We start from the raw sequence: 140,738 nt of genomic DNA, 5'->3' as shown, positions 1-140,738 counted from the left end.
CCACTGTGCTGTTTCAACCTCCCAGTGACCGCTCCCTATCTTGACAACGCACCCCGCTGTTAGGGTCTCAGCCTGGGGGTATCCCCATCACCCTTCCCTAATCTGGCCCCAGGTGGGTGTCTCATCTGTATTTGGGATTCAGATTATGATCATCAGATTATGATCCCCCACCCCCATCTCCAAGGGCCCTCTATCCCCAGCAAAGCTGGGCAGGGCGGTTCTAAAGGCTCCCGCAGAAGGGCTAAAACGAGAGCCAAGACATACGGTGTGTTGTCTTTTGGGTCTTTCCATGCAGTAGGTGTTTCTTGAGCACCTACTATGCACCAGGAACGATGCTCAGAGCTGGTAGTCACTGCTCTCCACGCCCCCGCCCCCACCTCCACCCCACAGTCCTTGAAGCTCACAATGTAGTGGGGAGGCAATTATTAAAATCCATAAATAAAAGCCATGGGCATAGAAGGATGGGAAAGGCCCTCCACAGTGCTGGGAGAGAGATTAGGGGCCCTGCCCCAGACCAGACATTTTGGGCTGCTCTTTGGCAGGCGGCAGGATGGGGGGTAGGGAAGGCTGTTCAGGTAGAGGGACTGCATGTGCCAAAGCCCCTCACGGGAAGGGCATCGAATGAGAGACCCTCATGTGACTGGTAGGCAGGAAGGAGGGCCAGGGAGGAGAGAAAGGGACTATTCAGGGCCACGGACAAAACAGCCCCTCTCCCCCCACAGACACTCTATACCCAGAATAAAGTCCCAGGCCCGGAGCTGGCCTTTAATCAGCTACAACAGACAGCACCTGGCTTCTCCAGGTCCCTCTTCATCTGGCCTATCCCCATCCCACCCCTACCACCCCCACCCCCAATTACAGTTGAGTCTGTTCCAACTCATGGCAACTCCACATGCTACGGAGAGGAACCGTGCTCTAGAGAGGTTTCAATGGCTGTCTTTGGGATTGTCAGACTTTTCTTCCAAGGTCCCTCTGCATAGATCTGGCCCCCCAACTTTCGGTGAACCATCCCAGCCTGTTAACTGTTTGCATGACCCAAGGGGACTCTTTTCTAGCCTTTGGAGCCTCCTGACGGTGTCTTCTCTGCTCTCTCTGTCAATGGAAATATTCACAAACCCCGCTTCCTGTCCACAGAGTCTAGGCCGAGTGATCGGTGACAGTGCTGATGTTCTCCACGCGGTGTCAACATTCTCATGACTGCCCTGCTGGATCCTTCCCTCCAGCCCCCAGTTTCAGGCTCTTCGTACACAGTGGCTAGCAGTTCAGCCCACTCCTTTCTCTGCAAGAGAAAGATGTGGCTGGCGACGCCCCTAAAGATTTATAGATCTGGGGACACTCTGTCCTAGAGGCCCATTCAGAGCCTGAATCAGCTAGATGGCCGCGGGAGCTTCCAGAAATGAGAGACACGCTCCCTGGAGGGGACACTCCAGGTAGTTCAAGTGCAGTCAGGGTTGGAGGACCTGCTGAATTGCAGTGCTCACACCTGGGAGAGCACGAGAACCACCTGGCAGACAGTGAGACCTATCCCTGGGCCCCCCTCCCAGACTTCCTGACTCGATTTGTCAAGGCAGGGCAAACCCAAGGAGTCCTGCAGTGTAGTGGCTACTCCTTGGCAGAGTTTGGGCTTCAAGTTCCCAGACCGTGCTATTGCTGTGCTTGGGGGTGCCCTTGGAGAACGCTGCTGGAGAAGAGATTCTGTCGGTCTAGGTTGAGATTCTGTCGGTCCAGGCACAGGGCCCGCAATCTGCACTTTGAATGTAGCAACAGGTCATTTTATTCAGGTGTGCCTTAAAAACAAAATAAAATACACATCACCATCGAGTCCATTCAGACTTAGGGGGGCCCTGAGGACTGAGCCGCCCCTGTAGGTTCCCAAGAGGACAAATCTTTACAGGACAAGAAAGCCCCCTCTTTCTCCCTGAGTATGCCTTCACTCACTGCCATCCAGTCCATATCAACTCACAGTGTCCCAATAGGGCGGAGTAGCGCTGCTCCGGTGAATTTTTCAGACTGTGACTCTTACGGGAGCAGACAGCCCCGACTGGCAGTTAGCAGCCCACCGTGCACCAGAGTGCCTTTGTTATATCTGCCTCGGGTTATATGTCAATGAACTCTTAGTAAAGTAGAGAAACCAATCAAACACCTAGTCTTTCCCCCACCTGCCCTCATCCAGCCTTGTGGAATCTTACGATGTTTTGGCACATGCCCCAGTCTAGGCCTGTCCGGCAAACCAGGGCCTCGGCCTTGGCAGGGGCTCCACCCTCTCTGGCAGGGGCTGTTCAGAAGGTCTGTTTGAGTGGACACCTGGTCCCTCCACTACTACCTGGTGATCCTCCCAGCTAGCTCTCCTGAGACTTGGTGTTCCGTTCTGTCCACTGGGGACCACAAAGGTGTCCCCTTGGGCTGCCTTGCTGTGGGACTTGAGGAACGCAGGTGACACGCGCAGCAGAGTAAGAGCTCATTAGAACTCGTTGTGTTTGTGACCGCCATTTCTCTTTCCTCCCAGGGCTTTGTGGCCCCCATCCGCAGGCTGGTGTTCCCCAAGGCCGCACGCCGGCCAGCCAGTCGCAGCAGCGTGAGCCGCCGGCCACTGCACTCGATGCCCCTGTATCCCCCAGACTACCTCATCGACCCCCAGATTCTGTTGTGTGACTACCTGGAGAAAGAGGTCAAGGTGCGTGTGGGATAGGGGCATGTGTTAGATCAGTGGTTCTCAACCTTCCTAATGCCATGACCCTTTCATACAGTTCCTCCTGTTGTGGTGACCCCCCAAACCATAACATTATTTTTGTTGCTACTTCATCACTGTCATTTTGCTACTGCTATGCCTCGGGCAACCCCTGTGAAAGGGTCGTTCAACCCCCAAAGGGGTCTCGACCCACAGGTTGAGATGCGCTGGTCTAGAGGGTGGAGAAGCCTCACCTCTCCCGCTGACCGAGCCCTGACCACCCAGGCTTGGAAAGAGGCCTGGACGCAGGTCAGTCTTGCCCCAGCCTTAGGTTGTGCTTCCCCAGCAAGGCACGACCACAGGCAGAACCCTGGCAGCTCTGCTTCAACCCAGGACTCTGTGCATGAGGCCAACACTCCAGGGGAGAATGCATCTGGGCAGGGAGAAACCTGCTGTGTTAGTCTGGGATGACTACAGAAACAAATTCATAGACACGCATATGTGTATAAGAACAAGGTTTATATAGAAGAACAATTGAATATTGAGAAAACATCCCAGCCCCGTCCATATCAAGCCCATAAGTCCGATATTAGCCCATATGTCTGATGCCAATCTATAAAGTCCTCTTCAGACTCATGTAACACATGCAATGACACCAAATGCAGGAAGATCACAGACTAGTGGGTGGAAAGTCTTGTGGATCCAGTGGCAGTGTAAGCACCTCAGCACTGGTGTGGGTCTCCACATGGCCCCTCCAGCTCCAGGGCTCTAGTTTAGCTCCATGGATCTTGTCTGCAAGAATGTGTGTGGCCCGCCTCCAATGAGCTATGTATCTCCATAGCACCTCCAAATGAGGTCATCAAACAGCGACCTGATTGACAAGCTAAAGCCACCCCTTCACTCTTCATAGTCTCAAGTTGGCACCAGATTATCTAACTACCACAGCTGCCTTCCAGGGAGATTTGACAGCGTTGTTACTTGGAAAGTGCCCAGGTTAAAGGAACTCGGGTCAGCCAGCCACCGAGGACTTTGAGGACACAAGGGTCTGATGTCTGTGTCACGGACAGCATGAAGCAGTGGGGGAGAGGACTCTCACTCAGAGGAGGGAGATTGGGATGGGGGTCAGTTTGTCGGATTTGGCAAATAACAGGCCATTCGATTAAATCTGAACTCCAGAGAAGCAGTCATTTCCCCCCTCTTCAAATCTGCCCCCAATATTAAAAATGAAAACAAAGGAAACGCTCACTGTCATCCAGTCAGTTCTGATTCATAGCAACCCTGGAGGACAGAGTAGAACTGCCCCTGTAGGGTTCTGACACTGTCGGTCTTCCTGGGGGTAGAAAGTCTCATCTCTCTCCCACCGCGCAGCTGGTAGCTTCACACTGCTGACCTTGTGGTTAACAACACAATGCGTAACTCAGGGGCAACACCACCTGGGGTCTTGATCCCCAGTGTTGCAAGGGACTGAAAAATATGAAGAGTCTGTGTTCTTTAGGTGAAAGTTAAATTGAGCTGGGCCTCTCGGGTTTTGTCCGGCCATCCTGGGAGGGGGGAGGGGGAGTGGAGGGGCAGGGGGCAGGGAAGCTGATTCAAATGAATCCACTTAAAAATTGGAGAGCGACATTTCAGAGAGAAGAAAGGAAGAAGGTTTCAATTGGTGGAATGCCACTAAAAATAATGAAGGAAGTGTTGCCGAATATGCATGTCATAACTGCAAGGATCGGCTAACGCTAAGAATAAAGATATCATTTATTGATTGGGGGGGGATACTTTTTCTGATCACGTTATGTACTGATTTGATACCATATCCTTCCTTTCCCATGTGGCTTTCGTGACAACTTCCTTAAAAGGCAAGTGATTTGAAGTCAGTAGATGCTGGTGCTGGGGGTGGAAACTGAGTCATGGATGTCTGTGGTCCATCCTCTGGTGCTGGGGATGGAGATTGAGTGACAGATGTCTGTGGTCCATCCAGTGGTGCTGGAGGTGGAGACTGAGTGATGAATGTCTGTGGTCCATCCTTTCGTACGGTCCTCATGGCATAAGGATGTACGATGCTGAGGTCATTTAAGCATTCAGCTGCTAAGGAAAAGGTCGGCAGCAGATCCTCCAGAGAAAGATGCTGCCATTTTCATCCATGAAGATTTCAACCTTGCAAACCTTATAGGGCAGTTCTACTGTCATGTTGGGTTACTAGAAGTCAGAATTGACCCGTGGGAAACAGGTTTGGTGGGTGTTATCGCTTTCCTAGCTCCCAAGACAAAACGACTTGTCGTAAGGCAATATAGGAGTCCTGTTGTTGGCGTGATTCGGTGTCAGACGCATACCAAGCCTGTGTACACAGAATGAAACTCCGCCTGGTCCTGCGCCGGCCTCACTGTAGTTCTGTTTGAGCCTACGGCGCGGCCACTGTGTCAGTCCATCTCGTCGAGGGGCCTCCTCTTTGCTTGGTCTCTACCAAGCATGATGCCCTTCTCCAGGGACTGCTCTCTCCTGAAGACATGTCCAAAGTACCTGAGGTGAAAGCTCACCATCTTCACTTTTCAGAAGCATTCTGGCTACTCTAAGATTTCTTCTTCTAAGATAAATTAACTTGTTCTTCTGGCAGCCCACCGTCTGTTCCGTATTCTTTGACAACAATGTAACTCAAGGGCAGCAATGCCTTTGGGGTCTTCCTGATTCACTGTCCAGCTTTTTCCGTGCCCATCAAGCTATGGGGAATGCCAATCGCTTGGGTCTAGGTGTGTTTTCGTCTCCAGAATGGCATCTTTGCTCTGACACTTTAAGGAAGTCTTTGGCGACAGATTTACCCGATGCGATACAACAGGTGATTTCTTAACTGAATTGTGATTGTGGATCCAAGCAAAATTAAATCCTTGACAAATTCCATCTGTGGTAGTTACACAATTTCATGTCAACTTGATACAAAGAGTGCAGGTCTAGCCTGTCAATCAGGTCACAGCCTGATCATGCTTCCTGGTGGGTGTGGCCTTCTCACCAGGATTCTGGGAACTTCCTTTCTTTAGCTTGAGAGTCAGGCCACACTCGCTCTCTGCTTCACATTCCTGTTGACAAGCCACATGGAGACATGCTGATGGCTGCCAGAGCCCTGAAGATGGGCTCACTGCCATTGGACCCACAGGGCTTTCTACCCACCAGCCTGTGACCTTCCTGCACTTGGCATCATTGCTGCATGAGTCTGAAGAGGACTTCATGAGTTAATATCAGACTTACACAGGCTAATATCGAAGTCATGGACTTGATCTGGACTGGGCTGGGATGTTTTATTGATGCATAATTACTTCTCGATATGAAGTTCTCTCTTACATATATATGAGTGTCTCTGGATTTGTTTCTCTAGTCCACCTGGCCTCACACACCACCTTCTCTCTGCTTATCATGATGTTGTTTATTGGTCCGGTTGTGCGGAGTTTTGTGTTCTGTACATTGAGTTGTAACCATAGTGAAGGCTGGAGTCGGATCTTCATCAGTGAATGCTTCAAATCCCCTCCACTTTCAGCCCCCAAGGTTGTGACCAAGTCTCCCTCCAATCCCAGTGCCTCATTCATCTTCCTCCAGTCCAGCGTCTCTGGTTACGTGCCAAGAGTACAGGTTGAAAGAGTATGGTGAAGTGATACTAGCCTGATGCACACCTTGTCTGAGTTTAAAACATTCAGGCAGCACTCTTTGTTCTGTTGGAAAGACTGCCTCTTAGTCTATGTACCACAGGAGCTTAACATCATTCATAATGTTGTCAGTGGCCAATCCCTCAGAAGTAAACAGAGCTTTCTTACTTCTAGCCTGTCTTAGTCTGGCAGCTCGGCTGAGACCTTTCAAAAACCTGCTGGTAGGTGAAATGCCAGTGGTATGACTTCCAGCATCACAGCGGTAAGAGGCCAGCCACCACACTATGACAAACTGGCAGATGAGTGGTGGACAGGAGCTCCTGGGCGGTCCAAATGATTGTTGAGCTGGAATGACTGGATTGTTGAGTTGGCTGCTCGTGGAAAGGAGGCTTGAGTCCGTCCAGAGGTGCCTTCGTAGAAAGGCCTGGTGATCTGCTTCTCCAACAAAAACATCAGTCACTGAAAACTTCATAGAACATAGTTCGACACTGACTGTGGTAGGTAGGTTTGTTGTGCCAACATGGCCAATGAACACATGTGAGATTGGTTGAAGGGCAGAGAGATAAATTGCTTGGTGAGCCTCGCCTTCCTTGTCTCTTGCTCTTGGATCATCGGATGAGTGCAGCTGCCTAGCTTGTTCTGTGCCTCCATTTGCAAGCTACACTACCTGTGGGACACCTAACCCATGGACTGTCTCACTGTAACTTGAGGTTCCTTCAAGACCTGCTTCACCACGCTACTGGAATATACATCTCTTGAGCTGGGGTCTGTTAGACCCTGTCATCTGGATGACTATTGGTGACCTGCCTTGCGGTTTGCTGCCTGTGGCCAGATAGGCTGAATTGCTCTACAGAGGACTACCCGGTGGCCCTTCAGACTTGAAGGACTGCCAGTGTCCTAGCTGTCTCACGGAAGTGAGTTGCACTGAGCCATTTGTACTGCTTTATAGATTGTTTATTTCTTACGTTACCTATCTATATATGAATTGAAAACTTGATAGAACACAATCTACACGGACACACATGGGGTCTCCCTGAGGTGGAATCCACGCAACAATCACTGGTGTGAGGCATGATAACCAAGAGTAAGGGGGTCCAGGGTGGTCCTTCCTCACTGTGCAATCATCTTGGGCAGTTGCTTAGCTTCTCTGTGCCTGCCTTCCTCCTCTTTAAAGCGAGGACAGATAACTGATGCAAAATACTCAGAACTGTGCGGGGCTGCTCACAAGTGTTCAATGAAAGCTATCATCATCAATTAATATTTACTCAGACATCTCAGCCTACCCGTGCTGTGCCCTTGCAGAAGTCAGGGTCTGCCAAAGCCTCAAGGTGACCTCTCTCTCTCTCCTCCCTACCCCACTTCCCATGCAGTTTCTGGGCCATCTGACCTGGGTGACTTCCTCCCTGAACCCCTCCAGCCGGGACGAGCTCCTGCAGCTGCTGGACACGGCCAGGGTGAGGCTCTGGGAGAGCAGGCCCCTTCCTCTTCTCCCTCTCCCACCGTGTGCCTGGAAGGACTCAGGCGTGCCCGTCCACCCCACAGCAGCTGAAGGAGCTGCCGCTGAAGACCACGGCGGAGCAGGACAGCATCCTGAGCCTGTCGGCCCGCTGTCTGCTGCTCACCTGGCGAGACAACGAGGAGCTCATCTTGCGCATCCCCACGCACGAGATCGCTGCCGCCTCCTACCTGCAGGATGATGCGCTGCACCTGCTGGTGCTCAAGACGGGTACAGAGGACCAGCCAGGCCAGGCTGGTGGGAGAGGGTGTTGGGGGGGGGGGGGGGCTGGCCCAGTGCATTGGACAGGGTTTGGGTGAAGCCAGGACTGGCCACAGACAGTATCCTAAGAATTAAGCCCGAGGTGGACAATGAAGGGTGACCTTCTATCCTGAGCCCAGGTGGCAGAGCTGGGAGGAGTGGACAGGCGGGATTTCCAAGGCCACTACAAGGCTTGAAATTAAGGGCGATGGAGGGTGGTCACAGACCCCTGAGGTTAAACTAGACGGCTTGGGGCGGATGAAGCCTGATTGAGGCAGGCGGACATATGCTTGGGGGCAGAGCTCAGTCGGGGTGGGAAGAAGCCTACCAAGCCAAACTGGAGGTGGGCATGAGGAGGGTGGGGAAGCTGGAATTCAAAGACAGGGCCCTGAAGCCGGAGACTGGGTCTAAAAGTCAGGGTTTGGAGAGAGGAAGCATCCTGACTGGCCCCCTGGAGCCAGTGGGGAGGGGCTGAGGCAAGGCTGGGTTTAGGTCTGGGGTGGGTGGAGCAGGTGGCCACATCACCTTGAGGCCAAGAAAAAACTATGTCAACTCATAGTGACCCAACAGGGCAGGGTAGAGCTCTTAACAGGATTAGAACTTCCATTTTTCTGCTGCTGAGTGGCTGGTGGTTTTGAACTGCTGACTTTGAATTTAGCAGCCCAGCCTACAACCACTGCACCACCAGAGCCCCTTGAGGTCAAGAAGCTGAGCCAAAACTAGGGATGGGCCTGGCTCTTGAGGCCTGCAAGTAAAGCCTGAGCCAGGGGCGGAGCTTATATTAACGTTGGGGTGGAGCCAAGGGCCACAGGTAGAACCTGAGTCTGGGGGAGGAGCCTGAGTCTGGGGGTGGAGCCTGGCACGGGCCGACAGTAAGACCACAGGCTAAGTGGCCAAGACTTCGAAGCCGCAGGTGGGGGTCTAAGGCTGGGGGCGGGGCTTGGGGCAGCAGGCACCGCGGAAGGCGTGGTCAGCTCCCCACCCCTGGCATCGGGCGGGCCCACTTCGCCCTGATCTCCCACGGCTGACGGTCTCCCCCCCACCCCCCGCACCGGCTTCTCCTAGGTCTGGGCGTGGACCCGGTGCCAGCCGGCGTGGACGCCAGCCCCGGCGGCGCGGGCCGGGAGGTAGGGCCGCCGGGCGAGGCGCCCGGGAAGCGGCGGGTGGGCACCACCGAGCGGCGCCACACCATCTGCAGCCTGGACTGGCGGATGGCGTGGGGCGGGGGCGTGGGCGCCGAGGCCCGGGCCGGGGGCGGCGGCAGCCTGGAGCGCCAGCGCGCCGGGGCGCGGGCGTCGGGCAGCTGGGAGCGGCGGCAGACGTTCAGCGGCAGCTGGGAGCGGCGGCACGGCGGCGGCGGCGCGGGCAAGCCGGGCGGCAGCTGGGAGCGGAGGCAGGCGGGCGGCGGCGGCAGCGGCAGTTGGGAGCGGCGGCACCCGGGCCCCAACCCGCTGGACCCGCAGGACCCCAGCCCGGACGCCTACTGTAACCTTGTCATCCTGGCTGTGGCGAACAGGGTGAGCCCGAGCGCCAACGCGCTCACGGGGGTCCCCGGGTGTGCTCGGGTCACTTGCCTGCCCCTTCTTCCTTTGCCACCACCTAGGCCTTCAGACAACGGGGTGCCCATGGCGCCAAATGGCCTCTAGACTCCAGTCCGGGACAACCCCGCCGTGGTGGTCCCGTTGTACCCAAATAGGTCAAAAAGACTGAATCGAACCCTCTCCTCCTTCTCCAACGTTGTCCATCTTGGAACGGCCGCAGTAATACACTAATCGACTGTGTGAATCGCACTGATTCCTGAGTTGTCCGGCCATCCCCAGAGGCTGGTGTGACAAGTGCCCCACTCTGAAGAAAAGACTGAGGCCCGACGGTTAAATAACTTATGGAAGGCCACCCAGGAAGGCCCTCCTGGTAACGCTGGCAGTCACCCCAAGCAGAAGCCTACTGCTGGTGATGCCACCTGCCACCCTTTCCCCCTCCACGGTTGCCCCTGCTTTCAGGCACTTGACACCGTGGGTCAAGGGTGCCCGTGAGGCTTTGGGCTAGGTGCTGAGGAGAGAGGTGAATAAGTGTTTTGCTGGTGGGCTCCCTTAGGGAGCTCACCACCAAGCAGACTCCTGTCAGCTCTGAGCCTTCTCAATGATTCCTCTGTCCCAGGCCCACTGCCTCTGTGTTGAAGCAAACACTCACAGCCACCGAGCTGATGCGGACTGGACTCAGTAGCCCGACCTGACAGGGTAGAACTGCCCCTGTGTTTCCCAGACTGTAACTCTGTGGGAGTAAAAAAGCTCCTGCAGAGCTGCTGCAGGAGATCAGGGACTGCCAACCATTGGGATCAGGGACCAACGCTTAACCACTGAAGCCCACCTCAAATCTAACTGGCTCACAGTGGCCCTCTAGAGCTCCTCTCCCAAACCTGCCCTGCCCTCCATCTCCGGGACTGGAAGTCCCCCTCCTTGGTGCTTTTCTGTCTCACCCCATAGTTATTCTGTCAACAAATCTCATTGGCTCTGTTTCATAAAATCCAACCAAAGCCTGCCCACTCCCCCCCCCTCAACCATTCATAGGCCCTATCCCCTCCTCTTTGATCCGAAGGGGTGTGGTCAGCCCCTTGCTGGCTCAGCTCTTGCTGGCAGTCAGCTCTCCCACCCACAATCTGAACAGCCCTGCTCATGTATGTCACCTGGTGACATCACTCAGGATCTCCCCACGGCTCCCACTTCACTCTTTGTGGAGCGCACACCCTTATCCTTCCGTACAAAGCCTTCCAGGCGCCAACCAAAACCCCAAACCCAGCCCACTGCCGTCCAGCGGATGCTGACTCCTAGCGAGCCCATAGGGCAGACTCGAACCACCCCAGCGGGTCTCCTGACTGTAGGCCCTTTACGGGAGTAGAAAACCATCTCTTTTCCCCTTTGGAGGAGCTAGTGCTTTTGAACCGCTTACCTTGTAGTTATCAGTTCAACGAGTAACCACTACACCACCAGGGCTTCTCTGATTGATAGGGAGAGTGTGAAGGAGGGGACGGAGGCAGAGGGAAGGGTGTGAGGACTTTAGCAGAGAGAATTTCTTTAATTCACCTCTCAAGCCAGGCTGCTGTACCTGCTTCACAGTAGGACCAAACGAGAAGTTTGAGGAATAAACAAAGAGCTGTTTCTGAGCCTCTGGCCTCCTGTCCGAGGCATTGTCCCCAGGGAGGTACAGGCATTCGAGTCCAAAACCCTGGGTGTCCACTAGCACCTTGAACCTACTGATTGGGCTGGGACAAGCCACTTCAAGCTAAGCCCCCGTTTTCTTAACTGGGAAGGAGGAGTCCTCCCGGCCCTGTCCATTTTACTGATGCAGTGTAAGGCTCAAGCCTGCTAGGTCACTAGTAAACTCCCCACCACCTCCCTTCCTCCCCAGATCCCTTCACTGGATTACATTTCATTTTCACCTGGAGCTGTTTTTAGAGACTCGGACCCAGAAACAGGTGTGTACAGTGGCGAGACTCTCTCTGCCAGTCATTGTCTTTCTAGGTGTCTTGCTTAAAGACTTGAGAGAGAAAATTCTCTCCCAATCAGAAACCATAGCATTTCACCCACGAACTTAATGAGACTCCTTCCTCCTGTCAAAGGAAGCCTGAGGAACCTTGGTGGCGTAGTAGTTATATACTGAGGGGCTAAAGGCAAGGTCGGCAGTTCTAAACCACCAGCCACTCTATGGGAGAAAGCTGGGGCTTTTTACTCCCATGAAGACTTAGTGTCAGAAACTCACAGGAGCAGTTCGATCCTGCCCTGTAGGAATGCAGTGAGTTGGCATCAACTCGGTGGCATTGAGTTTGGTTTATTGGTCCGACCAGAGACTGGAGGAGCCCTGGTGTTGTAGTGGTTATGAGTTGGGCTATGATCTTCAATGATAACAATTTGAAACCACCAGCAGCTCCTTGGGAGAAAGACTGGGTTTTATACTCCTGTAAACAGTTACTGTCTCGAAAAGCCCCAGGTGGTTGCTATGAGTCGTCGTTGGCTCGATGGCAGAGGGTGAGTTAGTGTCAGAGCCTAGAGAATCTGTATTCCTCCTTCTTCCATTTTTGCACTGGCTGCCAGGAAGCTCATATCTAGAGATGCCAGTCAGTAGCACTCATTATAAACTTAAAACCATGATGCATTTGTTTCTTCCACTAACTGGTTAAGAGCCCCAGGTTCAAGTCCTGTCCAATCACTACCTCCTCCACTTCCATACCTGTAAAGGGATTTAAATTTAGGGTGTGTTTTAGATACACCTCTGGATGGTCCATGGGTCACCTGAAAATCTAGGGTACATTTTTCCAAGGCAGCGGAGCTTGCTCCCGATTCCCTAACGGGACTCAGTGACCATCTAATTTTGAGGGGAAATATAATCTGTGGGTGTGTGCTTCTAGGAGCCTCCTCACGCTGTTTGGGGGAGCAGGGCTTTCTGGTCTTTGGTGAGGGTGGTCTGAGTTCTCGCTCCCCACTCTCTGGGCCAGGATGCCGCCGAGGAGTCCTGTGCCCTCATCTGTCAGGTGTTCCAGATCATCTACGGGGATCACAGCATCGAGTGCGTGGACCGGGCTGGCTACCACTACACGTCGACGCCCGACCGGCCGTGGCTCAGCAGTCGCAGTGAGTGCTCAAACCCCAACTTCTCCCCACAAACCGTCCTAAGAGGGACGAGAGATGGCCCAGGGCTGGGAGCTGTCGCAAGTCCTGAGGGCTTCTGATCACCACGACCACTGCTTTACCTAGTTGCTGTCAAGTTGAGTCTCCAGGTGTGTCAGAGTAAAACTGGGTCCCCCCTAGCATGTGTCATGGCGAATTATTTTGGAAGTGGGTTGCCAGACCTTTCTACTGAGGCCCTTCTGGGTGGATTTGAACCGTTCAGTTAGCAGCCTAACACGAGATAACTTCGCATCACCCAGGGAGTTCACCGAAGTGCCGAGATGGATTTTCTGTATTCTGTTCAGGAGTGCTGGTGGCAGAGTGGGTTACACATGGGGCTGCTAACAGCAAGGTCAAAGCCACCAGCTGCTCTGTGGGAGAAAGAAAGATAAGGTTTCCACTCCTGTCGAGAGCGACAGGCTCAGCAACCCATAGGGATGGTTCTCTCCTGTCCAGTAGGGTCGCTGAGTTGGCATCGATTCAATGGCGGTGAATTTGCTTTCGAGTTTCTTAGATGTTCACATTCCTAAATTCAGAATGAGCCCTTCCAAGCTCAGTTTTCTTCTCTCCTCTTTGTCTCAGTGTCTCAGGTTTATACAAACCTAAGCCCGTGTATTGTGTGCTCTCTGGGCCATTAGCCCCACTCAGACTCTGGATTTTCAGATGGTCTTTGCCTACAATCAAGAGCTGGAAGAAGGAGAAAACAAATAGAGGCATTTATTGATCATCAATGATTGGCTAAACACAGCACAAATGTGCTACATCATACTCAGTTCTCTAATCAATGTCATCCCTCCCGGTCATCACTGGAACCCCATCGCAGAAGCTCAAGAAGTCATCTTTGAATGAATTAAAGAGTTGTCTAAGGCTACAAGATTCCACTTTTACAGATGGGGACATTAAAGTTCAAAGTAGCTAATCAACTTGTCACACGGCTGCTAAGTTGCTGAGCCAGGATTCAAACCCAGGTCTAGCTGAGCCACTTTACCCTCCAGGCTGTGTTCAGGATGATTTCGTGAATTCCCTTGGCCATGGCACCCCCTGGTGGTCTCTGTTGGCATAGCTCCAGCAACGCTGGCATGGTCCCTCTGGAAGCACTCCCCTCTGTGGAAGGGGTGCTTTGGGGGCGACTGGGAGAGCTAGTTCATTGACTCTCACAGGGATGACAGCCCCTAAATGGGGTCACTCAAGAAATATTTCCTTAACCAGCAAATCCTTACTGAGCAGCTCTGATGTGTGAGATCCAGTGCTACTCACTCCAAAAAGGGAACTCCAAACTCTCTGCCATCGAGCCAATGCTGACTCAGAGCGACCCCCAGTGGATTTCCAGGACCATGACTGTTTATGGGAGTAGGAAGCCCAGTTACTCACCCACAGAGCTGCTGGTGGTTTCAAACTGCCGACCATGTGGATCCGAGCCCAATTCATAACCACTACACCACTAGGACTCCCATGTGCTAATCACTAGGACCTAATGGTGTCTTTACATCTTGAATCCGTAGAGGCAGGTCAATGATAGTTAAAGAATTACACAGGTGGGTCGGTCGGTAAGCGCACACAGTGCCCCGAGGACGTAGAATGAGGACCTGGCCTTTCCTGGGCAGTCAGGGAGCCTCCCGGAGAAGAAGGCTCTGACTCTAGGAACACAGTAAGTCCTCTGCAGATGGTTTTGCATTTTGAGTCCCATTCCTCTTACAAAGTTCTTTTTTACTTTGCCTCACACACATGTGAAGAGTCCTGGTGCCATAGTGCCCAGATGTTGGGCTGCAATTCAGTCGCAAGGTTAGCAGTTCAATACCACCAACCACTCTGTGGGACTTTCTATTCCTGTAAAGAGCTTCAGTCTCCGAAACCCACAGGGACAGTTACACCCTGTCCTATAGGGTCGCTATGAGCCAGCATCGACTCATGGTAGGGAGCTTTGTAAACATACAGTTGACAAAGCACACCCTCAACTCTCCCTTCCTCTGCTCCCACCCAGGAAGGTGGTATTGTCTCAATATTGGGCACGTTGAGGGACAGGAAGAGGACGAGGTCAGCTGTGCTGGGTGACAGGGCAGTATTAGATTCCAGGGTGGGTGGGGTTTGGTGGGGGCCTGTGAGAGCCAGGGAAGCTGGTTCTCCTTGGCCCCCGCTAACAGTCCCTCTGTCTGCTGCCCCCAGGTGAGAGCTGTCGCACTGACGGGACATACGCCTACGATGCCGACTTCAGCTCCTTGTGGGTGCCGCGCTCTGCAAACAGAATCCCTCTCCCGACACCGGGGAGCCTCTTGGTTTGGGGAGGGACATGGAAGGGACCAAGCCAGTCTGTGCTGACATCTTGGGTAGTTGGGGTATGAGGTAAACTGAGGCAGTTAGGATCCAGAAGCCTTGCAAGAACAACCCAAACAACAAAATGGGGGTTTGAAACCCCTAAGAGAAGAGCTTAGAGAAGACGGAGCTGCTGAGGAGTGGGGGAACTTCCAAACGCTGTGGGGAAAGGTCTCAAGAGGTCTGTCTGTGTGTCCTGCTCCCTGGGCTGGTGAGCACATTTGAGAGTCTAGCCTGGCCTGGGGTGTCTGGGGAAATTTCCTAAGGTTTGATTTAAGATTGACCGATGAGGAAGAGTTAGCTGAGAGCAAGGTAGGGGAGGGAAGCATTCCAGGCAGAGGGAGCCGCATGTGCAAAGGCCCCGTGGTGAAACGGTCCCAGGAACTTTAGGGGGAGAAGGAGAAGACAGGGTGGCCAGCAAACAGGAGCATGGAGAGAGGCAAGACCAGAATGGTGGGCAGAGGCCAGGCTAGGCAAGAAGCTGAGCCCTCTTCTCCCACTGTCAGTCGGCATGAAAGGCCCGAGAAGACCCCATTCTGTGTGTCCCTGCAGCAGTGGCTCCCAGGACACCTTTGAAGCTTGTTACAGTGGCACATCCACACCTTCTTGCCACGGCTCCTACTGCAGCAGCAGTGACCACAGCGGCCTTGGCCTGGAGCAGCTGCAGGATTACATGGTCACGGTGAGCTCGGGTGGGCAGTGCACATGACACGCGCAGCGAAGAGCAATTGGAAATAGTCCTGGGTATCACAGCAGCAGCAGACCTCAGAGGTCAGGGCCAAGATGAGAGGAGAGTGAGCGCTGGCCAGCTGGGGTGCACCCCTTACCTAGCTGATGGCCGCCAGCATGAACTGAGCGCGTGGCGTAAACCTGTTTTAATGCCTTTCGGGGAAAATCTCTTCTCACCCTTGAAACCACCCCAAGAGACAGTTCCATCCCTGTCTTCACTTTGCAGATGAGGAAACCGAGTCTGGGGGGGGCCGGTGGGGTTGGGGGTGCTGGTGATCCATGAAGGGGCCGGAATTGAGCCCACAGGCCACAGGAAGGTTTTAGAAGAGGGGTGGGCCAGCCGTGTCCTTATGCTGGGGGTTGCTTCGTGGACTGGCCTTGAATGGGACCCCTCAACAGTTGAGGACCAAGCTGGGGCCCCCTGAGATCCAGCAGTTTGCCATGCTGCTGCGGGAGTACCGGCTGGGGCTGCCCATCCAGGACTACTGCGCGGGCCTACTGAAGCTCTATGGAGACCGGCGCAAGTTCCTCCTCCTGGGTAAGCCCTCTGCCACTACCACCCCCACTCACCCCCAAAACCCTGACCCTGGTCAAGCAACCAGCGGGGAGCTTCCTCACTTCCTCTCCCAGCAGTCCCAGAGGCCCATGGGGCGGATAAGGGGACGGAGGCACAGCGAGGGGGAGGGGTCTCCTGCGCTAAGAAGCAGAGCGGAAGACTATAATAGTTATTTGTCTCCACAGCAGCCCCGGGGAGAGCGGCCTCCTTTCTTACTGGAGACCGAGGTGCTGAGAGACTCAGGGACCTGCCCACTGGCACTGAGGGGGGCTAACAAACACAGAGCCATAACGTGCCTTAGCCAGCACGTGCGCTGGTAGTGGTTTTGTGTGGGGCTGATAACCGAAAGGTCGCCAGTTCAAAACCACCAGGTGCTTCGTGGAAGAAAGGCTTTATGGGAAACAGTCCTGGAAGACCAGGCCGGGCAGTTCTGTTCTGTTGCCTCGGGTCAGAATGAGTCGTGATTGGCTCCTTAGGAGCCAGTTTGGATTGGCTGGTTGGTGGGTGGGTTGGTTGGTTCTTTTAGTGTGGTGTGCCAAAGCCTCCCTGAGTGCTGGAAAGTATAACTGCCCCCATTTCACAGTTAAGGTCAGTGAGGCTCAGGGGGTGGGGAATGAAGTCAGATGTCGAAGTCACCTAGGGAGGAAATGAAAATAGGACGCATGGTGCGTGCCAAGCCCCTCGTTATTTCATCCTCAGAGTCTTGCTGGGGAGCCCAGTGCAATTGACTCCATCATAAAGGGGAAGAGGCTGGGGTGGAGCGGGGAATAATCAGGAATTTGCTGAAGGTCACACGGCTAAGAAAGGGGACTAGAGGAAGCCAAGCCGGCGCCGCCGCTGCTGATGTGTGGCAGGAGCATTTCCTATGCCCGGCTGGACCTGGACGTCCCTGCTCAGCATCTTGGCCTAGCCCTCGCGGGGCGGGGGAGGGGCTGGTGGCTGAGGACTCCCTCGGTTCGCAGGGATGCGGCCTTTCATCCCGGACCCGGACATCGGCTACTTCGAGGGCTTCCTGGAGGGCGTGGGCATCCGCGAGGGCGGCATCCTCACCGACAGCTTCGGCCGCATCAAGCGCAGCATGAGCTCCACGTCGGCGTCGGCGGTGCGCAGCTACGACGGCGCCGCCCAGAGGCCCGAGGCGCAGGCCTTCCACCGGCTGCTGGCCGACATCACCCACGACATCGAGGCGCTGGCCCCTGACGACGACGATGAGGACAGCGAAGACCAGGAGCGCCAGGGCGGGGCGGACGCCGCCGAAGACAACTACCTATAGCCGCTGCCCATGCGGAGGGCCTCGAAGGGAGGTTGGAGGACGTCAACGCCTCACTTGCCCGCGGGACCTGTCCCCAGTGTCCCCTCCCCATTTCTCTGCACTCCGGGCCTCTCCTCCTCCGGCTCGGCTTCCTGCAGTACCGAGAATGTCCTCGGGGGGGCGGTCGGAGCCAGACCCTGACGCGCTGGTCAGTTACCCGGGCTCAGCCGCCCGTCGGGCTGCGCAAGGGCCCCTGCTGGTCGCGCCGGCTCGGCAGCTTCCCGGTGGCCTCCGGAGGAGGGCTTAGAAGTGCCTTCGGCCTGATGGCCGCCGCGGGGAAAAGATTTCCCAGAGTCGTCAGTTCGCCCTGTTTTGCAAATTGGGAAACCGAGAGACGAAAGAAGAAAGGATTTGTGGGAATCTACTGATTCACCTTAGCTATTCCTTACACTGATCCTTTAAGGTCACCTAAAAACGCATTGCCAACGAGTCGATGCCCACGCACAGTGACCGGAGAGGACGAAGTCGAACTGCCCCTGGGAGTTCCCGAGACCAACTCCTTGTCGGAGTGGGCAGCCTCCTCCCGCCCGCGCGTGGCAGGTGGTTTCAGAAGGCAGGCCTTGAGGTTAGCGGGCCAGTGCGGCACCACTGTGCAGCAGGCTCTTCCACACGGTGTAAGTAGCTCAATGGCAGGGCCTCCCTGCCCTGGCGGCAGGAGTCGGGTCACATTGAGGGCAGACTCACAGGCGCATGATGCCGGTTCCAATCCTGACCCTGAAATAAGCAGCCTCCACTTTATGGGGCTCAGATGTGAAGCCAGAGAGCCCTAGAGCTCGTGTGTCCTAGTGTCCCAGCCTCTGTGCCTCCCATTTCCTCCACTGTCCGCTGAGGTCAGTACCACCCACCCTGCCTTTTTTTTGTGGTTGGGGGGCTGAGTGGAGGTCAAGACCTTACTGTGGGGTCTAGCACGTGACAGATGCTCAATAAATGGTGTTTTCTGCCACATTGGACACTCCTTGACTTAGTTTACCTCTTTGGCCTGGGTGCAGTGGGATGGGAACTGCGGTGAGGTAAGGCAAAGAAGCCCATCGGGGAGAAAGTGGGACTCGCCCCCTTGCAGTTCTCTTAAGAGTTTGGTTCTGCGCTCAAACCCCAAAGGGAAAAACTCAAGACCCCACAGACAGCCATGGTGGGGGCCGGGGGTAATCAGACTGAAGGTGAAGTTGGAGAGGTAGAGAAATCAGAAGAAAGGGAGCACTCAGGAAGGGAGCACAACCTAGGAAAGGCTTGGAGGCAAACAGGAATGAGGCCTAAGAGAGTTCCACAGGCTCCCACCCAAGGAGCCACAGAGCAAATCCCTCTGGGTGTGAGCCTTGCGACAGAAGAGCACTGGCCCACGGGATTGCCAGGCTGTCCTCTCGTACAGAAGCCGAGGCCACATTAGTTACCTGATGCGTTTTAACTGCTGATCTTTCAATAAGCTGCTGAACCTTTAACCATTGCACCCCTCGGCCTCAGACGAAGAGCGGTGGTGGACCGGTCAGCCCTTACAGAGTCTTCCATGGCCAGATATATGGGTCTTACCTTTGAGTACAGACTACTGCTACCCACTGAAAAGTAATACTTCAGGGGGGAGAGCGGGGAGGGAGGGGGGAAAGGAGGAACTGATGTCAGGGGCTTAAGTGGAGAGCAAATGTTTTGAGAATGATGAGGGCAACGGATGTACAAATGTGCTTCACGCAATTGATGTATGTATGGATTGTGATAAGAATTGTATGAGTCCCTAAAAAATTATTTTTTTTAAAAAAGGAAAAGTAAAACTTCAGATCCAGGGAGTGCCACACCTCATATTTGTTGTCTGTGACATGGTCATTCCCGCACCATTGGTCCATGCCAGACCCTTCTAATACTGTGTTTTACTCTTAATCCCTCCCCACCATGAGCAGCCCCCTTATGTATTGGCCTAGCCTTGGATGTGAAATATGTAGTCCTTTGTGTATGTTTTTACACCTAAAAACAAAACGAGATTCGCTGCCACTGAACCAGTTCTGACTTAAGGTGACCCGATAGGATGCAGTAGAACGGCCCCTGTGCATTTCCAAGACTGTAATGCTTTACACGAGTAGAACGCTTCGTCTTTATTCCATGGTGGTTTCAAACGGCTAACCTTGTGGTTAGCAGATCAGCACATAACCCCCTCTGCCATCAGGGCTCTTTTTGTTTTTTTTCAATACTAGATAAGTGGTATTATGTACCAGAATCATTCTTTTGCCTCCCTTCCCCCCTTTTTTTAACTTCATACGATGTTTTTAAGCTCTAGCCATGTTGCTGCGAGTATATCTAATTCGTGCATTCAGCTGCTACAAAGTCATCCCAGGCGGGGCATCTACAACGTGTGTTTATTTCCCTGGTGATGAACAGCCAGGTTGCCTCCCACTCCTTCTTACCGCAGGTAGCAGCCCTGTGGAGACCACCTCTGCACATGCCCCCCCCCCCCCGTGCACAGGGCTGTACGCCCACGAGTGAAAGGGCTCTGTGACTGAGCACGCACGCACGTGGCTCTGGCAGCAGCACGTCCAGGAGCCTACCTCCCCACCGCAGCAGCTTTTCTGCCATCCACCTTGGGCATGTCTGCTGACCCGTTTGCATGTAAGGCAGCAGCTCATGGTTGTTACTTGCATTTCTCAGTTAATGCCGATGCACAACCTCCTCCTATACCCATCAAGCAGGTGGGCCTCCCCATCCCGTAAATTGCCCTGTGCAGAGACCTAGAGCTAGAAAACCCAAAAGGAAGAACACACTCAGCGTATCTTCAACCTGCAAGAGCTCAAGAAAAAAAATGCAAGCCTCGAGTTGCAAGATTGAAAGATGCTGTGGTCCTTACCATAATCGTTTGTCAATTTGAGGAGGAAGAGTGAAGGGGTGGAGTCCAGTCTGTCCATCAGATCATAGCCAATGAAGCCTCTATGTGGGCATGGCCTTCTCCTGAGGATTCAGGGAACCCTTGATGGACCTGTCTGACATAACAGTCCTCATGTATGGAAGAGAGAGCTTGGGCTCAAGGAGCTGAAGGGAGTGACTCTGGTCGCAGACTGCATTGGAATTGGGACCTAATGCTGGCTTGCCTCTATCTACCCTCTACCCCCGGTGCCAGTCTTTAGCACGCACTGTTGGCAGGCTGGGTCATTTGGACTTGAGGCTATGGGGAACCTTAGTAAATTCCTGAGCAAGGCATCCATAGAAGGAGCCGTGGATCGATTGGCTAGAGCCAAAGAGTTAGGGTCCCTCCTAATGAGCTGGCAGGTCATGCAAGAAAACTGCAGTCAGGGATGGTGAGAGGTACTGGGTGGTTCTTACCCCACAGCTCTGGGGATGGGGCAACTTCCTTTACCCCCAAGGAAGTTCCCACCCACCCCGGAACTACCCTCTTGCCAAAGCCACGTAACCCCTTGGTTTCCAAGGTCCAATAGGCCCTGGCTAGAGCAGCCCAGACATTGGCATGTGAACCCTGACCACACTTCCTTCTGCAGCACTGGAGATGCAGCCAGGATCACTTCCCAGCATGGTTCAGTTCCTGGCATCAAGACAGGGGAAATCCCCAAGGGTCAGTTGGTTCCTGAGGACCTATAGGAGTGGTGCAAGGATGGAACTCCCCCCCTCCAACCCCCCCCCACCCAGCTGGGGACAGGCCTGGCCCAGGGATGAGTGGTGAAATTGCCTGCAGCAGTCTCCCTACTGGCAAAGACCTCTCTTCTTTCGCAGCTCCCAACTGGGGACTTCTTTTCAACTTGGTGTGCCTTGTCACCTGGGGGGCCCCAGTGGTTCATCACCAAAGTAGAGGGACAGCAGGCTAGAGGAAGGCGGTCCACAAGATGGATTGACCCGGTGGCTGGGCCCAGAGGGGTCTTGTTCTGAATAGAGGCAGAGCCGCCTCCATGGCCCTTAACAACATGATTATCGCCAACAACTTCTGTATTAGCAAAAGGGAAAGCAATAGCACAGTTCCTGCCCCCTGGGGGTGGGGGGAGCTCAGAGTCTGACGGGGAAGGCAACCCCCAGATAATCACAGCACAAGGTTCTTCATTATGAACCCCGAGAGTGAGAACCCAGCTGCACGCGGGGAACTCAGAAAAGGTTTTGCAGAGGGAGGGAATGACGAGCAGGATGGGTTTCACCTCCACGTCTGCCATCTGCTAGTTGGATAACCTTGGGTTGGGCATGTCTCTAAATAGCCCTGGGTTTTAGTTTCTGCCTCTATAAAACGGGATCATGATGGTGCCCCTCTTGTTGACCTCCTGGATCAGTGTGAGGCTTAAACAGGCCTCCCCGTGCAAAAGTACTCACATTGCATGTTCTGTAAGTGTGACCCATTATTCTTGCTAGAGGAACATGCTGTATATGAGGTGGGGGGCAAGGTGAGTGGGCGAGGCTTGTAGGAGAGGAAGCTGGAGAAGGGACCAGATGGAGAATTTCCTAAAAGCCAGGCTAGGAATCTGGACCTTCCCAGGAGGCAAGGAGAAGCAATGGGTTGTACTTTCTGGAAGTGAGTGTGATTAGAGGGGGAGATGACATATTAGAGAGCATCTTGGAGCCAGGAAGCAGGTAAGATGGGGCAGGAGGCAGGGACAATAAATAGTTCTGGCTCATAGTCACCCAACTACCTGCACCACCCCCCCACAACTGTTCTTCTGCGTGCGTCCATTGCTGCAGCCACTGTGTCCATCCAGCTAGTCGAAGACCTTCCTCCTTCTCCTACTGCCCCTGCTCTTTACCAAGCATAGCTCTACATATATCTGCCATCGTTTGTTCTCTGGTTCTTTAGGGTCTATACCAAGCAGGGAGATTGCAGAATCATAAAGTATCTGTATTTGCATTTGTTTAAGGAAGTGCCCTGCTGGGTTTTTGTTTTGTTTTGTTTTTAAGCTTATCAGGCAGGCAACATAGTTCCTTGGTGCCTAAAGAGGAGCTCTAAATGAATAAAGAAAATCCACAGCTCAGGAGAAGCACCAGCTATGAATGGACTCAGCTTGGAGAAAATCAATGACAAAGGGCTCTGCTACACATGGTGAGACTTTGGGCCTTTCTCCAACAAAAGGAGATGCAAATGACGTCTACACCCAGAAACCAGTTGCCCAGGACTGAACTGGCAAAGTTCAGAAAGTCCAAGGCTGACTGCGTGGGGGGAGGGGGGAGGAAACTGGCACTCTCCGCACGCATGTTGCAGGTGGGGGGTGAAGTTGGTACACGCTCTGTTCAGCACTGTGGATGCCCGGATGGACCGCTGATGTAGCAAACAAATCCCTGCTGCAAATCCCCCTGCAACTATACTCGGAGGCAGTGGAGAGGCACTGCAGCTTTGTCTGGAGAATCAGATTAGAAGCCCTCCCATGTCTACTCATGGGGACCAGTTGAATGACTTGTGACTCATGCAGACAATGGAATAGCCTACAGCCAAGAGTAAGAACAAGGTCATTCTCTATGTACTAATAGAGCATTCGAGACAAAGAGAAGAGCAGCAGCCCAGCAGGGTGCTTTGGATAGTGCTTTTTGTTGGAAGATGGGGGAAGAGCTATTTGTGTGTATACATAGAATCGCTTGAAGAGGACACACAAAATAGGCTACGGTTGTTGCCTCACGGCTAGGGGAGAGTGTGGCCTAAGACCAAAGAAGAATCTTTCTTTTCCAGATGTATCTTAAATGCTGTGCCAGGATAAGTGTAGATAGCTGTGGTTTTGCTGTTGCCCGGCTCATGGAAACCCCGTGCATGCAGGGAAGGAAACACTAGCCTTCCCCAGGATAGATTAGAGATCCTGCCCCATCCCCAGGATAGATTAGCGATCAGATCGTTGGGATCTATAGGGCTTTCCGGTGACCGATTGATAGAAGTAGATCACCAGGCCCTGCTTCCTAGTTCCTGGAATCTCTGCTGAAACCTCGTAAGCATCACAGCAACACGCAGGCCCCCAGGACAGATGGGGTTAGTTAGTGAGGTACGTTACCCGGGCCTCCTGCAGGGCAGGCCACAGCTGGGCCACTGAACCACCGAGGTTCTTTGAGTGTTAACCACAGTACAGCAGTTTTCAAAAGCATTCTTATGATTCTATCACGCCATAGACAACCATCTGTTTTCACATCTCTCTGACTTCTCCCCGCCCTCACCCATACAACATGCACACCGATCTTGTGAGGAGAGGGGCTGGCTCTGACTCATTCTTGGACTCACTGAAGCCTCGTCCAGTGCTTGTCACAGAGCACATGCTAGGACAGCGTGAGGACACTCTCCTAGTCCCCACCTTCTCCAAGGGGCTCCCAAGTAGCCTTGCCTCCTTGTACCCTTGCTCCTGCATGCACTTCCTCCTGGCGATTAAACAGGACCCATAGAGCCAATGGGCTGGTTCACCTGCCTCTCTTGGATCACTCTGTAAGAGGGCCCTGTGGAAAGGTTCATGTGGTGTGGAACTGAGACCTCCTGCCCATGCCCCTGTGGGTGGGCCATCTTGAAAATGGAGCATTCATTCCCCTCGCCCACTGGATCCTTCAGATGACTGTGGACCAGGCTGACATCTTGGTCCCGGCTCATGAGTGGTCCCAAGCCAGAACTAGTGTGAGCAGCTCCTAGATGCCTGACCCACAGAAAGTGCATGAGGTGATCAATGCTTCCAGGTGCTTTCCGCTTTCTAATATGGGGTCACGACATGTTATGTGCAAAGTATAACCGACATAATCATCACAACTTTATTGGACATCTCCCCAAAACTTCAAACTCAAGACAGTTTTGACGCAGTGACCCCATAGGACAGGGTGGAACTGCCCTTGTAGGTTTCCAAGACTGTTACTCTTTAGGGGAGTAGAGAGCCTAGTCTTTCTTCAGAGGAGTGGCTGGTGGTTTTGAACTGCTGACCTTATGGTCAGCAGCCCAACATGAAATCCACTTTGCCACCAAGGAAAGCCTCTTTGCAAACAGTGTGGAAGCCACAAACGCACAATTGGGCCTTGGCAGTCTTAAGAGCTTCGAGAGGTGTTCAGTGACAGGCTAGCAGCCCAGTATGCAGTCACTGTCACTAAGGTTCCTTCTACGAAACATCTACTCTAGATTAATTCTGTGGGGAAGCAAGCCCTATGCACATTCATTCTGTGAGTCATCTAGTTCTTAAAGCAACATTTATTGAGCACATACTATATGAACTGACTCGGAGCACGTTGACAATTAAGACACCCTGTAGGACAAGAGGGAACTTTCTGGAGTGAGGAAAATGCCCTGGTTCGTACTGGGGTTTAGGTGTATGCATAGGTACACCTATGCATACTTCATAGTTGTACTTTGTTGCATGTAAATTTTCCAGGAAATGAAAAGTATTATAAACAAACATTGAACTCTCACTAATGATATACACACGAAAGTAATTTACTTTGAAATCTATTTTTTTTTAAAAAGACGAATTGGTGAGTGGCTAGAGGGATATACAAGTGATTAAAAGCAAGTAAAGTATTAATGGTAAAATATAGGTGGTGAGCAGAGAGGTGTCCTCTGTACGTCCTTTCCATTTTATTGTGTTTGGGAATTTTTCATAATAAAAGTTCAAGAAGAAGGACCCTCGGTCACCATTTACACCAATTCCCTCCATTGTTTACAAATTTCACAAGTCAAACAGAAGCATTCTTGTGGTTTTTATTTTTTAAGCCAAACTGAGAAAAAGCCTTTCTCCCTGACTCTCAAGTCTGCTTACCTCCGCTCTGATTGGCTGTGCAGCTTCCAGGCCTTTCCCTATGCATTTACACGCAAAATGTAATTTTTTTTAAAAAGGAGCATGTCCACCACCATCCCCACCACCGTGGAGGCATGTCTGACCCTCCATGACCTTGCAGGACAGAGAAGAACTAATTGCCCCACAGGGTTTCCAAGGCTGGGGAATACAGCCACACCAGGGACAGCACCTCGGCGTTGCTATGTGTGGACAGGTCTTGGAGTTGGGGAACACGCAACCCAACAGGAAAGCTGGGACTCTCTCATCCACGTGCCTGGAAGCCAGGGCCCGGCGGGACCGGGTGCGTGGCCAGATGGGGGCGTGGTGTGGGCGGGTCTTTGGATGCGGTCAGGCAGGCCCTGCCTCCCACCTCCCGGGAGGACCGGACTCTGCTCCCTGGCGACCCGACCCAGGAGGAAGTCCTCAAAGCTCTTCCTCTTTTCATGGCCTCCGGGGACACTTGGGGAAGAGGGGAGGGTTGTGAAACCAAAGCGTCCCCCATCCCCCTTGGGAGGGGGAGGGGGAAAACCTCTCAGCTGGAGGCGCCCACGCAGCTGGAGCCAGTAAACAACTTCTCCGGCATCCCCTCCCTGCCCTATCGTCCCATCCCCACCCTTAGCAACTAGCTCAGTGCCCCAGGAGAGGACCTCAGGAGTATGTACGCTTCAGACACCCCAAGGCCGATCTCTCCCCCTCACCCGCCTGAGAAAGGGCCTTCTCCAGCCTCTTCGCGGAACAACGGCTGTCCGAACCGCTGTCCAGGTTCCTCAAACGGGCCTGGCCATTTCCCCTGGGGGTCTTTGTCAAGATCTTCTGCTTGGAATGCCCGCTAACCTGCTGCTACTTAGCTCCTTAAGGGCCAGCTCCCATAGCACCTTCTCGAAGATGCCCTCCGAGACGCCCAGGCTGCACCCGTGTCCGACCTACTAGGTCCTGCAATACCACGGCCTCTCCCTGTCCATGGTCGCATCCCCCACGGAATCCACACTATTGTCTAAGTGCTTGGCTGTCTGATTGGGTCAGCTGGTGCTGGGGAGCCAAGATGCCCTCACTTTGAGCTCCCAGCCCCTGGCCGAATAGCACATGCTGTGGGTAAGTAACCCCTGCCCCAGGCAGGCCTTATCTAGAACAGGGAAATGTTGAGCCAGCTCCACGATCTCTGATATGTCCAGGCCAGGTGCCAATCCACCTCATTGAGGCCATGGGTCAAATCCATCTCCTCTCTCTCCCTTTGCCCTGACCCGCTGTCGAAGCAATCCAAGAAGGAGGGCTGTCAACCTGCAATAAGAGCGAAACCATCAAACTCTGAGAAGAAAGCATCAAGGCGGAGCTTCAGGACCATGTTTTCTTTCCTTTCAACAATGAATTCTTATGACACCAAAGTCGAACAGGACCTTGGATTTCATCAACATTCAGAACCTCTGTGCATCAAAGGACCTTATCAGTCACATGAGGAGCTCACTGCTGTCTGGACTATTTTAACTCATGGGGATCCCATAGGACAGCGCAGAACTGCCCCGTTGGGTTCCCAAGGCTGTCAATCTTTACAGAAGCAGGCTGCCTCATTTGTCTCCCACAGAGAGCTTGGTGAGCTCAAACCGAAGACCTTTGGGTCAGTAGCCGAGCACTTAACCAGGGCCCTCAAATGAGGAGACAACTTACAGAAGGGGTAAAAATATTGGAGCATCATTTAATATTGAGAGCCTTTAAGCAACTCCTATAATTCAATAACCGAAGAGAACCCAATCCAACACAATGAGCAGAAGACTTGAATAGACATGTTTACCAAAAAGAATAGAAACATGACCAATAAACACCCTTGACAATTCCCAACATCCTTGGGTATGAGAGAAACGCAAACCCCACCCACAATGAGCTACCAGGCCACACTCCCTGGGATCATCATCCTGAGAAAAATGGAAACCAAGACTGTCCTGATGAAGATAGCCAGAAAGACGTTTCAGCCCTTGCTGGGGGGGGGGGGGGGGGGGCGTTGTGAAATGAAGCTGCTGTGGCCAACAGTGTGGCAGTTCCTCAAAAAGGTCCACACAGACTTATCGTAGAACCCACCCATTCCACCCCTGGGGTGCTGTGGCGCTTGTGGGGTGCCCTCCAGGAGGTCTGACCCGGAGTGACCCTCTGCCCAACAGAACAAGCACTGGCCAACCCTGCACCATCCTCACAATCGGTCTTATGCCAGACCCCACTGTTGTGGCCACTGTGTCCTGACCCCTCGTCGAGGGCCTTCCTCGCGTTTTCCACTGCCCCTCTAACTTACCAACATGATGTCCTTCCTCAGAGACTGGTGTCTCCTGACAACACGTCCAAAGTAGGGAAGACAAAGTCTCGCCATTCTTGACTCTCAAGGGGCACTCTGGCCACACCTACCCAACAGCCTTGAAAACTGGTATTTATACAGGAGAGTTCACGGCAACAAAGCCCCAGAGTGGGATACAACCTAGTGCCCATCAACTGAGGAATGGACAAAAACAGTGTGGCTTGGCTGTGCAACGGACAGTGCTCAGCCATAAGGAGAAATGAAATTCAGATACAGACACCGACAGGAACCTTGAAAACATGATGTTGAGGGAAGTAAGTCCACACAAAAGGTCAGCTCGGGTGTGGGCCTGTTCTCATGAAACATGTAGAATCCGCAAAGACATTTGCACCAACGTCTATTCCAGGTTACAGCCGCAAGTGACTGCAACAATGGGTTCAAACAACCTCACAACCACCGTGAGGACGGTGCAGGACAGAGGTGTTTCGTTCCTTTGCACGTGGCTGAAACTTGCACATGCCAAAAGCAGAGGAGACACACAGTCATTGTAAAACACACACGCTCATGCCTGGTGGTGCCAAGCTCTCGGGAGAGAAATGAGGCAGGATGCTTGATTTTTGCTAAAGAAGATTGGGGGGTGGAGGGGAGTTAGAGACATGCCGGGGCATCTGAGTTACATAAAGGCTGGTCTTGGCTTTGTACTTGCCCCTCCTGGACAATGGGGCAGCCGTAAGCTGGTAGGGTGTAGGTACGGAATAAGCACTAGCTACTTTGCTAATATAATAGAAAGGGGAAATACCTTTGCCCTGAATAAAGATTACAACTCATCCCACCCCTACCCCCAATCTTGTTTTGAATAGAGAACAATGAACAGTTGTCCGGAGGAATTTGAACTATGAAATGCAAATGACCGTGGAAATAGGGAAATCATTTTGTGAAAGAGGCAGCATCGGACGTGCTGCGAGGTGAAGCCCGCATTGCTTCTAGGTCTCTGTCCTGCCTGCTGCCCTCCTCCTCTCTCTGCACGCCTCCGTCTCGCAGACACGTGCTGCATCTTGTGTCATGCGTTGGACTTTCAGAGACACCCAGGCCTGGGTTTGGATCTCAGCTCTGACATGCACTGGCTGTGTGACCTTGAGCAAGTGTCGGAAACTCTCTGAGCTGTCTTGTATAAGCATCCTTATGTCACCGGAATTAGGATCATATCCTGTCTGAACCAGCTATTCTGTCATACTCCAAAAAGACTTGACCTACCATAGCTTCCTTAACTCTTTTGGCCTGCCACCCCTTTTCAGAAACAAAAGCAAAAACTCAGCGCCACCTTGGCAATGAAAAACTTGCCCTATAGCCCATCACCCAGGATAAAGTATAGGTATCTGCTTTTGCAGCCCCCCCACCCCCATCATCGTTCCAGTGTCCCTGGGCAGCAGTATTGCCCACTTTGGGAAACGCTGGCCTGACATGAGGGGTCGGGGCTTCTTGATGTGTCTTCTAAGCATACAGAGTGCTGTGAGTTAGGACCAACTCAATGACAGTGAGTTTGAGCTTTGAGGTGGAAGCGTTTTGTAGTTTTAGTGCATACTTAAGTCTATGGTCCATTTGAATTCATCGTTATGCATGATGTTAGGGAAGGATCTAACATCTTAAAAAATATATTTTATTGGGGCTCATACAGCTCTCATCACGATACATACATCTATTATGTCAAGCACATTTGTACATTTATTGCCATCTTTTAAAGAATAAATAAGTAGCCGTGAGGAGCCCTAGTGGTGTTGTGGTTCTGAGTTGGGCTAGTAACTACAGGCTAGGAGTTCGAAACCACCAGTTGCTCCATGGAGGAAAGATGAGGCTTTCTATTCCCATAAAGAGTGACAGCCTCACAAACTCACAGGAATAGTTCTACTCTGTCCTGTAGGATCGCTAGGAGTTGGCATCCACTACATGGCAGTTAATTTGGTTTTTGAATTTTGTAAGGAGACCTGGTGATGTTGTCAGTTAACTGTAAGGTCATTGGTTCAAACCCACCAAGCTGCCCCTTGGGAGAAAGATGAGGCTGTCTGTTCCTGCAAAGATTTATAGCCTCAGAAACCCCTGGATCAGAATGGCCTGGATGGCGGGAGGTATCCAGCTGTGCCCAGGAGCCCGGATGGTGCAGTGGTTAAGCACAGGTTCCTGGTTTGAATTCACTGGAGAGAAAGATGTGGCAATCTGCTTCTGTAAAGATTGACAGCCTTGGAAGCTCTGTGGGGACAGTTCTACTCCGTTCTGTAAAGTCCCGTGAGTGGAGATCCACTGGATGACACACAAACAATATCCAGCTGTTCCCATGCCGTTTCTTAGAAAGATGATTCTCTCCCTCATTGAATTGTCTTGACGTCCTTGTTAGAAATCAATTGCCCATAATGTTTGGGTTTATTTCTGGATTCTCAATACTGCTCCATTGATTTCCATGCCTATCCTTCTGCCAAGACCAAGCACTATTCATTCCTGGAGCAATGGAGTTTTGAAGCAAGGAAATGTGAGTCCTCTTGCATTGTCTTCCTCTTCAAGATGATAGCTATGACAGGTCCCTTTCATCGATGAATTGATGATCAGCTTGTCCATTTCTACACACACACACAGAGGCATCTGGAATTTTCAGAGGGAATATATTGAATCTGTAGATCCCATTGAGGAGTATTGCCATTTGAACAGAATTAAAATAGTCCAAGGTGTGAACCTGGCCTCTTTTTCCATGGTCATTTCTTTCAACAAAGGTTCGTAGCTTTCAGGGTACAATCCTTGGACTTGTTGTGTTCATTGCCTTCAGTTTCTTGCCTTGTAAGCATCTCCAGACTGCGTACACATTCTCACAGCATGGCAGCTGGCTTCTCCCAGACAGAAAGATCAACAGAGGGCACAGCAAAAATTACCCTCTCTTCCAGGACTTAGTCTCAGAAGGCCCCTGCCCTCATTTCCACATCTGACTGATGACCCAGCTCAGCTCTGCTCTGTGTGGATGACAGCAGAGTGGGCAGGAATTTCAGGAGACCATCTTGGAGCCTGATTAACACACATGACCTGTGCCCGTTTCCCTTGATTCTTTGACTTGCTGAGGCCTGTTCATCTGCCTGGTCTCTGATTAAACGTGGCCTCCTCCAGGCAGCTCTCCCTGATCTCACCTCTTAATGGAAAAACAAAACCCATTGTCCTGGCCATCTGATTCTGATGCATAGCAACCCAGGGGACAGAGTCTAAGAATGCCCCCCTGTGATTTCCAAGGCTGAGATCTTTACAAAGGTAGATTGCTGCATCTGCTGCTCCTGCAGAGAGGCTGGGAGATTCCAAGTACCTACCATTCAGGTTAGTAGCCAAACACTTAACTACCACACCTGGAGGCTAGCTCTTCCCTCCCTTGGTATTACTTGTTAACGCCCTGGCCACCCTCTTCCTTGTGTAGCTACGTGTTTAATGCTCTCCCCTGAGCTAAAAGCTTCTTGAGGTCAGGGACCATATGTATTCCCAACTCACCACCCATTTGCTGCTGAAGAAATGTTTGTTGGCCGACTCACCAAAGGCAGTGCTGGCCTGAGGAGAGGCTACACACCCAGGGGGTGAGAGGAGCCCCAGCACGGGGACCCACCAACTCCTGCCTGGTCCAGGATTGGCTTCCACAAGACCCATTCAGCTCCTCTGAATCCAGCAAAAGCATAACCCTTGTTCCAAGATTCCTTTCATCCCACTTTCAAAAGAATTCGCTCCCCACAGAGGCAAGGATGATGAGACTTCATCTCATGTACTTTGGACATGAGATCAGAAGAGACCAGTCCCTGGAGAAGGACTTCATGCTTGGTAGAGGGTCCGTGACAAAGAGGAGGAACAGCAGGGAGAGGGATTAACTCAGTGGCTGCAACATCTAGTCCAAACAGAACCGATTGTAAGGATGACTCAGGACAGGGCAGTGTGCTGTTCTGTTGTACAGAGTCACTCTGAGTCAGAACCAACGCAATGTGCCTAGCAAACAACAGATAGGACTAGGTGGGAATATATACACTTTTTTTAATGACAAAGAATGATCATGCCAAATGTTGGCCAGAATTTGGAGTCACTGGAAATCATAGATCGTTAGTAGGAATACAAAATGATACGCTTTCTTTGAAAACTAATCACTTCTCAGCCTTGTGGCTAAGATCAAGTGTAGAAAACTAATTTAGCAATGTGATGTAAAATTAAGCACATACTTGCTACATAACCCAACAATTCTACTCCTAAATATTTACCCCAGAGAAATGAACACGTGTCCATACAGAGGCTTGTCAATGAACATTCATAGCAGCTTATTCATATAGCCAAACACCAAAAACAGCCTAAATGCCTCTCAACAAGTGAATGGAAAACAAAGTGATCCATTGATTCTTTGAAATATTACTCAGCAGGGAACAGGCATAAACTCTGAGAACATACACGAATCTTAACAGTAATACGTGAAAGAAGGCAGACACAAAAGACAGCATACAATATGCATTGATGTAAACATCCAGATAAGACCAAGTAGATGCTCGCAAGGTTCTTCCCATGTCCCCTTGGCCTTTACCAGGACCTGCGTCTCTCCGGATGCTCTCTCTGGCGGCTGGAGCGCTCTCTGGGAGTGGCCCTCAGTCATTGTCTGACACAGGTTGGTGGCTAAAGGTCCCGTTCTCTCATCTCTGGGGAAGGGTAACTCTCACGTGGGTATCCACACGTCTCTGAGTCCCCAGCAGGACTGAGCTCCAATTGCTCACAGTGCTAAATTCTTTGATGGACTTTGTAGTTGTTGGTTACCGTCTTGATCTGAAGTCATGGCAGCTCGTTTGATAACACTGCCTTGATTGGCTCCCTTGTCTCATTCACCCATTCTTCTCCCAGTGTTACCTGTGTCTCCCAAATAAAACGACTTTTACTTGAATCCTTGCCTAAAACTTGCTTCTGGGAATTAAATCAAGACCTGTGGATGGTAACAGAAGTTGGTGCAGGTAATTGGGGAGATTGTTGGGGGGGGGAGATGTTGGGTGTAGTCCTTCCGCAAGTATTCGCCAGGCTCGGCAAAAACAAATCTTCACAAAATTCTCACCCTGGTCCCTTAGGGAATGTATGTGAGAATGTCTAGTGTGGCCTTTTAATGTCTGTTTGTGGGAAGTTGGGTGTGATCTGGGTGTTTATAACTGGGGGGGAGGATGGATAAATAAGATGTGGAGAGTACAAATAATGAACTGAACCCAGGTGCCTTCAGCCACGACGTGGCTCAATAGCAGTAACGCTGATAGAGGGTTTGTTTTGTTTTGGTTTTATTGTGGGGTTTTTTTGAGGGTTTGTTTTGGTCTTCGCCTTAACCTCGATGGGAACCCCTCACTTCTCCTCCTTCCTCCCTTCTCCTTGCCCAGCTTTTTGCATGCACATAGGCAGTTGGAGAGACTGCGGCTGCTCCGGTCTAGCCAGGCCCTCCGTGGGACAACTTCGCTCGCAAACACTTTCAAGAGTTCTTTTGTAGCAGATGTGCCCATTCATCACTGGGTTGCCTGACGGTGGCTTCCACGGGCGTGGGTTGGTGATAAAAGCAGGCAGGTGGTGGATCTGGTGGGTGGAGGTCAGCAGGCTGCTAAAACTCCTGCAACACACACACTAGCCTGCTTACAACATAGAAATGCGTGGCGCTAACGCCCAGAGTTGTAGAAGCTCTGTGTACATCCCACATCCCTGTGCAGGACTGCTCGGTGAATGAAGGAAGAAAGAAGCGATGCTGGTGGCTGGAACCGGCTTGTAGTAGTGGAATCAAAAGATACCAAAACCCAAACCAAACTCACTGTCATTGAGTCCCCTCTGACTCATAAAGACCCTATAGGGCAGGATAGAATTGCCCCTGTGGGTTTCCAGGCTGTAAATGTTAATGGGAGTGCCCATAGGTTCAAATCTCTAGCCATGTGCTTAACAGCCCACCAAGCCCCCAGGGCTCCATCAGAAACACACAACCTCTGCTACGGAGTCATCTCCGCCTCAGAGGGGTCCTATGGGCCAGGGGAGAACTGCCCTGGTGAGTTTCTGAGACCATAACTCACACTGCACTTTAAAACTGAGCCAGGTAGAATTTAGGGTGACAGCCCTCTCTTTTCCAGGGGTTGCTGTGCAGTGTCTTTCTCTGGCATCTTCAGCCTCCTGCAGCCCCTTCCCCACACCGAAAGCCTTCTGAGTCGCCAGCAGGAACCAGCAGGGTGGCTCTTGCGGGAGGGGAACTTTGCATGGTGTTTGAATAGCCCAGGGCCCTTGGAGGGGAAACCACGGACTACAGTAGGTCTGGGAAGCCCTGGGACCAGCACAGGGGAGGGGCCCAGGCTGGAAGGCTGGAGGAAGAGGGGAGTGAGAGGTGGCCGCCACTTTGGGATTCCAGAGGAGGAGTTGGAAGCCTGGGAGGGTGAGGTAGGAGGTTGGAAGCCACGGGAGAAGGGAAGACGGGAATGAAGTTAGCATCTTAAGAGGGGAGTGGGGCCGAGTTAGATTTCCTGGTGGGTGGAAGGTAGGGAAGGGAGGATGGGGGTACGGGTCAGAATCCCTCTGGGAGAGCTGAGGTGAGGTGAGGACCCTTGGGGCTGATATGGAGTTCTTTGGGAGGTGAGTTAGAAGGCCTGGGAAGTGGACTGGCAGTGAGGCTCGAGGGACAACAATCTAGACAGCAAACTTAGAACAATTTAAAGGGAGAAATTCACATCTTGGGAGAGACAGGAGTAGAATTCTCTGGTGCCTGAAAAACAAACCCATTGATACTTACCTGGCAGGGGAGATACCATGAGCAGGAAGGTGGTTTTCCCAGGGCGAGGCTTATCCATTGCACTCCAGAGGCTTATCCATTGCTGACCCCTGCGATTTCCCCAAATGTGGGAAACTCGACTGCATAATTTGTGGTAGTGGGGGACTGCATTCGCGCTCTCCCCTGAAGAAAAGAAATAAGAAAACAACAACAAACACACCCACTGAACTTCGAGCAGATTCTGGGTCAGATTCAGCCTCTACAGGGCAGAGTAGAACTTGCTATCAGCTCTCCGGCAGCGGACTGCCACAGGCCTTTTGGTTGGCAGCCGAGCACTTAACTGCTGTGCCACCAGATCCCTTCGAATTTCTGATGGGTGAGGTTTTAAATCCTTCAAACAAACTCACTGCCACCACGTCGGTGCCGATAGAACTGGTAACCCACTACGCCACCAACCAAGCCCATTGCCATTGAGTCGATGCCGACTCATAGCACCTCTATAGGGCAGGGTAGGACTGGCCCTATGAGTTTCCGAGACTATAACTCCTTATGGGAGTAGAAAGCCTCTTTTGTCTCCTGCACAGTGGCTGGTAGTTTCCAACTGCTGACCTTGCAGATCTCAGCCCAACTCATAGCCACTAAGCCCCCAGTGCTCATCCAGAAGGGTTGAAATCCTTGGCAGCCCCTTAGAATTTTAAGAGGCGGGAACGGAACGCTATGAGGACTCTCTCCGAAAACAAAACAAAAAACATTGTAATTGAATCCGCTCTGACACATTGCAGCCTATAGGGCAGGTTTTTAGGAGTCTGGTTGTGTAATGGTTAGCGTTGAGCTGCAAACTGCAAGGTCAACAGTTCGAAACCCCAGCCGCTCTGTGGGGGAACGGATGGGGGCGTTCTACTCCCGTAAAGAGTCAGTCTCAGAAACCCACAGGGGCAATTCTGCCCTGCCCTATAGGTTCGCTATGATTTGGCATCGACTCGATGGCTATGGGCTTGGTTGGTGGCGTGGTGGGTTACCAGTTCTAACTCACCATCAGCTCCGCGGGAGAAGGAGGCTTTTCCGTCCCACAGAGAGTTACGCTCTCGGGAACCCAGAGGGGCAGTTTTACTGTCTATAGGATCTCTGAGTTGGCATTGACTCCAGGGCAGTGAGTTTGAGGTTTCGAGCCCGGGGGGCAGGCTTGAGGATCTTTCTGGGACTGAGTCAGGTTCCTTGGGAGGCGGGATTCGAATACAGTAGGGTCCTGTGTTAGTTACTGAGCAGAGAGGAGGGTTGGTTAGGTCTTTGGAGGCGGGGTTAGCATCCTTAAAGGACCTGTAAAATGCACGGGGCCGGGAGGGGCTGGATCCTTTGGGGGCGGGGCCACCGCGGCGGGGGCGGGGCTAAGGTAGTCAGTGGTCCTGTGGTGGCCGCCACCACGTCCCAGGTTCCAGCCCCCGCGTTCCGCCCCGGCTCAGAGACGAGTGGGAGGGGCCGAGCGGTTCAGCAGAGGGGACCCAGGCTGCCGGCTGCCCCTAGCCCCTCCGAGCGGCCGCCCGGCACCTTCTTCAAGAAACTCACTTCAGTACCCTGCAGGCTCCGGCGCCCCGGGAGTGGCTGAGCTGGGGGGGCGTCCGAGCTGCGAGGATCCGGGCTGCCCGCCGGACCAGGAGCGGGCGCCCAGGTGAGTGCCACGGCCGGCCGGGCGGGAGGCCGGTGGGGGCGCGGGGCCGGGACGCTCTGCAGGGAGACCTCGGCCGGCCGCGGAGGTGACCCATGCTCTCGGGCGGCACTGGCGTCGCGGGCAGTGGGGCGAGGGGTAGGGGGACCGACGGGGGACCAGAAGATGCCCAGGTTGAGGGAGGAACTGCTGCGGACCAGCTGGAGCCTGGGGTAGCCCGAGGGTGGGGACGCTCATAATGGCTGAGGGACTTTATGGCGAGCTGTCACTTCTCGGGCCATGAAGGTTCCCCTTCTGAAAAAAAAACAAAAAACGAGAAGGATGGGGCTCCCGCAGCAGCAGGAGGGGAGGGACCTTACGGTTCCCGGTGGGGGCTGGGGGGTGGCGACAGGCCACAGAGCTGGCAGCTGGTCGAGGTTCCTCACCCAGGCTGGCAGGGGAAGGGGGCAGCTGGGGGAGGTGTAAACTAGAGACACACCCAGGCCCCAGGCCCGGTAGCACCTGGGCCTGCTCACTGTGAGCCCTCTCCCTGCTTGGCTGGACTGAGACTCCCATCAGGTCTGAGCCAACTAACATGCCCCCTCCCCTCCCCCTCCCAAAACCCTCCTGAACAGACCAGAGACCATCACTTTTCTCTTTGAGCTCTTGGGCAAATCACATCATTTTCTCTGAATTCCAGTCTCCTCCTTCTCAAATGGGGCGGTCAGTGCCTTCCTGGAAGGTGGCAGTGGGCTAGAGTTTGTGAGAGCCCAAAGGTAGGACATGGGGCCTCTTAAAAAAAGAGACTGTTTTAAGGTAGTGAGCATAGGCCCAGGTTGGATGCTGGACCTTGGGCATGGGTGTTGGCCTTTCAGAGCCTGAGTTTTCAGGGGACAGCTATACTAAAGGCTCCATTCTAGGGTGGTGGGGGAGGATTGAGTTGAAAGATGATGAGAAAAGCTGGTGCCGATTGCCTGGCAGGTGTCAGAACTTGATTTCCTCATTGGCATAGCCGGGAACCCCTGGGAGGTGCAGATGGTGAACAGGCCCAGCTGCTAACCGAAATCCATTCGGAGGCAGCGCAGAAGAAAAGTCTGGCGTCTACTTTGGAGGGAGAAGAAAACACCAAACACACAAAGGACCACTGACCACCCTGTGTGGCAAATTCTGCTCGGATGGGGTGGGAGGGAGCTCTGAGGTAGGATGCACTTGACCACAGCTCAAGATTGGTTTAGTCATTGCTCATAAGGTTGCAGCCGGTGGTTCTCAAATTTTGCTAAGACCTCAGCACCACTTTGCTGGCTCGTACCCCCAGAAGTGATGATTGAGTCGTCTAGGGCCCCTCAGAATGTGCATGCCTAGGTGCTGCTGGCCTGGGGACCACTCTCTGAGACCCCTGCTCTAACACATGGCTGGCTTAGTAAAAGGTATAATCGACAGCCGTTCCCGGAGACCACGGCTTTCTCGGCACAATCACGAGTTGTTTTTAATACAGAAAAGTAAAGAGACCAATATATTAGTATCTCAGAAAGCCACTGCCCAGAATTCATAAATGTTAGCATTTTTTCCTCATGCTGGCTTCAGAGTTTAAAAAATAAAATCACAACCGTGAGCCCTCCCACTGATCTCCCTCTTAGTTCTCTCTTCCTCCCAAGCCAATCACCACAATAAATCCATGTTGACTGCATAGGTGAGGGGGAGCAAAGTATTGCTAGGAGCCTCGGTGGTGTCGTGGGCTATGCATTGGGCTGCTAACTGCAAGGTCAGGAGTTCGAAACCACCAACCACTCCACAGGAGACAGATAGGGCTTTCTCACAGGGGCAGTTCTACCCTGTCCTTTAGGGTTGCTGTGAGTCTGCATCCACTCGTGAGGGTAGAGCGTTTTCGGTCAAGTATTACTCCTAGGCTTCTGGTCCGTCTATGTGCAGCTTTTTGTTGCTGTTTTTTAAATCATTTTATTGGGGGCTCGTATAAGTCTTATCACAATCCATACATACATCCATTGTGTCAAGCACATTTGTACATTTTTTGCCATCATCATTCTCAAAATATTTGCTTTCTACTTAGCCCTTGGTATCAGCTCCTCATTTTTCCCCTCTCTCCCGCTCCCTCCTCTCTCATGAACCCTTGATAATTTATAAATTATTATTATTTTGTCATATCTTACACTGTCCAACGTCTCACTTCACCCACTTTTCTGTTGTCCATCCCCCAGAGAGGAGGTTATATGTAGGTCCTTGTAATCGGTTCCCCCTTTCCACCCTCCCGGTATTGCCACTCTCAGCACTGGTCCTGAAGGGATCATCCGCCCTGGATTCCCTGTGTTCCCAGTTCCTATTTGTACCAGTGTACATCCTCTGATCTAGCTAGGTTTGTAAGGTAGAATTGGGATCATGATAGTGAGGGTGGGAGAGGAGGAAGCATTTAGGAACTAGAGGAAAGTTCTATGTTTCGTCATTGCTACACTGCACCCTGACTGGCTCATTTCCTCCCCGAGACCCTTCTGTAAGGGGATTTCCAGTTGCCTACAGATGGTTCTTGGGTCCCCAATCTGCACTCCCCAATTCACCTATGTGCAGCTTTAAGTAAGCCTCTGTGATCACTGGGTGGCGGCAGAAAAGTTCTCTCCACTGCACATTTGTTTTAGTCTTGTCAGAGTGCATTCCAAAAAACTTCATTCCAAACCGTGACTTCCAAAGGGCTCTGCTGGGCCAGTTAGAGTCAAGACAGAGCGGTCAGCTCAGAAGTTGATGTGACTGTTTGGGGGAGAGGGATTCCAAGGGGGGGGGGCAGAAATCATGATAGATTTTCTAGAAGAACATGGGACAATCACAGGGACTTTTTAGGAAGAAGTCTTGAGGAAATTGAAAGTTGAATTAAGAAATTGAGTGGAGGAAATCCTTCCCATTGTAATTATGCGCCTGCTCATTCTTCAAGGGTGACCAGGGCTGTCCTTGGGAGACCGTACTCACCCACCACCCTACACCCCCTACAGTTTTTTGTTCCGCAGCTCAAAGAACATTGAAAGGAACATGGAAGCCCTTCTTTAAACAAACTCACTGCCATCAATTCCGATGCCCAGCTTCCCCGGAGGTCAGAGCAGAACTGCCCCTATTGGTTAGCAAGACGGTAGATCTTTACGGGAATAGAAGGCCTCCTCTTTTTCTCAGGGAGTGGCTGGTGGCTTTGAACCGCAGACTTTTGTGATTCACGGCCCAATGCATAACCCCCTATGCTACCAGGACTCCCCTTGAATCCCTTGAGTATGCCAAAATCGCAGTTTTGACATATCCATTGAATAGTGCAGATTTCTTCAGCAAAGGACTAGGGCACCTTCAGAAGTGTAGAAACCTTGATGGAGGATATGTGGAGAAACAACACCTTCCTGTCTTGTTGAATAAAGGTACCTATGATTTTGTAGCGGTACTTTTTGACGTAGTCTAGTGTATGTCTTTCTTATTCTCCACAGAGGTAGTCTCTAACAGCAAGACTGCCTTGCGGTTTCTCTTTCTCTCTCTCCTTCCTCCCATCCCTCCTTCCTTTCCTGGGCATCATTAAATTGTCAGGATCTATCCATGCTGAGACATGTAAGGCTCACTGTTTTTAACAGCTGGGGGAGGGTCCCAGCCTGTGGCCACCCATGCTTGTTTCTCATGCCCCTGTGGATGGGCCTTCAGGTGGTTCCCAGGTATCCACAATGATAAACTATGCTTGGGGTAGTGTTCTGGGTTGTAGTCTTGGACCTCTGTTAAGATGTTTCTTGGGGACAATGCCAAAAGACACTTGCCACCTTCCCTTTTTGGAGGAAAGACAAACTAGGCCTGCCAGGCTTAACCAGGAAGTCTGGGGCAGATAGGAGAGAGGAGTCTGCCCTTGCTGACCTCCCACGTCCTCATGTTCACCACCTCACAAGGACCAGGATCTTCATCTAGTGTCTACCAGGCTCAGCACTTAGTAGATGCTCAAAAGCTGTCAGAATATAACTTAAGCTCAACGTGTCAGGTTGCTGGCGCAAGGCCCTCGCCCCTGAGAGTGAGGAAGAGCTGTCTGTACTCAGGACCGGCTGGGGCTCGGACTTTAATGCTGCTAAAAGGAAAATGTCCGAGGGGCATGGACATTTCTGTCTTATCTATCACAGAGTTCTCTAACACCTACCTGCAGTGATGGCTATTGAGTCCCTTCGAGTTGAACACACCACCATAGAGTTAATTTGAACTGGTAACGACCCTGTAAGACAGAGTAGAACTGTCCCTGTGGGGTTCTGAGGCTGTAACAAAGCCTCTTCTTTCTCACAGGTAGCAACTGGTGGTTTTGAACTGCTGACCCTGCAGGTGGCAACCCAACAAGTCATCCATGCTGTTACCAGGGCTCTTTAGTGACCCTGCAGCACAAAGTAAAACTGCTCTATCGGGCTGTCGAGGCTGAAAATCTTGATGGCAGCAGACTGCCTCTTTCTTCTGCAGCGCGGCTGGCGGGCTCGAACCACTGACGTTTCCATTAGTAGCCCTATACTTAGCCCACTGTGCCATCCGGGATCCTTTGGACTCAGTAAAACCCACTGCCATAGAGCCAATGCCTACTCATCGAGACCCTATATAGCAGGGGTCCTCAAACTTTTTTAACAGGGGCCAGTTCACTCTCCCTCAGACCTGTTGGAGGGCCGGACTATAGTTGTTGTTTTTTTTTTTAAAGAAACTATGAAAAATAAAAAACTATGAACAAATTCCTATGCATACTGCACACATCTTATTTTGAACAAATAGGGCAAAAACACCTGGCGGGCCAGATAAGTGTCCTCGGTGGGCCGCATGTGGCCCGTGGGCCGTCGTTTGAGGACGCCTGCTCTATAGGATTTCTGGGGTTGTAAATCTGTACCAGAACAGAGAGCTTCATCTTTCTCCATGGAGTGGCTGGTGGTTTGCTGTCCAGCGTTGATCAGCCAGTGTTGATCACTGAGGCTTCTTAAACAGAGCACAGACAATCTGAATTTGCATCCAGCTCGGCCTCACAGAAATTGTGGTGCTTGGGACAAATCTCTTCACTTTCTGAGTCCCTGTTTCCTCATCTGAAAAGAACGTTCTAGAAAAGATGTCACCCATGGTCCATGCGGCATGATTCCTTTTATGATCAAGTCTTCCCTGCCTTCCATTTGATGCCAACTCACAGCGACCCTACAGGACAGGGTCGAAGGGCCTCTGTGGGTTTCGGAGGCTGTAACTCTCTACGGGAGTAGAAATCCTCATCTTTCTCCACGATGAAGTCCACACCTGTAAGAGAACACTCTAGGTGAGAGTTTGAGTGGAAGCAGCTTATTCAGTGGGGGAACCCAGAAAGCATGCCAGGGGAGTGGGAGAGAGACAGAAGAAAAAAGCGGCCAGTCAAGGTGGGTTTTGTTGCCAAGCAAGTTACTGCTGGGGGCAGCTGGGGCTCCGAGCTGCCGGAGAAGCCTATGCCAGGGTGGGACATGGCCCTCAGGTGAGAGGATGCCAATCTGAATCCATGCCTTGTGTTAGTCACGGAGGAGGAAGATTCACTGACACGCTGGCCTGCCAAACTCCAGGGCAGGGCAGAATGGAGCCTGATGGCCACAGAGCAATCCCTCAGACCAAGAGACACAGGAGGTGTTCGCTGGAAGTCCAGCCAGAGTGTCCCCAAACGGCCAAGGACGGCGTGATGAGTCCAGCAGGCTCTGTACAGGAATGCCGAGGCCTGGACGGACCCGGAGGGACCGGAAGAGTGGCCTGAAAAGGAAGTCACCCCAAGGGCAGCTTAGATTTCTCTGTAATGCTTTCATTTTCAATGAGGAGATGGTATGCGTGCTTTGCTTGGGTAATAAAGGTAATTTTAAAAAACAAAAATTTATACACTCAAAAGCCACCACCACCAAACTTGAAACCTGCAGCCCAGTCAGGAGCCCTGGCGTCGTGGTGGGTAAGACACCCACAAGGTCAGCAGTTTGAAACCACTAGACACTCCTGGAAAGGAAAAAGAGGCTTCCTGCTCCTGTGACGAATTACAGTCTCGGAAAGCCACAGTGCCAGTTCTGCCCCGTCCTCTAGGGTCGCTTGGGATCTGAACAAACTTGATGTCACTGGGTGTGTTTCTGGTTTTGATTTGGAGTTCCAGAAGATAATGAGCTGAGCTGGGATTTGCACTCAGGTGTGCCGGATAAAGAAGTCTGGGCTATTCTGCTCCGCCCAGGGCAGGGGACGAGGGACTAATGGAAAAGGAACAAGACTTCACCCACGGGGCCTATCACAGGGCTGTCCGGATGCAAGCAGAAGATGCCTAACACCTTAGGGCGATGTGAGGTGCGAATAGTGGGTTTCTGGCAGCAGGAAGAGGGCTGAGAAGACAGCTGGGAAAAGCAGGGACTAGGCAGTCTCTTGGCGATTATCACTCAGGAGAGCAGGCAGGCCTCCCCGTGGTCCTCACCACCAAATGATGTCGTGAGAGGACTCTGGGCTTAGTGCAGGATGTGCTATGTACACGAAGGGTGCATTGATGGTGCCCTAGAGTGGATCTTCTCAGCACCTATGGAACCAAATTGTGTAACAGTCACCCGCCAAGCTCGAGATAAGGCCTCCTCAGTCCCAAGCCTTCCTTTGTCCAACAGTCCCTGCCAAGGAGGGATTGGCTCGCGCAGGGGTCCTTAACCACTGCGCTATAGTGCTACCAACTCATCGAGTGCCTTCTAGGCAGGTGATGGGCTAGACACTTGAAAGCATTGCCTCACTGAATTCTTGCATCGGCCGTTTGTGGTTAGCATTCCTAGTAGATCCACTTCATATGTCAGGAAGCTGGAGCACAGAAAGTTTTCAAGAATATACTTAAGGTCTTGGGACTGGTGAGCAGGGAAGCCAGGGTTTGAACCCCAGGCGGTTTTACGCAATCACTGCACAGCCTGAGTTGCACCTGTTGCTTTTTTTTCCTCTCCATTTGTCTATTTCATCTTTTTAAACAATTAATTTATTTTTAATCTTTTTATTAGGGGCTCATACAACTCTTATCAGAATCCATACATCAATTGTGTAAAGCACATTTGTACATTCATTGTCCTCATCATTCTCAAAACATTTGCTCTCCACTTAAACTCCTGGCATCAGCTCCTCATTTCCCCCCTCCCTCCCTGCTCCCTGCTCCCCTATGGACCCTCTATAATTTATCAATTATTTTGTCATATCTTGCACTGTCCAATGTCTCCCTTCACCCACTTTTCTGTTGTCTGTCCCCCATGGAGGAGGTTATATGTAGATCCTTGTAATTGGTTCCCCCTTTCCAACCCACCCTCCCGGTACCATCACTCTCACCACTGGTCCTGAAGGGATCATCTGTCCTGGATTCCCTGTGTTTCCAGTTCTTACCTGTACCAGTGTATATCCTCTGGTCTAGCCAAATTTGTAAGGTAGAATTGGCATCATGATAGTGGGGGGTAGGGGGGAAGGAAGCATTTAGGAACCAGAGGAAAGCTGTATGTTTCATCATTACTACATTGCACCCTGACTGGCTCATTTCCTCCCCGACACCTGTTGCTTTTCAAACTGGGAGGACTTCAGAAGTTTCATCTGATGGGACCCTGGAAGAAAGGGCAGAAATCCAACTCCTGAACTGTCTCAAGCAGTAAAAAAGGAGGGAGGTTGTTAGGAAGTCTCTAGGCCAGACAGCTTCAGGTAGGGCTGGATCCAGGAACTTCAGGTTCAGGATTGGATCAGGAAGTTGGACTTCTCCATTTTCTTGGCACTGCTTGCTTCCCATAAGCCTCTTTCCCTGTAGTTTCAGCCAAAGGGTCACGATTGGCTCTCAGTCAGGAGGAAGTCACCCACCCATCTCTGCTTCTATTTGTGAATTTTTAATTGGTCGGTATCTGACATAAGAGACCAGTCCCTGGAGAAGAACATATTTGGTAGAGGGGCAATGAAGGAGAGGAGGACGCTCCAGGAGAAGGACTGACGCCACCCCATGGCCGCAGCAGCGGGCTAAGGCACAGGAACCATCGGGAGGACTGCGCAGAACCGTCCAGTGGTCCGTTCTGTTGGGCAGGGGGTGACTCTGGGCTGGAACCAGCACCACGGCACCTAACAACAATGGGTCAGAGTGGATCACAGATTCATGTCAGCAGTCAAGGGTTAGAGTCGGCTCTACTCCCTGAAAAGTCCCTCCCTGCCCCCTCGCTTCTGCCAGTGCTGGGTCTCTCTACACCCACCCATGCATTCTAACGGGGCAGCGATGGTCAGAGAAGGGGGAGAGACAACACACAGGAAAGCGCCCCAGGCGTCCCTTCCGGGAATTTCCCTTCTAATGTCTTATTTCATGCACAGAAGCCCAGAGAGATGTTGAAGCTTATCTAAGGACAAATAGCAAGCTAGTGGCAAAGCGGGGAACCAGGACCCAGGTCTCCACCCACCCCTCAGCCTTTGCAGGTGTTGGCTTGAGGCAAGAACAGTGGTTCTCAACCTTTCATACAGTTCTTCATGTGGTGGTGACCCCTAACTGTAAAATTATGTTTGTTGTTACTTCATCACTGTCATGTTGCTACTGTTAGGAATCGGGTGACCCCTGTGAAAGGGTCGTTAGACCACCCCCCCAAAGTGGTCGAGACCCACAGGTTGAGAACCACTGGCTTAGAAGTTCCCAGCAAATGGTCTTCCAAGAGAGGCTTGGCCACATCCTGGTCTCTCTCCCGGGGAGTGGGGGGGAGAGGGCTCTGAGGGCAGCAATCTGGGAGGTCTCTGCAGCCCGGTGAGGTGATGGGGAGCGGCTGGGCGGGTGAGCAGGCTGACCTTTCTTCTTGCCCGCCCACCCAGTCCTCTCAAAGGCTGAGGGGCAAGGAGCAGGTTGTAGGTTTCCAGAGTCAGCAGGGACCTGAGCAAGGTCTTTGGCATGAGTCAGCCATTCTGAGCTGGCATGGGGCTACACAGGCCACTTCTGCTCTCGGAGGCTGGTTTTGACCACATTAGGCCAGAACTGTGTGTGAGAGAGATTGTAAAAAGCCTTTCACATCCTTGTCACACAGAACGTCAGACCAAGCCTGAGATGCAGGTCAGTGCTGCCTCCTAGCAGAATCTAAGACCCACAAACAGACCATGCCGGGCCTGTGTCCGCCTCATCAGCACTGCTGTGTTTGAGCTCATTGCTTTGGGGCTCAAATCCCGGCTTCCCGGAACACTCACCAGTCTTAGGCTGTGGCCAGGTGCCATCAAGTCGGTTCCGACCCACAGTGACCCCGTGTGCCACAAAGCCAGCTTCACGGTTGTTCCAGCCACTGTGTCCGTCCATCTCCCGGAGGGCCTTCCTCTTTCCCGCTGCCTCTCCATTTGCCCAAGTGTGACGTCCTTCTCCAGGGAGGAATCTCCCTGGACAACATGCCCAAAGGAGGGCTGGCAAAGTCCCAAATCCTAGAGCTGACTTTCATCCTGTCAGCTGGGATCACATGGCCTTTCAGAACCGGTCACTGTAGCCAGAACACTCGATTGGCCAAGTCTGCATCACGTGGCCAATCCCTGACCTCCTGATTGAGGTTGCTCCTAAACCTGGTGCAGTCAGAGCAAGCTACTTCCCCAAAGGAAGATGTGGTGCTGTGACCACAAGAGAGGGAGGCTGAGCCTGCAAGAGCAACAGACCTTGCTGTACGTTGTGCTTCTCAACGAGAGGCCGTCTGAACCTCCGGGACCTTGTTCACAGTCCCATTCTGATCTGGGAGAGGGGGACCGCTTTTCTAGCAAGCTCCCGAGATGCCCATGTTGCTGGTCCCCTGAGTAGCAAGACACACTGTGCACTTCTAGACTCATTTCCCGTCTCTCTGGTGCAGGCCATTGGCAGTTCCATCCTGCAGAGGGGTCTGGGTGATGCAAACTTCTGTGTTGCCCGTCCTCTGTGGGGCTCCCAAGCCTCCCCAACATCTGTACAACTGCAGTACAGTAAGCCACCTTCCTGCGCCCTCCTCCTGACTTCCTGGGTTATGGTCTTCCAGATGGAAATCCTAGTTTGGGGCTTTGTTCTTTGTTTCTAAGTCCCCCAGTATATTCAGGAACCGGCAGGCCTAGGAACCAGGTGTCCGTACAGATGCTGCTGCCGAGTCACACCTGGGGAAATTGGCCCCTGGTTACCTCTCCATGTGCAGCTACATAATGAATTCTCTTCTGAAGTCCATGCCCCTCCCTCCTCCAAATATTTGTTTCTATTGAGAAGTTGCTGTATTATCTAAGATTTGATGGCGAGCAGGTACATTTCTGTTTTTCTCTTGGCTGCTGGGAAACTCAGAGATTATTCTAGCCCTCAGTGACAGGAGCAGACACACCCGTGGCTTCGATAATCTTGTCTTTCAAGTGAGCCTTTCTTGACTCACAGACTGTTTTGCCTGTGGGTGAACATGACTTTCTCAAATCCTCTTGGGAAGTCACTTCTTCTTTGGAGCATTCTTTAACTTTCCCCAAATCCTCCCTGTTATTTTAAAGCTACACTCAATTATTATTCTAAGTAAGGTGCTTGTTCTATAAACATGCTAATACACATACACAAACATGCTTATTTCCTAGATTGTTCGATATCACACATGTTAGTTGTCATTCAGTAAGTATCTTAGCAAATATCCCATGACCTTGAGTGTCTTTGCCACTCCCTAAGCTTGGTGGTGTAGTGGCTGTGGTCTGCAGGGTCAGCAGTTCTGAAACCACCAGCAGCTCCACAGGAGAAAGACTGGGCTTTCCGCTCCCATAAGCAGTGATAGTCTTGCGAACCCACAGGGAGTTGCTATGAATCAGTGTTGACTCGATGGCAGTGAGTCTGGATTTTGGAAGCTTACGGTAAGGAGCCCTGATGGTACACTGGTGACCTGTTGGGCTGCAGTCCACAAGGTAGGCAGTTCATAACCACCAGCCAGCTCCTTGGGAGAAAGACTGGGCTTTCTCCTCCTGCAAAGAGTTACAGCCTCAGACGCTCCCAGGAGCAGTCCCACCCTGTCCTACAGAGTCGCCGTGCAGCAGCATTGACTCAATGGCATGAGTTTTGTTTGTTTGGGAACATGGGACCAGTCCTTACATGTGTAGTGTGCGCCTGCTGTATGCCACACCACGTGAAGTCCCCAGGGACACAGGCAGTAGCAAGACCCGAATAGCACTCTGGCGTGCTACAGAATGGAAACAGTCTATATTTGCACTGTCTCTTACGGTGGTCTGAGCCACACACATGTATGAGCACCTGGATGTGGTTAAGTCCGGACTGAGATGAGCTGTCAGTGACTGACTGAGGTGAGTGTCAGCTGTCAGGACCTGAGGCCTGAAGCCTGAAGACCAAAACACCACAGCAAAGTAGCTGAGTCGTAATCATTTTCTATTTCCTACATGTTAAAATGATGCTTTTTACAAAGCTTCATTATGGTGAAATAGATTTGTAAACACACACACACACACACACACACACGAAGCGGGAGGCGTGGTCGCGCACTGGTTGCGAGTTGGACTGCGAACTGCAAGGTCCGCAGTTGGAAACCACTCGCTGCTCCTCTGAGAAAGACGGGGCTTTGTACTCTCGCAGAGAGCTGCAATCTCAGAAACCCACAGAGGCAGTTCTCCCGTCTGCAGTACAGTTGCTGTGAGTCGGCCTCAGCTCGGGGGCAGTGCGTTTTTATAGACAAAGCAGAGCATGACCATTGCAGCCATTTTAACGGTAGGAGTGAGTTGACGTCCCTTCCTTTCACCACGTCGTGTGACCATGACGGCTCCCCTGGTGGCTCGGTGGCCTATGTGCTGGGCTGCTCACTGCCCCGTCGGCATTGGAACCTACCAGGCAGAAATAGGAGGCTTTCAGCTACCATCAAGGTTTATAGCTTTGGAAGCCTACAGGGACAGCTCTATTCTGCCCTACAGGGGTGGCCATGAGTCGGAATCGACTCCATGAAAATGGAGGTGATTCTCCCTAATAGGCAGCTTCTTGGCACCGTGGGGTAAGGACTGGGCTACTAACTGAAAGGTCAGTGGCTGGAGGGCAGCAGCTGCTCTGTGAGAGAAAGACCTGGGCGTCTGCCTCCATCAAAATTCATAGCCCCCAGGGCCGTCCCTCTTTGTCAGTGGGGTTTGCATTGGTCCCCTGGCCACCACTAAAGCTTTAATCCCTGTGCCTTTGCCTCTTCCAGACATTTCATAAAACTCAACTCACTGACACTGAGTCCACGCTGACTCATGGCAACCCTTCAGATAGTATAGAACGGCCCCTGTGAGTTTCTGAGACTGTGACCCTTCATGGGAGTCGAAAGCCTCATCTTTCTACTTAGGAGCACCTGGTGTCTTTGAACTGCTGGCCTTGAGGTTAGCAGCCCAACAGGTAACCACGATGCCACCTGGGTTCCTATTTCATATAAGGGGAGCATATATTAACTGTCCTTTGGCAACTGATTTATTTCACTCAGCATAATGTTTTCCAGGCTCATCCATGTCGTAGCAGGACTCAGAAGGTTATTCCTCTTTATGATTGGATGCTGGGCATACCACATTATGTTTGTCCAGCCCTCTGTTGGAGGATACTGGCGTCCTACTTTGGGGCTATTGTGAACATCACTGCAGTGAACACTGGCATGCCAGTCTCAGCTCGTTCCTGTTTTCAATTCTTTTGGTTATATGTGGTCATCGAGGCTAGACGTTTGGAGGAAGCATGCATTGTTTTCCTGGCACTGTTTTTCAGATATATGGTAATTACCGTATATACTTGAGTATAAGTCGAGTTTTTCAGCACATTTTTAATGCAGGTTTGTGGTAAAATTAGGTGCCTTGGTGGATATTCAGGTCAGCTTATACTTGAGTATATATGATAGGCATCTTAAAGTTTACCCCCTCTCCCTTTTTTCATATCCATCTGAATTAAAATAAACAGATTTATCATTGTGAATTAGGTGAGGGTTTGCATTTCGGGTCATCGTATTCAACAACTTAACCTATCAAACCTCCCAGTAACCGGCCCTGTCCCCATCACCAGCAGCAGCATATAGGAGGGGTTACCCCAAAACAAAACAGAATCCCTGCCCCCAAGCTATGTATTTAACTTTTTTAACAAAACAACCTTATCATCTTCAACGCACTCTCCGTTACACTTCATACATTTGTCAAATCTGATTCCATTCCTGGCAACACTTTTCAAACTCATCTGTTGGGGTGGCTGACAGCACCTCCCTTGTTTTTTTCTTCACCTCTTTTTCATTGTCAAATCGCTGTCCTCCATGTCCCTCTTCATTCTCGGAAACAAAAGAAGTCACACACAGTGAGGTCAGGTGAGTAAGGTGCATGGGCAAGACAGGCATGCTATTTTTGCCAAAAACTGGGCCACTGAGATCGCTGCATGAACAGGTGGGTTGTTGTGGTGGCAAAACCAGTCCTCCATCTGGCACAAATCCGACGTTTTTTTGTTTTTGTTTTCAAATCCGACGTTTTTGTTGCACACTTAGGCAATCTTTTCAGAACCTCTAAAAAGAAAGCTTGCTTCACTGTCTGACCTGGCGGAATGAACTCCAGGTCAATGCACTAGGAGCCAACATGTTCATCCGTTCAGGAAGTTGACTGACATCCAGAACGGGGTTTGTCATCAATCGACATTTCTCCATTTTTGAAACGAGAAAACCACTGGTACACTGGAGTTTTTCCCAGAGCGCTGTCCTTGTAAGCTGTGTTGCACATCACAACCGTTTCTGCGGCATTTTTCCCGAACAGGAAACAAAATTTCACAGCGGCAAAGCTGTTCTCTTAAATCGGCCATCACAAAAAAAAAAAAAAAATGAGGTTGAAGCAAAACTGCTTTTACAAAAAAATTCACTGTGACCAGAGAGAACCTTCCCAGGAGACGCCACTGAGTGCACTAACTCAGAGCGAATTGCTAGATGCTCACCTAGCGGGAAAATGCACACTATGAAAGCTCCGCCCAGTGAAGCATTTTTTTCTGTTTTTTTTTTTTGGCGGGGAGTACCCCCTAATTCTTTGATCTCTTCTCCATCTTGTAGGATATTCTCTTCCCAGTTAAGCCAACTTTTTAGAATGTGGTGGCCAGGAAAGGCGGTTGTCTGTACAGACAGACTGCCACCTCTTTCTCCTGCGCAGTGGCTGGTGGCTTCAACCCTCCAGCTTTTGCCTAGCCTCTCATCACATAACCAACACACCACAAAGGGCTCTTCTCTGGGGTTGGGACTCTGAGGCTCACAGCCATGGGAGGATGGTGGTTCAGAGAGGTGGGGGGACCACCCTTTGTCACACAGCAGTGCCCTTCCCAGGACACCTTATATTGCTCAGAATAGGTGAGTGGTGACCGACTATTGCCATCCTGGTTTCCTTCCTCAGACCGGTTATGGGTGGTTATCACAACTCAAGAGAGAGCTGTGGCTTTCTGCTTTCAACCCATGCACAGGCTAGCGCAAAGCAAGGATTCATCTTGAGCCGTTTGCAGATTGAGGATGCAGCACTCCAGGAGTCTGAATTGGTTCCTGACTTTATTCACCAAAGGCAAATGAAGCCAAAATGGCTCAAGTCCGTAGGTGGTAAATTGGTCCCATTTCCCACCAGGAGAGGCAAAAACATCCTTGTAAACAAAAGGAATGTTGATTTTTTTTTTTTTTAAGTAAGTCCTCTAAGCCTAAGCATTTGGGGTTTTTTTTTCTCCTGAAACTACAAACACATGTTTATCATAACAAGCTAAGTATGAGTTCTAACTGCTTAAGGAGAACAGTTTAATTGTGCTGTGCCTTCAGGGTAAGTGCGCGTGTGCTTTGGGCCAAAAGAGATGAAAACTGCATGCCACTTTTAGAATGAAGTGTTGCCTCTTCTCAGGCAGTGGCGTTTTCTTTAATGACCTGAATTTAATTACTCCCTTGAGCAAAGTCTTTCAGCCTTCCCACCAGTGTGACCCCCTCTTCTGTCCACTTCCTCTCTCTCCTCTGCAGTCCCCACCTGGGTCAGGCCACCATCAGCTTATACCTGGGTGCCTGGGTGGGCCTCCTCAAGGGGGCTCCCTGTGCCTACTTCTGACCCCCAGCCCCCAGCCCCAGCTCTACCCAGCAGCCAGTGGGAATAATTTACAGTGCATATTGAATCCCAACATTTGCCTGCCTAAAGCTGTCCCCTTTCCCATCATCCCTAGACTCAAATCCGAATGTCTCACTGACCCACCGGATGGGGCGGCCCAGCACTCCCCCCTATCCCCATGCTGGCTTCTCCACTGCCCCCCAGCTCAGCCATACTTGACTTTCTGTTGGCACCTCAATACCTCAAGTTCCAGCCTCAGGGTTTGATCTCACTCTTCCCTCTGCCAGGAACATCTTCCTTCAGAGGGTCACATGACTGGTTTCCTATTGCCCCTCACACCTTAGGTCCAAGCCACCTTCTCAGAGAGACCTCCCCCCACGGCCCTGTCTCAAGGAGCCTGTCACAGCCCCACCTTCAGCACCCGAAAGCTGGTCGCCAACTCTCTTAGTCTCCTCTCCTGGGTCACCTGGCCAGCTGCCGCCACTGAGAATCAAAGCTGAGTCAGGAGGTGTGTGTGTGTGTGTGTGTGTGTGTGTTTCTCCGATGGGCTTCCTTCTTCCTCAGGGTGATTTTGGTTTGATTGGTGTTTTTAAAATCAACCCCTCTGGCAACATTGAGTTCTTATTCCCACAAAGAAAGTGATAGTTGGTGTAGAGTCAGTGGGCCTCACTGCATCCTTGTGCTCCACGGGGCTTTTAATAGCTGGGGTTCTAGAAGGACAAAGGTCTTCAGGCTGCTCTGAGGGGTCCAACCCACAGGCTAACACCTGGCTTGCATGTTTACCATTTCCCACATGGTCATAGATACCACACCCCACATGCCCGGATGTATGGGAGAGCTGTCTCTGAGGAGAGGCCCCTGCTGGACGGTTCTCTCACTGCTGTGTTGTCAATGCGGACTCATTTCGACCCTGTAGGACGGGGTAGAGCTGCCCCTGTGCGTTTCCGAGGCTCTAACTCTTCATAGGAGTAGAGAGCCCCATCCTTTTCCCAAGGAATGACTGGTGGTTTCAAATTCTGGACCTTGCTGTCAGCAGCCCAGCCCGTGAGCACGGTGCCGCCCAACCGAACCATCGCTGCCATAGAGTCAAGGCTGACTCCTAGTGAGCTCCTGTGGCCTTCAAGGCGATCCTTGTCTACCGCATAGAAAGCCCAGTCTCTCTGCCACAGAGCTCAAACTGCCGACTGTGCAGCCCACAACCCAGTGCGTAACCAACCACTGCACCACCAGGGCCCCTAAAGAAAGAAGAAGCGCTGTCAATGGACCGCAGTCTCTGCCCCTCCCTATAGCGTCATCCCTGCCACAATGGCTGAGTTTTCGTGGGAGTTCCCAGGCCTTTGTTCCAGGGTGCCCCCCGGTCGTCTGGAGTCACCCACCTTGAGTTAGCAGCTGAGCATCCCCCCAGGAGCCTCAGGATGGGGCTGTGTTTGTTGTTTGCTGAGTGAATGAATGAATGCGTGAATAAATAAACGCATGAGAGAAGATAAAAAGGGAGGGGCTTGAGGGAACTTGGGCCAACTTCCAAGGACACGTGAAGAGGGCCACGTCTTGTCATTGAAGGCACGGAGGTCATTTCTGTCATGTGGTGGCATTGTTTGCTGAATGCTCTGAGCCTGACACTGTGCTGTGTATTTCTCCCTGGAGGGGGCTGTCTTGTTTCACCCCCCAACACCCCAGAGGAGATGCTATTTTGGTCCCATTTGAGTGATGAGGAAGGAAGAACCGGAGGACAGGGCTGATAAAGGCTGTCTACTCCCGTGTACACACAGGGACAGTCCCAGCAACTCCCGGGCAGCTCTCCCTGCCCTGTCGAGTCACTGAGACTCGGAATCGACTCATGGCAGTGAGTTTGGTTTGGGAGTGGGACAGGAGGGTCAGCACGAGCACTGAGGCCCAGAGCCAGCAGCCCGCCACCCACTCGGATTTCTAAGCTCCTCTTGATTTATGAAGGAGTCCTGGTGGCTTAGTGGTTACAGGTTGGACTTCGAGCCACAAGGTGAGCAGTTTGAAACCACCAGCAGATCCTTGGGAGAAAGACAGGGCTTTCTACTCCTATTAAGAGTGACAATCTGGGAAGTTCACAGAAGCCGTTCTACCTGACCCTGCAGGCTCATGATCAGTCAGCATTGACTTAATTTCATGGCAGTGAGTCTTTGAGTTTGTCCTTAAACACTCCCCCCTCCCAGATTTCATTTTAAGATCATTTTATTGGGGGTTCTTACAGCAATTTATTTCTTCCTTACAGCTCTTATAACAATCCACACATCAGTTGTATCAAGCTTATTTGTACATATGTTGCCATCATCATTTTCTAAACATTTACTTTCTATTTGAGTCCTTGGTTATCAGCTATTTTTCCCCCTCTGCTTTTGGGTCTTGACGTACTAACGGGCTTCAGACACACGTGTGAGAAATTCCATGATCGTTTCCTTCATTTTCCTCACAAGCATTTTGAAGCCCCCACACTTCCTGAGTGAACTCACGGCTCGCCACGCTTGGCCTTGGGACACGTGACCGTGACAGCTTGCCCCCTCTGCACTGGGCCTGGCAGATATGGGTTCGGGGAAGCCCAGAAGTGATGAGGGTGGGGGCGAGTGGGGAGTGGGGCTGGCTTGGGTGGGGGCAATTAAGGCAGAGGGTGGCACCAGCCTGGGGCAGGCAGAGTCCTGGAGGAGCTCACTCCCTTCTCCCCCTGCAGGATGGGGTGCGTGAAGTCCAAGTTCCTCCTGTCTAGAAGCAAGGCCTCCCAGAAGGAACCCAGCTCCACCCAGCAGAGCCCCACGTATGTGCCGGATCCCACGTCTGCAGGCAAGAGGGTGAGTAGGGACGGGTGGCCAGAGGCTGGGTGTACCAGGAAGACAGCTGTGTTGAGCGTCTGGAGCCAGAGCGTCCCTGTCTCTGCTGGGGTCCAGGCCTCAGCTGATCAGTCTGAGCTTCAAGGACCAGGCCCCGAGCAGAGTACACGTGTCAGCGGGGCTGTTCATCGTGACCCTACAGTAACAGGTCCAGTAACAGTCGTGTCAACACAGTGAAGTCTACCAACAGTACTCTCAGCGGGAACAGTAGCCGGGGTAGGAGCCTAAATAGGAGGTATGCCCTGACCTCAAGAGGAGCCCTGGTGGTGTAGGGGTTACCTGTTGGGCTGCGATCCACAAGGTCCAACCTGTGAAACCCCCAGGTGCTCTGCGGGGGAAAGACGGGGCTTTCTACTCTTGTAAACAGTCAGGCTCAGAAACTCACAGGGCCAGTTCCACCCTGTCCCACAGGGTTGCCATGAGTCAGCATTGACTGGGCGGCAGCGAGTGTGGTTTTTGTTTTAAGTTGCCATGCCTGTTTTGTGCCCACACAGAGCCTGGCATGAACTAAGGACAGTTCCAAGCACTTTACAATGACTGACCCTCTACTCCTCACAAGAGCCTCTTGTCAGTCACCCTGTTCATGATGCCCATTTGATAGATGAGGCCCAGAGAGGTGACAAATCACTTGCTTAGGCCACAGCGGTCAGTAAGGAGTGGGACCAGGATCCAAGCTTGGACAAGCTGTGACAGGGGCCAGAGTAGCAGAGGCAGAAGCCAAACAAACACTGATGTTGGGAACAGCAGTCGTGTGGTAAGCAGAGCCGGTGTGGTAAGAATAGAAATAGTTGCAGCCACACGCGCCGCACCAGCAATACTAGAAACTCAGCAGTGGCCACCGTAACGGGGCTAGCCCTGGAAGCAGCCTCATAGTGATAATGGCAACGTTGTTGTTGTTGTTGCTGTTGCTGTTGGGTGCCGTCGGGTCAGTTCTGACTCGGAGCGACCCTGCTTACAACAGAAGGAGGCACTGCCCAGTCCTGTGCCAGCCTCACCGTGGTCCTCATGTCCGAGCCCATGGCTGCAGCCCCTGCGTCCCTCCATCTCCTCGAAGGCCTTCCTCCTTCTCGCTGCCCCTCCGCTTTACCAAGCATGAAATCCTTCTCCAGGGACATCGGCCTGCTGACAGCAGTGCTGGTCACAGCCGGACCCGCCACAATCATTCTCACCATTCGTCTGATACCTCGTCTGTTCCAGGCACCGGAGGGACGTGTTTCTGGGTCATTAATTCTCACCAAAGGCCATGGGGCAGGAGCTAGCCCACTTTACAGTGAGGGTCACTAAGACTCAGAGAGGTTATATGGCTCCCTGAGGTCACACCGCAGGAGAGCGGTAGAACTAGGTCTGTCTTACCCCAGGGCTGCAGCTCTCTCTGCTCGGCTGCCCTTTCGCCCGTCCCCTCCTCTGGGTGCTCTGGGGGTGGCGGCCCCTGTGCGCTGCCTTTGCACACGGCCTCACCTTTTCCTGGTTGGCCCTTTCTCCAGTCAAGACGTGCAGTCCCGCTAACCACCACACTTCTTCCCCAGTCCCTAACCTACCTCTCGTCTCACGTCCACCACTGCCACGTCCTTTGCCCAACAGCCACCTGTAGAGATGGAAGGCAATACTCTTGTGCCACTGGCTCCCCAACATGTGCGCACGCACACACACACACACCTCTCCCCAAGACCCAGCTCCCAATACATACACACACACACATATACATTCTCTCATTCACTCTCTTGACACGCGTTCTTGGTCTCTCCCCTTGCTGCTTTCCCTTCTCCTGGCACAATGTCTAGAACAGGACTACATTTGCAAATTGGTTATCAAGGAGGATAGCCACCTCCCTTCCTCTGTCAGCCTCTATCTATGGAACCTGTGATGTAGTGGTTACCCATTGGACTTCTAATGCAAGGTCAGCAGTTCAAAACCCCCAGCCACTCCTTGGGAGAAAGATGAGGCTTTCTACTCCCATAAAGAGGTACAATCTCAGAAACCTACAGAGGCAGTTCTACCCTGTCTTATAGGGTCGCTATGAGCCGGCATGGACTTGCTGGCCATGAACTTGGTTTATTTGGTTTGGTGACTACCTGAACTTCTCCCACTGGTGACGTCCTAAGCTGACCACACACGACTCCCCCGACCCCATGACCAGACCTGCCCTCTCCTAGCCTGCATGGCCCCAGGCCCTTTCTGGGTGGGGGTGTGGGTAGTGAGGGAGCTCGGTTCCTCCATTTTCGGGGCCTCTGGCTCGTTGCCAGCGGTAGCAGAGGGCGTTCTCCCATCAGTTCTTGGTGGTCCTCGCTGCGTGTCAGAGACCAGGGCTGCTTTTACCAGCTACTTCTTGCCCCTGTGCGGCAGGATGTCAGTCCGGCAGTAAGTCAGCAGGTGTCCTCAGAGAACTGGTCTTGGCATCAGGTTGGCTCGGGGAGCCCTGGGCATCACAGGCCCTTTGCCACAGGGTCGTCCTGACCTCGAGCCTTTGGGAACCTTTGTCATGGGTTGTGTGACTCTACTGGAAATCCAGGTCCTTCTTAATGTTTCAAACCTGTTTCTTTAAAATAATGGAGATGGTGTTAGTCCAGGTTGACTAGGGAAACAAAGCCAGAGGCATTCACAAATGTGTAAGAGAGAACTTTATATCAAGAAGGAATTGTGCACCAAGGAAACCGCCCAGCCCAGTCCAGATCAAGTCTGTAAGTTCGATATTAGCCCATGAGTTCCTCTTCAGATGCGTGCAGCACACACAATGATGCCAGTTTCAGGGAGATCACTGGCGGGTGGGTAAAAAGCCTTGTGGATCCGTGGCCGTGGAAGCATCTCCGCATGGCTCCTCAGCAGGAAAGGGAGGGCAGAGAGAGAGACTGGCCTCCAGTGAGTTAATTATCTTCATTGCACCTCCACATAAAGTCAGCAAGCTGTGACCTGATTGACAGGCTAAACTCCACCCCTTCGGGCGCAAGACCCTCACGTTGACAGGAGATTACATAACTACCACAGGTACCCTATTCCTACACAAATAACGCGCCTTCAACTTCTGTTTCCCTGCAGCTCCCTTGCTTTGGGAAATATTTTCTAAGTCTACGATGTCGATTTTTTAAATATATAGTGACAACATCACATAGTTGCTGCTTACAAAAAAATACCTCCCAGGGGAAGGAAGCAGTTGGCAAACAAACTTCAAAGGTGTATTATTTGTGTGTAAAAAATCCCGTCAGAACACATAGGATACAGCACATTCTCCTTGAAATGAAAGCAAATACAGTTACAGATACAACTCACCACTAACTCACAGCCTTCCCTACAGCTGTCGACGGCTCTGAGGCTCATGTGAACCCTGACAAGGATTCTTTGTTGTTGTTTTCAGTGAACCTGGGTTACCCTTTACACGCATGTAGTGTGTGTCCACAGGAAATACTCAGGACCCTGTCTGTGTGTGTTGCATCAATGTGATCTGTATATATTTATCTTTCGGCAAAACGAGCTATTCTCACATGACTTGCGCTCACCGCCGTGGATGCCGACTGAGTGGCCTAAGAGAACAGGGCAGACCTGCGCCCTGTGAGTTCCTAAGGCGGGAACTATTCATGGGAGCAGCAAGGCCCGACTGTCTCCCCAAGGAGCCTCTCGTGGTTTCAAACGTCCAACCTTGCGGTTAGCAGCCAACGCGTAAACACGCCACCTCCAGGGCTCTTTCCACAGGATGTATGTTGGGGTGTGAATGACTGTTATGAGCCATCTCTCTTTGAGGTCCAGTGGTGTTGGGGATGCAGCCAGCCTCGAGTTCATAAGGGCTGTGTAGAGCACCACAGGGGAGACCTGGATTCCCTTCAGCCAGGGTACTGAGGCTGCTTCATATGCATCATGGAGCCTTTATTCCTGAGAGAAAGAGAGGCCACCACCCTTTCTTCAAAGGCAGCTTGGAAAATGCTAATCTGGGCCATTCCCTTGCAGTCTGCAGAGGGGAAACGACAGGCCAGCATCCCCCAGGATGTCCAAAGAGAGGGGACCAGATGGCGGCCTAGATTCTTGTGCTGGCTCTGCCCCAGTGCACCGTGTGACCTGGGGCCCATCCCCAGTCTTCTCTGGGCTTCCTCCCATGGCGGGCAGGACTGGGAGGAGAGGCTCTTGGGTGTCTGTGGCTTTGCACACGTCATCAGAATTAAGCCTCCTGTTTCTTCCCCGCAGGGGTTTAACAACAGCGGCAATCAGCACGGGGCCTCGGAGGGTAAGTGTCCGGCCAGCAGCCTGGGCAGAGTCATGAATTATGCAGAAGGTTAGATTCTCCATTCAAGCTTGAGGCAAAAATCCCAACCAGTCAGTGCCTCCCTTGAAAAGCCCCTAACTTGCCCCTAAAGAAAGACTGCTGTACTTCTGACATCTTGGGCAGCCATCTGACTAAAACACGCCCCCCCCAGCCCCCACCCCTTCGACTTGAGAGTCACAGCCAGTACGTCAAGTCTCTGGCTTACCCCGTGATGTCTCAGTGGGCCCAGGACTGGGCGCTGGGCACGGGGATCTGGGACACTCAAGCTTGGGTGTGTGGCTGGGCCGCCCTCCCATGTGCCTCCCCTCCCTGCAGGTCCTGAGGATGTCACTGTGGTCGCCCTGTATGATTACGAGGCCATTCACCGCGAAGACCTCAGCTTCCAGAAGGGGGACCAGATGGTGGTGCTGGAGGAGTGAGTGCCCCTCCGTTGCCCTGCAAGACATGTCCCACGCTGCCCTCTGCACCTTCATGCAGGAAAAGGTTCTCTTAGACCAGGGTGGTCGTGACCGGCAAGGACGCAGACTTCCTAGTGGAGTGAGGGTTGGCTGTCACCCAGATGACAGTCACCATGGAGGGGCCTGGGTTCTGCTGGGGACACCCAGGCAGAGCTGAGCAAGGGGACACTGTTTCTCAGGAAGCCTTCCAGGGACCCCTGTGAGGAAGCTCCAGGCTGACCTCGAGATGGGGCCCTACTGAGATGACTGCACCCACAAAGCTTTGCTACCTCTGACCCTCCTAGTCTTCACAAGGGTGGGGCAGACTCCCCTCAGCCCCACTCCCCACCCCAGGCTGTGCTAGGGCGGGAGCCTGCAGGTGGTCATTCTTGGTGAGACTCCTGAACTCACTCCCTCTGACTCTGGGCCAAACACGTGTGAGGGTCTCACAGGTGAGGGCCCCCACCGCAGGTATGACTAGTAAGATCAAGGTCATGTGCGGGGATAGCAGCGGGGTCCCAGGTCCAGGGCTGAGGGCTTTAGTTGCAGACATTTGAATACACAGTGGGGAAGTGTTGTAAAGATCCTACCCTGAGGCACACCCAAGGACCAGAGAAGTCCCATCCTGTCCCTGGCTCTCACTCTACTGGCTTCTTACCCTTGGAGATTATTCCAGATCAAGGCTGGGAGGGTCCCAAAGGACCAAAGAGATGGCCCTTCTTCCTCTGACCCCTTCACGTCCCTGTGTCCCCCAGGTCTGGAGAATGGTGGAAGGCTCGATCTCTGGTCACCCGAAATGAGGGCTACATCCCAAGCAACTATGTCGCCCGTGTTAATTCCCTGGAGACAGAAGAGTAAGTATTCCGTTTTCCCATCACCGTCATGTTTGCCTGTAGGTTCTCTGAAGCATGAGCCAAGTTGGTCTTGCTCCTACCCCAGGGCCTTTGCACTAGTCGGCTCCCTGGCCTGTTGCCATCTTTCTAGGGTTCTCTGCCTAGCCGGATCCTTTTCCTCCTTCAGAGAGGCTTGCCCTGACCTCTCTGCTGTCTGAAGTGGGCTCCCTCTGGAATTCCCCACCAGGGACTCTGTCTTGTTCCCTCTGAACAAACCCTTTTCGCCAGTGGAAAGGACTTTGTTGATCTAGTTGTCTGCATGTGCACTGCCTGCCTCCTTAAGTGGAAGATGAACTCAGGAGGGCAGGGCCCTTGTCCATCTAGGCCTAGCATACTACTGCATAGTAGGTGCTCCATAAATACTTGCTGAATGAAGCGCACACTGTACTGAGGCAGTTTCCTGAGAGGGCAGCTGGCCAGTAATCCCCTTGGTCAATTCACTCTGCAAACGTACTGGTGCCCACACCTTGTCAGGCCCTGTGCCAGGCGGAGGCTGTCAGCACAAAGGGTTTTCCAGACCGTCAAGGATCCCTTGTAGCCATCACTCTTTGGGGGTCGGTTCTTTGTGTCAAACTTGACTCCGAGAGCAAAACGCTTGTTCTTCATTCATTCAGTCTTATCCCTATCCAACAGATATTTTTTGGAGCATTTGCTGCGTACCTAGCAAGCCTGTGGAGTAGTGATTGCACGTTGGGCTGTGGCTCCCAAGGTCAGCAGTTTGAAACCACCAGCCACTCCCTGGGAGAAAGATAAGGCTCTCTCCTCTTGGAAAGAGTTACAGTCTTGGAAACCCGCAGGGCAGTTCTACCTGCTCTATAAGGTCACTATGATTCAGTATTGTGTTGGTTTTGGGTTTTGACTATGTACCTAAGGTGGTGTTGTAGGTCAGGCATTGGCTGCTAACCACAAGGTTCAGCGTTCAAACCCACCAGCTGCTCACAGAGAAAGATGAGGTTGCTCTTATGAAGATTTACCATCTTGGAAATCCTCTAGAGCAGCAGTTCTCCACCTTCCTGAGGCTGCAACCCTTGAATACAGTTCCTCGTGTGGCGGTGACCCCCCAATCCTACCATCATTTTCATTACTACTTCATCACTGTCATTTTGCTATTGTTATGAATCAGGTGACCCCTGTGAAAGGGTCGTTCGACCCCCTAAGGGGTCTCGACTCACAGGTTGAGAACTGCTGCTCTAGAGGATAGCTGTGAGTTGGAATTGATTAATGACTTTAGGCTGGTTTGTTTGTTTTATTTGTTTTTATTTCTGTTTTTGTTTTGGCTGCATACCTGCCCCTACTCCAGGGGTAGGAGGTGAAGCAGACAGGGTCCCTCCCTGTGTTCGCAGGGGTGTGGGTGGAACTGACAAGGGAAATGATGGTTACACTCACTCCCAATTGACTCGAGTTGATTCTGACTCATAGAGACCCTACAGGACCGGATAGAACTTCCCCCAAAAGTTAAGGCTGGTTTCTTCTATTTTAGTGATGTAGAAAGCTTTATTTTTCCCCTTGGAGGGGCCGATGGTTTCAAACTGCTAATCTCTTGGTTCGCGGTCTAATGGTTAACCACGACAGCACCAGAGCTCCTGATGGTTACACTAGAGGGCAGCAATAGATCTGATTAGCTGACCAAACTTAAAACGATAGTCTCTTCCCTGGCTGTCTCTCCTCTCTCTGCTGGGTGCTCTGGCTACATGACAGTGTGGACATGGGATGCTGGCCAGCTGGAGGCTGGTAGAAAGGATACATTTGGGCTTTTCCTGTCGAGGCACAAGATCCCCATTGTTCTGTGGAATCTCCCCTCTGTGGCCTTGAAGAAGCCCCCTGTCCCACTCCTGACCCTGCCGTCCTGACCTGATTGTCCCAGGCCCACCCTCAGACTTCCTGCTCCTTCTCCCAGGCTCCCCTGGGCCACCCAGGCTCTGCTCCCCGACTCTGGACTCTGAACGCTTCCAGCTTCCAGATTTGGGGACCACCTTCTTCCTTGGAGGAGCCCCAGCTATTCTTACTTCTCAAAAGCATCAGCCCCACTAAGTGGCTGCAGCAGCAACATGCCCGCTGGGTTATTCCCTGCGTGAAAGGCAGTCACCTAAGAGGTGGTTCTCAACCAGGAGTGGGCACACGTCGCCTGGAAGACCGGCTCCAAGCCTGACTCCCAAATAGCTGGTTCAGACTTCGCATTTGGTTGATGCCTGCTCGTCCTTGAGAACCCTTTGTGAATAGTGCTCTCCTGGCAGGGCACTCTCACAAGTTCATGTTTGCATCCAGAAACTTCTGTCACAGGTTATCTCTAGGAAAGGCAATAGGGGCTTTTGGAATCAGGGTGGAAAGGAAACATAGACCCTCCCCTGCCCTCTGACCCCACTGGGGCAGTCCTTTCAAATGTGTCCAAATGCACAGGACCTGGAAGGGCATAGAGAAGTCTCTCTCCCTGTCCCCCACCAGCCGCGTCCCTCCCAGAAGCGCCTGGTGTGCCCACTCACCTGTAATCCCTCTCTGATGTCTTAGACCTAATTGGCCAGTCATTCAAGGCAGCCTCTAGGTCAGTGGTTCTCAACCTGTGGGTCGTGACCCCTTTGAGTGTGTGTGTGTGTGTGTGTGTGTGTGTGTGTGTGTGAGAGAGAGAGAGAGAGAGAGAGAGAGAGAGAGAGAGAGAGAGAGAGAGAGAAATGACCCCTTCACAGGGGTTGCCCGATTCATAACAGTAGGAAAATTAGTTATGAAGTAGCAACGAAAATAATTTTATGGTTTGGGGTCACCACAACATGAGGAACTGTATTAAAGGGTTGAGGCAGTAGGAAGGTTGAAAACCACGGCTCTAGAGCATCCCATTCCCCTGCATTCTCACAGTGTGTCCGGCACGTCAAAGCCCCACTGTTCAGTCCCTCAGTCCCATCCGTGTCACTTGTGATTTCCGGTCTTGAGTTTCAATGCATCATCTTGTGTCGTTTCTTCCTGTGTGGATGTCACTTCTCTCTTGGGCCAGATTGGTGGAATAACTCCCTCCTCATAAAATGACTGTGCAGGCATTTCTTAATTCTGTGCCTGGTGGCATAGTGGTTACACAGTCACATGGCTGCCTGCTAACCACAAGGTCAGCAGTTCAAAACCACTAACCACTCTGTGAGTAAAAGATGAGACTTTGTACTCTCATAAAGAGCTATAGTCTCCGAAACCCACAGGAGCAATTCTACCTTGTCCTTGGGGGTTGCTATGAGTTAGAATTGGCTCAATAGAAGTGAGTTGGTTTGGTTTGGTTTGGTTTGCTTGAGTAGTTTATCACGGTAAGAATCTCTTTACTAAAGGAAAGCAGAGAAGGCAGGTGGACCTTGAACTATGGTATAATCATGTGTGGGCTTTGGAGTTAGATTGCCTGGGCTTGAGTCCTACCTCCACCTCTTCCTAGCTATGCAGCCCCGGGTAAGACCCTGGGCCTCACTGGCCCTTAGTGTTCCTCAACTGTAAAGGAGGAGGATGAAGTTCATGACCGTGTAGAGCTGCTGAAGACATCATAGAAGAGCTTGACTCATGCTAGCTGCTCTTACGTGATTTGTTCAAAGTCACACAGTAAGCTTGCAGCAGGGCCCAGGCTTCCTGACGCAGCAGATGAACCTCTCCCCCGACTGAGGTGGGAGTGGATTGGGCCTCTGCTGCTGAAGGCTCCCCTTGGATAGTCCAGAGAGCCAGTGGGGAGGAAGGGCCAAGGATGTGGCAGCCGGCACAAAATGCGTGGCAGTCTCATGTCTTCACTTATAAACTCATGCTGGCCTTTCCCCCCCTGGTGGGTATCCCAAGAGGAGACGTGACTGTGACGCTGACGAGCCTGAGGTCCTCTCTCCTGGGGGCCTTCAGTGACCAGGGAGGGCGTCTCCTTGTGGTGGCAGCTCTGTGAAATCTCCACAGGGTTTTGTGAAGTTTGCAAAAGTGAAGTTTGTAACCACAGTTGGTTCATCGCCATATCTTTTGTATGTTATTGTAGAGATAAACCAATCTCACTGCCAGTGAGTCAACTGTGACCTTACAGGGTGGCCATGAGTTGTATTCTATATAAATACATATGAATATATAAATGTGTTATATGTCATATATGCTAGAACATATAACCTGCACTGCATAATACTGTATAATACATACCCTACACAACTATACAATCTATTATATGACATATAATATGTAATGTGTATAATGTATAGATATCACATATATAAACATATATGAATATGTGAATCCGAAAACCAAACACACTTCCATGGAGTCAATTCCGATTCATAGATACCCTATAGAGCAGGGTAGAACTGCCCTGTGGTTTTTCAAGACTAACCCTTTTTTTAAAAAACATTTTATTAGGGACTCATACAACTCTTATCACAATCCATACATATATCAATTGTATAAAGCACACCTGTACATTCTTTGCCCTCATCATTTTCAAAGCATTTGCTCTCCACTTAAGCCCTTGGCATCAGGTCCTCTTTTTTTCCCCTCCCTCCCGACTCCCCCCTCCCTCATAAACCCTTGATAATTTATAAATTATTATTTTGTCATATCTTGCCCTGTCCGGCGTCTCCCTTCACCCCCTTTTCTGTTGTCCATCCCCCAGGGAGGAGGTCACATGTAGATCCTTGTAATCGGTCCCCTCTTTCCAACCCATCTCCCTCTACCCTCCCAGTATTGCCACTCACACCCCTGTCCTGAAGGGATCATCCACTCTGGATTCCCTGTGCCTCCAGCTCCTAACAAGACTAACTCTATAGGAGTAGAAAGTCTCATATTTCTCATATACATGTACACATACGGATACATATGAATGCATATACTTATACACACCTATGTGTGCACACACATGTAACACAGTAGTGCCATGTACAACTCAGTGACACAAGGGCATTGACCAGGTAGCAGAACCATGACCACTATTTGCTTGCCAAATTTCTCATCTCCATAAACAGAGACTCACTGCTTCCTACACAATGACATCCCATTTCTCCCTGCCTCCCAGCCCTGGTGGCCACTAGTAACCATCCCCACATTATCTGCCTGTCCTAGAGAATTTCCCAGAGCCCTGGTAGCATAATGGTCCCACATGGGGCTGGTAACTGCCCGGTCAGCCGTTCACAACCACCAGCTGCTCCTTGGGAGAAAGAGGCAGCTTTCTACTCCCTGAAAGAGTCACAGTCTCGGCACCCACAGGGGCCGTTCTACCCTGTCCCACAAGGTTGCTCTGAGTCGGTCGACATCGACTCACCTGACGGCAGGGAGCGTGGTTCTGAGATCACTTCATGTAGTGGATGTCTTCATATGTGTCCTTATGTGACTCTCGTTGCTCTCCGCATTCTCTCTTCAAGGTCCGCCCACAAGGTAGCGTGGATCGGGGCTTGTCTCTCTCTGCGGCGTGGGTGTGTGCTCCCAGCCATAGGGGGTAGACCCCTCGGTGTTGCCACCTGTTGGCTTGTGCGACTAGAGGTGCAGCCAGCCCTAGTGTCTGTCTGTCTGTCTGTCCATGCCGCTGCTCTCTGGTCTCTGGATGTATATACGTTGGAGTGGAATTGCTGAAGCCACCGTCTCCTTCCATTCAGTCTTCCCTCACCTTGGGGGCGTCAGGATGGCCCACGGGTCATCTGATTTTTTTCTAAAGAATGTCCCCCAGCGTGCATAAGCTTCCAGCTCAGCCTGTTGGGTTTACCCTGATAAATCCTGTTTTAATATAAAAAGATTGATGGGGTGCCGCCTAAGAATCCAAGCAAAACGGACACTCCCAGAAGCCAGGCCCTCATACCCCGGGGACCCCTGCCCCTGGCCTGGGTCTCACTCCACCCGCACACTCCCACCGCTTTGCTGCCAGTTTGTCACACTGCGGTGGCTCGTGTGCTGCTGAGACTTCAAGTGCCAGCAGGGTCACCCAAGGTGAACAGGTGACAGTGGGACAATCTACTCAAGCACAGGGACACTTGTGAGGACGGCACAGGACCGGGCGGAGTTTCTTCGTGTTGTGCGAAGGGGTGGCTTTGGGTCGGAACGATTCGATGGCCCCTAACAATGGCAGCAACCCCCAGACTCACGTTCTGAGGCCTCCCCCTTCCTCCAGGTGGTTCTTCAAGGGCATCAGCCGCAAGGATGCAGAGCGTCACCTCCTGGCCCCTGGCAATGTGCTGGGCTCCTTCATGATCCGGGACAGTGAGACCACCAGAGGTAGCATCTCCCCTCCCCACTCTGGCCCTGGGTGACCTCTCAGGGGGTCAAGTGCTGACCAGAGTGAGTGGGGCAGGGCTCTGAGGTCTCCTGCTTTGCGGGGTTCTCTCTGGCCAATGCAGGCAGCTACTCTTTGTCTGTGCGGGACTACGACGCGCAGCATGGGGACGCGGTAAAGCATTACAAGATCCGGACCCTGGACAGCGGGGGCTTCTACATCTCCCCACGGAGCACCTTCAGCACCCTGCAGGAGTTGGTGGCCCACTACAAGAGTGAGTCGTGCCCCCGGGCTGCAGCCTCCCTGGGTGGAGCTTGTCTCCAGGGAATCCTGGTCAGGAGGGCACAGGCCTGGGGAGCCCTTCCGCAAACGCGTGGGGGCTGCGAGAGCCTCCTCACAGAGGAGGCTGGAGGTGGGAGAGGGGTGCCGGTGGTTTCCCATAATGCTCTGCTCTCTGTGGAGTATCACTGATGGTGGCAACCAGTTGGAACATTGGTCCCATGCAGTCGACCAGGTGGGGAGGCTTCCTCCATGGGGACACCTGGCTGGCAGGGAGCTGGTCCCCACCAACTGACCAAGGGCTCTATTTCAGAGGGGAAAGATGGGCTCTGCCAGAAGCTGACAGTGCCCTGCATGTCCTCCAAGCCCCAGAAGCCATGGGAGAAAGATGCCTGGGAAATCCCCCGGGACTCCCTCAAGATGGAGAAGAAGCTTGGAGCCGGGCAGTTTGGTGAAGTCTGGATGGGTAAGGGCAGGACCAGAGCTCACAGAGGGGAGGGAGGGAGACAAACACTATTCACTTCTTCCAGGAGGACTGGAGCAGCCTGGGGGTGGCAGGGACGGACCTACAGGGCAGAGGGAGCGATTGGAATGACTAAAGATGCCCAAACCAAACTCACCATCATCAAGTCAATTCCGACTCAGAGCGACCCTCTAGGACAAAGTAGAGCTGAGACTGTAACCTGATGGGATTAGACAGCCAGCCACGGAGTGCCTGGAGGTTATGAACCGTTGACCTTGCAGTTAGTGGCCCAGCCCAGAACCACCACACCATCAGGGCTCCTTTGAATAGTGCCATAGTCAGTCCTCTGATAGCAAACCAAATGGTTGTGCTCATGCAAACCCGGTCTGCCTTTGAGGCCCCACCTCTTAGGCTCAAGATTGTGAAGTTGGAGTCTGGATGGGGATTCCCTAGTGCTTGGGAGTGAGGTAACAGGCCTATTGAGATGCCGAAACTGAAGAATGAGGAAAGACAGCTTGCAGATTGCAGGGAAGTTTCATATAGGCAGCCTGAGAGCAGGCCATTCTGAGCACCTACTGTGTGCCCAGCCCTGTACTGAGGCACTGTGGAACTCCAGAAAGGCATGTTCCAGCCCTGCCACCCTTCCCGAAGTATCTAGAGAGCAGCCATGCTGGTGTGCAGGCTGTGGGATAGAGGCTTGGCCCAATGCCTGGTGTATCCACTGTGTTTCAAGTGGGGGGTAAAGACACTTCTAAAACCCAAAACCAAACTCCCTGCCATGGAGTCAATGCTGACTCATAGTGACCTTGTAGGACAAGGTGGAACCGACCCTGTGAGTTTTCAAGACTAGAAAAGACTCTCTATGGGAGTAGAAAGCCTTGTCCTTTTCCCAAGGAGTGATTGGTGGTTTCGAACTGCCGACCTTTTAGATCGCATGCCAATGCGTAACCACTACGCCACCAGTGCTCCCAAAGGCAGCTCATAGACACATACAATACAGCCAGGTACAGTGGGCTTAACATCCCTGCATTTCAGCTCCATTTACTGAGAGCTGCTGTGAAGCAAGCACTGAGGAGGATCATGTGGCGGAAGAGAACTATGGGAAGGGAAGGCAGATTTGCGTGGTGGGACTGAATGAGCATTAACATTGTGAAAAGCCCTGACTCTTACTAAGGAGCTCTGGTGGTGTGGTGGGTATGCATCAGACTGCAACCCGAGAGGTCCGCCGTTCAAAACCACCAGGCGCTCCTCAAAAGAAAGACAGGGTTTTCTGCTCCTGTGAAGAGTTACAGCCTTGGAAATCCAAAGGGTCAGTTCTACCCTGTCCTAATGGATCACTATGAGTCGGCTTCGACTCGCTGCCAGTGAGAGGAGCGGAGACTGCAATTCTCGAGTTGAGCTTCCTGGCAACCAATGCAAAGATGGAGACACACACAAGTATGAGGTTTATAGAATCCACAAGCTGAATCCATGGTGGGGTGGGGCTAGGGAATTGCTTAATAAGAAAGGTCCATGATGGGAGAGGGAGTTGAGGAGTTAAGAGGCTGAGTGATGGGTGCATAAAAGACGAGAAGGAGTTTGGTGGATAGGGAGGCTGAAGAGGTAGCTGGTCCAGATCATACAAGGCTTTATGGTCATGGTGACTCTGGAATTTGAGAGTAAATGTTAAGATTATGGATTTTAAGTGAAGGTGATTGTGTGCGTGTGTGTGATCATTTGAGTTGTGTTTTCTGAGAATTTGTTCATCCTGGTGACAACCTTTCAAAGGGAATGTTTATCGTTCCCACTTTGTAGATGAGTAAAGTGAGGTGCCGAGAGGTTAAGTGGTGTCCTCAGGGCCGTGAACCAGGCTTCCAACCCACATTCTATGGTTCTCAAAGGACTGAGATGGGACTTTCCCCCAGCCTGCAGCCGGGCCTTCCAGGGCTGTGAGGGAGACCAGAGGGTTCTGAGAATAGCCCCCACTCCCCCTCCCCTCAGCCACCTACAACAAGCACACCAAGGTGGCCGTGAAGACGATGAAGCCGGGGAGCATGTCTGTGGAGGCCTTCCTGGCCGAGGCCAACCTGATGAAGACGCTGCAGCATGACAAGCTGGTGAAGCTGCACGCGGTGGTGACCGAGGAGCCCATCTACATCATCACGGAGTTCATGGCCAAAGGTGCTGTACTGGGAGCCGGGGTGTGTGTGCTGCGGTGCTGGGGTGCAGCAGGCTGGGGTCCCCACAGTCCAGCTGGGGACTCAAAGGTAGACCTGGCTAGTTCCCTCAAGATGTCCTCAGTCTAGCTCAGGAGTTCCACCAAGAAACGCACATGGAGCCCATGAAGGTGCCACTGCCCAGCCTTCCTGGCTAACAGGGTGAAGTTGTGCTAAAGCGGGGCCCCGGGGCAGGGGGGAGCATAAGGGCCCCTGGAGCAGCAAGGAGGCTTATGGGATGGATCCCTGGGAGCCTGGAGAGCACAGGGTGACCCTGCCCCTCACCGTCTAGTGTCTGGGCTGCCTCCACCTGCACGCCCCGAGGAAGAGACTCGGACAAAACACGACTCCAGGTCCCCACCACCTCTTCCCTGCACGGCCTTCTCAGGGATTTTGATCTTGTTAGGCCACCGCTTCAAAGCCATTTTCCAAGCCCTGCCCGGCCAAGGGCGAGCAGCAGCAACTCACACAACTCTTTGGGTGTGACTTGCAATCTCAACGTGTTTTGCTTTTCTCCTTGGTCCTTTTCTAAATACTCAACGATAGCAGTTGCAGAAAGCCAGGGCCCCGCCATTCAAGTTCAAGGGGAGAGAAAAGGAAAGAAAAACTGTCAGTTGAAGAAGCAGTCCAGCACCCAGTCAGGCCCAAACCACACAAATTCTATTCTTTCAATATTGACCAGTCAATGTCCAAGGGAAAATTCCATTGCTTTGAATTCCTTCTTTCCACGAACTTTTTGATGCCCCATGTTATCTTATGTTGATTGAAATCTATGGCGGTAAACAATTGGCACCACAGCCTAAGAGACCCTAAGGCACATCACGTTCTTTGCGCCCCCGTACAGGAAGCCTGCTGGACTTCTTAAAGAGTGACGAAGGCGGCAAGCAGCCCTTGCCCAAGCTCATTGACTTCTCAGCCCAGGTGAGAGTCTGGTGGGGCCTGGGTTGCTGGGGGTGGGGGGAGGGCAGGCAGAAATGTCTTGTCTCCTTATTGAACACGTATGTAATGGCACCAGTCAACACAGCTGATGTTTGTTCAGTGCCCAACATGGCCCGCCTGTTTTGAAAGCACTTTACATGCTTGGTCCCTGGGCCCCCCAGAAGGTGTGCAATCAACTACCAACCACAAAAGGTGGCACGGTGGGCTAGACATTGCACAGTAAACCACAAAGCCAGCCGTTCAAAGCCAACAGTTGCTCCAAGGGAGAAAGATGAGGCTTTCTCCTCTCATCACCAGTTACAGTCTTGGAAACCCACAGGGCCAGTACTACTCTGCCCTACCGGATCGCTATGAGTCAGAGTTGACTCAGCGACAGTGAGTCTGGTTCTTGGTTTACTAGCCTCAAGGTGGGTGCCTTGAACTGAGCCAGCTGTGCTGCGGAGGAACGGCTAGGCAACCTGCTTCCATGGACATTGTAACCACTAAACCCCCCTGCAGCAGTTCTTCTGCGTCACTCATCATTGGGCCGTCATGAGGTCCCCTTGTGTGGGAATCAAGCTGATGGCAACGGGTTTGATTTCTGTTCCGGTGTCACAGACTCACTCCTTTAACCCTCGCATCAGACTTATGAGGGAGGGGCGCTGTGAGCTATTCTTGCTAACAACCCGCGCCCCCCCCAATTGAAGACAACAGCAATTGGTTATTTTTTGCGTTTCCCTGGGTTGCCTGGGCTTAGCTCGGGGTCCTTCTGCCCCAGCAGAGATGCTGGGATGACTTGTGCAGATGCATGCCAGACAGCTCTTTGCTGCTCCGGGTCTCTCTCTCCTCAAGACCATTCAGCTTGTGGGAGTCTGACCACAGCTCCTTCCAGCATGGCCATGGTTTCCAAGTAGAAGTATCCCTCCAGGCCAGAGGTTCTCAACCTGTGGGTTGTGACCCCTTTGGGGGTTGAACGGCCCTTTCACAGGGGTCAACCAATTCATAACAGTAGCAAAGTGACAGTGATGAAGTAGCAACGACAATAATGTTATGTTGGGGGCTCAGCACCACATGAGGACCTGTATGAAAGGGTCAGGGCATGAGGAAGATGGAGAACCACTGCTCCTGGCCAAGGTCTAGTGCACAAGCGCTCCTCAGGCCACTGCTTGCAGCACACTGGCTGCTTTGGCCAAAGCCTCCCGTGGCCAAGCCCAGAGCCAGTGGGGAAGGGCACCAACCCAAGAGGCATGGTTCACTGGGGGCCCGAGAGTAGAAGGTGAGCATCCCATCTTCTCAAACCGGAACTTAAGGGGCGGGGAAGTTGAGTAGAGATGAGGAAGCGGGGTTGCAGGAAGGCTAAGCAGCTTGTGTACGTGACTTGTGGTTACAGGGGAGACAAGAGTCAGTACAAATGGAATCATGTTCCTTCCTGGGAACTGATCGTCCAGATAGGAAAATAGATGTCGAATGGCTGGCTTGGTCCTGGTCCAGAGTCCAGAGTCCACAGTGTACAGTCCAGTCATGTCCATGCGCCACAGAAACGGGTCTTAACACCCTGATTTTTTCACCTTCTTGCCCTCTGCCCCTGCAGCAGCTCCCAGCAGCTGGAGTGTCGGTCACTCCTATTCTGCCTCCATCTCTCTCCCCTCTCTCTGTCTGACTGAAAACCGGGGGCAGGGAGGGGTGCGGGGTGGATGGCAAAATGCTTTGCCTGATCCAGGAGCAAGGAGAGGAGCCTGGATGGCCTAGTAGGTCACACATTGGGCTGCTAACAGCAAGGTTGGCAGTTTGAATCCACTAGCCACTCCTACGGAGAAAGAGGAGGCCTTCTGTGCTTTCAAAGACGTGAGGTCTTAGAAACCCACAGGGGCAGTTCTACTCTGAGCTGTGGAGTTCTCCCCTGCCCTACAGGGTTGCTATTGGCCCGAGCCAGAATCAACTCGATGGCAGTGAGTTTTGGATGAGAGGAACAATGAAAAGACTTCAGAGAAATGGGTGTTTGGGCAGAAGAACCAGCCCGTAGGAAAGCCCAAAGCGGAATGCATGGCTTGTTCAGCTTGGACCTCTTTGGGTGCCCTCGGAAAAGGAGACGTGGTTTTGTGGTTTGCAGCCTGGTGGGAGTTGAAGGATCCCTGGGCCTTCAGGAGACACCCAGGGCAGAGCTCATTTGGCTATGCAAACTTTGGGGCACAAGGGCAACCAACAGGGGAGAGTAAAAAGTGTTCTTTCAAAGCCTGGAATTGGAGGTGGCGGGTGGAGTGGTATGGAAATCCACAACTGGCAATGTCCCTCCAATGGACCCTTCTTCCAGGGAAATCGAGTCTGGCTGGTTGCTAAATTATACCTGTAAACTGGCAGAACCTGTGGATGGGGGTCATGGACTGGGGCCCAGAGTTACTGCCTCTATTTCATCAAGGAGAAAACGGAAACCAAGGGGTAGAAAGAAGTGCTGGGCCTCTGAGCATCAGAAACAGAGGGGCCTCAACCAAGGATTGCAGATACCTACCTGGGCACCATCTTAGCCTCAAGTCTCAGAGAGGGAGATTGACGTAGTGGGAGGGTGCCCCAGCCCAGTCAGGATGACTTGCATGCATGACCTCTGACCCAACTGTGGGGCTTGGTCTCCCTTGATGTCATGTGAGGTCATTGGACCACATCCCAGGTTTTTCAAATCAGAAAGCTTGTTTTAAACGCTACTCCACTGGCCAGTCCGAATGAACTTATGTACAGTCACCGAGTATGCAAAAATCGGTCCAAACTGAGCTGCTCTGATTAGAGAAAGATGGTGGAACCTCGCGTGTGGCTTTTGTTCTGTCTCCACGCCTCCAGCCCAGCGGCGTCAGTCAGGAGGTTTTAGGTCAAATAGCCCTGGGCTGGAATATGCCAACAGATCCTCCCTGCTGGGATGCTATGATCCCAGATGGTCTTAGAGGCAAACCCAGGTTCCCGTGCTGACATCATGGCGGCCTGCTTGGTGATCATGAAGTCTCACCACCTTGTCAACCTCCAAATCTTAGACCAATCCTACGCTGACTGGACCAACCCACTGCAGACGCTGATGAAGCGACACCTGTAAACATTTGGGGCTCAGGAATCACGGAGCATCTTTGTGTTTTATCTAAGATTTGTCTGTGGGACTTTGAGCAAGTTACTGGACTTCTCTGGGTCCAGCTTTCCCCAACACGGGAGTGCTCATTGGCGTGAAATGTGCTCCACACCAGATATCCTCGTAAGCCTCAGAGGTCAGAGGATGAAGCAGATGACCCTCGCGGTCAGGGGCTATGGTTGGCCCCATTTTACAGATAATAAAAGGCACAAAGTAGTTTGCTTGAGATCACAGAAGTATACAAGATTCCAGCTGAGCTGGCCCAATTCTAGAGCCACTTAGTCATGACCTTGTCAAATCAACACCTGTAAGCTTCTGTGAAAGTCAATGAGCTAATGTATGATTGTCTGATGGGGGAGGGGGGGTCCTAAATCCATGGTAACTTCCAACAGGAGTGACTCTCAGTGCAAATACAAGGCACAACGTTCCCGTGGAGTCTGAGTTAGCGCATGAACTAGAGCCGGGCCATCAGAATTCCAACCACCTCCATACCACTTGCAAGCTATGAAAGCCTGGACCATTGATTGAGTCTCTCTGGGTTTCAGTTGTGAAATAGGACTGATAACAATAGTTGTTGATGTTGTATGCCATCGATTTGATTTCCTATTCATAGACCCTCTAGGACAAAGGACTAGGTTTTTTTTTTGTTTTTTTTTTAGGACTAGGTTTTTCTAGGTGGTGAAGTGGTTACTCGTTAGACTGTAATCCACAAGGTTGGCAGTTCAAAAACACCAGCAGCTCTGAGGGAGAAACATGGGCTTTCTACTCCTGTAAATGGGCCTAGTCTCAGAAGCTCACAAGGACACTTCTACCCTGTCTTATGAGTCGCATCAACTCGATGGCAGTGAGGGTCCTTTTAGTCCTGTGTGAAGGGCGTCCACCAGGGTTGTATCGTCTCACGCTTCTCCCCACATTCATTCAGTCTGCATGCCAAGCAAATAGTCTGACTCTGAAGGGGAACAGGGCATCAGGATTGAAGGAAGGCTCATTCAACACCTGAAATTGGCCCTTCATCATTATCTTAATAACATAGATCAACGATGACAGTTGGGATTGCTTATACCTCAAGGTAAAGAAACTAAAAACCCTCACATTGGACCAGTGAGCAGCAGCATGATAAACGCAGAAAACCCTGAAGCTGTCAAGGATGTAATTGTTCTCGATCCTCAATCAACATCCATGGAAGGAGCAGCCAGGAACTCAAACAGCGCATTGCATTTGGCAAATCTGCTGGAGAAGAGCCCTCGCAAGGGTTCCAAAGCCAAGAGGTCACTTTGAGGACTAAGGCTCACCTGACCCGGGTTACGGCATTTTCAAGGGCCCCCGGGCATGTGAAGGCTGGACACTGGCTATAGAACGCTGAAAACATGGGTGTCTGAATGACGGTGTTGGCAGAGAACATGGACTGCCACGGGCTTCCAGAGGAACAGACAGACCTGTCTCGGAGGAGGTATGGCCGGACTGCCGAGCAGAAGTGCAGTAGCGAGACATTTCTTGCGTACTTTGAACATGCTATTGGAGAAGAGTGGGAATTCTAGACCCCTTCCTTGTGCTCACGAGGAATGTCCAAGAAGAGGTCATGCGAACAGAATAAGGCAATACTGTGTGGTTGAAAATCAGGAAAGGTGTATGTAAAGGTTGTAGCCTTTTACCATATTTATTCCACTTTTATGCTGAGCAAAAAACATTAGAGAAATTGAACTATATGAAGAAGAACACAGCAGGATTAGAGGAAGGTTTATGAACAACCTGGGATGTGCAGCTGTCAGCACCTGGCTTGCAGAAAGCAGGGAGGAGTTGAAGCACTTCCTGAGGAACTCATGAAACTCAATGAAAAACAGATCAGAATCCTCACCACTGCCCGTGTGCACTGTCATGATGGATGAAGGATCCACAATCAATGCTCACTGAAGCAGCTGTCAGAGTCAAAGGATGGATTGCGCCGGGCAAAGCTGCTGCACAAGACTTCCTTAAAATGTGGCGTAGCAAGGGCGCCACTTTCGAACTGAGGTGCACCTGGCCCGAGCTAGGCAACTTTCAGTTCCTCGTGTGCATACGAACGATGGACAGTGGGTAGGGAAGACCCCAGGAGCACCTGTGCTTTTGAATTAGGGTGTTGACCAGAAAGACCGGAAGTACTGTGGACTTCCAGAAGAATTAACCAATCCGATTTGAAGGAAATGCAACTCACGTGCATCTTAGACGTAGGGACGTCTTGTGTACTTTGGACAGGTTGTCGACGAACTGGCCCTCGGCTGTACGCCGGGATTCAAACATGCCTACAAGGTGAGGATGGGGCAGGACCAGGGAGGGCTTGATTCTGTTGGTCCACACGACTGCGCTGAGTCAGGACCAGCTCGGCGGCACCGAACCACAGCATCAAAGGCACCAACCCCTGAAGATGGACATCATGCTTGGTGAAGGAGAGGGTCAGTGAACGAGACTGAGCCCGAGTGAAGCAGACTGGACCCCGTGCCTGCCACTGGCCTCAAACACCACCCTCCTGAGGAGGGCATGCGACGGGGCGGTGTTTTGTTCCACTGCCTTAGGGTGGCTGGTGAGAACTTTCATGGAGCAAATTGCCACATCTTTTCCCCATGGAATGGGCTGAAGAGTTGGACTGCTGGGCATTCGCTTAACAGCTGAGCGTTTAACCACTGTGCCACCAGGGCTCTTTGATGGCAATAATCCTTCCCAAAGCCACAGTCAATGTGTCCAAGTACCACCTGGTGAAGTCGCTACAGCATCGGTCCTGACTGAGCTACCAGCAACTGTTTCTTCAAGGACTCAGTTTCCCACACCCCCAAGCTAAGACCTTATCTTACTCCACGTCCTGTCCCCCTAACCCAAACCAAACCAGAAAAACCCTTTGACATTTTTTTTGCAGGAGAGGTTAGAGCTAAGGACTTCAGTTCTAGTGGCCACTGGTGCCCCCGCCTGGCTGCTCCTTGCAAACACACCACCCATTCACTTTGGGCTTTGTGCCAGCAGGATTCTCTCTCTCTCTCTCTCTCTCTCTCTCTCTCTCTCTCTCTCTCTCTCTCTCTCTCTCTCTCTCTCTCTCTCTCTCTCTCTCCCTCCTCTCTCCTCTCTTCTCCCACCTCCCTCCTCTCTCCTCTCTCCTTTTTCCTCACCAGATTTCACCCAGCCCCAGGCCTCCCAAGCACTGCCTCTCTGATCCCTGGCCGGCTCTGATCCCTAGGGCTCAGCAGCGGCTGAGGCGGAGGCTGGCTTTCAGCGTTTCCTGGGTGGTGCTGAGAGCACGGAGTCAAGGAGCCCCTTTGCAAATGGAATGAACCATGTTTTCTGGGTCTCTGAGGGTCGATCTGTAAACCTCTTTTGTCCAAATCTTTGTTCATGAGAACCCCTCGAAGTCGCCCAGGGCCCTGTTGTGAGGAAGCAGCCAGCTTCCACCACTGCAGAAACCCCATGTCGAGGTAGATAGCACGTTGCACTGCTAACTGTTTAAAACCACCAGCCACTCCGCCGGAGAAAGACGAGGCTTCCAGTCTCAAACCCCACAGGGGCAGTTCTATAGTAGTGTCCTCTGAATCACAGCGACCCAATGGTACTGACACAGCCTGCTGTCCCACTCGGCAGCCACGATGATCTTCAAATAGGCATCAGATCACGTCACATTCCAACTCAACGCCTTCAATATCCCTCCGTTACGCTCAGGATAAAATGTAACCTCCTCTCCTGGCCCGCAAGGCCCTGTGTGCTTGTCCCCGCCCTGTGAGACTACGCCCCCCGCCCCCCTCTGTTCAGCCACTCTGGCCTTCTTGTGGTCTTGATCAACCACAGTCCTTCCCAGCACCGGTCTCTGCCTTCAGTGCTTTCTCTGCCTTCTGTGGCAATTAGGGTCGCTTTAATCTTTATTAAAAATCACCTCCTCTAAGGTCTTTGAACACTCAATCCAAGAGCCTGCTACACCCCATGTCCTGCTACCCTGCCTCCTTTTCTCCGTTCCAGTGCCTAGCACCACTGGCAGGGTCCTCCTGGCTCACTGCTTCAACACCTGTTCAAGTAACACCTCCCATACCCCCAATGCTCAGGATCGAGGTGTTGAGCGAATGGATGAATTTTCTCTCCCTGGCTTGGGGGTGAAAAAATATAAGAGCTACTGTGGAATATGACATGAGCCGCGGTTGTCTCTGGAAGGGGGACTTTGGAGATGGAAGTTTTTAAGGGTATCCTGGTCTATGGTCTGTGAGAGAGGGCGGTGAGGTGCTACTTCTCCTAAGGCCTAGAGAAACTCTCCCACCTCTTCTCCCTTGAGAATCTTTCAATGTGCTCTCTGAGAGTCTTGGAACTGTGAACCGGTCCCAGACCCTAAAACTCTCCCCCACCACACCGCCAGGATGGGGAGACAAGTTAACTAATTAATTAAACTCTAGCTTGAGTTCAGGGCCCAAATGAGAGCAAAAGGGGGAAGTGGAACATCCGTTGTCCAGTTTTCTCGCATGTAGGTGCTCCTCTTCCGCCTTTGGGGGTCAGGTGGGGGGCTGGCTTTGGCCAGGCCAAGTCTGAGGCTGTGGTCTCTTTGTCGGGGGCAGATTGCCGAGGGCATGGCTTTCATCGAGCAAAGGAACTACATTCACCGAGACCTTCGAGCCGCCAACATCTTGGTCTCTGCGTCCCTGGTGTGTAAGATCGCCGACTTCGGCCTGGCTCGGATCATTGAGGACAATGAGTACACAGCTCGCGAAGGTAAGGAGTGGGCCGAGGGGCAGTGGGGGGGAGACTTGGAAAGACTGTGTTTGCTGAGCGTTAGTCTATAGTCAGTAGAAGGCCCCAGGATTCATCATTAAAAGTGAGGGGGGGTCCTTCTGGGTATTGGCTCCTGCACAGAAGACTCTCCCCCAGTTGCGGGCGTCTAGAGAAGGATTTCAGAGCAGGGAAGGACTTCAGCCTTAGGCGAAGCAAGTGCCCGTTGAAAGCCAGGAGAACAACTTTATGCCTTGACATCTAAGTCTGGGACGAATCCCAAGGTCTGTCATCTGTACGTAGCGTGACTATATGACAATGTGGTACACAGGGCAAGAGGCTGTGACGCTATGCAGCAGTGGCGCATACAATGACTGCCACTTGCAGCCTCGTGAGCCAGCCTCGCAGATGGAACATCAAAACGAAAGCCATCAGACCCCGAAGAGCTCTCATTCTAGATGGTTCCATTTAGATGCAATCCAAAGAGGGCAGAACCTATATGTGAACATTCAAAGTATTATGCACAACAGCCCCCAAGTAAAAAAGCCTCAGATGTCCATCTGCTGAGGAATGGGTGAACACAATGGGCGTATATCCACTCGATGGGACTTTATTCAGGCAGAAAAGACAGAGCTCTGCTGAGTGCTACAGCGAGGACGAAGCTTGGAAGCAGGGTGCGAGGAGAAAGGGGTGGTCATGAGATGCTATGTGCTACACAATGTCATTCGCATGCTAGGTTCAGACCTGGCAAATCTTGTAGACAAAAACAGATGTGGTAGTGGAGTGCTCACCGGCTAGCCACAAGGCTTGGACCCACCAGATGTCCCCTGGGAGAAAGACATGGGCATCCTCTTCCACAAAGACGGACAGCCGTGGGACTCCGGTGGGACAGTTCTAGTCTCCCTGTGGGGCCACGGTGAGCTGGCACCCACAGCAGGGTCTTTATGGAGCTAGTAAGTAGATTGGTGGCTTCCAGGGGGACTAGGGGTGGGGAAGAAATGGAGTGGCTTTTCCCTTGGGTGTTAGGACAGTATTCTCTGCCCACTCCATCCGTTAGCTATCTGTCATCAAGTTGGGTGTATGTTGGCTCCTCAGGGACACCAGATGGTGGAAAACAGTGGTTCAGCCGAGGGCAGATTTGGGCAGCTGTTGCCCGTTTGATCCCCTCAATCTAGTCTGAGCACTCCCCAGATTCCCCTTGATCAATCTGTCCAACCCACAGGGGCCAAGTTCCCCATCAAGTGGACAGCTCCCGAAGCCATTAATTTTGGCTCCTTCACCATCAAGTCAGACGTTTGGTCCTTTGGCATCCTGCTGATGGAGATTGTCACCTATGGCAGGATCCCTTATCCAGGTAAGGGGGGGGGCAGGCATCAGCTTGGGGGTGCTTCCAGGGCCCCCCTCTTGTCATCCAAGCCGAGTTCTTGATCGTCCCTTAGCCTTCCCTCTCACAGTTAAAGATGAGCATTTCATCCCTACATCCAAACTCTCTCCCAGTTCTGGCCACCTGACTCCAAATCATTCCAGATCAGCTCACTTCTAACTTCCCTGCACCCACCGTATCCCAGCCAGCATCTCTCCCACTGGGCTGTTGAGTGGGCTCCAAACACCTCCAGCTTCTCGCCCGTCTCCTCTCGTCTCGATGTTCACAAGCAGCCCAGGCACGAAGCCCGTCTTGCCTCCTTTCCACCTTGAGCTAACTCCCTAGTGACCTCACATTACGGTTGGGACAGAGTCCCAGATTCCTAATCCTGGCCTTCCATCCTTTGGGGTCTAGCACCTGCTAACCTCTCCAGCCTCACCGCATGCTGTACCCCATCTCCCAGTCAGATAGAGTCCCAAACAGCTCCCCAACTAGTCTATTAAAATATCATGTTCCATTCATAGCATTTGGCACTATTGATAGCTCTATACTTATGGTCTCTATTTAATATCTTTTTCCATCAAACTCTGAGCTCCTTGAGACCTGGCAGCCCTCTGGATTCCTCCCCAGGGTACCCACATTGCCTACCTCTGGCACATAGTGGGTGCCTGGTAACTATTGGTCGGAGGGACTCATTTGCCCACATGCCTGTGGGCTGCCCCCTACGCTGAGTCCATCGTGGAGGGCGTACACAGATGTGGGTACAGTGAGTTATGCCGCAGGCTGATCACCCAGAAGCCAGTAGTGCAAACCCACCAGCCATCCTGTGAGAGCAAAACGAGGGTACCCTGTTACATGTGGGCTGTGATCCGCAAGGTCCGCAGTTTGAGACCACCAGCCGCTCCAGGGGAGAAAGATGAGACTTTCTTTCTACCTCCAGAAAGAGTGAACGGTCTTGGAACCCCCTAGGGGCTACTATACCCTGTCCTACAGTGTTACCACGAGTCAGAATTCACTGAGTTTGGGTTTCTTTCTTTCTTTCTTTTTTGGCATCCATAAAGATGTTGTCTCAGAAACCCAGCTTTCCGCCGGACAGGGTTGCTGTGAGTTGGAACTGACTCAATGGCAGGGGGTTGGTTTTCTGGTTTTATACAAAGAATGCCAACCAGTAGAGAGACACTGAGACTCAACAGACCATGTCCACAGGCCCTTTGTGAGTGGGGGGGGAGGCAAGGGTGATGTTTTTGAGTTGGGATGTCTGTTGCCAGAGTACTGGGGAGAGGCAAGGCCCAGGAAGAAGTCCTTGACTTTACAGGCCCCAAGGTGAACCCCGTCCTCCTCCATTCGCATGAACACTGTGAGAGTCGCCCCTCGTGGGCCTGCCCGGTCGTTTTGCAGCTTGCAGGTCATCCTGGCTTGGACAGAAAGCAGCCTTCACCACTTTCTTCCCGCTTGCTCGTCCATCGGGAAATATTTGCATCTCCCTTCTGTGACAGGTTTCTGCCTCACACAGGCCCGTTTTTGCCGGCCTGACTTCCTCATACCTTGAGACGGTCACTCGGCTTTTCCTATCCCGGCACTCTCACCTGTCGAGAACCGAAACTCCAAACCCACTCCCAACAAGTCAGGGCTGACTCCCAGGGACCCTCTCGGCCAGAGTAGAGCTGTGGCGCTTCCCGTGTACTTCCCAGACGGTCGTTCTTTACGGGAGTAGAAAGCTTTGTCTTTCTCCCTCACTCGTGGAAGGGCTAGGAGTGAAAGGTGTCAGCCCCTGGCTTACTCAACAGTATTGGCAGAACCCCCGTGTGTGTTGGACATGGAGGATACGGTGGTGCTGCTCATGAGGAATTTGTGTTCATGTGGCACTCACAGTTCAGGCCCGAGGGTTGCATGGGAAGCGCACGCGCACACACACATGTGCACACACACGGAGATCACATGTGTGTGATCACATGTGTGCTCCTTTGTGTGAGTATTTTCTACGGTCAGATGGCCATTCACAGCTTCCAGAGGCACAGCTTCTCACAGCGTCCAAAGGAAGGAAAGACTGGTTTCCTCCTAATCCCCCCGTGCCCCCAGACCTTGCGTCAGTGGTAAAATACACACAGCAAAACAAACATCAAATCCACTCATCCCTACATGTCCGTGTCAGGGTCGTTTGCTACACGCACCCTTCGCACTGCCCTTTCCTGAGCTATTCCACCACCCCTAACGTAAGTTCAATGCCACAGCCTCTCTCCTTAGCAGGGAGGAAAACACCTGTCCTAGAAAAGCCCCCAGCAAACTTCCTCTCAGCTCCCACTGGCCAAAATGGCATTCCACGGCCAGGTGCCAGGCCCAGGCCCTGGCTGTAAGGGAGGCTGGGGAAATAGTCTCTGGCTTTTCTAGGAGGAGGCGCTTAGCTCTCAAGATGTGGTGGGACATGATGGAAGCAACAGTGTCTGCCATTTCCAATCCCCCCCCCTCTTTGCAGGGATGTCGAATCCCGAGGTGATCCGGGCCTTAGAGCGTGGGTACCGGATGCCCCGCCCAGATCACTGTCCCGAGGAGCTCTACAACATCATGACACGCTGCTGGAAGAACCACCCAGAAGAGCGGCCCACCTTCGAATATATCCAGAGTGTGCTGGACGACTTCTACACAGCCACTGAGAGCCAGTACCAACAACAGCCGTGAGGGACCGGTAGGCATGGTGCCTGGGACGTGGCACCAGCAACGGTCCACCGTTGCCCGTTCACCGGCGCCTTGACAGCCACAGTTTTGGCATCTGTCCAGTGGATGGGGGGAACCGGACAGTATCTTTTCAACCCCAGATGCCCACAGCTGCCATTCCCAAGTTGATCATGCTGGGGACCATTGGCTTTCAGTCACTGCAGTGGTTTGAATGCTAAACCTGAAAAATAAATAAAATAATGAAGTAAATATTTAAATAAAATAGATGAACGCCAAAGACATGTTTGCTTTCTCGTTCTCCTCGCTTCCAGACTGTCTTCTTGTCGTACAACAGTCAGAGAGGCGGCAGGCAGGGCCCTCCCTCCCTCTCCTCCCTCCCTCCCTCTCCTCCCTCCCTCTCCTCCCTCCCTGAGACCAGTCGAGAAGAGTGAGCCCATTGTGGGAAGTCTTCTAACTGGTCTGCAAGAGAGCAGGCTGAACGTACTTCTGATGGCTGCTGGAACCCCCCAGCCACTCTGAAGCTTCAACCCATCTAAGTCTGTGATAGTTCTTGAAGTCCACATTGGGTGGGCAAGACTGCATTCCTACTGGTAGCTGAGAGAGAGAGAAATAATGGCTTTACATTTCCAGCCTCTGGAGGTTTCTCGCGTTGACTCCGTCCCCTTCCTTACACCCCTCTGACCTGATCTCCTCTCCTTCACCGTCTCACCTGCTTCCTTCTTGTCGCTATGGAGACTCCTGTGGTTACACCGAGCGCACCCAGGATCACCCAGGATCATCTGTTCATCCCAAGATCTTTGGCCACGTTAGGTTCTGAGAACATCTTTGGGCTGGAGGGTTATTCACACTGAATTTACGTGTGTGTGCCAAAAAATATATATGTGTAGTAAATCATAACCCTTATAGCGGCGTGTGATAGGTGTTAACAAGGGACATGCCAATAGAAGGTGTATCTGAAACTGATCGCTTAACAATTTTTTTCAATTGTTTTGGGTGAAAGTTTACAAAGAAAATTAATTTTCCATTCAATAATTCATACCCACTTTGTTTAGTGACCTCGGTGGAAATCCCTACAATGTAATAGCACTCTTTCCACTTCCTCCCTTGTATTTGTCATTTCCATTCATCTTTTCTCTCTCCCTGCCTTCTGAGCTTCATCCCTAGGCAAACACTGCTGTCTGGATCGCACGTGCCTCCCTAGTGACATGGTTCACCTTCTAGGCCTGTCTATTGTTCGACTCGAAGATGAGTCATTGGAGTGAGTCCAGCTCCAGGATGGCTAAGTGTCAGAGTCTCAAGGGTTCTACCAGCCTCTAGCAGACCAGTAAGACTGATCGTCTTTGTGATTGTGCGTCTTGTTCTACATTTTCTTGCCACTCTATCCAGGCTCTTCTATGTGATCTCTTTCAGAGCACATCTCGTTCTTCTGCTCTGGGGCTCACGGAGGCTGGGGTTCACACAGTACATTCGTCCTTGGGCTAATTGTTTTCTTACATCTTTTATTTTAATGACTCTTCCTTGTTTCAGATGGGGAGAGATCAGTAATTACACCTTCGATGGCCACTCACAAGTTTGTAAGACTCCAATTTTTACTCAACCAAAGAAGGATGTAGAATACTGCCTTTGTGAACTATTTTGTGCTAATTAAGCTTCGTGTCAAAAGCCTATGATCTTGAGCTGTTGGGTCCAGCAACTCATTCCCTGAAGGGTTCTGGTTATGGCTGAGAAGTATTCATAACTTTTTTCCCTGTGCACTTTACTGTGTTCCTGGATATATCTGCAGTACATACAAATACATATGTGGAAAGGTCCTCTATCAAGTGTGTGTGTGTGTGTGTGTGTAATCCCATTTGCCTTCTCCCCTCTATTCAGTTTGAGTGTCTATGTATCTACTTGTCTATCATCGTTATTGCTGTTATTGCAGGATTGGGTATGTAATATTTGCCTTTTCACCTTCAACTCTTGTTGCATTGGGTTTTGTCGCTAAAGAATCAGGGCTGCCAGGATGCTGACAATCATTTCTTGGGAGCTGGGCCGCAGACTTTCCTGCCAGTCCACACTGTGAGGGGGAGTGGGCAGTGGATCTTGACTGCTTACAGCCCTGACATGCCCCATGGGGACATGGCTACCATGGTGGATCTAGGGGCATCTGTGTCGGTATAGGTCCTCTGGAGGAGCAAAACTAGTGAGGTGGAGATATAAACACAGTGAGAATTGCCTCAAGAAAATGGTTCGTGGAATTGTGGGGGCTGGAACCAAACTTAACTGCCATTGAGTCCATTTGACTCATAGTGGCCCTACACACAGTAGGACTGCCGTGACTCAGTGACCCTACACACACAGTAGGACTGCCCCTGTGGATTTGTGAGGCTATACCTCTTCCAAGGAGCAGAAAGCCTCATCTTTCTCCTGCAGAGCAGCTCTGCGTGTAACCCACTTCACCAGGTCAGACGGTCAGACGAAGACCTCTGCTGACTTACACAGCTGCAAGGGAGGACGCGCCCAAACTACGGCCATCAGGCAGCAAGCTGGAATCTTTCAATACTGCAACTCAAGGCTTGACTTTTTCCTTTTGTTCTTTCAGTTTAAGATACGCTGAAAATTAAGAAAAGATATGCTGAGCATGTTTTTCCTTTTTTCATTTTCTAACACTGTCTTTGCACGTTTGCATACGGTACTTTGCTTTGTCTTCTCAAACTGCCAAGTTTTCTGTTCAGCTCTTCATCCTTTCTTCCATTTGCCTGTGCTACTCTACGATTAGGAGCAAGTTCAGTCTCTTCTGACTTCCCCTTTGATCTTTTCTCTCTTCCCGTTTCTTTTCTTCATGCACGCTGTGCTTCATGTCATCCCACAGCTCATCAGGTCTTCTCTCGTTAGTTTTCAATGAGTCAAATCTGTTCTTGAGATCTGCTTGAAATTCAGGTGGGATGTACTCAAGGTTGTATTTTGGCTGTCATGGACTTGTTTTAATTTTCTTCAGCTTACTTATGAGCAACTGATGTCTCTGTTCCATCGCTGTCCCCGATCTTGTTTGAGCTGCTGACAGTGAGCTGCTCCAGCGTCTCTTCCTACAGGCGCGGTCCATTCGATTTCTATGGATTCCCTCTGGAGAAGTCCACGTGTCTAGTCACTACTTGAGGTGTTGACAAAAGGTATTTGCGATGAAGTCATTGGTCTGGCAGAATTCGATCATTTGATCTCCAGCTTCATTTCTATCACCACCACGACCATCTTCTCCAATGACTGTGCTTTCCTTTCTGTTTCCAACTTCTGCCTTCCACTCACCATTAATTATCAATGCATCTTTTTTTCTTTTGAGGGTAACATTTTTAATGACAGAATTTATGAGCAGAGAAAGTTAGCAAGTCCCCTCATTTTACTGATAATGATGACAAAGAGGAGGCTAGTAGTTAACCTTCTTTTAGCAGCTTCTACATGCTGAGTATTATGCGGATGGAGTGTCTACTTGATTGGTGTTTTCAACATCTGTAGGCAAAGCCACCAACTGCCCTGCAGAAGAAAGATGTGGCTATCATTTGTACTAATTGTCTCCATGTGTTTTTGATTTTCATTAATCTTTTCTTCGAGACAGGGAAAGACCAATAGTTGCACCTTAGATGGCTTTTCTTTTTTTTAAAATCATTTTATTGGGGCTCATACAATTCTTTTTTTTTTTGCTTATACAATTCTTATCACAGTCCATACATCCATCCATTGTGTCAAGCACATATGTACATTTGTTGCCATCATCATTCTCAAAACTATCAATGCATCTTGATTGCATGTTCGATCAATTTTAGATGGAAGACATTGGTAGAATTCTTCAATTTCTTCTTCACTAACTTTAGTAGTTGTACAAATTTGAATAATAATTGTATTTACTGGATTTCCTTATATGTGGACAGATATTATCCTATCACCAACCGCATTATACTTCAAGATAGACCTTGAAATTCCCTTTTTTTAAAAAACATTTTATTAGGGGCTCATAAAACTCTTATCAAAATCCATACATACATCAATTGTGTAAAGCACATCTGTATATTCTTTGCCCTCATCATTTTCAAAGCATTTGCTCTCCACTTAAGCCCTTTGCATCAGGTCCTGTTCCCATCCCCCTCCCTCCCTGCTCCCCACTCCCTCATGAACCCTTGATAATTTATAAATTATTATTTTGTCATATCTTGCCCTGTCCAGCATCTCCCTTCACCCCCTTCTCTGTTGTCCATCCCCCAGGGAGAAGGTCACATGTAGATCCTTGTAATCGGTTCCCTCTTCCCAACCCCCTCTCCCTCTATCCTCCCAGTATCACCATCCACACCCCTTGTCCTGAAGGTATCATCCACCCTGGATTCCCTGTGCCTCCAGCTCCTATCTGCACCAGTGTACAACCTCTGCTCTATCCAGACTTGCAAGCTAGAATTCAGATCATGGTAGTTGCGGGGGGAGGGGGGCGGGAGGGGGGAGAGATGTCCTTTTTGGACAATGAATACAACCTATTCCTCTTGACTTTGTCATTCCCATTCTATTTAACCAAATGAATGCCTGATTCAAATTGGCTGGTACTAATCTGTTCATTTCAGCTCACTAATGAGTTCCATTTAATTTTTGACAACTTCCAGTTTTCCTAGATCCATATCTCGTACATCCCAAGTTCCGATTATTAATAGATGTTTGCAGGTATTTCTTCTCGTTCTGAAGTAGGACAGTGATGGTGTACTGCTGGACTTACCAGTTGAAGACAGATTGTTCCTGATGGTCTTTAGAAACAGGCATTGAAAAACCGGGAATTGGCCAGATCATTAGCTGCATACCAGGCACTAGGAGATGTACTGGTTTGTTCAAACAAGGGAGCCCCAGCTGGAACAACAGCTGTACTGGAATTACCACCTAATTAAGTTTAAAACACAATTCTCCAAGATTCACCTGTTTTCTGTACAGGCCACATGGAACCCCATGTTGCGGGAACCACCATCCCTGCTCCTTCAAGTCCTTTGATGGCAACACTGGTCTCTTCTATTCCCCCAGCAATGCAGTATTGCTTTTGGCTTATCATTTTCTTAGGCAGAAGAACTAATGGCTTCCACGTGGCCTCTCCTACCCTTTATAGCCTTTACTCCACATGCCAGGGACCCAGTGTGGGAGTTCTGACGATTGCGAAGTACGCATATTCCAATTGTGTCCTCTGGAACTGAGGAAGTCACACAGGTTGGATTCTACAATTGTGGGAACTGGCAAGTCCCACACCTGCAGATCAGGTAGCCAGTGAAGACTTCTAGCTCATGTGGTTGCAGGAGCTGACACACCCAATTATCTGTAGGGCAGGTGGCAGGCTGGAGGCCTTTGCCGGATCACAGGCTTGAAGGGGCTAGCCAATCCAAAATATTCCGGTCAGATGTAGATTGAAGATTTATGCAAGAACCAGAAGGTCAGCAACAAGGGAGGGTGGGAAGGAAAGGAGCGAGTATGTGTGTGTGTGTGTGTGTGTGTGTGAGCGAGAGAGAGAATGAGTATGGATATACGCATCAGCACGCCTTGCCAGAACATCCACTTATCTACTGGGAGCAGGCCATATCCCCAAAGAAACTGCCTTTAAACTGACTGGCTATTACATAAGATCATACCTGTAAGTGATTATGTTTATGACCTTATGGAAGAGCAACCATTCCAACATCTGACAAAACCACTGGGAATCATAGTCTAGCCAAGTTGACATTACCATCACAGTATCCACTGTTGCTGAAATCCTGGGATCTGAAAATGTGGCTGCTGACATGGACCTGGTACCCTGTATGGGAGGCTCTCATCTGGGAGGGGAGAAAAACCTGGGGAGTTGGCAACGACTGCTAGTTGCCCCATCTCCACACTGTCTATTGTTTCTGGGAAGAAAAAAAAAGACTAGAAGGGAAAAAAATTAAAATGATCAGAATCATAAAACCACCCTGACTAAAGGCTACACTGAGCATTCTCTTTTGCACGAAAGGTGGGCATGTGATTAAGTTCTAGCTAATGGGTTTTAAGTGGAAGTATCGGGTAGCAGCTTCCAGGAACCTTGCTTATGACCCTCCAACCCTTCTTGGGCTGCCAGAGACTGCAACATGAGTGTTCCCGGTGAGATGAAAAGAAGGAGACAGCATCATGAGAAGTAATACATCATTGTTCTTTTGAGTCACGGAGTAATCTGCAGGTAGTGGGTTACATAACAGCAGATAATGACAAGCAACATGAGGAGGGCAGCTTCAAGACAAGCTACCTTTCTCCTGGAAGACAATTTAGATTTGTTTCCTTCCAATACCACGCCCACCCTCCTGTTCTCCTCGGAAATGCGCTCTCACAGGTATCTGGGGATGTTCGCCCTGATGTTAACCGTAAACACCTTTTTGGTTTGGATTTGATTTTCTGGGTCAGTTTGGTTGTATAGCAAATATGTGGATGTGACTTCGTGGATTTCAGTTGAACCGTAGCCTTCTTCGGATTCAATGGTTTGTCTTGACCAAGTCTTTCAATGTCTCTACCTCTCTCTCAGCTCTTCATCATTCCAGTGATACTGACAATAATAGAAAACATGAGTACAGCCCTGGCCATATTCACAGGCACTATTCTAAGTCGATCAAGATATGAAAGCCCTTCAGGGAAAGCATCAAGCATGGTCTGATGAAACTACTGAGGAATAATATGCTATGCATGAAGCTTTGTTTCTCACCAGGCATCTCTCCTCAGGTCATCAGGAATGGTAGGAAACGTCCAGAAGTCAAGTTCCAGGGGAACTGGTTCCAAGTCTGGAATGTGTGACTGCAGGAAAGCCACTTCCAGTTTCTTACTGTCTACCTTGGGGTAGAGGTTGGTAAAAAATACCCAAAGTACCAGGGCTGCGAAAAGAGCACACAAGTCTGTCTTGGAAGAAGTACAGACAGAACATGCCCAGAAGTAAGGATGCTAAGACTTCACTTCACGTACTTTACCTGTTACCAGGAGAGCGTTTAGTATAGTAGGTCAGTGGAAAAGAGGAAGGCCCTTGACAAGGTGGACTGACACAGTGGCTGCCACGGTGAGCCCAAGCACAACAACTGTGAGGGTGGTGTAGCACCGGGCAGTGTTTTGTTTTGTTGTCAACCAACTTGATATCACCTAGCAGTCATCGAACAGCCTGGGGGATCATCTCTATTCTTCTGCACCTCAGGGTGGTTGTGCAAGACCTAAGAGTTCACAAGAGAGTGTTTCTGTTATCCATTGCCCAGTCATACCCCCCAAACATAAAACAACTGGGCTCAGCTAGGCAGCTATTTTGTTGGAAGAGATTACTCACATGGATGCATTCAGCTGGAAGTTCAGGTGTGATTGAAATGTCTAGAATGTCTTTAATCATAAGCAGGGACATTTCTACCCTATTTCCCCGAAAATAAGACAGTGTCTTATATTAATTTTTGCTCCCAAAGATGCACTAGATCTTATTTTCAGGGGATATCTTACTTTTCCATGAAGAAGAATACGGTACATGTTTATTGTTGAACAACAACAAAAAATGAAATTTATTACCTGTATATGGTAAGGTAGTAGTTGTCATCACAAGCCAGTATAACCAGACAAACTGTGAATCCTACCGTATCAAGAATTTCTTGTTACTACCATTATTTCCATGTACAACAATCTATGGTACATTTACTCGCACTTCCTGTCCGCTTCAGCTGCGCTGCGGCCAACAGTGAGCTGCGAGGGGCAGCGCCCGCTGCTACAATCCAGAGTCCAGAGCTACGGTAGCTTCGGGGGGGCCTTATTATCGGGAGGCCTTATGTTCGGGGAGGTCTTATTTTGGGGGGGATGCCTTACCTTCAGGGAAACACAGTAAATGTCTTGGGGAACTGGTTGGATTGCCCCCTCGCTCCATGACAGGTAGAAGGTGGAAGCAGAAACTGCCACATTTCTTAAGGCCTAGACCCCAAAGTCACTTGTATTATATTTTAGTGGTCAAAGCATGTGACAGGACCAGCCAGATTCAGAAGTAAGAAAAATAGATTCTAGCTCGGTGGGAGGCAGAACATACTCATGCAAGGAAGAGAAACTTGTTGACAGCCATCTCGGCAGCAATCCCGTCACCTGTGCCTTAAGTGTGGATCAGAGTTCGACAGCCTTCCACAAGAAGCAGGGTGCGATAAGAGAAACTTATTAACATTTTAAACAATATTTGGCATATAATAATAGTTTGGGTGAAAGTAATAATAATTATTAATCATTCTTAGACTTTTAACAACTTTTTGAGGTAGCAGCAGATAGGACTGGTATGTCCACTTTACAACAGTACATGGACCAGATGGGCTGTGAAATTGCTTCCAAGCTTGATACCATGATTCTCTGAACCCTTTTCTGCAGACACAGCTTAGAAAGGTTAAGTGAAAGAAAAGAAAGAAAGTTAAGTAAGTTGTCTAAGTCATAAAATCCATGGAGTTCTCCTCTAAATATCCTGATTTCATTGAACAGATATGGCATTGGGCACCATTCACATACCAGTAGGGACAGTGTTGCTATCAGCTACTGTCAGATCAAGTCTCCAGAATGCATGACAAACCGGTACACAACCAAGCTACAGGCTGCCATGCCTGCACTGGCCCCATGATGGGTTGAGGATTGGTTCATTGTAGCTTGCCAAGTTGGCCTTCCTCCTCTTAGTCTGAAAGCTCCTCTGTAACTGTTTTGTCATCCTGGTCACGCGAAGGCCTGACAGACAACGATGGTGGCTGCACATCAGTTACACTGACTGGGATCAAACCGAGTCTCTCTCATACTCACTGTCGAGTCAATTCTGACGCACAGTGACCTTGTGGGAGAAAGCAGTTCGGCTCCCTAGGGTTTCTATGACGGCAAATCTTTCTGGGAGCAGACAGCCTCCTCTTTCCCCTGCAAAACAGGTTTGAATCACTGGCCTTGCAGTTAGCAACGCCACCAGGGTTCCGTGAGTCTCTGCCACGGGAGGCAAGAGTTCTATTTGTGGCTGTTGTTTGCATTTCAGTCGATTTCAGCTTATATAATGATAATTGTTTATCGTGTACATCATGTCATTAATTCTGCATAGTAAGTCTATAAACAAAGGTATTCTAGCTCCCCATTTTATAGCTAACACGGAAGCAGAGGGGGAAGTCCCGTTAAAACAGACGGAATCTTGGCCCTCCCTCACACGTACTGAAGAATATATACAATGCTCAAGTAAATCATTAAATATGCAATGTCAATTATTCTCGAAAACAGACTGCTACTAGGTGCTCAAGTGCCAATCCCACATCCGCAAACCAAGACTCCACGTAACCGTGGCAACGGGTGGTGCCGCCAATAGTAAAGATGGCGTCGGAGAGCGCGCGTTCCACGTACTTCCATCGGCCACCGTGCGGCGGGGGGAAGGGGGGTCGCTTTGCCAGGAGTTAATATGGCGCCCACGGTTACACCCGACCCCCTCCACTTCATCAGCGACCTGGTCTCCCCGACGACAGTTCCGAGAGGAGCTCGATCTCCTTTACCCGCTCTGGTCGCCACGACTCCGGGAGCGCCTCGAGCCCGGCGGCCCCTCACGGAGCCCGCCTCACTCCGTAACCAGGGGCGCCACTTCCGCTGACGTCATGACGGCGACACGTGGACCCAAGATGGCGGCGGCGATGGTGAGTGAAGGAGACTTCGGGAGCCGGAGCAGGAGCAAGGCCCTCAGGGGGGATCCCCGGATCTTCCGGCTCCCTGCGCCTGGTCCCGAGCCGCCTCCGGGACCCCGATATCGTGCCTGCGGGCTGCCCCTGACTGGGTTGTCTCCCTCAGAACGCCCGTCCCCGGGCTTGGTCTCTCTTCCCGTACTCCGGCTCGCCAAGGCCCCGAGTTTGGGGGGAGGCGCCAGGCTGGAGCCCCCACCGTCCCGGCCGGGCCCCAGTCCTGCTTTCGACCCCGCCCCTGTGAGCCCCGTTTCCCAGTCCAACCCCCCAGCGCCGACCCGTCCGGAGTCTCCCACTTCGGCCACCTCCGCGCCTCCCCAGCAGTTCACGTCTAGCTCCCCTCTCACCTCCGCCTCCCCGCCAGTCCGCGAATGCGACCTCTGCGCTGCCAGCCTCGCGACTCAGGCCCCGACAGGGAGCCTTGCGGAGCCCCGCATCCCTCCTGACTTCCGCTGCTGCAGACCCCATGCGCCCGCCCCCACCTCACCCCATCCCCCAGACCCTGGCCCATTCCTTGGGAACTCCTTTATCCTTTGGGTTCTTCAGCTGTAGCGTGCATATCTATCTCGGGGTATGTTGGGGTTCTGAGACGTGTTAAAAATGCAGCATCCCGAATCGGGCGCTCAAGGATTTTAATTCAGTAGTGTCCAGAAATGTGATTTGTATTTGTACCTGCACGCCAATGATTTAGCGTGTGAACTGGGACTTGAAAAGCACTATTGTAGCCCCACCTGGTTGCCTCCTTTCCCCAGCCTCCTGCTAGTGGCTCGGGTGAAAGAGCAGTGCTGGGAAGGTGGACAAGAACTTGTTGGCTCCTGGAGGTATTCCTTTAAGGGGGACTGACTGATCCTTCTTCCAGAAGCGCCTCTGGAGAGGCCAAAACCCAACAGCTCAGCGTGATTTCCTGGGTCTTGAATGTTGCTTCCTCAACAGATCATTTTTTCCTGGAAGACTCGGAAGTGACCTTTGACTCTTGCAAGGGCCGGTTCTTGTGTACACTCGTGGGTGTTGGCTTTGTCACAAGGGCAGTCTGGACTCCATGACAGTAAATTAAGGGATGGATTATTTCCCGGCAAAAGGTCTCACTCTTGTTAGTGAAGGATTCCTCACTCAAAAACCCTGAAATCAGGTAACAGATTTCACAGCCTTCGTGATTTCTCTGGCCTTAGACTTCAACCTAAGCCACCCATGGGGCAAATCTCAAAAATTCTATGTGGAAACCTATCTTTTATTTGTATTGGACCATATTCAGAAGGAGGATGATGTAAGCACTTTACAGGAAGTCACATTCTCCCAGCCATCAGGGGAAAGGTCAATAAAATGGTGTTTATAGTGTTTTAGGTAACCTTGGTGGTACCGTGGGTAAGCAGCTGGCTGCTGACCAAAAGGTCGGTGGTTTGAACTCACCAGGAACTCGGGATAAAGATTTGGCAGGCTGCTCCCGTAAAAGATTTACAGCCTGGAAAACCCTGTGGGGATATGTCTCTGTCATGTAGGGTCATTATGAGTCAGAATTGACTAAGCGGCAATAGGTGAGGATGGGTTTTGTTTCAGTAGTATTTTACTGAGCAATTCCTTCCCGGTTCAGAGACTTTTAAGAGGTGATAAGTAAGTGAAACACATTTCTGGCACCCACTTATGTAGTCAGATATTTGAGTCCCTGCTCCGTGCCAGGAGGGATCAGGTAACTTAGGATCCAGAGAATGTCAGAGTGTTGCTGTGAAGACAGCAAGGGAAGTCATAGCAATTGGAGGAATGGAGGGACACCCCTACTTTGGATTGGGTGGTCAGAGGTTTTCTCGGAAAAGGTGACAGGAGTTGAAACTTGATCGACAAGAAGGAGCCAGCATCTAAAGGCCCAGAGCAAAGTGCCCCAGGCCAAGGGAGTGGTCAGTGGAAAGGGGTTGGTTTGAGGAGCACGCTGAAGATTCTAGGGTAGCGGTTCTAAACCTGTGGGTCGCGACCCCTTAGGGGGTCTTATAACCCTTTTATAGTCACCTAAGACCATCGGAAAACACTTATTTCCCATGGTCTTAGAAACCGAGACACCTCTCCTCTGTTTCGGGCGGGTCCATCCACATGCACATATGCCACATACAAGTACCAGACGGGAAGACTGTTAGCCGGGCTACACCAGGCTTTAAGACAAAATTTCATTGATTTGTCATTAGAAATAAATATATCACACTATAGAATTACATATTGTTTTTGTGATTCATTGCTATGCTTTAATGATGTTTCAGTTGTAACAATGAAAATATATCCTGCCTATCAGATATTTACATGACGATTCATAATAGTAGCAAAATTACAGTGATGAAGTAGCAATGAAATAATGTTATGGTTGGGAGTGAACACCACATGAGGAACTGTATGAAAGGGTCACGGCATTAGGGAGGTTGAGAACAACTGTTCTAGAGGCTGAAGTGTAGTGAGCGGTGGGGATGGAGAGAAGGAGTGAAATTGGAGAAAGGTAGGCACCTTGGATTTTTTTAAGAAACACCTGTGGTTGTGACAGATTGTAGTCCACAGTTTGCCGTCTGTGGCCATCTCGAAGCAGCCTGTTGTGTTAGCTGCATTCTGTTCTCGGGTAGCAGAGAGACCATGGGGGGGGGGTGTCGGTGTGTGTGTGTGTGTGTGTGTGTGTGTGTGTGTTTTCTCCTGATTTCTTAACAGGCGACCCAGTGTTGGTTGGGTCACTTGGAGCTTTCATGCTCCAAGCAGTAGCAGACTTCGAGGATCTGTATGTGGAAGCGGAGGCAGTGATCCACAGAGGCCAGTTTAAAGGGTGGGCACGGGAAACTCCGTGTTTGGTGCAGTCCAAACAAGTGCAAGCAGATTTATTACCAGAGTCTGCATAACAGGCAAAGCGGGGCCACGTCTTTGGGTCTTTGCTGAACCCTGTTCTTCTGCGGAAGTCCCACAACCTCAAGCACAGGCCATTTCACAATCCTCGAGGAGAGGGGTGTACGAGTTTCTCAAGCAAGTCACACAACCAAAGAGGAACTGAGCTGCTGGGTTCAGTAGCCCCGGGAGGAGGCTGGAATTTGTGTGTGTTATTTTTGTTTTGAAGCAAAGGTTGTGGGGGAAAGTTTCGGGTGTCGTTTGTGTGGGCCTTTCCCTCTCTCCTTTTCCTCTGTGAATGACACTTTCTCCCAACAGTTTGGACTGCCCCCTCCCAGGTCTGTGTGGGCCCAGTGGGTGTTTCCTGCATGGGGAGGGGACTGAAGGGCTTTTTGTTTTCCTGATTTCCTCATGGCTTGGGTTTAAGCTACTGCTTATAAGACTTTAGAGGACTGGGTTGATCTGAGTGGGTCTGAAGTAAGAGGCTCATAAAGCTCACTTTATGGATGACTTCTGTTGGTAGTAGTCTAGTAGAACTAGACAAAGTCATGCTGAGTAGATTTGTAGGCATTTCAGGAGTCTGAGTCTAGAAAAACATGATTTGGAGAATAAAACTGGCTTCCCTCACATAGACCATTCACACTTCACAATAATCCTGTTTTCTATATTGAGATGCCGTTTACTTACCATATATTCACTCTATTAAACTATGTATAATTTCATTGGTTTTTAGTGTAATTGTAAGGTTATACAACCATTAGCACTATCTAATGCCAGAACTTTTTTTATCACCCCAAGAAGAAACATTGGTGCAATTCTCTCAGCCTAACAGCACTCTTCCCTCTTCTTCCTTCTTGGGTTCCAGTTTCCACATATTCTTTCCTGCCTGTTTTCCAGAAAGGAATTCCATACTCTTGAGCAGTTCACACATTCCCCATCCAACCCCTGAACAACCACTATTCTCCTACTGTGTCTGGATTGGTCTGTCTTTGACATGTCATATTGATGAGCTCACACCCTATGGTAGCATTTGGTGTCTGGCTTTCAAATACCATATTTTCAAGGTTCATCCATGTGGCACCATGGATGTCACCCACGGACGAACACATCATTCCTTTTTTGTGACCAAATAACACTAAGATAGTATTCTGTTTCTGTTCATCATTTAATGGACATCTAGGTTAGTTCTACTTTGGGCTGTTAGGATGATGTTGCTGGGAACATTGGGAATGGAAGTACTGCATCCGTTCATAGTATTTGGCAGTTATCTGGGTTAAACAGTCCAGAAGTCGGGGAATGGGCTGAGCAACAGCAAGGTTCTTTTGGGTGGATGGAGGTATTGTGAGCCACCCCTGCCACCCCCGTCCTCAGTCAAATGAACAGGGACAGTTTTCAGCAGTGGAATCTGGTGCTAACCTTTGGGCAGGTGCATGGAGGGCATCCTGGAACAGGAGGCCTCCACTCTACCTCGCCAGTCTCATGTACGGGGTGTGAGAAGTTGCTGCCTCTTCAGGTTCCAAGTGTGGGTAGGCATCAGCAGTGAGGCTGGAGTTAGAGTCAGGGGCCTGGGTTTAGCCCCAGCACTGCCACTGATGCATCGAATGGTCTGACGCAAAAGATTTTGGGTCTTTGGGTCTCCATGTCCACATAGGGACTTGATTTCTAAACTCCGGGTTGCAAATTCTGTGGCTTAGAATGTTTGCATTCTCCATACATGTCTGTAAACTCGTGTATATTGTTTTAATGGTCATTTTTTTCCTATGGTCTTTCTCGGTCGCCAGTGGCTGGTTGTATTGCCCGTGTGATCTCCTGGATGCCCCCACCCCCCTCCGGTCCATGTTGTGCTGAAGCTGCTGTGGTCTTGGAACTGTGGTCCTGGTAACAGGCACTGGTTAGAGCACTTTCTCTGAGGAGTGCTCTGACCCCCACCCCCACCCCGCCCCCAGGAAGTATAGAGGAGTCTGAGAGAGCATTTAGTTGTCTCTTTGTACCTCTTTTACAACTTGGACAAAAGTTTCCCTTTGATCTGGGCATTAAAGAAGCAAGTCAAAGTAGGTTGGAAAAGGTTGAGTGTTGATTTCCGGGCCCTGGCAGGAAGGTGGGAAGGACCCAGGATGAGCAAGGCCATCTGTCCCGAGTTGAATGATACAAGCCACTTAGCATTCCCTACCCTGCTTTGATCCCTGAACCATTTGCTGACACCAGCCTTTCCCAAAGGGCATGGATGGCTGGAGACACCCCGGGACTCCCTAGTTCTGCCTCATTCCTCTTCATTGCTTCCTTCCCTAGCTTCTTAACGTGATTTCTCACCTATACCTGATGCCTTAAACTGACAGACCCCCCCCCCCAGCTGTATGTTCAGAGGGTCTAATAAATGCTGCCAGCATTCCTTAAGAAAGAGGGTTGCAAACAGGAGCTGAGTCCTTAGCCAGCTTAGGAAGAGATCTGGTGTGTCAGCAAGCCCCTCTTTGGGCTTTGAGTTCCTCTGGAAGTAGGTCGGATGGGAGGAATTGCCAGTTGATGGACCACACATCGTGCCATGGCTGTGGACTTTGTTTTGATTGGGTTTTTTTTATGCTGACATTAAAAAATTTTTTAGTTAGTGGTCAATATTTAATAATTAGGAGATTTTACATTGTTAAAATCCAGGTATCCATTTTCTCTCTAAAATTTGGGCCCATATTTCTCAGTTGGAAAGTAGGCACATACTGGCCAGTTGTGCCACATAATAGGTAGCTGAATTGGTCACCCTTGAATGAGATGGTTTATCTATGCCAGGGGTTCTCAAACTTTTTAAACAGGGGGCTAGTTCACTGTTGCTCAGACCCGTTAGAGGGCCGGGCTAAAGTTTAAAAAAAAAACATGAACAAATTCCTATGCACACTTATTTATACCTTATTTTGAAGTAAAAAACAAACGGGGCAAAAACACCTGGGGGGCCGGATAAATGCTCTGTGGGCCGCATGTGGCACATGGGCCGTAGTCTGAGGATGCCTGCTCAATGCTGTCCTGCTCCTGATTTTCTGATTGAAAAACTATTAAAGGCTTATGAGAATTCCCTATGTTACCTGACTTATGGGAGAAAGCTAGTTAATTCTATTTACATGCTACATTTTATTTGATAGATCATATACTCATCCGTACAAAAGTCCGTTTTGCTGATGAAGCTAAAGCACGGCCCAAGACCAGTCCGATGATGGGATTTTTATGACTTTGGTTCAACAATTTGCTTCATTTGGCCTCCCCTGTTTGCTTATTTTTAAGACACATGATGCCTTCCTCCGAGGATTGGCGCGTCGAGTAAAAGAGACATGAGAGGGACGTGGTGAGCACACAGGGGCCTCCGTACACCCCAGTGCTCCTTCCTGTTCCAGTATTGAAGTCCTTTAGTTGGTGCTCTGGCCAGCTGCCTGCTCTTCCATCCATACCCGAAGGGAGCAGGGGTGATCAGTGTGTCTCTTGTTTTCTTTCCACACTTCTCGGGCCTGGTGGTTTGAGTCTGGTCGCCTGTCACTCTCTGAGGTTAGTTGGTCATTTCATCTGGACTTCACCTCCTGCAGAAGGTAACAGTGTTTTTGTATGTTTGTTTTAAAACTTTCTGGGTGGCTAGGTGACTGTGGGCTCTGAAATAAAGGCTGCATTTCCAGCGCCGCTGTGGATCGCTCATTTGATTCTGTTTCTCGTGCTCAAAGTTGTTTAATTCCACAGAGCTGCTTGGTAAGTGGTCTTTAGGTGTCCTTCACGTGTGCTTATAGTCTCAGGGAGCTCTGACTGGCTGCGTAAATGGATGCTCTCTGCTATCTGTTGGCAAACCCTGCCTCTGAGCCATTTTGCTTGTATTGCTCACTTGGGGAGCCGTTCCTAGCATGGTCTTCAGATGGTGATGCAGAGAAAGAAGAATCTAGACACAGAGCAGCAGCCCCAAAGACTGTTTAGACCGGATGAAGCCGTAGACAGAAATCAAAACCCACTGCCTTGGGGTACATTGCACAGCAGAGGGGCTCCAGACCAAAGAAAGAAAGGAGGGAAAAGGGGGTGGGGTGGGAGAGGTGTTACTTCTGGTTACCGAGAGCTTGTGAGTGAATGAAACATTTTTCAGTTCTCAGAAGAAACTTCCTGTTTTGTTTTTTGTTGGGGCTGGGGATCCTTTTTAGTTCTAGCAGCCTTTGGTGGTGGTGTTGGTTTGGAAGAGATTTTTCTGCATGGCTGCCTCCCCAGAACAAAACAGATGGAGAGAGAGACCTTGATTCTTGGGTGTCTGGGGCTTTACCTGGGTCTCTGCCCGGGGTGGAGGATCAGATGACAGCGTGCAGGGCTTCTGTGTTGTCGGTGCCTTGCCCTGTTCCACACCCCGCCTTCTCAGTGTGGAAATCTGGAAACCGAGTAGAGCCCAATAATGTTGCGTGGGGTGGTTCATATATCTTGGGACTGCTACTCCCCTCTGAACATTGAAAACCATGTGTGCTAAAGACTTAATTGACTTCTCTGACTGAAATTTACATGGGACTTACAGTGGCCAATTAAAAAATTGCAGGGAGATACATAGGAGTTTCCCACAAAGCAGGTCATTTGCTGCTCTGTAACTTTCTGGAAATACAGGGTTCCTCTCTCAGGTTGTCAGGATTGCAGGTTGTTAAGCCATAGAATCACCCAGAACTGAAATGATGACAAGTTCAGGAGCCTTATCAGGAGCTCATGAATCCCTCTGGAATCATATACCAGATTCTGTGTAATGGAACCTTCCCCTAACCACCACTACCACCAGGAAGAGGGTCTGTGGCTTATCCACAATTCTGTGGAACCTTTGTGACACCCTCCCCAAAGTTAAGAATTGATGATCTGGTTTAGTGACCCATATGCCAGCTGCCAGAATCCCCTCTGCAGCCTTTGCCCCGCTAACCCGAGCCCTATGCCCCCTTTCTGGATATCTTCAAGAGAACTCATCCTACAATTTTCAGAGGCAGCTCATTTCCTTTATAAAGTACAATTGAATTTATTTTGAAGGAGGGTGATCTATATTACATGGGGAAAATTAGATCATATTAAAAAATTTAAAAGTTTAAATGTTACTTTTACTGTCCCCAATCCATTTATCAGTTATAAATAGCCTTCCCTCCCTGAACATTTTTATGATAAAATATCTATATGCTTTTAAGCTTTTTATTACTAAAAATGTAGTCTACACAAAAAAGGAAATAGGCAATCGGTCTCCATTACCCATCACCCAGTTTCAACACATACCAATAAATTCCCAGGTTTATTGAATGTGTACTGTTCCATACTCTACATCTAGCTGGTTATGCCCAACCCCAGGTCAATGGGGGTATTATTTACTACTCTAAAATCACCTGTTGTTGGTATACAAGTCTGATTTTTAGTAAATGTGCAACTATCACAACAATGATCCAATATTTTAGAACAGTGCCATCACCCCAGCAAGTTCCCCTGTACCTACCTGCGTTAGTCTCTGCTCCCACCCATACCCAGCCATCCACTAATGCAACGCTTTCCATCACTGTAGATTTGGCTTTTCTGAGCATTCCTTGTCAATGGAGCCATACAATAAATAGGCCTACATCTGATTTCTTTCATTTTGAAGGCTCATTTGTGAAGTAACATACATATATGAGTACATTGTTCTTTTTGTTAAATAACTATCCCAGTGTGTGGATACATTATATCCCAGTGTGTAAATATACCCCAGTGTATGGATACATTAAATCCCAGTGTATAAATACATTATACCCCAGTGTATGGATACATTATATCCCAGTATGTGGATACATTATATCCCAGTGCATAGATAGATACATTGTATCCCTTCACAAATTGATGAGCATTTGGAGTGTTTCCAGTTTTAGGCTCTTGTGATTCAAGTTACTCAGAACATTCATTCCAAGTCTGTATGAACACATGAGAGGACTTCAAAAACCTCATGGAAAAATAATGTTTTAATTTGTTCCATAAACGTTTTCAGTTGCCGGTATTATGGTTTTATGTTTTATATTTGCTTCTTAAGAAACTGCAAGCTGTTGGACATCCTCTTACAGAAGGGTCACAGGAGGAGACAACCCAGTCAGGGTGCAGTATAGCACCGATGAAACATAACGCCTTTCCTCTGGTTCTTTAATGCTTCCTCACCCCCACTATCATGACCCTAATTCTACCTTACAAATCTGGCTAGACCAGAGCATGTACAGATAAGAGCTCACAACACAGGGAATCCAGGACAGATAAACTCCTCGGGACCAATATTGAGAATAGCCATACCAGGAGGGTAAGGGGAAGGTAGGGGGAGATAGGCGAAACCAATCACAGCGACCTACCTATAACCCTGTCCTAGGGGTATGGACAGCAGATGGAGACATCGGACAGTGCAAGACATGGAAAATAATAATTTATAAATTATCAAGGGTTTGAGGGGGAAGGAGAGGAGAAAATGAGCTGATACCAAGGGCTCAAATAGAAAATGTTTAAAGCATGATGATGGCAACAAATGTACAAATGTGCTTGACACGATGGATGTATTATAGATTGTGATAAGAGTTGTATGAGCCCCCAAAAATGATTTTTAAAAAACCTACCAAGCTGCTTTCCAAAGTGACCATACTGCGATGGGGAAATAGATCTATGTGGATATGTTTATAGATTTAGTACTAAGGTAGCAGATGGACATTGGGCCTCCACTCAAGTACTCCCTCGATGCAACAACACTTTGCTCTATTAAACTGGCATTCCATGATGCTCACCTTCCCAACACAATCGTGGAAGACAGAGCAGGTACATAAGGAAATGTGGTGAAGAAAGCTGATGGAAAAATAAAGGAGGAGGAAACTCCTTAACAGCAAAAAAAAAAAAAAAAGAAAGCTGATGGTGCCAGGCTATCAAAAGATATAGCATCTAGGGTCTCAAAGGCTTGAAGGTAAATGCGTGACCATCTAGCTGAGAAGCAGCAAAGCCCACATGGAAGAAGCACATCAGCCTGTGTGATCACAAGGTGTCCACAGCATCAGGTATCAGGCATCAAAGACCCAGAACAAAAAAATCATATCACTGTGAATGAGGGGGAGTGTGGAGTGGAGACCCAAAGCCCATCTGTAGGCAACTGGACATCCCTTTACAGAAGGGTCACCGGGAGGAGACAAGCTAGTCAGGGTGCAGTATAGCAATAATAAAACATAACTTTCCTCTAGTTCTTTAATGCTTTCTCCCCCTACTATCATGATCCTAGTTCTACCTTAGAAATCTGGCTATACCAGAGGATTTACACAGGGACAGATAAACCCCTCAGGACCAACAATTAGAGTAGCAATACCAGGATGGTAAGGGGAAGGTGAAGTATAAAGGGGGAACCGATCACAAGGATCTACATATAACTCCCTCCCTGGGGAATGGACAACAGAAAGTGGGTGAAGGAAGATGTTGGACAGTATAAGACATGGAAAAATAATAATTTATAAATTATCAAGGGTTCGGGAGGGAGGGGGAAAGTGAGCTGATACCATGGGCTCAAGTAGAAAAATGTTTTAAGAATGATGATGGCAACAAATGTACAAATGTGCTTGATGCAGATGGATTTATGGATTGTGATAAAAGTTGTATGAACCCCTAATAGTGATTTTTTTTAAACGGCCATACTGAACCCGGTTGGGGGGTAGGGAGTGGAGACTACCGTGCCGCCAAACAACAGACAGGGCTTTAAAGGGAACAGTAACACCCATGAAGTGTGTACGGCTCAGAACAGTTAGCCATGCGAGAGAGACCAAAGGACCACATCTGCCTGTAGAACAGCTCAGAGGCAGGCTGGGAAAGGGACATGGACGAATGGTTTCAGGGAACTCTGGAAAGGGTGCTGCTACACTCTGGAGGGGCCCCAACCAATGTTGGAAGTAAACTGGGTGCAAATTGATGAATGGGTATTCTGGATTCTTACTTCCTTATAAATTTAGGTTGAACTGGCCAATTTCTACAAAGAACCTTGCTGGGATATGATAAAGGTTGTATTGAGTCTATAGGTCCATTTGGGAAGAGAGAATTGCCATCTTAATAAAATTGAGTCTTATCATCCATGAACATAGAGTGTCCCCTCATTTAAATATTCCTTCATTTCTCTTAGTAGTATTTTATAATTTGTAGCATATAAGTTATTTAAAAATATTTAAATATTTTTTGCTGCTACTATAAATGAGACTTTAAAATTGTTGTTTTATAAAACATTTTGGGGGTTCTTACAGCTCTTTTAAAAATCCATACATCATTTGTATAGATATTGCCATCATCATCTTCAAAACATTTTCTTTTTTTCTTGAGCCCTTGGTATCAGCTCCTCTTTTTGCCCCTCCTGCCCTCAGGGACCCTTGATAAATTATTATGATTTTCATATCTTACATTATTCACTGTCTCCCTTCTTGATTTTGTTGTTGTTGGTACCAGGGGACTCTAAAAAGTTCTTGGAAAAATTACATTATCTCTTGATGTCATTGTTCCGTGAACTTTTTGAAGCTACTGTGTATGAGGAAATACAGTTTGATGTATTGATTGTATCTTTGACCTTGCTCATCTTGTTGGTTAACTCTAGTAGTTATTTGTGGATTCCTTAGCATTTTCTGTGTTACAAGATAATGTGATCTGCAAATAACATTTGCTTTGTGCCAACCTGGATGCCTTCAGTAGCCTCACATCTAGGAAGTGGTAGCTGTGGGATTTGAGTTCATACCTGTGTGGTTCTCAAAGCCTGTACTTTCTGCCCACTCCATCGCTGGTTCACAAAGGTGATCCAAGACCAACAGGGTCAGCATCTCCTGGGAGGGAGCTTGTTAGAAATGCAGAACCTCAAGTCTCTCCCAGACCCGCTGACTCATCATCTGCAGTTTTCAACAAGGTTTCTAGGAAATTTGTATACACTTGAAAACTCTGAGAAGAATTTGCCAATGTTTTAATATTCTGAAGTACCACTTCTCCCTCCCCTCTCCTCTTCCTTCAGGCCCTGGAGTGATGTGAATTTTCAGATCTGTATCCGTCCTCTCTCAAAGTCTTGGTATGCTGCTGGCCCGGTGTCCTCTTTATTGGGCTGTCCTTAGGCCACTGATAGCATCTGGAATCTAGTGTGGTCATCGGGTCTGTGACACTGACCATCTGCCCACGGACTGGAAAACTCCTTGTAAGCATGCCTTCTGTTCAGTGTTCAGTAAATAGTTAATTTCTCTGCTGGTGAATGCAGGGGCCGTGGGGCCCACTGTTGTCGAGTTGAATTTGACTCATAGCGACCCCGTGTGGCTGAGGAGTGGGAGGAATCCTGGTGGCTCAAAGGTTAAGTGCTCAGTAGCTAACCCAGACCTTTGTACATTGGCGCCCACCTGCTGCCCTGGAGGAGAAAAGACCAGGCAGTCTGCTCTCAAGAAACTCACAGCGTGGGAAACCCCGTTGGGCAGTTCATCCGGGCCCTCGGGCCACTGCTGGCATCAACTTGATGGCATGAAACAACAGAACTGCTGAACCACCATGCCAGCAGGGTTCCTTAGGGGTCACATTTCTTGGGCACAAAAGGTGGCTAAGCCAGTGACTAGCTTTAACTTGAGTAAGTCATGTCACCCCTCTGGGCCTCAGTATCCTCATCTGTGAGGCAAGGGTCATGAGAAAGAGTGGTCGCGTTGTATGAAGAGAGAAGGCAGAGTTGGGCCTGGCACGCGATTGCCCCGTAAGTGTGCACTGCTGTGGTCGTCAGCGTCATCGTTCCTTGCTCAGCACCTTGTGCTGCTACTCACCTGCCTGTGCATTTGGCTGGATGACTGTGGGCGAGCTACTCGTCTGAGTCTGAAATGCGGGTAGAAATCCCCATCTCTCAGGTGGCTGTGAAGGGCACTCAGTCCAGAGAGCAGAGAGAGCCCTTGTGGGGATGGGGCCCTGCCCTGGGGCTGGGGGGTGGGGGCGTTGGTTCCTTGTTGCTCTGGGACATGTTTTCCACTCTCTTGTTGGATTGTGTGGTGTGTGGTGTGTCCACACCTGCTCCAGGGGCTGTAGGCTTTGGAATCAAAGTGAACTGCAGTCTTTGGGGGGTGCTGCTTCTTCCTCTACACAGGCGTCCTCAAACTGCGGCCCGCAGAGGACATTTATCCGGCCCACCGGGTATTTTTGCCCCGTTTGTTTTTTTACTTCAAAATAAGATGTGTGCATAGGAATTAGTTCATAGTTTCTTTTTAAACTATAGTCTGGCCCTCCAATGGGTCTGAGGGACAGTGAACTGGCCCCCTGTTTAAAAGTTTGAGGTCCCCTGCTCTGCAACCTGAACCCTTAAGCCCTGCCAGGCAGTGCAGCTCAGCCAGCATTGGAGGTTTCTGTTTCAGAAGAAGGGCCAACTGGAGTCATGTCTTAGATTTAATTGGCTTGATAACCCCCAGGAGATTGTAATCCCCGGCCCAGGAATCAAATCACACATCAGATAAGGCAAAGCGTTCACACGTCTGTGTTCTTCAGGGCCCTAACGTTTTTTGATTCACAAGCATGAATGATCGTGCCCTGTGTGAGGGAAGTGGTTTACTGGCTACTCTGGGTTTTCAAGTCTGGTCTTTTGAGCCCCACGGACCGACTAAGGATGCTCAGCTGAGGGGTAGCCCTGGTTTTAGGCCTGAGCTCCCACTTCCCCCCATATCTGACAACTGCTTAACCACCAAGCCAGCAAGGCTTGGTGTCGTTTCAGATCAGGTCAGAGAGAAATACAGGCCTGGTTTCTGCCTTCTGAGGGGTTCGTATCATCTCAGGTGGACACTTGTACCCAGAGCCAAGCAATGATTGTTCACCGTGAGTGCGGAGCTGACTGCAAAATAGATTCCGATTACCTAGTTAGTGCCAGAGTGCTTGAGACCGAGAGTCTGCACTTCCGACAAGTTTCCGGCTGACGCTGCTTTCCAGAGATGGCACTGTGAGCAGCAGGAGTGCGGAGGCCTCTTACAAACACTGCTGCCCACTCAAGGGGTCACAGGTGCGGAAGCAGAGAGGGGAAAAAGGAGCTGATAGCAAGGGCTCAAATAGAAAGCAAATGTGTAGAAAATAATGATGGCAACCTAAGTACAAATATGCCTGATACAATTGATGTGTGGATTGTTATAAGAGCTGTAAGATCAAATTAAATGATTTTACACACACACACACACAGGCCTCAGCTCTCAGAGGTTGACTTTACTTAGTTTGAAACTCTGTCTTGTCGGCTCAAATTGGTGCTCCATTCAGCAACCCACACCCATTTTGAGGTGTGACAGCGATGGACGTCCCGAAATAGAACACTTCCCACGGCCTGCCTGTATTTTCCCATTTCCATTTGCCCTTTTTCCCTGCCCCTTACTGGCTTCCTAGCTGTCTCCCGGAGCATGTGCTGCCATTTTGCTCTTGTTCAGTTGACTGTTCCAAGGCGGTGCTCCTGTGTACTTTCTAGACCTCTTTATTATGACCCGGGCCGACTCGGTTCCAGGCTTGAGCCAACTAGTCTATCAGACCAGTCAGTCGAGTCTTGTCTGAGGATCTTGAGTGGTAGCCATTTCATCCTCTAACTTTTAATTGATCTGAGGTGAGGTCATAAATGCTTCAGGTTATTTCTAATATGCACCGGCGGGGAGAACCTCTCTTCTTCCTATACATGCATGTAGATTGTAGGGATGTATGCGGTTCTCTTCGCCTCGGCCCATGTTCTGATGGAAAGGTAGGGGAGGAGTCAAGAACTAATTAAGAGTGCCGGATGCCTAAGGGGATATAGCAAAGTTGACGAGCCATAGTATGAAGCCTGTATGCACACAGATGGTTTCATAGTTGTGTAGATCAAAGGTTGGCTCGCCTTATTAATTGTTGATGTGTTTGATAAGAATTTACTGCATGTCAAGTACATCAAACAGAGCTAGACAAATGATTCCGTGCAAGTAATAGAGAATGGCAGATACCTAAATAACACGATCCTGAAAATGCTATCCTAGGGCTGTAAAACAAGAGAAGATTTCTGTGGGTTTCCAATAAACTAGTAAGCAGCAGTCTTTGAATGGGTGTAGGTGAGAACGTTCACTTGGGCATTGGATAACTTCTCTGCCCTCTAGGCAATCAAAGGGGTTCCTACAAAGAGCCCAGGAAAGTAAAGGGAGGGGAATGATCCCAGCTGTGGGGATTGGACCGGAGCCCTGGTGCCTAGTGAGCAGCTTGCCAGGCTGCAAGCTGCTAACCACGTCCGCTTCTCAAGCGAAAGACGGGGCTTTCGCTGTAAAGAGTTCCAGTCTAGGTCTAGGAAACCCACAGGGGCAGGTCTACCAGGTACTGTAGGGTGGCTAAAAGTCAGAATTGACTCAATAGCAGTGAGTGGGGCTCTGGGAGAAATTCTTGCAGGAACAAGCATTTCAACTGAACCTTAAAGGGTAATTCACACTTCGAAGGCGCGTCCAAAGGTCAGGCAGCCTGAGGAAAGGCTCAGGGGCAACCCCACTTGAGTGAGGGGCGCTGGGCTCCCTGGAGGGCGGGAGGGAGTCCAAGAGGGGAAAGGAGTCCTCGGAGCTGAGTGCTCACAACAGGTTTTCATTGGTCTGTTTGATTTCTTGTTTTTCATAAGTGACAAATACTATGTAATGCTCAGAAGGGGGAAGAAAGCACAAAAATGCCCACCAGTCCAATAGCCCAGATAACCCATTCTGTCTCTGAAATCTTCCCAAAGATAACTTTTAAAAAGGAGTCCTCCCCTTTTTTGCCACCTCTGTGAGAATTGACAGTCCAGAGACTGTCCATTTCCCTGAGGGGGGATGGCATACAATGACTGGGACGGGCCCCAGAGGAACCCTGCAGAGGGACTTAAGTCACATCGATATAGCACTCAGTCTTCTTGGAATGAAGACCAAAGGGAAATGGAAAGGAACGGGCTGCAGCCCACACTCCTGTGGTCACGTACAGAACACGGTCAAAATGTTCCACAGGGCTGCCGGCACAAGACCTCTGTGTGTGCTGGCTTCCGCATCATGGTCGTTCGTTACTCGGAAGAATGGGTCTCTTGTTGAAATCCTTAACTCCTTGGATGAAACATGCATCCGGAGGCTTCAGATGAGAACAGGTGTTGCCTGTTCTATGTTTCAAGCCGAGAAAGATGAGTTAACACTTGAAGGACATGCCATTGGACTTGTATCAAATTCAGCTGCTTTAATTCATGCCACTGCCATTAAAAGCAACCATATCTGAAAATGTGGGGATATTACTCTGGCTCTGAAAAAAGAACAGTTTAACGGGCTGATGCGGAAGCTCCAAGATAGTGGTTCTCAACCTTCCTGTCACACAGTTCCTCATGCTCTGGTGACACAACCATAAAGTTATTTTTGTTGCTACTTCATAACTAATTTGCTATTGTTATGAATTGCCATGTAAATATCTGATATGCAAGATGTGTTTTCCTTGTTACAAATTGAACACAAAGCATAGCGATTAATCATAAAAACAATATGTAACTTTATTGTGAAATATTTATTTCTAATGACAAATAAATTGAATTTTGTCTTGAAGCATGGTGTAGCATGGTTAACAGTCTCCCTGCCAGCTACTCGTATGTGGGCATATCTGCATGTGGGCCGGCCCACCTGGCGACGGATAGAGGCGCGGTATCTTGGTTCCTAAGACCATTGGAAATATGTGTTTTCCAATGGTCTTAAACGACCCCTGTGAAAGGGTCGTTCGACCCCAAAGGGGTTGTGACCCACAAGTTGAAAACCGCTGCTCGAAGAGGTGCCCAGCTCCAGGCCAGATGATCCTTAGAGCTGTCTGGGATGTTTCGTTGCAGTGGCTTTTTTCACTTGGGGGAGGGGGTGGCGCACGAGGAATCCTCCTGTGCAGTGCGTTGTACCCTGCTTTTTCTACTTCAAATGAAAACTTGGGCATAGCCACTACAGAATAGCACATTACCGTTTTTCATGATGCTATAAATGAATCTGCCACATGTGCTGGCTGCTGACTGCAAGGACGGCCCTAGTGTCAAACCACTAAGTGCACTCTGTGAGAAAGATGGGGCTTTTACCCCACCAAGAGCAATGGTCCCAGGGGCTGAAGGGGAGAGCAGATGAGGCACTGAATGTACAAATATGCTTGACACAATTGATGTGTGTATGGATTGTGATGAGTGCTGTATGAGCCCCTAATAAAATGATTAAAAGAAAGAAAGAAAGAGGAAATCTTAAGTGGAGAGCAAATGCTTTGAGAATGATTAGGGCAAAGAATGTATGGATGTGCTTTATACAATTGATGTATGTATATGTATGGATTGTGATAAGAGTTGTATGAGTCCCTAATAAAATGTAAAAAAAGAAAAGAGGAGAAAAAAAAATGATTAGGGCAAAGACTGTACAGATGTGCTTTATACAATTGATGTATGTATATGTATGAACTGTGATAAGAGTTGTATGAGCCCCTAATAAATTGTTAATTAAAAAAAAGAAAGAAAGAAAGGGGAAGCACACACAAAAAGACCATCGGTCTTGGAAACCCCAGGGTGGTTCTCTCCTGCCCTCAGGGTCATTCTGAGTCAGCATGGACTTGATGGCAAGGAGAGAGAAGTAGAGAATTCTTTCAGTGTTTTATTTTAAATGGCACTGTGGGGACCGTTTTCTTTTGTAGATTTTTGGCTAACTTGTTCTCTTAACATGTCTAGAAGAACAATTGCCAGGTGGGAGAGCATCTGCACTTTTAGGAGGCTTTTGACCTAGAGTGCTCAATTGTCTCCCCAAACCCCACTGGGAAGTCTTGCAGTTCACAGTCGCTCCGGCCATGTGAAGACCGTGATATTTCAGCCTCCCGAGCTGACCATTGCCTTGGTGCGGTCATTGGTTCCTCAGCTGCACTGCTGAACTGCTTGCTTCAGTGACCATCATGCTGAAAAGTCAAGTTTATTATGGAAATAACCTTTGTCATCTTTCAGTTCTTCAGCTAAGACCATGGATTCCCAAACCTACTTGACCTACCACCCCCTTTTCAGTAAACTTCATGGCCTCCCACAATCAAAAATGTTTGTGCTCTAGCCTGTAGTTCAGGGTAAAGGCCTCATTCACTGCCCCAAGTTCATTCCCACTCAGAGTGACCCCATAGGGTGGGCACAACTTGCGTTCCCCAAACGGGGACTCCTTCTCTGGCAGAAGGGCTGGGGGTTTCAAACTGCTGACCATGCAGTTGGCGTAACCCACCCACTACACCCCCAGGGCTCTTATAGGACAAAGTGTAAGTGACTGCTTTTGCAGCCCCTCTAGATCACCCCAGCTCCCCACAGGGGGCTGTATCACACACACTGGGAAACAACGAGCTAAGAATGGTTGATTTGTGCTTTGCTGGTAGTATCTTTGGTTGAAGATGTGTTTTTTTTTTTAACTTTTATTGGGGCTCTTACATCTCTTATCACAATCCATACATTCATCCAGTGTGTCAAGAACATTTGTACATATGCTTCCATCATCATTTTCAAAGCATTCTCTTCCCACTTGAGCCCCTGATATCAGCTCCCCATTTCTTCCCACTTCCTCCTTCCCCCACCCTCCCTTGAAGATGTCTGTTTTGTGCCTAGTTTTTCAAAAGTTGAAAGCAACACTTGAAGGGAAGCGTATGTAAGAAATAGTGCATTTGCCATCCTTGTATTTGATTAGTGGGAAGTCAGCTACAAAGAGGGCAGGATCCATTTCTTCCACCTGAAGCAGGCCCTTCCTGAGGACTGGCAAAGACGGAAAGGAGGGCTGATCCAGTGGAGGAAAGAAATCCTCAGTGGGGCAGGGCCCAGATGCTGTAAGCTGCCCGCAGCCAATAGGCTGCCGTCACTACTCAGGAGAAAGGAGAAAAACCTGTTAGTGGTAGTAGTCAAGGCAGACCCCAAAGACTAAACCCTTCCCGTGGGTGTGGAATGCCGCGGGCAAGACTCACCAAGAGCAGGTGAAAGCGATTATCTGGGAAACTGGACTACGATGATCATCTGTACGGTTTGCATTACTTACTGTATATCTTTTTCTTTCTTTAAATAAATCTATACCAGCAACTGGAAAGATTAGCTAAAACCTCAAACGCACTGCCATTGAGTTGATGCCAAATCGCAGCGCCCAATAGGGCAGGGTAGAGCTGTCCCTGTGCATTTCTGAGACTACGTCTGTAAGGGAGTAGAAAGTCTTGTCTTTCTCCCTAGGGGCCACTGAGTGTATGTTAATGAGGGAGGAACAACTCAGAAAAGAAGGGTGACAATAGGTGTACAACTTGAAGAATGTAGAAATGTGGGATGCTTTTTTTGGGGGTGGGGCATGTTTTTCTCAACAATAATGAAAGAAAAAATGTGATCAATATCTGTATATGCATACAGAGCAAATCTAACGAGCAGCTCCAAGGGATAGAGATTGGGTTTTCTACTCCTGTAAACAGTGAGCCCTCAGGGGCTCACTCAGAGTCAGTATTGACTGGGTGGCAGGGAATTTGGGTGTTTCGGATTGCGTTCTGACAAACTCACAAACAAAGGGAGATTTTAAGAGAATGAGCTTTAAAAAAAAAAGATTTTTGTGTTTATAAAACAGAAGATACAATTTCAGAAAAAAAAATCTTAATCACCAAAAAGAAATAAAATAAACCCTTCTTGCCCGTGGTTATGTAAGATGCTAACATTAGGGAAATCTGGGTATAGGGATTTGGGGGGCATAGGTCAGGCTGCTAACCACAAGGCCAGCAAATCAAACCCCCCAGGCGTTCTATGGGAGAAAGATGAGGTTTTGTATTCCTATAAAGATTTTACAACCTCAGAAACCCAAATGGACAGTTCAACTTTGTCCCATGGAGTTGCGATGACTCAGAATCAGCTTGATGGCTGTATAGTATACTATCGTTACAAGTCTTCCATAAATCTAAATTGATTGGTAAATTCAAAAATTTTTTTCTATTCTTTTCATTTTTTAAAGAAAATAAAACCATATTCTCTTCCTTTTGCCAAATCCTGTGGTGGGGGGGTGGTGAGGTTTTCTACTCTTGCTGAGCCATTTCTTTTCATGATCAGCCCGCTCTCACCCCCGATTCTGCCGCCTCCTGATGGCCATTATCTGTGCAGCGGTCTTGGCCATGTCCACTCTTGTCATTGAGGTCGAACTGTTCGTTGATATTTTATAATGGACATCCCACGGAGGTTACCTCAACTGGCAGATGCTTATGAAATGCACAACACAAGTCTGTGAACGGATTGCTCTCCTGGCCGACCAAGCACTCTCCAGGAAGAGCACCCAGTGCAGATCTGTAAACTTTCAAAGCTGTTCTCAACTCATGCTTCTTGGAAAAGTACAGTGTGTCTATGTTTTTGGCAGGCCCGCTACTGAATCTAATGCCCTGGAAAGCTGAATTTCAGAGGGGGAGAGTGTGTGTGTGGAGAGAGAGAAAGAGAGAGAGGAGAAAAGTGCTAGTGCTTGGTGGGTGATAGAGCTGCCAGGCAAAGCGATCAGCCAGGCAACTTCATCCAAAAACACTCCAAACTCACTGCCATCAAGTCAATGCCAACTCACAGCAACCCCGTAGGACAGGGTAGAACTGCCTCTGTGCGTGTTTCTGAGCTTTAGCTCGTTATGGGAGTAGACAGCCTCGTCCTCCCTCAGAGCAGGTGGTGGTTTCGAATGACTGATCTTGCGGTTAGCAGGCCAGTCATAGCCATCATACCACCAGGGCTCCAGAAAGAGGGGTCTTACAGATAGCAGCAGTAAAGGGAGTGGACAGAGAAGGCAGAAGGGGGGCGGAGGGGAATTAAGACTCAGAGGGTGTGTGTGTGTGTACACAAAGTTCCTTGGTATGGCGAGCATGAGTGTGGGCGGGCGGCAGGGAGCTGTTCTCATTGCTTGAGGGTGGAGGTGCTGAGATGGCTGAAGGAGAGGTGCTTTGACCAGCAGAGATGGGCAATGTTTTAAGGCCAGAAAGTGCTCTTTCTTGCCTTTGATTCCATGTTGACTCTCCTGCAGGCAGACAGGATTCTCTGGGCCAGGTTTTCCACAGCCCTCAGGATACAGCCCTGACTCCTACCGCTCACATCCGAGTGGAGGGAACAAATACTGTGCAAATAAATCAATACGCATTCTACAGGAGTGGGATAAAGCAGAGTCGGGGTGGAGAAATGAGTCTTGGGAGGCCTGCAGATGCCGTCTTATAAATATACTGTTCAGTCAGACGGCCCGTGAAAGCTTCCGAGGGGCGGGAAGTCATCCACCGGGAAGGTAGTCGTCCAGTGAGGGTCGGTGGCGGACTGGCTGTGGTCAGGCAGCACTGAGTGGCCAGTGTGGCTGGAGCAAGGAGCCATGGGGCCATGCGGTTTAAGAGGCTTCAGGCAAATCTTTGGGTGAGATGGGCACTTCCTGGCAGAGTGAAGCCATGGCAAGTACCCCTGCTGAGCTTGCATTTCTTCAGGCTCTGTTAGAGGAGAGTCCCTGGGTGGTACAGACACTGCCACTGGGAGGCTGGAGGTTTGAGTCCACCCGGGTGTCTGGTTAGCACCTTCGTAACGCATGCCAGGGAAAGCTGCACAGCTCACGGGTCTGCTCTGACCCTCCCAGCATCACCGTGAGTCGGAATCCACTCAATGCCAACTGGAGGTGGTAGATAGGGGAAAGAGGCATAAATCGGTTGAAAGCACACTGAGCCGGACGTGGGCAGCCGTGGCTCCTGTGGCTTTGTTTCCCAGCCCTGTGCTACCTTCTTGTGTGGCTTGTTTCTGAAAGGCCATGTCAGTGCCTCAGAACCCTCTTAGGGACTTTGTAAGACCACCCATGCAGATGCCCCAGGCTGGCCCTGGGCCAGGTGAAAAATACCTGCCCCAGGGTGCTGGTGACCACTCTCCCCCATTCCAACCCAGCCACTCTTCTTCCCAGCAGGAGTGGCTGCCGAGATCCCTGCTGCTTCTGGCTCTCCTATGTGAAACAAGAGCGTTCTATGTTCCCGGGGTTGCTCCAATCAACTTCCACCAGAACGACCCTGTCGAAATCAAGGTACGTGGACTCTGGGACAGCTAGAGGGCCACATGGAGCTGGCTCCTGTGTGTCCCGTGGCCTCCTCGTGGCACAGAGCAAAGGCCAGTGGCAGTGCCCTATGAAAAGAAGGGCTTGCCGGCAGGAAGTAGGATGTCCGCAGGAACTCGGACCCTCCATCTCTCTCTCGGGCTCTGCCTGTGAGTGGAGCCCCTTGCCACCCCTCTGTCTTTTCTTTCTCTTGGTTTCTTCTCTGTCTCGGTTCTGGCTCTTTCTGTGTCGCCTTCTCTGTGTGTCTCTGTCACTCTCAGCCGGCCTGCCACCTCTGTGATACCCCTGCTTTCCTCTCTCACCTGCCACAGCCTTCTCTGCCTACCTTGTGCACAGCCTCTCTGAGTGGTCGGTTTCTAACTGCACTAGCCGGCCTCCCCAGTTCAGTATTTCCAAATTGTGTGCTGCCTGTCCAGTTGGTGTTGGAAAGGCTCTAAAGAGATTGTAAGAATTACTTTCTTATAGTGTATTTTAAGAAATTGGGCTAGTACATCAGCTCATGATTTGGAGGTTATCATAGTTGTCTAATTTTAATAGAGATAATGATTGCTTATTAAGTAAATCATGTATTTCAATAAAATGACTCAGAGACAAGGGAATAGTGGAATAAGGGATAAGTAAAGAGAAGGACAGGCCAGTGCATGAATGAGCACGGTTTGGGAAATGTTGCGCCAATTCAGGGTCCAGAGGAGAGGCACCCAGCTGGGCCACCCCATCTTTCCCAGCTCAGTGCCCACCTTTGGACTATTAGCCACAACAGGGTGGGGAGTAGAGGGTGGTAGGACCTGCATTGAGCCAGCTGACAGCACAACTGATGTCTGTGCAAACATGGATTCCTGGTGGCTTTCTCAGAGCCCCGAGGGGGAAGTGTCAGCCTGAGGCAGGTTCCCGGGAAACAGGTTCTGAGGTGGCCATCTCTGTACTGGAGATTTACAGGGACAGCTCATTTTGATCACCACATTTGGTTGGTTCTGTTTTACCCATAGTTTGGGGGTTGTCTGTAATGAGCTCCTATACCTCTTCCAACTTGAATCAAGGTATTTGAGTTGGCTCACTGAAATCCGGACGGCTAAATCGCCAAGATGTCATTGTATGTGTGCAGCATGTCTGTGTTCCTCCAAGCTCTGCACCTGTTAGCCTGCCTCTCTCAGGTGGTTTCGTTCCCTATGCCCTAACCTGCAGTGTAGTCTAGATTGCCGAGGTCAGCCACGTATCTTTACTGTGCATCTTCCCAGAGCCTGCAGCAGGCGTGGGCGTGTGGAGGGCAGGGGGAAGTCGCATTTGTTCAGAAGCCATCTGGCACCACTCCCAGAGCCCTGGTCGCGGTGCCTGCATCATGTCCCAAGCATCTGCCGTGGCCTGCCTACGCCTCGTTCGGAATGGCTGCGTGATGTGCCACACACTGACTGGGTCCCGGCATACTCACTGACCTCCCATGGCGGGGGCTCTTGGTGGGGGTTGTGTTTTGCTTTCCATTTTCTTCACTGTTCATATTCAGCAAACGTGATGAGCACCTGCTCTTAGACCCACAGAAGTGACCAAGGTGCCCATGGCTTTTGCCCTCCTTGAGCTTCAAGTATGAGGCCAAAGAAACAACAACCAGTCAGCAGAGTGATTACATCTCAGCTGACGTGCTCTGAAGGGACCAAGGAGTGCTGGAATGGAGACGAGGAGTGGGGGGTGGTTTGCTTCAGAGGAGGTGGGCAGGGAAGGCCTCCCGGGTGTGGGCTTCAAGCTGAGACCTAAGTGAGAAGAAGAGCTAAGCATGCACCGAGTCAGTCAGGCAAGGGCCGCAGGTTCAAAGCCTACCATGCTCAAGGAACTGAGGGGAGACAGCTATGGTTATGAACCTTTGTGCCTTGAGGTCTTTCCTCATTTGAAGTTAAAACAGGCCTTCCAGAAGTTTGTGAGGAAAGACCAGAACTAAAAAGGATGGGATTTGTCCACAGACTTTGGGAACACCCCCCCCCCAGCCCCCCCAATGTTTCCTTAGGACAGATTCCCAGAAATGAAATCATTGGGACAAAGGAAATCAATATGTCATATGAGCCTTCATATATATTGAACATGGTTGTGTGTGTGTGTATGTAATATATTCTACACCTCTTGCACTGCAGTTAGTTTGCTTCTTAGATAGTACTATCAAGTCTACTAGAGACGTGTGCGTGCCAGGGAGGATTTGCTAAAACGTCATCTTGGTCCGAGAGATTTCTGCTGGAATTATGGACAAGGGCCTCTGTTTTCCCACCAGGCTGTGAAGCTTACTAGCTCTCGCACCCAGCTACCCTATGAATACTACTCACTGCCCTTCTGTCGGCCCCACAAGATAACCTACAAGGCGGAGAATCTGGGTAAGTGCTTCTTCGGACTGCTCTTGTCCCGAAGGGGAGCCCAGCTCTTTCCATCACAGCAATGGCACTAACCCTTGGGCAGTGCTCACTGTGTGCCTGCCACTGTTGGGCTGGGTTAATGTGTTTGGTGTTAGTTGTAGGTCATTTCTTCCTGCCACATCAGCCCTGGGGAGGTAATTACTGTTTTGATCCCCACTTTACAGGTTGCAGGAAACAGTTACAGTCTTGGAAACTCATAGGGGCAGTTCTACCCTGTCCTGTACTGTCACTATGAGTCAGCAGTGAGTTTGGGTTTTGGTTGTTTCTTGTTTTTTTCCAACTACTTAGACAGGAGCCTTGGTGGCAAGGTGGTTTACAACTTGAGCTGCTGATTGTAAGGTCAGCCTTTCAAATCTACCAGCTGCTCTGCAGGAGAGAGATGAAAGGCGAGCAGTCTGCTCCTGTAAAGACTTAGAGCCTCGGGAAGCCTGTGGAGCAGTCCTGCTCGACCCTGTGGGGTGCTGTGAGTCGGGAAAGACACAGACACAACAGGAGTCTGGCGGGGCGGGGGGAGGCTAGGACTTACAGGTCCCTTGACCTCTCTTGGCTCAGGCCATAAGTTAACGGCTGAACTGGGCTCCAAATCCCCCATTCTGGCTTCAATGGGGGAGCTCTTGGCTACTCCTGAGCTCTGCCGCTCCTTTCATTTCCAGTGAACAACTCTGTCTTGTGACTTTTGTCACCTTGGCTGCTAACAGAAAGGTCAGTGGTTCCAGCTCATCAGCAATTCTGCAGGATAAAAGAGACCTGACGATTTGCTCCTGTTAATTTTACAGCTAAAGAAACCTAGTGGGCAGTTCTTCTCTGTCCTATAGGGTCCCTGAGAGTCAGGATGTACTCACCCAAACACAACCACTGTCCATCCTAAAGCAAGGAGAGAAAGCCCCATCAAAGCCAGACTCTGCCTTCATGGTGATGCTGACCCTAAGAATAAGGGGGTTTTCAGGAACAAGGGAACAACAAGTGATCCAAATCAGTGGTAAGGAGGATGTAGGAAGCCTGGTAGGGGCGTGATCAAGGGTAATGTAACCAAGAGGAAGTACTGAAACCCAAATGAAGACTGAGCATGATAGTGGGACAAGAGGAAAGTCAAAGGAAATAGAGGAAAGAGCTAGGAGGCAAAGGGCATTTATAGAGGTGCATGTATATATGTAAATATATATATATGAGGATGAGGAAATAGATCTATGTGCATATATTTATAGGTTTAGTATTAAGGTAGCAGATGGACATTGGCCTCCCCTCAAGTACTCACTCAATGCAAGAAGACTTTGTTCTATTTAACTGGCATTCTATGATGCTCACCTTCTCGACACAATCACCGAAGACAAAGCGGGTGCATACGCAAATGTGGTGAAGAAAGCTGATGTGCCCGGCTTATAGGGTCTGGAGTCTTAAAGGCTTGAAAGTAAACAAGTGGCCATCTAGCTGAGAAGCATCAAAGCCCACATGGAAGAAAAACACCAGCCTGTGCGATCATGAGGTGTCAAAGGGATCAGGTATCGGGCATCATCAGAACAAAACATCATATTGTTGTGAATGAAGGGTAGAGTGGAGTGGAGAATCAAAGCCCATTTGTAGGCCACTGGACATCCCCTTACAAAAGGTCTCAGGGAGGAGAGGAGCCAGTCAGAGTATGATGTAGCAACGATGAAACATACAACTTTCTTCTAGTTCCTAAATGCTTCCTCCCCCACCACTATCATGATCCCAATTCTACCTTACAATTCTGGCTAGACCAGAGGATGTACACTGGTACAGACAAGAACTGGAAACACAGGGTATCCAGGGCGGGCGATCCCTTCAGGTCCAGTGGTGAGAGTGGTGATAATGAGAGGGTGGAGGGAGGGTGGGTTGGAAAGAGGGAACTGATTACAAGGATCTGCATATAACCTCCTCCCTGGGAGATGAACAACAGAAAAGTGGGTGAAGAGAGACGTTGGACAGTGCAAGATATGACAAAATAATTTATAAATTATCAAGTGTTTATGAGGGAGGGGGAAAAATGAGCTGATACCAGGGGCTTGGATGGAGAGCAGATGTTTTGAGAATGATGAGGGCAGTGAATGTACAAATGTGCTTTACAGAATTGATGTATGTATGGATTGTGATAAGAGTTGTATGAGCAAAAAAAATTAAAATTAAAAAGAGTTGTATGAGCCCCTAATAAAATGATTTAAAAAGAGAGAATACGGGGTTTTGAAGACTGTAGCTCTTTACAGGAATAGAAACCCCATCTCCTCCTGCAGAGCAGCTGGAGGTTTCAAACTGCTGAGCTTGCAGTTAGCAGCCAACATGTCACCCTCTGCCCGTGCCTCGCAGTTGTTGGTAAGCTGCCCGCGCCTCGGCTGAAATAGCAGGTGAAGGCCCTGGCAGCAGTCTTTGATGCATCGAGCCCTTAGGCTCTAAGGTATAGTTCTCCAGAGGTGACCTCTGACCCTGTAAGGAAACCAGCCTCAGAGGCAGGTGTTCAGCACACAGTTTTTGGTGCTTTCTCTGTGCCTGCCGCTGTGGAACGGAACGTCCTGGAGGTCAACACATGGACATGCTCTTCCTGACCTGATAGACGGACGGAAGCAGTGTCTCTCCTCTCCCACCCAGTGGGGCTGTCTGCTCCGGCCAGACTCGCTCATCAAGGGCTCTCCCAGTTCTGGGGCCCTCAGCTGACAAGCCTGTCTGTGACCAGGTACTGAAGGGGCCAGAACAGACGGAGGTAGGTCTTAATAGCCAGTTTAACAAAACCGGGGGTACCACTTCCCTGAATGCCACCCGTGCCTGAGTCTTCCTTGTGTTATTGAACAGAGATTGGCCTCTGGACCAGGGCTGGCTCCCTCGCCAGCTATCTGGGTTTGCCTGCTGCCTGCCCTCACCCCTATTTCCTCTCTCCATGCCCTGATGCGCTCCAGCGACCATGCCTGAGAAGCCTCCCCAGCTTGGGCATCCACGTCTCCTCAGCAGAAGAGAGAAATCTAGCTGTAGGGTAAAAGCACACCACCCAAGTCAAGGTTCCAGTTTCTTCACCTATGTGCCACGTGGTCTTGGGATGGCGCCTGGGGTCTGTGTGTGTCTTGGCTCATGGAGCGTGGGGAGGGGATCAGCGCCTCACTTGGCAGCAGTGCCAAGGAGCACTTCTGGATTAGAAATGAGCCATTTCCAGACCAGGAGGGCCTCTTTCCAGTTAAACTTTGTTTCCAAATGTCAAAAAGTGCTACCTGCCTGTGTTGGGTGGCGGCCCTGCTCCACCCTGTCTGTGTGTTCTTCCCTCCCCTCCCAGGCCTGAACAGAGGTGGGCAGTGGGGCCTGGTATAGGGGAACGAGCTCACTCATGCGCCCTCGTGCGATCAGGGTCACATGGTTGTTGATTGGTCATCTCTAAAATGGCAGTGGATGGCCTGAATCACTGCGGCACTGGACCTTGCACATGTGTTAGTGGTGCCTGTGTCATCCCTGGGCTTGGCAGGCTTACCTGCACTACAAGGCTTCTAGAAAGGTCTGCGAGGGAAAGACTTCATCGGGACCCCCTTTGTCCTGGCCTTCTCCTAGCAGGTCTCGTTCACCCTCCAGGAATCACTTGCTGGGACTGCTACTTGGCACAGCTGAATGTGGCCCCCGAGTGGCCAGCTGGAAGCCCTGTCACCTGCCAGAGATGTAAACACTCAGCCATTCATCCACAGGCCTGACCTCTTTTGAGCCTCACGAGCTAGCCACATTAACAGTGCCCTACATGTAAGGTCACCGCTTCTCCTACCTGCTGTGGAACCTGAGTGTTCCTGGCATCCCAACCCTCACCCGTGCCGCTCACCAGAACCATCTGTGGGGCCGCTGCCCACAGCCAGCTCTTTGAAGCCTCCCTGCTTTCTTCATAAAAGGGCCTGAGCGATCTTCCAGTGACCAGATGGGCATGACTTCCCCTGCCCTTGTTGGGAGCCCTTCACTGCTTTCTGTTGCTTTCTGGGTACAGTTCGCATTTCCAGGGTGAGCCACAGGCCCCTCAGGTCCCGCTGCAGCCCACCTCTCCCTCGCTCCCCTGACAGTGGATCCGCCCTTCTCTGTTTTGAAGCACACAGACCCCTCCCTCACCTGCAGGGCCTACACAGGCACTCTGCCTTCTAGTGATGAGGTTCTCCCCGATCTTCCCAGTTCCCCCCTCTCGTCTCGTGGAGTACCCTTCAGCAGCTGTCTCTCGGGCACACATTCCTAGGTCCAGCCCCTCGGCTCTGACGCCCTGGTGCTTCTTATTCTCGGCTGTATTCTCATCGTTGTTGCGGTTTTGGCCAAGTCTGTCTTCCCACTGGAGCAGTGTCTCCCAAAGGGAGGCTGCAGAAGCAGACACCTATGCTTTCTCCTATAGTGTGGGCTAGAGACAAAAGTTTTCATTGCCAGAGGTGGTGCTGGGTAATTTTTTTATAAACTCCATAACTCCACAGTGACGTCTGTTTGCCGTGGCATCTTCCAGGCCAGGCTCCTATTGACACCAGGTCTGCGTCAGGGAGGGAGGAGGACAGGACTAGGCGGTGAGGGGCACATCCAGGGTCCACACATTATGGGCAAAGAGTAGACTGGGTGTACCTGAAGGCCAGCCCCATTTTCACATCACCGTAGAACCATGGGAGAGCCCTTGATGGGGATGGGGGTCTGGCAGTCCCCGACTGCTCAAGGCCTGCGTGCCCATGCCCAGCTGCAGGTTATTTCCAGGCAGCAGGCATGCCCAAGGCCAGCCAAATCGTGAAATAAAAAGATGCTTCAGCAAAAACCCTCAGCCCATTCCCCACTGCTCTGCTCCCTGTCAGGGACAGAATCTGAAGACAGAAATTGGTCTCTGCCCTCAACGAGCTTCCAGGGGGTGGGGGCCAGCCTGGCATGCAGAGCCTCATCACCATTAGCAGTGGGAGTACTTACTGAGTGCCTGCCCTGCTTCTTGACCTCTTCCCAGGAGATGGACACATCTGTCCCCATTTTACACATGGGAAGGTTGCGGCTCAGTGAAGTTAAGCAGAGCATCCAAGATGGCTGAGTTAGTAAGTGGCAAAGCCAGGATGCAAACACAGATGGCCTGAAATCAGAGCCCACTGTCTTCAAGGCTACACGACGTTGCCTCCCTATGTCCCGACGTTGCCTCCCTATGTAGGAGACTCAGAGGAAGGAGAGGCAAGGTCTGTCCTGAAGAGCCCAGGAAGAGCTTCCTAGAGATAGTGAAATAGGAGCTAGGCTGGAAGGCTGAGGAGGCGTTTCTGGGTTCATGGGGCTGAGCAGGGCACCCCAAGACCTGGACAGATAGGTCCAGAGGCCTGACACAGTGCGGGGAGTTCAGTGAGCCTAACCATGAAGGTAGAGGGGCAGGTAGAAGTCGGTTGGCTTGGCCCAGAGGAGGAAGAACCTTGACTGTCCAGCCAAGGAACTGCTGGAGGCCCTGGACATCCGTACTTGCCTGTGGTTCTATTGTGACTCTACTGACCTCAGCAACCTCGGGGCTGAAGCTCTGAGCTCTGTCTGTCTCTCTTATGGCAGGAGAGGTGCTGAGAGGGGACCGGATTGTCAACACCCCTTTCCAGGTTCTCATGAATAGTGAGAAGAAGTGTGAGGTTCTGTGCAGCCCGTCCAATAAGCCCATGACGCTGACCATGGAGCAGAGCCGACTGGTGGCTGAGCGGATCACAGAGGACTACTATGTCCACCTGTAAGTGGGCCTCTGCGGGGGGTGGACATTGGTGCGGGGGGCACACTTAAGAGAGGCCCTCTGGGAGCACTGAGCAGGGCATTGGGTTTCCAGCATTGCCGACAACCTGCCCGTGGCCACCCGCCTGGAGCTCTACTCCAGCCGTGACAGCGATGACAAGAAGAAGGAGAAGGACGTGCAGTTTGAGCATGGCTACCGGCTAGGCTTCACGGATGTCAACAAGGTGGAGTATGTGCGCTATGCGGGGCCTGGGGCTTCTGGGGGCCCTGGGCATGGAGTGCTGCCAGGAGGGGGACAGCACCCCTCCAAGGTAAGACTCTATGTTAGAAGATTAAAGGCAGCCGCTTCCCCTCCCTGCCCCCTTGCCAAAAAAAAAAAGAAAGAAAAAAAAAGTGGAATTTCATCATTTTTTAGGAGGGCTGCATCATAGTCATGACCTGTGGGCCCCTGGGTTGGATCATGCCTGCCTGCGCCTGCAGCTTCCCCTCTCTGAGCCTCCTTGTCCCCCTCTGTGAAATGCAGTGCCAGTCATCTGTGCCCGATAGGGGTGTACAGAGCAGCAAAGCGTCCCTCTCAGCCCCTTATAGCACACATCCAAGCCCACTGCCATCGAGTAGTTGCCCACTGAGCACCATCGTTCCCTTGCCCCCCAGAGGGTTTCTCAGGCTGAAGTCTCTGCAGAGACTTCACTGCCACATCTGTGTTCTAGCGCCAGCCTTTGGGTTTGCCACCAGTCCCTTCAGCCTTGGTGCCGGGCTGCTTCCTTCCAGCACCAGACACTCTGAGATACACCCACTGCCCTCGTGTCCAGGCCGACGCATGGCAGCCCTATAGGGCGGGGTAGGAGCAGCTCCCGTGGGTCTCCCAGGCAGAATCTGCACAGGAGTAGAAAACCTCTTTCTGATGGTTTCACACTGCTGCCCTCTCGGTTATTGGTGACGCAGTGTGTAAGCACTCGGTCAGCAGAGCCCCTCTTCTCGCGGCACCCCCCTGAGAAATCCACTCTCTGCCCAGCTTTCTCATGATCTAAACTGATAGTGACCACTCAAACTGAAGGGCAGGGGTGTTTTTTGGGGGTACAATCCCGTCCTGAAGGGCTTTTCCCCTGACTGGCAGGAGCATTGGCAGAGTGAGGCCCAAATCTTGGTCCCCCTTACCTTTCCCCAGAGAATTCCAGAAACGGCACGCTGAGGAGGGCAGGGCAGAAAACAGGGAGACTTGGCCTGAGTGGAGTTGGGTCCATTCCAATTGGGGTGAGCGCTGCAAGCAAGAAGAGAGCGGGGACGGATCCTGGGGCAGGTGGATTCTTGCAGCTTAGAAAATGATTAAAAAGTTTTCGAAAAAGAGAAGAAAATGATGACCCAAATGCCTAGGTGAGGGTTGGAGCCGGCACAGGGAGAGCGAGCAGTGCCCTGGAAGGTGGAGCAGCCCAGTGGGGGGTGGGGCGCATGGTTCTGGGCTCCTAGCTCCTGTCTGCATTGCTCTCTTCCAGATCTACCTGCACAATCACCTCTCGTTCATCCTTTACTACCACCGCGAGGACGTGGAGGAGGACCAAGAGCATATGTATCGCGTCGTCCGCTTCGAGGTGATTCCCCAGAGCATCAGGCTGGAGGGTGAGTGGGGAGGTCTGGCCAGAGGGGCAGGGCTGGACGGGCTGGGCTTCCACACCCAGGGGCTCCTCACACCTGGCTCCTGAAATGCCCTCTAGACTGATACTCCTGGGAATGGCCTTTGGCCTGACTGAGCCAGGGCCACCTCATTCCCATTCCAGAGGGGTGAGGGGCTAACATTTGTCATGCCCAGGGGTGCACACCTCACCTTTTTTAACTACCTCCCAGGAGGCAGCCTGCTGGCTACCGAGGAGGACCCAGAGGCTCAGGGGTTATAACCCGGCTGAGGGCAGGGCTGCAGGTTCTTCTGTTCTGCTCCCTCTGCTGGGTGAAGGATGGGCCCAGTCAGCAGGGAGGGAACTTGAGAGCCCAGGCCAGCCCTGGTGAGGCCTGCCCAGACCTGGTTTCAGCATCGCCTCTCATCCCTTCTCCCTCCCCACAGGGCCTGGCCTCTGGTCCACGCAGTGGTTTTCTAGCCTGTTTTCTTAAAGCTCTGGAAGTGCGTGTCAGACACAGTCTTAGACAGACCCTCGTGTAGGATGTAGACCAGCCACCTCCCCCCCCCAGGGCAATTACATGGGCAGACTGTGCTTGTCTGAACGTGGGGTCTTGGCAGCATCTGCTCTTGAAGCCTGGAGACCATGGCCAGTACCCAGCATGGGGCCTGGTGCAGCCGCTGCCCTCCAGTCGCTCCCAGTTCGGAGCCACCCTGGGCAGGGTTTCTGAGGCGAGAACAGTACTTGGAGCAGGAGCCCCTCCCCTGCTCCTTGCTCCCCCAGAGCCACAGGTGGGCTTGAACTCGCCTTTAGCAGGCTGACGCTTACCAGGGCACCTCACCTGACAAGTAAAATGTGCCTTTTCTCGGCCCTTGGGTTGAATGAATGACGTGAGGGACAGGTGAGGAAGTGGGGGAAGGAAGGAAGGAAGGAAGGCGGCATCTGTGGGACCGAATCATTAACGTGCCAGGAGGACTGAGTGAAGGACACACGTGGGGCGGGGTGAGGCGGCGCCATGTGCTCTGTGGGGTGCTGGCGGAGTGGAGGAATGGGTGGGAATGAATGATTGGCTGGCAGGTGCCTGAGAGGTGGGGCTCTAGGGAGCCAATGTCGCCAACTGTCCAACCCTCCCTTGGGCCCTGAAGTCCTGGGTCCTGGCAGCTGCAGCCCCCTCAGGACCAGACTGAGTCTCTGTCTCTCACAGACCTCAAAACAGATGACAAGAGCTCATGCACCCTGCCCGAAGGGACCAACTCCTCACCCCAAGAAATTGACCCCAGCAAGGAGAATCAGCTCTTCTTCACCTACTCCGTACATTGGGAGGTGAGGCGGCCTGGAGCAGGGGCAGGGAGGAAGGCTTGGGGCTGACCAAGAGATAAGTGCTCCCTCCCCCACCCAGGAAAGCGACATCAAGTGGGCCTCTCGGTGGGACACTTACCTGACCATGAGTGATGTGCAGATCCACTGGTTTTCCATCATCAACTCTGTAGTGGTGGTCTTCTTCCTGTCAGGTGAGTGGTCTCAGGAGTCTGCAGGTGGGGAGAACCAGAGGGCAGGGGGTGGGGGCTGCTACAGTGTTCTCTGGGCCGGTGTGGGTCACCACTAGGCATCAGGTGGACAGAGAGGTACAGGTTCTGTCTGCTTTGGATAGCTCACCCCAGGAAGTCAAATCCAAGGGACCGTTCACAAGTTCATGGGGAAATTCTATTCTCTCTCTCTCTCTCTCTCTCTCTCTCTCTGGTCCCTTTGTCCATAAATGTTTTGAAGGTTCTTTTGCTGCCGTGCCCAGGGATGGGCTGTGGTGTCCAGCCAGCCCTGCCCTCCTGGGCTCTAGTGGTGGGAGGGGAGGGGGGTTCTGACACAAACAGCAGATGAGCAGTGGGGTTCCCACTGAAGCCTAGCGCTGTGGCCAAGGGGAAGCGTGGGTGACAGCTCCTTTAGAGAAGGGCTGTGGTGGGAGGAGGGGCTCCACTCGGAGACCCAGGGAGAACCCTGCTCTGCAGCAGGCCAGGCTGAGCAAGAAGCGGGTGGTGGGCAGAGGTGAGTGAAGTCACTCACTTCATCAAATGAGAAGGCAGGAGAGCATGGTTGGCTGCCATCGAGGCAATTCCAGCCTGTCGCCACTCTACCACAGGGTTTCCGACTAGGCCTGTCAAGCTTCACAGGAGCAGACAGCCAGCCGCCTTCTCCCTGGGAGTGGCTGGTGGGTTTGAACCACGGACCTTGCAGCTATGGCCACCACCGTGGCCTGCTGGCTTGCACTGGCTGGATTGTGAGAGGCGATTGTGCCAACTCTGCTCGAGGTCGTGTTAGCTACTGTCGGTGAAATGTTTCCAGCGGGAGCAGCTGCTGGGTCAGGGACTTCACAGTGCAACATCTCAGTCCTTGAAGCTCCACGAGCTAAGCCTAGAAGCAGTGGCACTGTTAGCTCCAGGTCAGAGAACCTGGAGAGGTACCCAGGGCCATGGACGTACAGAGAAGGGGCCTCTGAGACACTAGGGCTGTCGAGAGGGGGAGCTGCCGATCTGCATGCAGAAGCATGAGGATTCGCCAGGGTAGGAAGGGGCATGCTTACAGAGGTAGTTAATGGCTGAGATACAGGGGCTTCCTGAAAAGCTGAGGAAAACCAACAGGCCGCCAGCACTGGGGAAGATGGGACTGGAGTGGAGAAGCTGGGGCTGCTCATCCTGGAGCATGAGGCATGTCATTGCCTGGCTGCCTTTTACCCCCTCCTTGGGGTCCCTCCCTGGACCTGAGACCCTGCAGCCAGCTGCACCATGCCAGGCGACAGGGCTGGTCATGCTGACGACTGCTGCCCACCGTCTGTTTCAGGCATCCTCAGCATGATCATCATCCGAACCCTCCGCAAGGACATTGCCAACTACAACAAGGAGGATGACATTGTACGAGGTCTTGGCTGGGGAGGGAGGGACCAGGAGGCAGAGGGCAGGATCACTGAGGGGGTGGGTGAGGGGCACCTTTTTGTTTCTGTGTGAATTGTTGGCCAGGAGACAAGTTCCTTCACATACCACCCGTGAAGGCATAGACCATTTTCTGAACGGCAATTGGCTGTTGTTGAAAGAATAGGAGCTTCCCATGAAAGAATAATTCTTCTAGTCGAATTTCCCCCAGAATCCCGAATCGTGCCTGGCACATAGTCCACACATGTTTACCGCAGCTTTGTTTATAATCAAGAGAAGCCAGGTAGAGCCCACTTTTGCCCCACCCGCAGAGAAGTTAAATTAGGACTTAGCTCCACCTGGAAGGTTGTGTAGACTTGAACACCGGCTGTTCAGGAAATGCCCGCAGCCCAGCAGAGAGTGCCACTGAGAGTGACAGGTGCACAGTGACACGTCCATGCCCACCTACGCACACGTCACAGTGTGGGGACCCAGGAACCAAGCTCCTCGCCTGGAGTCCATTCTGACTCATAAGGACAGAGCTGCACCGCCCCTGTTTGTTTCCATGACTACAGATCCTATGGGAGCAGACAGCCTCATCTTTCGCCCCCTGAGAGGCTGGTAGTTTTGAACTGCTGATCTTGGTTGGCATTAGCAACCCAGCACATAGCCTACTATACCACCTGGGCTCCAAAAGAGGCCTTGGAGATGTGGCACATCAGACACTCGTCTCTTTCTTACATCTTTGTATTTTTAGAAGTTTGGCAGCATTATTTACTCATTTTTGTTCATTGAAAATCATATCAAGAAACTAAAAACCGATTTTATTATTTTTCTTTTTAACTCCTACAAGCCAGAGCACCTGTTACTGCAGTTCAACTCCCGGTGTGTGGCAGTGCGGCCTCTCTGGGCCTTAGGGCTAGAGTTTGGGGGTGATTTCTCCTGCTGAACCCTGGCCATCCTGGTTGTCCCTTCCTGTCCCCTGTGGCGCTCTTTTGAGGAGCACTGACACCCCTGTGTTTTCAGACTGTGCCAAGAAGGGACGACCTGGCCCCTGAGGGATGCTCAGCCTGCAGGGGCATGGGTCTTTGGGGGCTGGTCCCTTTGGGCCTCCATCACTCTCTCTCTGGCCTGCAGGAGGACACGATGGAGGAGTCAGGGTGGAAGCTGGTACATGGCGATGTCTTCCGACCCCCGCAGTATCCCATGATCCTCAGCTCCCTGCTGGGCTCGGGCATACAACTCTTCTGTATGATCCTCATCGTCATCTGTGAGTGCACCGGAGTGCCAGGGATGTGTACCTCAGGGAGAGCAGGGAGGACGCCCAGCTGAGGACGAAGGCTTGGTCCTCTCGGCCTCCCGGGCCAGCCCTGTGTGCAGTGTCCACCACGACCATTCAGTCCCTGAAGCCTCACATCTCGGTTCTCTGAGGTTGGCCTCCTCTTGCAGCTCAGCAGTCAGGAATTGCACTTGAACAAAATTACATGACTTGCCCAAAGGTCACTTTGCCCAAAGGTCAGTGCCATGGGAGGACCTAACCAGGACCTAACCAGGCTCCTTTTTCGTGGTTTCAGTCAGCTGTGGAGTCCGTCTGCCTCGGTGTCCCTCTCAGCCCTGTCACCTCAGGCCAGCACTTCTCCCAGGGCCTTCGTTTCCTAGTCTGGAAACTGGGGGGGATGGGCAGGGGACAGGTAGCTTCAGTGAGCTAGCATCTCCGAGGCCCTTAGCCCCAGGCATACCTTTTCACAGCTGCCCTGTGGGCCGGCCAGGGCCTTGGAGCTGCCGTAACCCTCTGAGCCCCCACAAAGATCCCACGTTCTCCATGCGTGGTAGGGAAGTACCCAAGGGAGAAGGCCAAAGACCTCCAGTGAGAGTGGGTGGTGGGGGCCCCGGGCAGCCCTGACCCCGCCCTCTCACGCCCTCTGCAGTTGTGGCCATGCTGGGCATGCTGTCACCCTCCAGCCGGGGAGCTCTCATGACCACCGCCTGTTTCCTCTTCATGTTCATGGGGTAGGTCTGCGTGCTGGGGGTGGCTGAGGCCCACCACTCCCCTGTCCCTGACTAACCCGCCCCTGCTGCGGCTCGCTACTCTTTCCCCACAGGGTGTTCGGTGGCTTCTCCGCTGGCCGGCTGTACCGCACTCTGAAAGGCCACCGGTGGAAGAAGGGCGCTTTCTGCGTGAGTGTCCTAACGCGTTTGTTTCTTTGTCTCGGACAGCCCTGGGCCTGTTTCCCCATCTGCCCAGTGGGGTTAGCTCTCAGGGTTGTTGTACAGGTGGAAAGAGACGTGCACGTAAGGCTCCTTGCACAGTGCTGGCACTCGATCCCGAAGGCCCTGGGGTGGGGCACACAGACGTAGTGACCCTGGCAATGGAGGTGGAGCACCAGGTTGTGGCATCTCAGTCAGTGTGGTCGGGAACCCACCATGTGCTCAGGCAGCCACCACGCTCTGTGGCCTGGGGGCCTCCGGGTGGCAGGAAGGAGCCTCAGTTCTGTGTCATGAACGTTGCTTCTGCGTGCCTAGGGCTAGCCCAAAGACTGAGTAAGTGGGCAGAGAGCTAAGGTACTGGACTTGCCGCTCCGCCCCTAGCGGTGACATAGAGGAGGATTTTTCGGCTTCGGTGTAGAAACGAGGAGCTGTCATCCCATATCGAGCTTCTGGGAGAAGAGAGGTGTGGAGTCCAGCATCTGCTCCCCCGGGACTCAGAGCCTAGCCTCTGATGTTGCTGTTGCAACCCAGAGGCTCTGGAGTGGGGCTGAGGCTCATGGGAAAATCCTGCTATCTTCTCATTCCATTCCCCCAGGCCCTCTACCCCCAAACTCTTTGAGGCCCCTTGTAGATGTTGTCACTCCTGTACTCAGTGCCCAGTGTGTTCTCATTGTTGGACGGGCAGCCAGGAGGCGGGCATGGGACTGGCTCTGACCCGGGAACCAAACCACATTACAGACGGACTGAGGGTACAAAGCCGAGGCCTCCATGTGGAAGCCAGGAAAGGCTTTCTTGAAGAAAAGAGACAAGCTGAGTGCTGACAGGGTGGGGGGTGAGGGGCGCTGAGAAGCTGTGGTCTAGGATGCAGCTCCCAGCCTGCTCCCCTGCTTCTAGACAGCAACGTTGTATCCTGGGGTTGTGTTCGGCATATGCTTCGTGCTGAACTGCTTCATCTGGGGAAAGCACTCCTCTGGAGCGGTGAGTATCCTTCCCATCTCAAGGCTGGCAGCTGGGCACAGCCCCACTTCCTGCCACTCGCCTTCCCTTTTCTGAGCCCCAGAGCTCTGTTCCCATCCCCTGGAGCTCACTGGGGTTTCCCCAGCCCTGCCCATCCATCCGCCCTGCCCTGGCCCTGGCCTTCCTGTGACCTCCTCCGGACAGCTGACCAATGCTCACTTCTCTAAAGGGAGGTTTTCCACTGTCCAGGGGCCAACTGGGGAATTTCCCTTTGTTCTCAGCGGAGGGTGGGTGACCAGCTGCGGGTATAATCAGCTGGTGGCGGCAGCTCTGCAGGTGCGGGCGGAGAGGAAGGGGAGGATGACATGGGTCTTCCTGCCCTTAGAGCAGGGGTTCTGCCAGGCCCAGTCCAGTGGTAGCAGCTGCCTAGGCCTCAGTAAGTAGAGGCCTGAGCCCGGCTGGACTGGGCAGGTGGTGTCTTCTCATGGAGGCAGGAGCTGCCATTGCAAGCCACCCTCCCTGCGGTGTCCTCTATGAGGTCCTGGGCAGGCTCCCATGCCGGCCAGCCAGCAGAGGTGTAGAACTACACACTCATTGTAGAAACTGGAGAAGTTAGAGAAGACAACCAAATCCCGAGTAATCCAACTACCAAGGGATAAGTACTCAGTCTATAATGTGTACTCTTTCCATCTTTTCCCTAGTCCAGATACATGTAAAGCGGGTACTGTAACTTTAAAACTCTCAAATAATGTCAACTAGTAATTCACATTGGCCAGGGAGTGGGGTGGGGTGCCAGGGCCTCGGTAAAAGCACTGTGTCACTGCGAGAGAGTTAGGTAAAGAGGGAAATGGGAGTTGGTCTGAACCTCCCACCCTCCACTGAGGAAGTACTGTGGGCTTTACCAAGCGGAGGAGAGACTGTCCGTCTCCATAAAGATTTCTTGTCTGGGGAAGTGAGTTCCCAGGGGCCCTGCTCTGTGACAGGGTCCCTGGGTGCCCAGGGGCCTCCAGCCTGAGTGTAGGGACAACACTCATCCTGTGCATACACGTCTACGATGTCCTTCCACCTCCCTTCATCTTCCCAGATCTTTCCTCCTCTGGGACACCCGAGCTGCCCTGTGGCCCAAGGGCAGCTGTGTCCACAGGCCCTTCCTCACATGTGGCCCTGTGTACATGGCGCCCGTCAAAAGCCTGCCCCGGGTCTTATGGGGGCCTTGTGGGCCCTGTGTCCCCCAGGTGCCCTTCCCGACCATGGTGGCTCTGCTCTGCATGTGGTTTGGGATCTCCCTGCCCCTCGTCTACCTGGGCTACTATTTCGGCTTCCGCAAGCAGCCATATGACAACCCCGTGCGCACCAACCAGATCCCCCGGCAGATCCCCGAGCAGCGGTGGTACATGAACCGGTTTGTGGGGTGAGTTTATCTGCGTAGGGTGTCCCTGAGCTGTCCCCCAAAGTCCCGACCCCAACTCTGCCTGCTCTCAACGACCTACTGCCGGCTTAGCTTCCGCTCACTCCGAGCTAGTGAGCAGCAGCCAACAGCAACCTCGATGTTGACTGAGGACCCGGGCCAGGAAGGGCAGGATGGGAAGTGGGAGGGGTGATGAGACAGGTCAAATGCAGCACCTAAAAGTTAGGCACATCACCTCGTCTATTTGTACCTCAGTTTCCCTGTCTTTATAATGGGGAGAATGATCCCCACACTTGCTCCCTCTCAAGGGGCTACCATGCTCCAAACTGCTGCCAAAAGAGGGCACTCTTGCCATGCCCTTATGAGTTAGTTCCTGACCCTGGTCCTGGCCTGGCGGGAGCCGCGCTCCGTCTGCACGCGGTCTCCTGGCAGCATCACCCTTCCTCTCACCGCAGCATCCTCATGGCTGGGATCCTGCCCTTCGGAGCCATGTTCATCGAGCTCTTCTTCATCTTCAGCGTGAGTCCTGGGGTCTCGGCTTCACCCTGAATGGGAGTGAGAATCCTGCCTGTCTTGGTGGCTTTGAAGGTCAAATGACCTGGCAGGGGCACTCGGGGAGGTGTTTGTGGCTGGGTGGGTAGGGGGGCTGGCGAAAAGACCACGTCCATGAAACTGCAGTGTGGGGTCACCCCCAGGATTCGTCCTGAACCCCTAGCTTTTTGCATCTCAGTTACTCACTTTAAAACTCTGAGGAAAATGGGTGGGGGGGGTGGCCCTTGCCTCCCAGGGTCACCGTGAGGCAGAACTGCCTCATGTGAGAGGTGCTGGTTAGTGGCTGCGAAAGTGCAGATGGCCCTCCTGTCCCAGGAGGGCTTCCCAGAGTCACGCCAGCCTGGCTGCTGCAGCATAGTGTGTGATCCCGTCCCTGCCCTGCCGGGTTCCAAAGGGCACCGTTCCTGAACCCAGGTGGGGTGTGGAGGCCGGCCCCTGAAGGCCAGCTTGACTGTGTCCACCCACAGGCCATCTGGGAGAACCAGTTCTATTACCTCTTTGGCTTCCTGTTCCTCGTCTTCATCATCCTGGTGGTGTCCTGCTCCCAGATCAGCATCGTCATGGTCTACTTCCAGCTGTGTGCAGAGGTGAGGGCCGCCCCCCCCCCGCCATCAGCTGCCTGAGGAGGCTAGTCTGGGTTTCACGCTCACATACATACACACACCTCAGCCCTCTTCCTGGCCCTGAGGTCTTGACTCAGTAAGGTACTTGGCCCCATGGAGCCTCCACTTCCACTTCACACTGGACTTGGTGTCACCCAGCTCAGCTCACAGCAAAGTGGCCACCACAACTTGGTGAAAGGACAGCTGGCTTATCAGTCGGGAGTCCACCCCAGTAGTAGCTTTTCCAACAGGTTCTTGCAGCCGAGTGACCCGTCCTCCCTCTGGTGACCGACTCTTGGCAGGGCAGGTAAACCCAGGCTCTGGAACAAGCTGCCCAGCCCAGAGACCCAGCTTGCCGGGAGGGGGCGCTCAAGGGTCCCGTGAGCTGGCCTGCACAGCACATAGGAAGTGCCAGGCTGGAATTGCTAGCTACCTCCTTGTAACCCACGGTCCTGGTGTAACCACTATCACAGCAGAGAGAAAGCGTTTCCATCACCCTCCGACCTTACTCTTCTCACCCAGCGTCGTGAGCATGAGCTTGCAGGCACCTGCGACCCTCAGCAAGCGGCGGGTCTGCAGGAGATGTGGTGTGACTCTGTCCCTGTTCCTTCGCAGGATTACCGCTGGTGGTGGAGGAACTTCCTGGTCTCGGGGGGCTCTGCGTTCTACGTTCTGGTCTACGCCATCTTTTATTTTGTTAATAAGGTACTGCCCTCCTTAGGGGAGCTCCTTTTCCCTCTCAGGCCAGGAGGGTGCTGGGGGGCAGCGGGAAGCAGGGATTAGATGGCTGGGTCTTACTGTCTCTCCAAGAGAGGGGAGGGCAGAACCATGCTAGAACTGCTGCTGCTCTGGAGTCGGGACCTCTGGGGAAAGGAGAGAGTCTCTCTGAGAGTCTCCCTTGTCTGGGAGACAAGAGCCTGCAGGAGAAAAGCAGTACATGCACGTGTGCACGCGCGCACACACACACACACTACGTGGTGCATTCACGTGTCCCCTCACCAGGAAGGCAGGGCTGGGGAAGAACAGTCCTGTGTTCCCCCAAAGAAGATAGGCGAGAACAGGAAAATGACAGTGAAGACAGTTGGTGAGAGGACTTCAAGACAAGGTTGAAATTCATTGCCTCTAGAACCTAGGGCTGGGAGCTCAGGCTTCCTGTTCTGACCGTGCTAGGAGAGGGCAGGGGGCTTCCCTGCATCCAGGAGGCCAGCTGGCAGCTGGGCAGCCAGCCCTCCCAAGTGTGTCAAATGAAAGCGGGGCTCTGTGCCTGGCCTCAACTCTGCCCGTTTGCTTGGTTGGCTTCACTCTGCTGGCGCGTCTCTCTACATGGAACCAGAGGGCGCCCTTGAGCAGGGCTCGCCTTCACCGGCAGGTGTCAGCCTCAGGGAACCCTGGGGATGTGGTTGTGAGTTGAGCTGCAAACCGTGAGGCCAACTGTTCAAAACCACCAGCCATTCCTCAGGAGAAGGACGAGGCGGTCTTGGGAACCCACACGGACAGTTCCGCCCTATGCCCTAGGGCCTCTCTCAGTTTGCATCTGCTAGATGGCAGTGAGTTGGGCTTGGGTTTGGTCAGCCGCAGGGCTTTACTGGAGCCACATGCCCACCCCTCCGCTGTTTGCCAAAGCCCCTCAGATGATGTGTCCTGCTTGGCTAGCATCAGCCTGGTTCTAGGATCAGCAGTCCCAATAGAACCACTGTAGGGAGTGGGGTCCCCCAAACAAAGAACCTGGAAGAGGGAAGACAGGAACCAGCCACTGTCGTCCTCCACTGACCCCCGAGAGCGAGCACGTCACAGCCTCCGGTCCTTCCTCCCTTCAGCCCCACTCGGCCTCTCTGACACTCAGAGCCCCTCGTGGCCCTTCTCTGTGCAATGAGGTCTTTGGCCTGCTGGAGGCCTAGGCCTTCCGAGCTCTGCCTTCTGCCCCTTTAACCTCCATCCTGCACTCCCTCTCCAGCCATGAGAATGTTTCTGAGAATGGGTTGACCACACATAACGTTCACCCCAGTGTGAGTTGTCTTCTGGTTCCTGGCCTCCCAGGACGCTGGGACAGACCTGTTAGAACAGTCTAGAAAGTGAGTGTGTTAAGAAGAACTCAGGGTCAGATGTGAATGGAGGTGACGGGAGAGTCTCTGGAGGAGAGGCTGTAGGCCGAGGCTGACTTGCTGGCCTCCAGCTGGGCCCCTGGCACCATCCCCAACCCTGCCTGCTGCTCTGGCCTCCCAGCAGTCCACTCCTTAATCCTTGGGCCCGCTGCTGCCACTGCTACCCAGGCTTTCTGGTGCCTGTGTCTCTGCCTAGGAAGACTCACCTACCACTGAAGCGGTCTTGATATTGGGCCTTGGACTTCTTGCCCTTTAGACCCAAGTTCAAATCCCAACACCCTAGCTGTAGCTGGGTGGTGGTGAACCCCTCTGCGCCAGCAGTCTAACAGAACGCACACACGCACACACACACACAGTCCTGGTACACGTACAAGTGTGCCAGAGCTGTGCGCAGCCTTCCCTGGCCTCAGTGCTGCCACTACATCTTTGGGGGACGGGGTGGGGGGGCGGGCCATGTTGTGGGGCCGGCTGGCACTAAGCGTCCACCCATCTTCTTGCCCCCCTCGCGGCCCAGCTGGACATCGTTGAGTTCATCCCCTCCCTCCTCTACTTTGGCTACACGGCTCTCATGGTCCTGTCCTTCTGGCTGCTCACGGGCACCATCGGCTTCTATGCCGCCTACATGTTTGTGCGCAAGATCTACGCCGCTGTGAAGATCGACTGACTGACCAGGGTGGACCATGGCCAGGCCCACTCTGTCCTCGAACAGGAAAGCCACCCTGCGAGGGGACCCGCAGGCACGCAAAATAAAAGTAACTCCTGCTCGTTTGGAATGTGACTCCTGGCACGGTGTTCCTGGATCCTGGGGCTGCGCGGGGCGGGCGCCTGTAGATAATCCTGCATTTCCTTCATCGTCGTATTCCAGCTCCATGAGGGACGACTGTGTTGGTGGGTTCCCCCCACCCCTTTTTATTTCTTCCATGCTAAGAAAGTTCCCGCAGGAACTCTTGGACCAGTTTATTCAGGTTTGTTTTGGGTTTGAGCTTTTGGGGGGGTTTCTCCCCCCGAGTGTTTTGTTTTGGACAAGTGGATGGATCCAGGAAGGATAAATTCACCGTGATGCTGGGTTTTGGTCACTGGCGCCACCTCAGTTCCTCAGGGCTGCCGGCCGCCCCCATGATGACCTGGAAGAGGAGGTGCCGTGAGGGCCTCCTGGGGCTGTGTCCCTGCCAGTAGGCCTTCGCCACTGAGTCCAAGACAACACAGCGCTTCCCAGACCTGTGTGCTCAGTGCCAACCAGCCTCCACCACTCGTGCCCAAGAGGGCTTCAGCCAAAAGAGCAAGGCGAACCACCCTGGCACAGAGCATCAGGAGGGTGCTGTACCCAGCCAGGAGGAAGAGAAGAGACTTGCAGTAGCCTGGCCCCAGCACTGCGCCCAGGAACCTGGAACCTGGGGCCGAGTCTGTGTGCGGAGGGGTGACTGCAGCCGCCCCGTTGGGATTGCACTGTTCTGCAGGAGGCTGCCCCTCTCCCCAGCGTGTGCTGGAAACGGCCCCCTCTTTCTGTGGCTAGGGAGGGCCATCTCTGCCTGGGGTCCTGGGCCTCCATGTCCACACTCAGCGACACATACACACACCCAGCCGCCTCTCCAGAACTCCCAGAAAAGAAAGCGCTGTGAGGAGAAAGGGGAGGTAAGTCCTGCAGGGCCTACCCGAGGCCCTAGGGCTGGTCAGGGGGCCCAGGCTCTGGGCAGTTAGGATAGGGCTGCTCCACCCCAGCCTGTTCCACTCCCACTTCAAAACAGTTCGGCTCACGTCGTCCAAGACCAAACCCATTTTGGGTGAGCGGGTAAATGGGACTCCCAACTTGGGACACAGCTCAAGCTGCAGGGGGGCTAGCCACACCTCCAGTCTCCCAGTAGCCCTCACCAGCTCCACCAGTCCAGCCAGTGAGCTGCTTACTGGCCTCTTGGTGACCCACAGTGCCAAGCAGTGTCCACCAAGATCCCATCAGAGAGAAGGAACCCAAACTAGAGGATGATATTGGAGTCTTATTCATTCAACTTTGAGTTTGTCCCCCTCCAAGAGGTTGGTTGGTTTTTTGTTTGTTTTGGGGGGGAGGGAGGAGGAGTGGGGAAACGGCTCCCCTGAGGGGTCAGTCAGTATCGATTTCTCTTTTTTAACCCTCATCACTATTGTTTTTAATTACACAATGCCTGTATGCCTTTTTTCGGTCCAAACTGTAAATAAATGTGTCATCACCCGTGGTTCTGAGTCTGGAGTCTCCTGGCAGGGTAGTGTCATAGGAGGGAGGCAATTGCCCCAGATGGGTGGGGTTGGGCGGTTTCCCTCAGAACTCACGCATTCCAGGCCTTGGGCCCCTGCTGCTCCCCATCGGACTTGGTGAACAGTTGCCCGCCCTGTCCAACAAGCAGGAGCTTGCTGCTGGGTGGGAGCGTTGGTGGCATGAGGACTTGGATTAGTGGTGTGTCTTACAGCCACAACACTTCACCTGTATCATGGACACAGGACTTCTTCCAAGCAAGCAACAGAAAGGATTGATTGATGGGTCACCCAGGCCAGAGATGGAGCTCCACAGGCCTGGCTGCCTGCCCTCGGGAGGATTGGCAGCCTCAGAAATCTCTGGAAGGCTGCTCTGGGTCTACATGGACCTGACGGGAGGGGCTCGGTTCCATTCATTGGGTTTGGGTGTTGGTGGGATCGAGGAGCTCACAGACTAGCTTCAGTCCCTGTCTTGGCCCCGGTGAGGAGCCGGTAGAACAGAGCATTCCAGGCCTACATCATCCAGTTTGTTAGAATCAGAGAGAGAAAGCTACCTTCCTCTTGACTTGAATGTATTCAATATCTATCAACTGAAACCCACGAAACTCCAGGGAAGGCCTCAGATTGGCCTCACCCAGATTACTACGTACATGTCTTAACCACATGTCCTGCTGGAGTGGCCTAGAGGGGAGGGCAGGATGGTGATGGCCCAGCCCGAGCACAGGTCTTGAGTGTGCTAGATGCTGTAGGTTTTAGGCCTGGTGACAAAGAGGACATTTCCCAAGGTAAGGAATGTGAAGCAAGCAAAACATGACCAGTGATGTATCTCTTCCCCCAACTCCTTGTTTGCAGCGGAGCTGGTTCCAATTTCTGGACCTCTGTCCCAGGCACCCTCCCTAACTGGTCGGTCTCGGGTCGTCAGACCCCTGTTTCAGAAACGGTTACTAAGGTTTGTTAGGTTTTTCTAACCTTGGATTTTAAATAGTTGTACTGAGGTATCAGTGCAAACTGCAGGCAGTCCCCAAGCTATAAACATAACAGCTGATAGTTACAAACTAACCCATCTCTAACAGGTTACATTAAACCAGGGATATACGAAGGGTGCCCCCCAAAAACGATGCTCATTTGTTTTTTGATCTGAAGGGATAGTGCATTTGGAGTTTGTTCCACCAGGCCAGACTGTGAATCAAGCTTTCTATTTAGAGGTTCTGAAAAGATTGCCTAACAGTGTGTGACCAAAAGGCCTGATTTGTAGCAGACGGGGGAATGGTTTTGCCACCACGACAAGCACCTGCTCTTGCAGCCATCTCAGTGTGCCAGTTTTTGGCCAAAAAACAGCATACCTTTCTTGACCCTCACACCTTACTTACCTGACCTCATTCTATTTGACTTCTTTTTGTTTCCACGAATGAAGAGGGACATGAAAGGACAGCGATTTGAGGACACAGAAGAGGTGAGGACAAAGCCAGGGAGGTGCTGTCAGCCATTCAAACAGATGAGTTTGAAAAATGTTTCCAAGAATGGAATCAGGAGGACCTGATGCAAGGGGCTTAAGTGGAGAGCAAATGCCTTGAGAATGATTGGGGCAGGGAATGTATGGATGTGCTTTATACAATTGATGTATGTATATGTATGGATGGTGATAAGAGTTGTATGAGCCCCTAATAAAATGTAAAAAGAAAAAAAAAAAGAATGGAATCAGATTTGAAAAATGGAGAGTACTTTGAAGGTGATAAGGTAGTTTTGTAAAAAATTAGATAATAGAGCTTTGAAAAAATTCCATTTTGGTGGGGGTTGTAATTCCCTCATACAGTGGTTCGTAATACAGAGGCCCTACTGTGCAACACATCAAATGTTTGTTACTGTATTATGTTAAAGAGATTGCGTGAATGTATCTGCACGTCTCTAATGTTTTTCGTGAATAGAGAGGCACTGAGCATTCTAAAACAAACAAGTGATGGACATTAGGTGCTAACTAGTCTGACTTCTCCAGAATCGGGGCTGGACATACAATGCATTCTTGCACACTTTAGACCATCGCACGATGAAGATCCAGAACACGTCCTTCAAGCCAGAAGCCGCCTTCGGCCTGGGGCTGTCTCACTGCTCCGCGATGCTGCTTCCTGATTCTCCTGAAGAGCGTGTTTCTCAGAATTGAATGGAATCGCACCGTACCATACCGTGTGCATGCTGATTTGGTTTCTTTCGGTCTGCGTCTTAATTTGACGACTCACCCAGGTCCAAGGTACCTAGAATTTATTCCTTTTTTCATTTCGGAGGAATGCTCGAGGAGGGAGCCCTGATGGAAGGCCAGCCCCCGCCGCTCCACAGGAGAGAGATGAGACTTGCCAACTCCAGTGTGGGCAGTTTGGCCCTGCCCCCGGGGCTGTGACTCAGAATTGCCTGAGAAGCCGAGGTTGGGGTGGGTTGGGTTTCATGGTCGGCGTTACCACTATTTGGTTTCTCCCTCCATCTGTTGACCAACTCCTGGGTGGTTTCCCATGTTTTCCTATCCCAAACAAAACTGCCCTGAACTCAGAGCTGTCTTTGGCGATCTTGTCTGGGGTAAAGGCTTGCAGTGAAATGGTGGGCGCGGGGCGCGGGGGTCTACTACTACACTGTAGCCATTCCAATAGGTACCAAGTGGACCTCACCATGGTGTTCATTTCCATCTCCCCTCATGGAAATTTGCATTGGGCATCTCCTCTGCTTATTTGTTGGCCACATAGCTTTGGGGACGCATCTGTTCAGACCGTGCGTTAGTTTTCTTTCCCTGGGTGATTTGTTTTCTGACTGTTTTGAGACTCCCAGATGCCGTGGTTTTCACAAAGACAGTCTTCCGGGCCGTGCCTGTGAGAAGCGCAAGTCCCTGTGTCGATGAAGTCTGCTTTATTCTTTGACGCCCTTTGGGATCCTAACTAAGACCTCTGTGCTCACCTAAGAGCACAAGGGTTTTTGCCCCTGTGTTCTCGTCTAGACGTTTTCTAGTTTTAGGGTTGACTTGAGGTCGGTGACCCATTTTGAGCTACTTTCCGTAGACAGCGTGAGGTGTGGCTTCCTGTGCATTTTCGCACCCGTGGAAATGCAGCCGATGCACAGTTGGTTGAGAAGGCCGTCTTTCTCCTTTGCTTTGCGGCCTTGGATGGAAATGATCCATAAAGATGGAGACTTGTTTCTGTGGTTTCTGTTCTGTTCTAGCTCTGTCTGTTCATTCATGCATCTTGAATGTGTGTGAATTGGGTGAGGGTTTACATGTCAAATAGAATTTTTTTAAAAAACCCTGATAAAACATAAAAAATCTTATAAAACTGATTTTATAAAAACTGATAAAACAATTTTTTATCATTTTCAACAATGTATGAATGAAGCCTCCCAATGACGTGCTCTGCATTGGGATCTGTTTTATATCCCAGTTCCACACTGTTGGCCGCCTGGGAGAAGCAGACAACTGAGCACTCAGCTACTCGCCCAGCGGTTGCCAGTTTGAACCTGTTTTGCCCTAGAGGGTCAGTAAGAGTAGAAATGAACTTGATGGCATTGGGTTTTAAGGAATTTGACCCTTCTCCATTTGGTGAGAAGATGTGAGGACCGCGTGCATAGTGTCACGGGTTTTGTCTCGTCCACGTCACCCTGCACCTGGCAGTCCTGAGTCAGCTGGGCTGGTGGGCCCTGTGGATCAGGGGCCTCAGGGCTCACCAGCCTGAGTCAACATTCCGTTTTCCTGCTGAGTGAGGGCCTTCTTGAGTCTGCATGTTGAAACCGCACCCTTGGAGGAAAGTATCAAAGTCCCCAGAATTGTGATCAGGGCAATTGGCGAACACCAGTCATTGGCACCGTTTTTAGACAGATTTTTCTCAGATAGAAGAAAAAACCCGGTCCAAAGTTCTCTCCCAGGCTGACAAGATAGGCTTGAGGCTGGAGGTAAGCAAACCCGTGTGTTTGCTTTTTCGAGGGGCACCAGAAGTACCCTCATCTCGCCCCTTGGCAGAGTTGGGGAACTGCATGGAGACATTTCCTGCCTCAGCGCAGGACTGGAGAGGGGTGCTCCCAGATGGGCCTTCTGGTCTCCGTCCATGCGACCACTTTCATCCACCCCCCAAGACCTCCTGCTCCTTGGGCATGGCTGCCCTCCCTCGCTCCCGCCACAAAGAGGTGATGAGCCCGGGACCGTCCCAGCTGAGGGGAGACCGCAACACACGGAAGTCCCCGAGCTCACCAAACACAAGGCAGATGAAGAGATGGATCTACGCTGTAGCAGCAGGTGGTCAAAAGAGCTACAGAATCCTAGGGCGGAAGGACCGTGGGAGGCAGGGTGTTTTCCAGGAAGGGTGGTCCCCTGAAGAGGTAAAGTTGTAACACTGGAGCAGAGACGTGAATGACGAGTGGAGCCAGCGGTATAACTCTCTGAAGAAAGCGACTCCAGGCAGAGCACAGCAAGCAAGGAGATCCCCGCCTCTGAGCTGGAGGCTGCAGCCCCTTAGAGAGTGGTGTTGGCAAAGGAGGTGAGGTAGAAGGGCCAGAAATCAGCTCCTGAAGGCCTTGCAGGCCGGAGTGCCATGAGGTTGGCACCATCAAAGCCTCAGTCTGATCTCCATCTAGCACCCGCTCTGACTGCTAGCACCTGGCACATAGTAAGTGCACAGTAAATGTTGGTGAAGTCTCCTTGTTTTGCAGCCCTGTTGGACCCTTGGACTCCCTGAGTGCCCAGTGCCCAGTACAGAGGGGTTGCTAAGAGGTAGGGATAAACAAGTAGGAGTGCCCCGCCCCCCAAGGGTTGCTGAACGCCCCTGGCTAAGTCCAACGGTGGTGTGACAAAAGGTGTCACATAGCAGAGAAAGCAGCTTAGGCGAGCACCATTGTCCAGGACCTGAGAAGGTAAGGGTGCAGCTGGACCCTAATTTGGGGAAGAAAAGAATAGGAGGAGCCCTGGGGTTGTAATGAGTTGCCCTTGGGCTACTACTTGCAAGGTCAGCAGTTCCTTGGAATCTACCAGTTACTCCAAGGAAGCAAGGGGAGGCTCTCTAGTCCTAGAAAGATTCACCGTCTCACAAACCTAAGGGACAGTTCTGCTCTGTGCTGTAGGATCACTGCCAGTTGGGAACACGACGACAGGGAGTGTCGGGGAGCCAACACATACTCTCAGCCACCAAGCATAGGCAGCAAAGCCTGAGGAGGCCCATTTCCGGGATCACCAGGGGCTTGGGGACTTACTTAGTGGCTCACCCTGATTCCCCAGGGAGGACCAGGGGCAGATGTTTGGCACATAAGAGAAAC

The 140,738-nt window shown here is 51.3% G+C and overlaps 3 protein-coding genes and 1 pseudogene across 6 annotated transcripts in view; all 4 read left to right on the top strand.

Moving 5' to 3' along the window:
* CCM2L (CCM2 like scaffold protein) overlaps positions 1-17,576 on the top strand; it is an 18,065-nt gene extending 489 nt beyond the window's left edge. Inside the window, exons 2-10 of one of the 2 annotated variants that reach the window (XM_075527881.1) lie at positions 2,507-2,674; positions 7,662-7,745; positions 7,834-8,017; positions 9,113-9,564; positions 12,537-12,672; positions 14,872-14,926; positions 15,571-15,700; positions 16,147-16,285; positions 17,266-17,576. In XM_075527881.1, coding sequence (XP_075383996.1) covers positions 2,507-2,674; positions 7,662-7,745; positions 7,834-8,017; positions 9,113-9,564; positions 12,537-12,672; positions 14,872-14,926; positions 15,571-15,700; positions 16,147-16,285; positions 17,266-17,576 — 1,659 coding nt within the window. Of the gene's footprint in view, positions 1-2,506; positions 2,675-7,661; positions 7,746-7,833; positions 8,018-9,112; positions 9,565-12,536; positions 12,673-14,871; positions 14,927-15,570; positions 15,701-16,146; positions 16,286-17,265 lie in introns of those variants that run through there. The other variant, XM_075527882.1, reaches the window with a different exon arrangement.
* A 16,775-nt stretch (positions 17,577-34,351) lies between these two features.
* On the top strand, positions 34,352-34,524 carry LOC142423720 (U1 spliceosomal RNA; annotated as a pseudogene).
* Positions 34,525-35,948: 1,424 nt separating this feature from the next.
* HCK (HCK proto-oncogene, Src family tyrosine kinase) lies at positions 35,949-81,302 on the top strand. 2 transcript variants are annotated; one of them, XM_075527793.1, is made up of 12 exons: positions 35,949-36,004; positions 53,676-53,793; positions 58,348-58,496; positions 59,274-59,372; positions 65,494-65,597; positions 65,720-65,869; positions 66,188-66,340; positions 68,318-68,497; positions 69,377-69,453; positions 77,113-77,266; positions 78,486-78,617; positions 81,100-81,302. In XM_075527793.1, exons 2-12 carry the CDS (start codon positions 53,677-53,679, stop codon positions 81,300-81,302), a joined length of 1,518 nt encoding a protein of 505 aa, XP_075383908.1. In that variant the 5' UTR covers positions 35,949-36,004; position 53,676. The 2 variants fall into 2 exon arrangements, with proteins under 2 accessions (XP_075383908.1, XP_075383907.1); XM_075527792.1 differs by lacking the exon at positions 35,949-36,004 and adding an exon at positions 58,003-58,042 and having other exon boundaries at positions 53,677-53,793; positions 58,397-58,496.
* A 9,483-nt stretch (positions 81,303-90,785) lies between these two features.
* TM9SF4 (transmembrane 9 superfamily member 4) lies at positions 90,786-135,448 on the top strand. 2 transcript variants are annotated; one of them, XM_075563808.1, is made up of 18 exons: positions 90,786-90,943; positions 112,693-112,806; positions 115,088-115,187; positions 120,735-120,903; positions 120,997-121,126; positions 122,396-122,519; positions 123,717-123,835; positions 123,912-124,023; positions 125,345-125,415; positions 126,550-126,682; positions 127,341-127,422; positions 127,515-127,590; positions 128,515-128,598; positions 129,813-129,988; positions 130,441-130,504; positions 131,005-131,124; positions 131,755-131,844; positions 133,756-135,448. In XM_075563808.1, the coding sequence occupies exons 1-18, from the start codon at positions 90,905-90,907 to the stop codon at positions 133,903-133,905; spliced, it is 1,953 nt and encodes a 650-aa protein (XP_075419923.1). In that variant the 5' UTR covers positions 90,786-90,904; the 3' UTR covers positions 133,906-135,448. The 2 variants fall into 2 exon arrangements, with proteins under 2 accessions (XP_075419923.1, XP_075419922.1); XM_075563807.1 differs by having other exon boundaries at positions 90,792-90,943; positions 112,690-112,806.
* Positions 135,449-140,738: the final 5,290 nt, after the last annotated feature.

This window comes from Tenrec ecaudatus, chromosome 12, assembly GCF_050624435.1.
Source record: "Tenrec ecaudatus isolate mTenEca1 chromosome 12, mTenEca1.hap1, whole genome shotgun sequence".
NCBI lineage: Eukaryota > Metazoa > Chordata > Mammalia > Afrosoricida > Tenrecidae > Tenrec > Tenrec ecaudatus.
The sequence above is the reverse complement of the archived record's forward strand: the minus strand, read 5'-3'. Positions and strand labels throughout refer to the sequence as shown.

Excerpts from the sequence above, each read along its gene's own strand:
- HCK (XM_075527793.1), top strand. The coding sequence starts at position 53,677 with ATGGGGTGCGTGAAGTCCAAGTTCCTCCTGTCTAGAAGCAAGGCCTCC. Across the intron at positions 59,373-65,493 it reads AATTCCCTGGAGACAGAAGA|GTGGTTCTTCAAGGGCATCA; the intron begins GTAAGTATTCCG and ends CCCTTCCTCCAG. Across the intron at positions 65,598-65,719 it reads GGACAGTGAGACCACCAGAG|GCAGCTACTCTTTGTCTGTG; the intron begins GTAGCATCTCCC and ends TGGCCAATGCAG.
- TM9SF4 (XM_075563807.1), top strand. The coding sequence starts at position 90,905 with ATGACGGCGACACGTGGACCCAAGATGGCGGCGGCGATG. Across the intron at positions 122,520-123,716 it reads CCAGAGCATCAGGCTGGAGG|ACCTCAAAACAGATGACAAG; the intron begins GTGAGTGGGGAG and ends TGTCTCTCACAG. Across the intron at positions 130,505-131,004 it reads AGCTCTTCTTCATCTTCAGC|GCCATCTGGGAGAACCAGTT; the intron begins GTGAGTCCTGGG and ends GTCCACCCACAG.